Raw genomic sequence first — 121,896 nt, 5'->3', positions numbered from 1 at the left:
GACACAAGGTAAGTAGTCAACAGAAACTTGTGTCTCTTTGGTGGTTTGCTCTCCTTCCCATTACTGACCCAGATTGAATGACTTCATTGGCTGAGGTCTAAACGTTTGCCTGTTTTTCTCAGAATCATCTCTGGTCCAAAGGTCGCCATACACATTAGAGGAATGTTGGCCAAACGCAATGTTTTTGGCGGGAGCAACTGAGATTCTGATGTGTATGGTTGTGCCAACTCTTCTCCTTAAATTTTAACATGCCCAACCCTTTGTGCTCATGGGACATATGCCTCCGCTAGAGGACTCTGGCAGCAGTGTGCTTCCAATTGAGAACAAATGCAAGCTCAGACAAACACCCGTTAGCTACAGTGTATGGTCATTTTGAAGGGGTATTCCCATTTGGAACATTCATGGCATATCAATATGTCTGGGAACCCACTCTTATCTATAGGATAGGACCCCCGAAGTGAAGGGAGAGTAGCCATGCATGTGCAGCCACCCTCCATTCACTGCTATGGGAGTTTCGAAAATAGGTAAGCACTTTCTCAGCAATTTTTGACAGTCCCATAGTGGTGAAGAGGGAGTGGCCACTTTTGTGTGTGTGTGAATTACAAACATTTTTAGAACTCTCAGCAATGAATGAAGAGCGTGCCTTTGAGTTTAATGTGTTTTATATGAAAGGAGATAGACTATTTTTTTTTTTATTATCTAGTAGTGACCAAACATTGTACCAAATATGCGTCCCCTCACTAACGAGCAGTCCTATATGTGTCAAATAACTGAATTATGAATGTTTATGATCGGAGCAGTCAGATTGGTGGGTGTAGAGATGTCTCTGCTCCCAGCACTGTGTCTGTAGGTAGAATAAACCACACAGAAGGACAGCTATCATACTACTTGTGCTACATGGAGAAATACACCGAACTACAGTACAGACCAAAAGTTTGGACACACCTTCTCATTCAAAGAGTTTTCTTTATTTTCATGACTATGAAAATTGTAGATTCACACTGAAGGCATCAAAACTATGAATTAACACATGTGGAATTATATACATAACAAAAAAGTGTGAAACAACTGAAAATATGTAATATTCTAGGTTCTTCAATGTAACCACCTTTTGCTTTGATTACTGCTTTGCACACTCTTGGCATTCTCTTGATTAGCTTCAAGAGGTAGTCACCTGAAATGGTCTTCCAACAGTCTTGTAGGAGTTCCCAGAGATGCTTAGCACTTGTTGGCCCTTTTGCCTTTACTCTGCGGTCCAGCTCACCCCAAACCATCTCGATTGGGTTCAGGTCCGGTGACTGTGGAGGCCAGGTCATCTGGCGCAGCACCCCATCACTTTCCTTCATGGTCAAATAGCCCTTACACAGCCTGGAGGTGTGTTTGGGGTCATCGTCCTGTTGAAAAATAAATGATGGTCCAACTAAACGCAAACCGGATGGAATAGCATGCCGCTGCAAGATGCTGTGGTAGCCATGCTGGTTCAGTATGCCTTCAATTTTGAATAAATCCCCAACAGTGTCACCAGCAAAGCACCCCCACACCATCACACCTCCTCCTCCATGCTTCACGGTGGGAACCAGGCATGTAGAGTCCATCCGTTCACCTTTTCTGCGTCGCACAAAGACACGGTGGTTAGAACCAAAGATCTCAAATTTCGACTCATCAGACCAAAGCACAGATTTCCACTGGTCTAATGTCCATTCCTTGTGTTCTTTAAGCCCAAACAAGTCTCTTCTGCTTGTTGCCTGTCCTTAGCAGTGGTTTCCTAGCAGATATTCTACCATGAAGGCCTGATTAACACAGTCTCCTCTTAACAGTTGTTCTAGAGACGTGTCTGTTGCTAGAACTCTGTGTGGCATTGACCTGGTCTCTAATCTGAGCTGCTATTAACCTGCGATTTCTGAGGCTGGGGACTCGGATGAACTTATCCTCCGGAGAAGAGGTGACTCTTGTAGCGCTTGATGGTTTTTGTGACTGCACTTGGGGACCCTTTTTAAAGTTTTCCCAATTTTTCGGGCTGACTGACCTTAATTTCTTAAAGTAATGATGGCCACTCGTTTTTCTTTACTTAGCTGCTTTTTTCTTGCCATAATACAAATTCTAACAGTCTATTCAGTAGGGCTATCAGCTGTGTATCCACCTGACTTCTCCACAACGCAACTGATGGTCCCAACCCCATTTATAAGGCAAGAAATCCCACTTATTAAACCTGACAGGGCACACCTGTGAAGTGAAAACCATTTCAGGTGACTACCTCTTGAAGCTCATCAAGAGAATGCCAAGAGTGTGCAAAGCAGCAATCAAAGCAAAAGGTGGCTACTTTGAAGAACCTAGAATATGACATATTTTCAGTTGTTTCACACTTTTTTGTTATGTATATAATTCCACATGTGTTAATTCATAGTTTTGATGCCTTCAGTGTGAATCTACAATTTTCATAGTCATGAAAATAAAGAAAACTCTTTGAATGAGAAGGTGTGTCCAAACTTTTGGTCTGTACTGTATGTCCGTCACAGTTCTTCTCATGAGTCCAGAGACTGCGGGTTTGCCTCCTAACACCAGACAACTGAGAAATTTTGCGTGACTTTTTCTGCTAAGGAGCAACATGTAACTGAACCTCTTCTTGTGGAACATGCCTTTGTGGTTATCATAAGGCCGTGATAAAAGAACTAGACTGAGCAGTACTAAATTGAAATTTTGGCCTTGAATTCTATATTTTTGTAGAAACTGTAACAGAATGTTTCTTCAGTGCCACCGTTGAGGTCATCAGTGAAATGTCAAGGAAACCGATGACGTTTCTGAAGAAGCACTCACTTCTTCTGAAAGGGCCAACATGGAAATAGTTGAGGTTTATTACTGACCAACATAGCTTATTGTTCTGGTGATTAATACAGGTTCCAGTTAATAGATCTCTTACAATGTTATCTTTTGGCATATACTTCTTAGGCATCAATTACAGATTTCCATAACTGGAATCTCTAGAGAAGTATTCTTCCAAAGATCAATTGATGTATTTTTTTTTTCATTTATATATAACACCATGCTTTAAGCATCTCTGACATTTTAAGATATGAGAGACCACCATTGCTGAAGAGGTTAGGGAGCGTTACTGAGTGTCCCTGCCCTTCTTTATGGTAAGTTGTGGGGTTTTCAGGTTAGGAATTTCCCACCAGAGTTGTTTTCTGTACCCAGATCATTTGCAAGAGCTGAAACACTCAAAAGAGCAGTTTTAGAAAGACATCTGACGTTCATGTATTACTCGACAGCCTATTCAATGAGCATCATGTAACGCTGTTCCCTTGTTCTTACTGATTGGTAGGCGTCATCAAAAGTGGGCAACCCCTTTAAGTAAAGAAACTTTTTAGTATCAATTTCAAGATCATATAGTTTGGTTGGTACATTAACAAGGGGACATCGTCTACGACTATAAAAAAGAAGGTTCCTGTACTACATATGATTCTTTACTGTAAGAGCAGTGAGACTATGGAACTCTATTCCTGAGGAGGTGGTGATGTTGAATTCACTAAAAGAGTTCAAGAGGGGCCTGGATGTATTTCTGGAGTGTTATAATATTCCAGGGTATAGTTACTAGAATTCATGAGAAGGGTTGTTGATCCAAGCATTTATTCTGATTCCTGGATTAAGAGCTGGGAAGGAATTTTTACCTACAATGAGGAAAATTGTCTTCATGGGGTGTTTTGGCTTCCTCTGGATCAACATTGCAGGATAATAGTCCAGAGTGTATTTTTCAGTCTTACAAACGTTTTTACAGCAGATACTAGAGATACACACCAATCACAGACAAGGACTCTCGAAAGTGTTTTTTGGATTCTCAATTTAATATTATTAAGCAAGCTTGAGCAATGACTTCTCTGCCTTCGAGTCACACCAATCAGTAGTCATCTCCTAGCTTATGTCTGTCAGCTTAAAACTTCTCATCCCTGCAGATTTGGAAGATGTTATCACCGGGCACAAAAATTGGTTATTGCTTCCTGCGCCAAGTCTATGTACATCTATAAAAGTTTAACGAAAAAGACACAATACAGAACTAATAATAAAAAAAAATACTCATCCCCTCCCTAGTCTATGGCCTCTCACATGGCTGATGTGAGAGTTATGACCGACCATTCAGTATTGTTGTACTCGATGAGTTTGAAAATAACTCCCTGCTGTTGGCTATAGACTGAATGATTTACTTGGAAGACGGAACAAATTTTGTCCAGCGTACTGTTTAAACATAAACTAATAAATTAAAGGTAGAAAGTCAAATGGCTTCAACCATTACAGAATCACAGACAACATGATTATCTTTATGGATACTCATTAAAGGGGTTCTCCAGGCTCCTGATACTGATGACATCTTCAGGATCGATCATTAATATCTGATGGGTGAGTGTCCGGCACGCCGTGCCCCCACCGATCCGTTCTTCCCTGCAGCCTCCGGCACTAGGACTAGCACTTTGAATGGAATAGGAAGCACAGTGCCGCTCAACGTGTAGTGGCCATGCCGGGTTATTGTAGCTCAGCTACAATTCACTTCCATGGGAGCTTAGCTGCAGTAACCCAGTAGGACCTCTACACTTTGAATGGAGCTGTGCTTTCAGGCTGCAGGCAATAGCTGATCGGTGGAGGTGCGGGGTGTCGGACTCTCAACGTTCAGCTGTTATGACCTATCCTGAGGGTAGGTCATCCTTTTTAGGAGACTGGGAAACTTATTTAAAGATAATAGAGCAGAATATCATAACATCTGTGGTCAACGCTGCTTGAGTAAGGGAAAAATTCCCTTTTTGGGCTAGAACTAAGCCTCGGGATTGCCAACTGGAATCCTATTGTAATCTGAGGTCTCCACCATTTACCAGAAAAGAGGGATCCCACTAATAGGAACCTCACTGTTCATAAAAAAAATTATTAAAGAGGAATTCTCCTCAAGTGGATTTTCTATTGCTATTCTTTGGATGAAAAAAAGTGATTCTCCCCTTGAGCCTCCCCTTATATACCAATGGGGGCCCCTCTGAAGAGCACCGCTTAAGTTGATAGACCTGATGCATTTTTGATCATAGACTGTAGGCAACAGCCAATTGGCAGAAGTCTTCATGGGTCCTGATGTACTAAGCTCATCTTTGAGGGACAGAGTTGTTTGAATGGGAGTTGTGCAAATGGACAACCCCTTTAAATTATCTGACTCATGTAGCACATTTCATCTTTGTGCAGGATCCCCTGGTATAATTCATTTGGTTATCTCTGCTGCCATCTTGTGTTTCATGTAATAGATTACAGCTTCATACCTGTTCCGTTATATAATTATTTCTTGAACTGCCATCTTGTGTTTCAAGTAGAGTATTACATCTGTGCTACATTTTTTTAAATATCTTTTGCAGAACAGTTCATGCGCGAGTTGCTCCTGTGCGGCCACCTCTTATAACCCGGAGGCAATAGGGGGTAAACAGTTTTTCTGCACCCCACAAAAGCCGTATATACTTGAATACAAAGGTTTACAAACGGATATTTAATTTCCGACCACTCATCGGAGGATTTTGTTGTGCACCTGTCACAATAAGTTATAGATTTGTCACCTCGGTTTGGTTTTATCTCCTCTGCTTTCTGCTTGCGTCTCATGCCCAATGCCTACAGTGGCTATAGCATGCAAATGAGAGTCTATAAGAGCAGCATCCTACTAGTGTTAACATGGAGATGGTCTGACCTGCAGCTGCCAACCCCAACCCGACTGCGAATCTACAGAACCAAATCAACATCCGGGTCAGTGGATCCGTAGTCCAGCTGCATTACAACCAACTGTATCAGGCTTTACAAGAGGTCAATGTTTATTAGCGTCAGTTGCGTTGTCTGGATGTACAGGGGTCTTTTATTAATGGATGGAGCTGATTGTCATGTGTTGCGATGTCTGATGTGGTGGCATGCTCCGGACACAGCTGAATGGCACAGGAAGAACAGGAATAATGTTACAACCAAGACACAGTCATGTATGATCATCACTACTGTGGTAATGACTCACAGCCAGAACATGAATTGTGCTCTTCATGTAAAAGGAAAGGAGGTCTTCCTTCTGCCCACTCTGTTTAATGAGGAGTCCAGACGGACAGTTGCATTGCATATTTTAACTTGTCGGAAATGTATACGCAATGAGACTTCTCCTCTCCCTGCGCAACTAGCCAGAAGAGAGCTATGAGTTTGCTCCTCCTCCTGCAGGTTGATACAGACAGAAGGGAGCTATGAGTCTGCTCCTCCTCCTGCAGGGTGATACATATAGAAGGAGCTATGAGTCTGCTCCTCCCCCTGCAGGGTGATACATATAGAAGGAGCTATGAGTCTGCCCCTCCTGCTGCAGGGTGATACATATAGAAGGAGCTATAAGTCTGCTCCTCCTCCTGCAGGGTGATACATATAGAAGGAGCTATGAGTTTGCTCCTCCTCCTGCAGGTTGATACAGACAGAAGGGAGCTATGAGTCTGCTCCTCCTCCTGCAGGGTGATACATATAGAAGGAGCTATGAGTCTGCTCCTCCCCCTGCAGGGTGATACATATAGAAGGAGCTATGAGTCTGCCTCCTCCCTGCAGGGTGATACATATAGAAGGAGCTATGAGTCTGCCCCTCCTCCTGCAGGGTGATACATATAGAAGGAGCTATGAGTCTGCCCCTCCTCCTGCAGGGTGATACATATAGAAGGAGCTATGAGTCTGCCCTCCTCCTGCAGGGTGATACATATAGAAGGGAGCTATGAGTCTGCCCCTCCTCCTGCAGGGTGATACATATAAAGGAGCTATGAGTCTGCCCCTCCTCCTGCAGGGTGATACATATAGAAGGAGCTATGAGTCTGCCCCTCCTCCTGCAGGGTGATACATATACAGAAGGAGCTATGAGTCTGCCCCTCCTCCTGCAGGGTGATACATATAGAAGGAGCTATGAGTCTGCCCCTCCTCCTGCAGGGTGATACATATAGAAGGAGCTATGAGTCTGCCTCCTCCTCCTGCAGGGTGATACATAATAGAAGGAGCTATGAGTCTGCCCCTCCTCCTGCAGGGTGATACATACTAGAAGGGAGCTATGAGTCTGCCCCTCCTCCTGCAGGGTGATACATATAGAAGGAGCTATGACTCTGCTCCTCCTCCTGCAGGGTGATACATATAGAAGGAGCTATGAGTCTGCTCCTCCTCCTGCAGGGTGATACATATAGAAGGAGCTATGAGTCTGCTCCTCCTCCTGCAGGGTGATGCGCTATAAGTCTGCCCCCTCCCCCTGCAGGGTGATACAGACAGAAGGGAGCTATGAGTCCTTTTAGAGAGAAAATCAGGAATAAGGAATATGAGCGCCATGAATCAGCCCTTCTTTAAATCTTTTTCATGCTAGTACCAGTTTAGTTGTGTTATCTCTGCCCCTCCCCTTGCAGGGTGACATGAAGTAATGCTTATATTGACCCCATAGTACTAAGCAGGCAGCTGTTTTTCCTTCCATTATTGCTGGCTAAATGTACTCCTCCCGCTCTCTCAGCACTGCCAGAGTGGGGGACCATGCACCAGGCGAGCGTAATTTCATATGTCCTATGACCTCAGTCGTTGAGGACATTTAGAGGATTCTTCCAAAATACGGAGGGGAGGTCCTCACGCTCGGGAATCTTTCTTTATGTTGGGTTTGTTGCCAAGAATCTGGTCTATCTCCATTATGATCTGAGGCGTTATCTGTGAGAGAACCTGGAAATGGAGAAGTGGGAAATAAAGCAAAAGAAGTCAATGAGTCATATGAAGAACTTGCACTTTGAGTTCCTCCTGGATCCTGAATGAAACTTGTCACACGTTTGGCTGATATCGATCTAATTTAGCTTTGGTATCTGGTAGGAAAAAAGGCTGGAGTCTAGACAACGCAGAAGTGATCTGCATGCATATTGAACTCTTAGTCCGTAGTGAGTGGTACAGCTGTACTCTAGTAGATCGTATTATTAAGGGGTTGTCTCATCTCAGATATTGATGGTAGATCACTAGGAAGTGGCACCCGCACCAATCTCCAAACCGTGCCTTCCAAAGTAAGTAGAGAAGACCGAGCAAGCATGGCCACACTCCAATCACCCCCATTAGAGTTCCAAAAATAAATGGAAAAAACTGATGCAAATGAGCTCTAAACAAGCTCTGCCTCTAATGCCATCAGATGTAAGGAAGCTATTCTATAAGTCAGTGTTCAACCCTTTAAATAGGCCTTGAGACATGACTCTGATATTAAATAAGCCAGCACCTCATCTGCAGACAGCCGTTTTGGGTGATTGCCCCTCATCAGTGCAGAGCAAAGAGTACTGGCTTAACTGGGTGAGAGGCTAAGTCAGGATTTGTGGGGTACTATCTCTCCTTGGTGAGAGAGAGCCACTGATGAAGGGCAATCACCCTGAAACAGCTGTTTGCATTTGAGGTGCTGGCTTATTTAATATCCGAGTTATGACTCAAGGCCCATTTAAAGGGTCGAGCATTGACTTATAGGATAGCTGCCTCACATCTGGTGGTATCAGAGGCAGAGCTTATTTGCATCCCTCTCTTTCCAGAATTTCAGAGGAACATGTATGGCCCACAAGTCTCCTCACGCCAACTAAGAGCACTTAATTGGAATCCAGCTTTTATTATTATATGCTCGTGTTTTTACAATATTTTGTAAGTACAATAAAGTGCTGGGTATTTGATGAAACCTGCGGAGCTTCTCTATGTTGTGCTCTTTTTCTGGTTGAATACAGGAAATTAGAGCAAAGACTCTGGTGGACACTGTATTTATTGAACTAGTGATTGACTACGTTCTAAAAAAACTTTTCACGTACTTTCGATCGTCTGAACCTGTCTTGTCTGAATGAGAGCAGCGGTTCTGATTATATTTTAAAAGTGAGTACACCCCTAAGTGAAAATGGCCAAATTGTGCCTAATTAGCCATTTTCCCTCCCCGGTGTATTGTAACTCATTAGTGTTACAAGGTCTCAGGTGTAAATGGGGAGCAGGTGTGTTAAATTTGGTGTTATCGCTCTTACACTGGTCACTGGAAGTTCAACATGGCTCCTCATGGCAAAGAACTCTCTGAGGATCTGAATAAAAGAATTGTTGCTCTACATAATGATGGCCGAGGCTATAAGAAAACTGCCAACACCCTGAAACTGAGCTGCAGTACTGGTGGTTTAACAGGACAGGTTTCATTACGAACAGGCCTCGCCATGGTCGACCAAATAAGTTGAGTGCACTTGCTCAGCATCATATCCAGAGGTTATATGAGTGCTGCCAGTATTACCGCACAGGTTACAGGGGTGTGGGGTCAGCCGGTCAGTGCTCAGACCATACGCTGCACAGTACATCAAATTGGTCTGCATGGCTGTCGTCCCGGAAGGAAGACTCTTCTAAAGATGATGCACAAGAAAGCCCACAAGCAGTTTGCTGAAGACAAGCAGGACATGGGTTACTGGAACCATGTCCTCTTGTCTGATGAGACCAAGATAAACTTATTTGGTTCAGATGGTGTCCAGTGTGCATGGCGGCAACCTGGAGAGGAGTACAAAGACAAGTGTGTCTGGGGCTGCATGAGTGCTGCTGGCTGTGGGAAGCTACAGTTCATTGAGGGAACCATGAATGCCAATATGTACTATGCCATAATGAAGCAGAGCATGATCCCCTCCCTTCAGAAACTGGGCCGCAGGGCGATATTCTAACATGAGAACTACCCCAAACACACCTCCAAGACGACCACTGCCTTACTAAAAAAAACTGAGGGTAAAGTTTCTGGAGTGGCCCAGAATGTCTCTAGACCTAAACCATATTAAGCATCTCTGCGGCATCCTCAAACAGAAGATGGAGGAGCACAAGGTCTCTAATATCCACTAGCTCTGTGATGTCGTCTTGGAAGAGGATTCCAGTGACAACCTGTTAAACTCTAGTGAACTCCATGCCCAAGAGAGTTAAGGCAGTGCTGGAAAATAATGGTGGCCACAAAAAATATTGACACTTTGGGCACAATTTGGCCTTTTTCACTTAGGGGTGTACTCACTTTTGTTGCCAGCGGTTTAGACATTAATGGATGTGTTAAAGATAAAAAGAGGATCCCCCTGCGCTCCTATTGGATTGCTACGTGTCAGTCTGCCTGTATAAGGAGAACCTGCTGCTGGGTGTCTAAAAGGGAGCTACTGTTCTCCCTAATTTGATATATAAGAGGAAATTATATCACCAGTAGCGCTGGTGCACAATAACAATCAGCTAGTCCTTGGAGTTTGCACTGTTATCTAGTGCCAGTCTGAGTCACCAGGTAGTGTGCTGCTAGGATGGTAAAAATGGTTAGTCAATGGTTAGTGCTGCTATAGTCCCTACCCTCAGTACCTTGTTCGTTCTTTACTCCAAAGTGATCCCGCTGTCGATGCTCCACTGTGTTGCTTCTTCTGGGTTCTTTTTATACAGATGTTAATGTCCTTTTGAGATTGCGGCGCTCTTCTTGCTCTCCTGTCAAACGGCAGCGCGGCCCCGGCCGGAAGCACGCGCGGCGTGAGGGAGCTTGTACTGGTGCGAGTATATTGGGGAAACCTGCCTGCGGTGACGTCACCTGGTGCGAGTATATTGGCCTCCGTAGGACAAAAGACCGTAACCTACGCGTTTCAGAGCCAAAGCGGGCTCCTTCGTCAGGGTTCACGAAGGAGCCCGCTTTGGCTCTGAAACGCGTAGGTTATGGTCTTTTGTCCTACGGAGGCCACTATACTCGCACCAGGTGACGTCACCGCAGGCAGGTTTCCCGGGTACCGGATCAAGCTCCCTCACGCCGCGCGTGCTTCCGGCCGGGGCCGCGCTGCCGTTTGACAGGAGAGCAAGAAGAGCGCCGCAATCTCAAAAGGACATTAACATCTGTATAAAAAGAACCCAGAAGAAGCAACACAGTGGAGCATCAACAGCGGGATCACTTTGGAGTAAAGAACGAACAAGGTACTGAGGGTAGGGACTATAGCAGCACTAACCATTGACTAACCATTTTTACCATCCTAGCAGCACACTACCTGGTGACTCAGACTGGCACTAGATAACAGTGCAAACTCCAAGGACTAGCTGATTGTTATTGTGCACCAGCACTTGTGTCTTTTATCACCTACTGGTGATATAATTTCCTCTTATTAATGGATGTGTGTTGAGTTATTTTGCGGGCACACCAAATTTACACTATTATACAAGCTGTACACTGACAACTTTACATCATTGTATCAAAGTGTCATATTTTCAGTGTTGTCCCATGAAAATATTTCCAAAAATCTAAGGGGGGGACTTTTTTGAGATACTGTATGTGCTGTGCGCGCTCCATTCACCACTAGGGGACTTCCAAGAGCAGCCAAACATGCTTGCTTGGCTTTTTTTGTAGCTCCCATAGCAGTGAAGAGACAGCACTCACGTACCTATCTGACTTTGATGGCATAACCTAGTGATATAAATAGACCGGATACACAGAGCACTAGGCCTGAAACCCTCTGACCCTGCCCGACCACGGGACATTATATGTCGGATCCACTTTTACAAAGAGAAAGAGGCTATTCTCAGAGCCGCCAGGGCAGCCACCATGTCTTTTGACTGTATCATTTTGCCGGACCTCGCCCGGCGCACCCTGATGCTGCGGAAGGCCACAAAACCTCTCCTGAGCACCTTGCGAGATAACGCTATCAACTACAGATGGGGTTTCCCGTTCCAACTGATTGTCAAAAGGAGGGGAAGTCAGCGGTTTTCAGATCTCCGGCGGACCTCCTGAAGCTCCTGTCCACCTTTCATCTCCCAATGATGGACTTACCTGACTGGCCCCACGAGCCAACTGTGCCTCCCGCCCAGAGACGAGAAACTTGGCAGATAGCGAACCCGAAGCCACAGAGGTCATCTACAGTTGTGGCCAAAAGTTTTGAGAACGACACAAATATTAGTTTTCACAAAGTTTGCAGCTAAACTGCTTTTAGATCTTTGTTTCAGTTGTTTCTGTGAGGTAGTGAAATATAATTACACGCACTTCATACGTTTCAAAGGCTTTTATCGACAATTACATGACATTTATGCAAAGAGTCAGTATTTGCAGTGTTGGCCCTTCTTTTTCAGGACCTCTGCAATTCGGCATGCTCTCAATCAACTTCTGGGCCAATTCCTGACTGATAGCAACCCATTCTTTCATAATCACTTCTTGGAGTTTGTCAGAATTAGTGGGTTTTTGTTTGTCCACCCGCCTCTTGAGGATTGACCACAAGTTCTCAATGGGATTAAGATCTGGGGAGTTTCCAGGACATGGACCCAAAATGTCAACGTTTTGGTCCCCAAGCCACTTAGTTATCACTTTTGCCTTATGGCACGGTGCTCCATCGTTCTGGAAAATGCATTGTTCTTCACCAAACTGTTGTTGGAGGGTGTTTTGGTACCATTCTTTATTCATGGCCGTGTTTTTGGGCAAAATTGTGAGTGAGCCCACTCCCTTGGATGAGAAGCAACCCCACACATGAATGGTCTCAGGATGCTTTACTGTTGGCATGACACAGGACTGATGGTAGCGCTCACCTTTTCTTCTCCGGACAAGCCTTTTTCCTGATGCCCCAAACAATCGGAAAGAGGCTTCATCGGAAAATATGACTTTGCCCCAGTCCTCAGCAGTCCATTCACCATATTTTCTGCAGAAGATCAATCTGTCCCTGATGTTTTTTTTTTGAGAGAAGTGGCTTCTTTGCTGCCCTTCTTGACACCAGGCCATCTTCCAAAAGTCTTCGCCTCACTGTGCGTGCAGATGCGCTCACACCTGCCTGCTGCCATTCCTGAGCAAGCTCTGCACTGGTGGCACTCCGATCTCGCAGCTGAATCCTCTTTAGGAGACGATCCTGGCGCTTGCTGGACTTTCTTGGACGCCCTGAAGCCTTCTTAACAAGAATTGAACCTCTTTCCTTGAAGTTCTTGATGATCCTATAAATTGTTGATTGAGGTGCAATCTTAGTAGACACAATATCCTTGCCTGTGAAGCCATTTTTATGCAATGCAATGATGGCTGCACGCGTTTCTTTGCAGGTCACCATGGTTAACAATGGAAGAACAATGATTTCAAGCATCACCCTCCTTTTAACAGGTCAAGTCTGTCATTTTAACCCAATCAGCCTGACATAATGATCTCAAGCCTTGTGCTCATCAACATTCTCATCTGAGTTAACAAGACGATTACTGAAATGATCTCAGCAGATCCTTTAATGACAGCAATGAAATGCAGTGGAAGTTTTTTTTTGGGATTAAGTTAATTTTCATGGCAAAGAAGGACTACGCAATTCATCTGATCACTCTTCATAACATTCTCAAGTATATGCAAATTGCTATTATAAAAACTTAAGCAGCTACTTTTCCAATTTCCAATATTTATGTAATTCTCAAAACTTTTGACCACGACTGTAGACGACTCCAAAAACCTGCGGACTGAGGTCACCGATCCTATGCGGGACATGATGTCCCATGTTCGTACATTCTATCGCTTCATTTTATTACCGCTCTTTTCTGTATTCTGCTCTGTTCACTTTTAAAATATGCTTCTATTTTATGACCGAAGACAAGTAAGGCCGCTCGCTGACCCTTGGCCTCTTCACCTCCCACATAGGGTTTGCGACACCTAGTGTCGACTGTGGCTTTTGTCTCCACTTAGTTTAACTGAGCCTCATTTGGCTCGCTCCCATAGGAGCTTGTCTACGTGCCCTCACCTTCCCTCGCGTCACCCTAGTGTTTCTCTCCTTTCTGACCCCCCTCTTAGCTCAGAATTACCTCTTATCGCGCCTAGTTATCTGGGCATACTGTTGTACTTCACAATGTCCCACCTCTCCTTCTGTTCTTACAATGCTAGAGGCCTCAATAAGCCAGAGAAAAGAAGTCAGATCCTATACCGCTTCCACCGCAAGCGCATGTTAGTTATGTTCGAGGAAACCCATTTTAGGGCCCAATCGATACCCAAATGTACACATGGCTACTACAACACTTGGTATCATAGTCCTCACCCTACAAAAAAGGCATCCATTGCTTTTCATAAAAGCTTTCGGCCAGTGGTACTTTCCTCTGATATTGATCACAAAGGGCGATATGTTTTCCTAAAGCTGTCCGTGGATCTCTCAGTATACACGGTTGCTAACGTCTATTTTCCCAATCAGGGGCAGGTTTCCTTGGGTACGATAGTGCTCAGACGTCTCTCAAGCTTCGCAGATGGTTCCCCTATCATACTCCGAGGCGACTTCAACATGGTGTTGGACCCTTCCCTGGACTCCTCTACCGGTAAGTCCTCGATCTCCCTAGTGTCCCACAACAGGTTTAAGGCCAACCTGGCATCGCTCCGCCTGGTTGATCTATGGAGGGTGCTGCATCCGGGGTTAGGGACTACAGCTTCCATTCTCAAGCTCATAACAGCTATGGCAGGCTAGATTATCTGTTTATCTCACACCAGCTCTTGGATTCTGGGCCCCGATGCTCTATGGATGGCTTCCTGTGGTTTGATCACGCCCCAGTATGTGGCCTCCTGAGCCCGTCACCACTGGGACGCCGCTCGTTTACCTGGAGGCTAAATGATAATTTGCTTAACGATCTGGTCTGTTTATCGGACATCCGCTCCGCTATTGCGGACTTCATTCAAATCCGCCAGATGGATAGTGGAGAGACACTAAACAAAACTTCCCCTTCATATCAGCTTAAAGCTGGTTTATCTTCGACCCGTTAACAAATCCTTCGGATTTTCAATCAAAAATCGCTTTGTGTGCGAGACCGGATCAAATACGGCTTCTTCGAATACGGCAATAAATGTGGAAAATGGTGAGCAAGGGCCTTACATCCCCAATTGCCCCTCACCCATAGTGTCTTCTATAAACTCACACACCGGAGGCCGGGTTCGTGCCCCGTCAGATATCACCTCTGAATTTAGGGCCTACTATGAGAAGCTCTATAATTTTAATACCGGGAGAGGCTGTGAATCAGACTCAGGCTTAACTGAAATGCAGCAATACTTGCAGAAATTCGGCCCAGCACGCATCTCGGACTCTGCAGCCTCAGACCTGGAAGATGATTTTGCGGCTCCCAAACTTTTATACGTTATTAAAGATCTCAAAACGGGGAAAAGCCCAGGACCTGATTGCCTGACCCCTCGTTTTTATAAGTTACTGGGTGAAGTCCTGTCACGTGTTCTATTACGGGCATTGAATCATATTTCCAGATCCAACCCCTTTCCCCGCCAAACCTTTAGTGCCCATATCACAGTGATCCCTAAGCCAGGAAAGGACCTATGCGCAAGTTATCGACCGATATCCCTACTTAATGTAGATCAGAAAATGTATGCGAAGCTGCTGGCCCTGAGATTGCATCCATATACTGTATACCCAGCTGCGTTCACAGGGAACAAGTCGGATTCATCCCCGGCAGGGAGGCGCTAGATAATACTCTGAAATCGATTGGTATTATTTACAAGGCGAGACAATCCACGACACCGTTGTGTCTTCTCTCAGTCGACGCTGAGAAGGCATTCGATAGGGTGAATTGGCAGTTTCTCTCTAGAACATTAGAGCATATAGGATTGGGATCTAAGATGATAGGTAGGATTGTGGCGCTCTATACCTCCCCTTCGGCCCAGGTACGAGTCAACGGAATGCTCTCCAGCCCCTTTGAGATACGAAATGGGACACGTCAGGGCTGCCCTCTCTCCCCTTACAGGTGGGACGTACCAAGCATAAGCTGTCTCTGTTTGCGGATTACCTCCTCCAGTATTTGTCCTCCCCGAGAGTGGGTCTACCCTCGGTCCTCCGTGAATTTGAAACATTTGGTCACCTTAGTAACTTCAAGGTGAACGTGCAAAAATCCGAAATCCTGAATGTTACTCTTCCGCAGCGGGAGGTTACCCATATCAGAGACATCTTCTCGTTCCGTTGGGCTACACCCGCCATCAAACACCTAGGAATTTACCTACCAGCCAATCCAGCACACCTATACAAACTAAACTATAAACCTATCATCAGCGCTATTACCACCAGTCTGCAGTGGTGGTCTCCCCTCCATATTTCGTGGTTTGGGAGGATTAACGCTCTTAAGATGGACATCCTTCCCAAGCTTTTATACTTGTTTCAGATGGTCCCGTGTGTCCTACCACAAATGTTTTTTAGTCAGATTCGCAAGCTAGCCTCACAATTTATATTTACATGGGTTGGGTCCAGAGCCAGGCTTAGTTACGCTATCTTATCTTGCCCCAAAACCATGGAAGGAGCAGGCTTGTCCAATTTTAGTTCTTATTATAGAGCTGCGATAGCAAACTGTGTCCTAGATCTTTTCCATAACCGGGAAAGGAAACTATGGGTGGAGATGGTCCACGAACTAGACCCTTCCCTAGCAACTGGTATTTTTTGGTTGCCGCAAACATACCAGAGACAATTACTCGATCCCAAACATCCATCCCTCCTTCATATGCTTGCTAAATCCTGGGTTAATTCGTGCATCCAAACTCAATCTGATCACGGCCTATGGCCCTTTAACGGTTCTTAACAACTGTCCTAATCTGCCGGCAGGCTATTGGGCACCTACTGTCCTTTCACGCCACTTCTTCACCCTTGATCAGGATACGAGATCGCTTCGGGAACACTGGTATACGCCCTGTGGCTGACCTATCACACTTACTACCAAGATCCCCAGGGTAATGGTTTCTCTACTTCCAGCTCCACAACTTCCTCCACTCCCTGGCCCCCGGATCGCAGGCGTCAGCCCGCTTTACTGACTTTGAGAAGCTATTCCTAGCGGATTCTTGTCCGGGCATGCTATCTCTCTAGTATACGGCTTGTTGGGCACTGGGGAGATTGGAGACGGGCCACTCAAGTCTCAAATTGCAGATGCTAAGTTTGCGACTGATTAGGAGAGGGAATTGAACACCTCATTATCTGATGATCAGTGGAAAAGAGCACTCCTGTACACGCACAAGTCCATTGTCTCTTGTCGACTACAGGAACTTAACTATAAGATACTTACGAGATGGTACAGAACTCCAGTGAAGGTCCACCGATTCTATCCTTCGGTTCCTGACACGTGCCGACGCTGTAACTCAGCGGTGAGCACCATGCTTCATATATGGTGGGAGTGCCCAGGAGTCTCCTCTTTATGGTCAGACGTCTTTTCCCTAAACAATGCTCTATATCACCCTAACGTTACACCCTCACCATTGATTGCCTTACTGTCCATATATCCGGGGCGCTTAGAATCTTTGTACAGGCCATGAGGCAAATTATCCCCCGCAGATGGAGGTCCACGGACAGCTTGCAGAGAATAACCTGGATCTCAGCCCTGGACATCCTAGTTCGTATGGAAGAGCTTGGGTCAGAATCCCATAACCAGATACAGATTTTCTCACGCTCTTGGGAGCCATGGTTCCAATTTCGGAACTCATCCCGTTTTGCAAACTGGTTGGCTACTGGTAGTACTGAGACTCATAGCTCCTGAACTGTGATACCATGGTTACTTGGTAGTGCAGAACATCCTCAGCTTCACCAGCTACTGTTCTCTGGCCTCTCCCCCCCCCCCCCCCCTCTGATTTTGTGAGTCTGCTATCCCTGGTTCCATACAGCTGGTAAATTGAACAGCACTACACTACTCATACAATATACTTGTTACTGAATCCAGACTTCCCTCCCTTGCCCCCTAGTCTGTCCCCCCCCCTATGTCTTTGTGTATTTGTTATCCCCGGTTTCAGACAGCCGGTAAACATACAAGCCTATTGTGTATGTCTAGTCCCCCGTGTTAATCCACCAACTTATTGATTGTTAAGATATTATATCATTAATCCTTCATCTCACTGATTCTCAATGATAAAATGAATGTGAAACCTTTCAGGCTATGTTGTAAACTTTATTATGCCATTGTTTCAATAAACAAAGATTGAACCATAACCTAGTGATATATCATCAATGTCTGAGATAGGGCAAGCCGTTTAATTGTTTGGTGGGAAGAGAGGTTGGTGCACAAGTCAAAGTTTCTTACCATTTCTGGAAGACTGGAGATGGCATACATTCATTTCATATGATAGGCGGATAAGAAATACCAAGTATCTATAGATGAAGAATGGAAATTACACTACATGTCAATCTTGGACATTCTTCAGCTCTGGCTACTTGGTATTTACTATCATAATTATATGTCATATGTAGTAGATGATAAATCTACTACTGTCCACCAGGGACTTGGTAGTTCCTGAAAACCAAGTGAAGCTGTGCTCCACTTTCTGCTGTTATCCCAAAACAGCATCAAATGCCTTGAAATGCCACTCAGCCAATCACAGATGGATCATCGATGCATTCACAGCCACTTCCTGCTTTGTCAGGACTTGAGCAGGAAGTTGAGCACAGTAAGAACCCGTGCACCATCAAAACAGTAGCAGCATGGGCTCGGGGAGGTGAGTATAAGCTTTTATCCCTTTTTTAACCAGTTGATGGCCATGGGACCTCTTTTTGATTGTTCTGCAATACCCCTTTAATGTTAAACTCTAAGGCAATTTTAGTCAATGGGCCTACAAACACAGGATCTCACCTGGATGGAGCCCAAATTCTCAATAAGCTGATCACAATTGGAGACACCCAGAAGCACAGAACTGACTCCCTCGCTGCGCAGGCACCATGCTAGAAGAAGAAGAGGCTTTGTCATAATCAAGTTAGAACGCATAACTGTCTGGTCTGCTCTTGAAGACATTGTCTATGACTATAGGTTCGACCATCTATAATGTGGACACATTTCTCATCTTTATTGCCAGCCCAAGGCAATGTATTCTACTGCACTTTCCCACATTGCTATTAAGTGGCCACACTACTATATAAGTCCTATATAAACTAAGGTGCAGGGTCTTCTCCTACCTATGGCCAGCTGGGTGACTGTGCAGTGAAGGCGCTCAGCGATGGGATGCAGATCCTTCACCTTTAAGTGCTGTTTTTTTCCTTCTTCACTCACTGCTTTTTCTTTCAGCCAATGATATCCCTGCAAAGAATACAGGAAGCATTAAGACACAGTTACGGAGTGTTATCTGCTAGTGTAGCACAACTTGATTTCATATCAAACTTAGAGTCCCTGCACTTTCATACAATTTCATTTAATAGAGAATGGTGTAAATAGCTAATTTCTAAATCACTTCATTTAAAAAATCTTCCTGCATCCATGTGAAAAAAGCTGTAAAGTCATGGCCACTAGGGGTCTCACTTCCACCTAAGTTGCAGTCCACTGCCTGTTGTCAAGGCAAGATCAGTCCGTGATAACAGAGACCGAGAAGATGGTTCACAGGAAATGGGTGTGTGTCAGAGCTAGCTGAAATCCTGAGCCTGATAAAAACAACTGTTTCTATACAGCTTCTGAAGAGTATAGGAGCCTCCTGTGTGTCTGTAAGTGTGATTTATCCCTCCTTATCTGTTCTGTAAGCTCTGGAGCTGAAAGGAAAGTGGGAAGTAAGGAAAAGGATGTCACGGCAGTACAGTGCTGGACACTCCCTGCTTCTGAGTGAAATGCATCTAGCTGTGCTGCGGAAACAGGTAATATGTCTGAAAGAGACATTAGGTAAGCCCAAGCATAACTGGCCCTTCACAGTTATGACTGTACAAAGAAGCACAGCCATTATGCAAACAATTTTTATTTATTTTTTTGAAGATTGGGAACTGGCACATGTGCAATCCACAAAACCAGTACATACCTAACAAAGAGCTGATCATTAATGTCCAGGATGTAAGACATTTTCATAGATTTTTTGCTTAATGGTTTATTGTTTTACGTACAAATATATTTTAATATTGATAGTCAGCCAAAAAATATCAATGTTAAGGGGGAACCAGGTTGTCAGTCTTCCACCAGTACACCCTGTGGTCAACTTATCTTTGGAAATTGTCCATAATGGGGAGGCCCTGTAAGTCTACGGTGTCATAGTCTTACCTTGAAGGAAGCTCTAGATTTTTCGGGAATAGTGTCCGCATATTTGCCAGTAATCATGCCACATGCTAATGGAGACCAGGTCATGGAGCCAACACCTGGTGAAAACAAGAGTGAAACAAATCCAAAGCGTTGGTGATGTCACCACGAACTGTGGATTGGAAGTCGTCTAGAATTTAACTCTCACCAATCTTATGATACAGCTCAGGGAGTTGAGTCTCTACTTTTTCACGCTGGAAGAGGTGATACTCAGCTTGTTCACACACAGGAGGGATGAGGTTAAACTGGCGGGCCACAGAATAGGCCTCCTGGTAACACAAAGGTAAGAGTGACTAAAACGACATAGTAACCCACGTCCCTCGTTTTCCAGTTTCTCCACCACTTTACTCCTTAATGACAAATGGTGGATATATCCCTCGATGAGCAGGTGCTAATTCCCAGAGCACCACCTGTATCCGTCATGAAGGCCATTTTGTTGTTTTTTCCCCATCCCCCCACAGAATAAAGTTGAAGCGGTTGGCCCATCTCAGACCTCAGTGTAATCGCTGGGATATGCCGTCAATGTCAGATATGGGGCCCTGAAGTCAAGAAGAGCATACTGCCAGCTTGCCCCCCATTCACTGCTATGGGATTTCCAAAAATTGTTGGTGATTTGAGGGTGGCTGCGTTTGCGCAGTGTGCTTTCTTTCAGTTTGGGGACATGTCCTGAAGATAGGAGAAACTCACAGAGATGGGACCCACACCTATCTGACATGGTATCAATGTCTGCGATGGGCCAACCCCTTTAACAGGTTATTTTTACCAAATAGTAGTTGGCAAAAATGCAGTTGCTGGAAGTTTTTATTGCATTTCCAACCCCCCACCCCCAATACAAAATAAATGATATGTACCCGGAAATGGTGACATTGAAAAATAAAACTCATTCCCAGAAAGCCATGAAAATGTAAAAAAAAAAGTATGGAATGCGACAGTGAAAAAACAAAAAAATGACTTGGAAGTTAGACAACCTCTTTAATGACCATGTGTTTTTTTTAAGATAACTCCCTCTCTTCACTCTGCAGAACCTGTTATGGTAAGCAAACTTACCTGCTTTCTGATGCTCTGTTCCGGCTCTGTGGGTCCACTACTGTCTACACTGTGTCTTAGTTTTCACATAATGGAAATGACTGGCTGCCGCAGCGAAGTGTCCCCCAAGCAGCACTTGTTCATGACAGAGGTTTACATTTGGGGAACAAAACAGTGAAGACAGTGGTGGACCTATAGACCTAGAACCAAGCATCAAGGAGGAGTATTCATCTCTTTAATGTTCAAACAATCTCTTTAAGGTTCACTACATCTCAAAATACAACAACCTGTCGTAGTTCACCATATCCGGCCTAGCTGGACACTGCCACACACCTCTGGACCCCTTCGACTATAATTGCATATGTCTGGTTTCCGGGTTTTGGTGCGTGTAGCGTTATTTTTTTTGCCCATTTCAAACCCGGCACTCATGCTGGAAACTGAACGCATCCAATGATAGCCTTTGGGATCTGGCGGGGAACGGCTAGATCCAGTGAACTCCGAAAGGCTCTTCTCTCCAAGAAAAGTTAAACGGCTGGGGGGGGTGAACCTACCCTTAGTGGCAAAGGTCCATGGGAAAATAATATGCAAAGAGGTCTTTCCCAGCAAATGAGAACCACCTTGCTAGTGCCGTTGGATATTTAGCTTGGCGTGTTTCAAGGCTTGTTAAAAAGTTGGATATTGACTCATTGGGCGGCACGTCCTAAAGGTGGCAAGAGGGTTTTCTATGGGAGATACCTCTTTCCATTATATAAGGAAAAAGCGTTGACTCTAGGGGGACAAGACTATAGCACTGGCTTTCTACAAAGCAGACTGATGCTGAGATCAAGCTTTTGTGTCTCACGTACCATAATCTCCATTGCACTCCAGCGGGATGTGCCCCAATACATCGCCATCCCCTGGTTAATGACAAAGGTCATGGCCCGTACAATCTCTGCACAGAGGAAAAGAGGACAACATAGTAAAATGGGATGGGAGCAGATCTGACAAGCATGGGCAGCCTGGTGGGCGGTCTGCGAGGCAGAGGCCGGACTGTACTACAGACCCTCCCAATTTATATGTACACCTGTCACACACTGTGCACATGCTGGAGGGTGTCATACACTGTGCACACGCTGGAGGGTGTCATACACTGTGCACACGCTGGAGGGTGTCATACACTGTGCACACGCTGGAGGGTGTCATACACTGTGCACACGCTGGAGGGTGTCATACACTGTGCACATGCTGGAGGGTGTCATACACTGTGCACACGCTGGAGGGTGTCATACACTGTGCACACGCTGGAGGGTGTCATAGCGCTCTGACAGTTTCCTTCCTCCTCACTAGAAATGGTTCTATTGCAGACATATATAGATTTGCCTATTTTTAGACAGCTGTTCCTGCGTCCAGCTGTAGAGGGACCCGCACACTGGGGAATTGGGCGCACAGGGGCTGCAGTTTGCCAAGATCAGCATAAATTTTGAGGAGGGGGAAGGACTCAGGAGGAAGGATTCAGCCACAATTAGGCAAGGAACACAGAAGATAGACAAGAGAGGTAATGAGGATGGGAGGGAGCATGGGGAGAGAAGGGTGCAGACTGAAGGAGGAGGCACACACTGGGAGACAGGCAACTTCAGGGGTCTATACCGAGAAGAGACTAGGGGGATACCACTGCCTTACTGTAGTGTATATGCCTCCCATTGAAAAAGGAAAACATACATACACACACCATACATATATATACATTCACATCATACAGACACATATGCATTATACATACAGCCACACACCAAATATACATTGACATTGTACAAAAACGATACATACATATACACACACATACTTTGATTTCATACAAATACACAATACATATTGTAATGCCGTGGGCTCCTATGACCAGTTTTGAAGAAAGGCAGGGACACAACAAAGTCTCTTCAATACAGTTTATTGCTTGTTCCAACCAACTTACAGTTCAGTTCAGCCGGATCACAGCCAGGTCAGGTAATCAGTCCACAGGCCAGTGTTTCCTTCACACGCGTCATGCAGGGTGTGATCTGTAGCCTCTCACTCCACAGACACACCCTGCTTCATGCTGCTGACTAGGGATGAGCAAATCGACTTCGGATGAAACAGGCGCAGAGAGGCAGGTGTAAGTGCCAACAGGCCCGGAGATTTGAGCTGATAAAACCAGCCCGGGATGTACCCACGGCGGACCTGGCTCAGATAGTCTGCTGGAAGTGTCAGGAGCCTGGCCTTGTAAGGGCTGACTGTACCCATCGGGTTGAGCCCATGGACACTAATTATGGCTACTGTCATTCGCTATATGCCAGGAGGCTGTGTGCAACAGGCAACCCAGAGTCTCTAGAACACTTGTGCCAGGTGGAAGTGGGAGACACTCTGATGGAGGCACTGCTGGACTCAGGGAGTCTGGTGACCCTAGTAAGGGCTACCCTGGTGCGGTCTACCGAGTATACTGGCCGAAAGGTTGGGGTGATGTGCATCTACGGAGACTTAAAAGACTACCCCACCACGCTGGTGTCTCTAACCACAGTTGCCGGTAGATGGGCCCACGAGGTGGCTGTCGCCACAAATCTACATTATGAACTCATAATAGGCACTGTGGCCTGCTATGAGAATTGCCAATACACATGAGTCAGGGGTAACCCCAGCAGAGTGGCCTTGCTCAGGGGGGAGGCCACAACCCTGGGAACCCGAGGCCGAAGGGCAAGAGGTAGGGGTGACCGCCACTTCGGTGGAAGAGGGGGAGACAATCCCGCTGAGTGTGATGGTGGGAGAGGTGGAGGACTTGCCGCAGGGTCCTGAATTGGCACACCGCAATGTCTCCGGGGATAACTTTGGTACTGCACAACACCGGGACCCAAACCTATCCCGAGCCTGGGAGAATGTGTTAATAGTAGATGGTGAATCACAACAACCTGGGACCGAGTTGGTGTTTCCCCGTTTTGTGGTTCATCAGAGTATGCTGTATCGGGTAAACCAACTACGGGGTGAGATTTTCGAACAGTTGGTGGTCCCCAAGGCTTATTGCAAACTCGTCTTAGATATAGCCCACAAGCACGTTCTCGGGGGTCACCTGCGGTTGCAGAAAACACAGGTTCGTGTACTACAGCAGTTTTACTGGCCCAGCATATTGAGAGAGATAGAAGAGTTTTGTAAGTCTTGCTCGACCTGCCATATAACTATCCCCCAGCCACATTTCCGTAGTCCCCTAGTTCCTTTCCTGATTATTGAGGTACCGTTTGACAGAATAGCTATGGATCTCATAGGCCCCAAACTGAAGTCCGCCAGAGAGCACCAACACATCTCAGTCATCCTAGACTATGACACTCGGTACCCGGAGGCGGTGCCACTGCGACATACATCGGCTAAACTCATAGCTAAGGAGTTAATGGAGATGTTTTCCCGAGTAGGACTACCTAAAGAGGTTCCGACCGATCAGGGGACCCCTTTTATGTCTAAGGTGATGAGGGAACTCTGTAAGTTGCTGCACATAAAACGGCTACGGACGTCCATTTACCATCCGCAAATGGATGGTCTGGTAGAAAGGTTTAACCAAACATAAAAAAATATGTTGAAAAGGATGTTGGCTAAAGATGGAAAGGACTGGGACCTTCTTCTGCCCTATGTCATGTTCGCAGCGTGAAGCCTCTACTGGGTTCTCGCCCTTCGAACTGCTATATGGCAGACACCCTCGCGGTCTCTTGGATGTAGCCAAAGAGGCATGGGAGCAACAACCCACTCCGTATAAAAGCGTTATTGAGTACGCTACGCAGATGCAAGAACGGATAGAGACAGTGTTGCCTCTTGTTAGGGAGCATATGGAGGCAGCTCTGGGAGCCCAGAGTCAGGTCTATAATCGGCAGGCTCGGGTCTGGATCTTTAACCCGGGTGATTGGGTTTTGGTTCTGGTACCGACTGTGGACAGTAAGTTCCTGGCTAGGTGGCAGGGGCCCTACGAGGTACTCGAGAAAGTTGGAGATGTGAACTACAAGGTACACTAGCCAGGGCGGCGAAATCCAGAACAGATCTACCATGTTAATTTGCTTAAGCCGTGGAAGGATCGGGAGACCTCTATGAAAGACAGCCCGCGTCAAAGATGTAGGGGAAGAGGTTCCGGCCTCTTTGTCTGATGCAAGGGAAACAGTTGCTGCCGTAAACGTTGCTGACAGCCTCTCCTCTACACAGGCTCAGAAGGCCAGGGAGTTAGTTAGTTGGAACACGGATGTGTTCTCTGACCTTCCCGGACGCACTTCCACAATCCAGCATGACATTCTCACGGAACCTCAGGCAAAAGTTCGGTTAAAACCATATCGGGTACCCGAGGCTCGGCGACAAGCCATCTCAGAGGAAGTGCAGTTAATGCTGCAACTAGATGTCATTAAGGAGTCTAAAAGTGAGTGGGCCAGTCCTATAGTCTTAATACCCAAGCCAGATGGGACATTGCGGTTCTGTAACAATTTTCGTAAACTTAACGAGATTTCCAAATTCGATGAGTATCCCATGCCCCGAGTGGATGAGCTTATCGAGAGGTTAGGACAAGCCCAGTATTTTTCTGTTTTGGACCTCACAAAAGGGTACTAGCAGGTGCCCTTAAAGGAGGTTGCCAGAGAGAAATCTGCCTTCATCACACCTGAGGGGCTGTATCAGTATAAGGTGCTACCCTTTGGTCTGCATGGTGCCCCTGCCACTTTTCAACGGCTTATGGACATTGTGCTTCGTCCACATCGTCGGTACACTTCAGCTTACCTGGACAATATTAGGAAAGTCACCTACCCAAAGTGCAGGCTGTAGTGGACTCCCTTCGGAAGGCGGGACTAACCGCTAACCCAAAAGAATGTGCGATAGGGTTAGAGGAGACTAAGTACCTGGGGTATGTCTTTGAGTGCGGAGTCATCAAACCCTAAGTGAAGCAAAATAGAGGCGATATGGAATTGGCCCCGACATATCACCACTAGGCAAAAAAAAGTCTTTCCTGGGAATGGTGGGCTATTACATGAGGTTTGTTCCCCACTTTGCTACTCTAACTGCGCCCTTGACAGGACTCTTGAAGGGACACAAGTCAACGATGGTTTGCTGGGATGATCGGGCGGAAGAGGTTTTCTCCGCTTTGAAGTCGGCCCTGTGCGGGTCCCCTGTTTTGGTGACGCCCGATTTCAAAAGGGAGTTTATAGTTCAGACCAATGCCTCCAAAGTAGGCCTCTGTGCTGTACTGTCTCAGGAAGTCAACGGGGAGGAACATCCCGTTGTCTTCCTCAGTTGTAAGCTCACCTCAGCCGAGACCCGGTACAGTATAGTGGAGAGAGAGTGCCTGGCTCTCTGGGCACACAAATCTCTCCGCTATTATTTATTGGGGAGAAAATTCCACCTGGTGACCGACTACTCCCCTCTCAAGTGGATGAGCCAGGCCAAGGACAGAAATGCCCGGGTCACCCGATGGTTCCATTCCCTACGAAACTTTAAGTTTTCAGTGGAACACAGGACAGGCCAGTTACAGGGAAACGAGGATGCCCTGTCCCTGTGTCACGACCATGGTTATGGTCATGACTCTTTGGTCGCATGCGGTTGTCAACAGTTTTGGTCTATGGTTTCAACCACAGGTGAGGGCTTTGGATTTGTTGCCTCACAAGTGGTTGCCGCTGGCAAAATAAGGTTGTTGGCAGTGGAGCGGCCTGAGCGGTTGCTAGGCGCTCACTGTAACAGCATGCTGCTGGCAACTTATGTTTGTCTGCACTTTCCTTGTTTGGTGTGCACAGGGTTTATTTGTGTGATGTTGTTTGTACACCTCCCTTTTCAGTAGCCTTCTCCCATGCCTGGTGTAGGAAGGGTTAACTCCCTTCTGTGTGTGTGTGTGTGTGTGAACACTGGGTATGTCTGTGTGGGTGTGGCTACATGGGCTATTTAGCCTCTGCTGTGAGCAGTAGTCAGAGGGGTACTTCAGCCATGGTCTGCTGGTGTTATCCTCCTACTTATATACCATCTGCCAGTGGGGGCCACCCTTGTGGTCATAAGTTTAAGTTTATGTATAAGTTTATGTTATACACAATGTTATGAAGTGTGTCTTTTGTATGCTTCTCTATTGCAGCTTATGGTCCTGGGTTCCTGTGTGATGTGTGGTGTGTCCGTTTATGTTTGGTGTGGACAGCAGCACTTGCACATGGGTTCCAGGCTTTGTGTCTGTGGCAGGTAGGTGTTATTCTTGTTGCATTTACCTGCCATTGCCATAAGTTGTTTAGGTTCCCCTTTCTATGTAGCTTGGCCACTTTAGACTCCTGTTTCTCTGCGTCCAGGAGGAACAGGTTGTCTACCCAGCTTCTAGCTCAGGGATCTGTCGGAGGGTCAGTAGGGATCCGAGGTTCCTGAGTATGAGCCCTCCTACCATCAAGGTCGGCTCATACAGCTAGGAGTCAGGGTCAGATTAGGGATGCGCTAGGAGGTGACCTGCTCCCTAATTCTGTTGTTCTGGCCGAGCACCCACTAACATCTTCTGGCATCGCACGGCTGAGGGTTTCCCCCATCCTCAGCCGTGACAGTATGACCACAAGGGTGGCCCCCACTGGCAGATGGTATATATGTAGGAGGATGACTCCAGCAGACCATGGCTGAAGTACCCCTCTGACTACTGCTCACAGCAAAAGCTAAATAGCCCATGTAGCCACACCCACACAGGCACACCCAGTGTTCACACACACAGAAGGGAGTTAACCCTTCCTACACCAGGCATGGGAGAAGGCTACTGAAAAGGGAGGTGTACAAACAACATCACACAAATAAACCCCATGCACACCAAACAGGGAAAGTGCAGACAAACATATGTTGCCAGCGGCAACTGCATGCTGTGACAGTGAGCGCCTAGCAACCACTCAGACCTTCGGTGCAGACCTTCGGAAGAGGGTGCAGCATACATCGCCATATGTTGTGGGGTGCATGCGCGTTCTCCAGAGGGAGAGCATTTTGGGGATCACCGTTAACGGCACAGTTGGTGGCTTATTCCCCGCCACCTTACGTTCCGTGTCCGTGTTGGTGATCCCTCGTCCCTCTCCATGTTCCTATCTCTGGTCGTCTGCTGGCAGCATTCCGGTAGTGTTCCGGCTGCGTGCTGGTTAGGAGTGTCTGCTGGAAGCGACTGGAGTGGGGACGTGAGTGGAGAGTGGACGCAGTGTCAGTGCGGTCTCCCCGGGCTGTTTTTTTGCTGGTCTCCGGTTCCTGTGTGTTGCTCTGGAGCCTGGCAGTCGGCTCCTAGTTCCTGTGTGTTGCTCCAGGGGCCGGCAGCAGTCCTGGGGAGACGTGCATTTTATGACGCTGATTCCCCTTCTCCTATCCTCTTAATGGGTCCCTCACTAGTTTTCCCCTTTCTTTTGGTGGGGGGGTTTTAAGGGGTGGGAGTGTCACGATCATGGTTATGGTCGTGACTCTTTAGTCGCATGCGGTTGTCAGCGGTTTTGGTCTATGTTTTCAACCACAGGTGAGGGCTTTGGATTTGTTGCCTCACATATACACAATGTTATGAAGGTGTGTCTTTTGTATGCTTCTCTATTGCAGCCTATGGTCCTGGGTTACTGTGTGATGTGTGGTGTGTGCTGTGTCCGTTTATGTTTGGTGTGGACAGCAGCACTTGCACATGGGTTCCAGGCTTTGTATCTGTGGCAGGTAGGTGTTATTCTTGTTGCATTTACCTGCCATTGCCATAAGTTGTTTAGCTTCCCCTTTCTATGTAGCTTGGCCACTTTAGACTCCTGTTTCTCTGCGTCCAGGAGGAACAGGTTGTCTACCCAGCTTCTAGCTCAGGGATCTGTCGGAGGGTCAGTAGGGATCCAAGGTTCCTGAGTATGAGCCCTCCTACCATCAAGGTCGGCTCATACAGCTAGGAGTCAGGGTCAGATTAGGGATGCTCTAGGAGGTGACCTGCTCCCTAAGTCTGTTGTTCTAGCCGAGCACCCACTAACATCTTCTGGCATCGCCCGGCTGAGGGTTTCCCCCATCCTCAGCCGTGACACCCGAGTACACTGTCTGGCGTGTGTTCACCCCCTCAGGGTTGAACAAAGGGGAGGGGTATGTGACACAGTGAGAGGTTTGGTCTGGTAAAACAGGTATTTTCCTCTCAGCATGTGCTGCTTGGCTTATTTACAGCCATTTGAGGTCAAATACTGGACCGGATTTTAAGTGCCGGTCTGGGTTTTAGCAGCACCTAGCTGTCCTTAAATAGACAGCTGGGCTCAGAAGCCGTGTCTGTGTGCTGGGATCTGAGGCCTGTGCTGGGCTTGAGAGCTGTGAACCATGAGTCAGACTGCCTAAAGCCTGTATTTGGACAATCTAGGGCAGAACTGCCACCAAGGCGACTTTTAGTTATATTAACTTGCCATTAGGTGTGAAGTAACACCAACACTGCAAAAGTGACATTTTGTTTTTGGCACCATGTGTGAATAAACACTGAAGTTTGAATTACAAACTTGCATTTTGCCTCTGTACTGTGCCCGCTTATCCTAACTACCAGAGAGAATCCCCCCAGGCCTTAATTGTTTGATGGTATTTTTTGTACAGTTAGGTATCTTTGCCAGTCCTTGCGCCTGCTGGAAAATCTAGACGATTTTCAGCAACTTCTATTCCTTTTTGCTGTCCCCCACCACTGCCAACACTACTTTGTGTCAAACGCAATATAAAAACATCCGTGCAACAAATATCGTCGCTCAGGCATTTAAAAAGTCACAAAATAAACTGTTGGTAAATGACCCCCATTGCGGGAATCAGCTCTGTAACATTTGGCCAAAGGAGATCAAATGCCATTGGAGACAGTGACACAGAGGTCTATTTCCAACAGGTCTTCGCAGTTCTTCACATTCAGTCTCAAGACACAAATCAACCCCTAAGCTCTAACTAAACATACAAGTCTCCCTGGCTATACACGTGGATTACTGCCAACCACGCAAACAAAATTACATTAATGTGTTACCTCACACCAGGAGTAAATGTTCACCTTCAGGGTAACAGTCTCTCCAGACAGGTTCTGACTCATCAGATGGCTCTCTTCAGAGCACACCTTGCAACTAAATATCCCAGATATGAACTGGACTTGAGTTACAAAGAAAACTTGTAATGGTCAAAAAGGGAATGACTGGCCCCACTACCAACCTGCCCATCATTCTATAAACATCCAGGCCTGTAACAGGACTTACTATAGTCCTTAGCAAACTACTCTTTGTTCGGAATACTCAGCTGTACTCCGAGGAAGATTGGAAGGACGATGCCCAGAGGGCCACCCAAGCCCCCATCTCTGCTGCTGGCTGGGTATCAGTGGTAATTAACTCTGTTAGAATCAGGTTCTCATGTACCCAGCTCACACCATGACCTCCTGAATTTAACTATGTCCCGCATCTCACCTCCTAAGCACCCTGCTCCATATCTCAGTCAGAGACAACTGGAAGAGGAGGAGGAGAGAAAATGGCCTCTAATGATGGCCAACTCAGAGGGACAGCTTTTGAGGCAAGATACTGTGCGGCACTGTGGTATGCGGTATTTTGCGCTATGGTATTGCTGACCCCCCTACTTTTATTGCACCGCCTCCTGTCAATTAAGACCCCCCTACAATATGGGGCCGCTTTTAAGTATTATTTACCAGGGCCACTTTAGGTTCCCAATCCACCCCTGGCTGTACTAGATCTATTATATCTCATCTAGTTTTCCCTGGAAGAGATAAATACTTCCTTGAGCCTAATGCACATATGCCAGGAATCTTGGGGAAATATAAAGAGCTCTAATCACTTCTCCTTTCACTGACTAACAATTTACACTATAGATACATATATATCCACACATAATACATACATATAAACTCATAACATATATACACACATACAGAAACACACATCTACAAACTATACAAACATACACACATCTACAAACTATATACATACAGTATACACACAAACATACACTTCTACAAACTATACACGCATACATATACACTCAAACCATGTGTATACACACAAACACCATACATGCATATACAACTGACACCAAACTTACACACACAAAACAAATTGGTACTGATTTGGGGGTTGATTTGAGGTCTGTATGAATTTGGGGTCTAATTTGGCATCTGATCTGGGGTCTGTATGAATTAAGCAGCTGATCTGGGGTCTGGATGAATTTGGGGGCTGGGATCTGTACGAATTTGGAGGCCGATTTAGGGTCTGTATGAATGTGGGGACTGATCTTGGGTCTATATTCATTTTGGGGTCTGATCTGGAGGTCTTTATTAATTGTGGGGTGCAGGGAGTCTGTTAATTTTTGGGTCTGTCTGGAGGTGTGTATTAATTTTGGCATCTGGTCTAGGAATCTTAATTTTAGAGTCTAAATTAATTTTGGTGTCTTTTTGAAGGTAATATTAATGTTTGGGTCTTGAGGTCTGTAATAATTTTGTAGTCTAGTCTGGCTGTCTCTGTAATTTGGGTGGGCCCTGGTTCGCAGTCTCCCCCCACAGCGTGTTCCTGCTGTCCCACGGGGGTCCTCCTAACTTCCTACACTCTACTTTTGGGACTTATGTGACCAAGGTCCGGAGCGACCGAAACATCATAAAGACTCGGAGTCACTATATTTTGGCATCTCTCTGTTATTACTTATGTACCCATTGGAGGATATGTCGGAATAAAATAATTTTAATTTGCATGATAACCTTGAGTGTGCGATGGTATCTCTCTTACTATTAATTTGGGCAGGGGCGGACTGGGAACTTAAAGTAGCCCTTGAAAAAATACTAAAAGTGGCCCCATTTTGTAGTCGGGTCCAAATTCATGGTAGGCAGGGCCAACATAAGTAGGCAGGGCCAGCAATACCATATTGTGGCACATTATACCCCCCAACAGGGCTAAATACCACAGTCCATCACAAAATACTGCCAGCAGCACAAAATACATCCACCAAAAACTTCTGCCGGCCGCGAGACGGACTCAGGCGACCCCCTGGGCATTGGCCCACCAGGAAATTTCCATGTAAGCTCTACAGCCAATCCGACCCTGAATTTGGGGGTTTCTCTGGAGATTTGTGTTAATTTTGTGGTTTGGTCTTGGAACCTATATTAATTTTGGGCTTTGAAGGTCTGTATTAATTGGAGGGTCATATAGCTTGCAGAATTCTCAAGTGCATCTGAGATATTCAGGAGATACTCAGGAGGTAATCTGGAGGTGGATACAATCTAAAAAAGTTAGATTTGTTTGTTTAAAATATTCCCCCTCTTTAAAATGGCAGACCTGGTTCTGTGCAGGAATTGTTGTGCTTTTATTTCAGGTTCCACTCTTCGGAGGTTTGGATGCTGTCTGATCTGTAGACAGCTCTCCATAATGCAGCAGGAAATTTCATTTTTGAAATCTGAGATTTGTAAATTAACTGTTAAACAAACTCAGTGTCACGGCCATGTTCATGGTCGTCACTCCTGAACCATATGCTGTTGCCTGCGGTTTTGTTTGGTTGTTCAACCACAGGTGAGGGCCGCTAGTTTGTTGCCTTACTTGTGGTTGCCGCGGGCAACAAGTCATTTGGTATTGTCGCAGTATAGCAGCCTGAGCTGGTGAAAGGCAGCTTGCTGCAATGTGCATGCGGTTGCACCTAGCAACCTCTCAGTTAGGTGTGTGTGTATGTTATGCACTTTGTATGTCTGGTGTGCACGTGGTTTATGTTAGGTGTGCACTGTGACTCTTCCCTTCACTGTGGCTGCCCGTGGCAATGTTTGGTTTGGATGTGTACATGAGGTGGCAGTGTCTCGGCCTTCTGGCTGACTCCCAGGACATGGTTGCCACCCATGTCGTTGCCCGCGGTAACAGCTGCAGTGTTTCACTCACTTCCCCTTTAAGTGGTTTCACTCCCTGGACATGGAGAAATAGGAGTCTAAAGATGGCCAAACTATAAAGACAGGGGGACTGGAACAGTGATATGGCAATGGCAGGTAAGTGCAACTAGTACAAACACCTACCTGCCACAGACACAGAGCCTGGGACCCAAGTATCAGTGCTGCTATCCACAAACACAATAGACAGAGCACACACACCACACAGGACACCAGGAAACCATACACTGCAATCAATAGACATGACACACAAACACATCCTCATAACATCGTGTATAACAATGTAGACAATTTACAATTTACAATTTATAACAACAATTTGTCTGGAATAGCCAGGAGGGTGTCTCCAGCAAAGCATGGCTGAAGAACCCCTCAGCTTCAGATCTGCAAAGAGGCTTTATAGCCCAAAGTGGCCACACCCACACAGACACACAAGGAGAGGGAATTAACCCTTCCAACACTAACCAGGGAGTTAAACCACTTAAAGGGGAAGTGTCCAAATAAGATCACACTGCAGCTGTTACCGCGGGCAACGACATGGGTGGCAACCATGTCCTGGGAGTCAGCCAGAAGGCCGAGACACTGCCACCTCATGTACACATCCAAACCAAACGTTGCCACGGGCAGCCACAGTGAAGGAAAGAGTCACAGTGCACACCTAACATAAACCACGTGCACACCAGACATACAAAGTGCATAACATGCACACACACACCTAACAGAGAGGTTGCTAGGTGCAACCGTATGCACATTGCAGCAAGATGCCTAGCACCAGCTCAGGCTGCTATACTGCGACAATACCAAATGACTTGTTGCCCGCAGCAACCACAAGTGAGGCAACAAACTAGCGGCCCTCACCTGTGGTTGAACAACTAAACCAAACCGCAGGCAACCGCATGCGGTTCAGGAGTCGCGACAATGAACATGGCCGTGACACTCAGGCTGGGAATGTTGCAATGCCACTGCCACAGAGGCCCCCTAGAAATGGAAGATGGGTTACTGCAGGTTCTGGTAGACTGAGAGTTGTTGATAGAAGACATGTCCCACAGTCTGTGGCTCTCCATAATTCATTTGCAGCACTTTCAGAGCGCAAGAGCAACATATAGGATGGCTCAGGCACAGTGGGGGAGGAACAATCATCTCCCATGCCTAAAGTATGCAAGACTGCAGCCAAAGACAAAAATGATAGTGAAGATAGTGAGGACTGATAGTAAGCAGCTGTTGGTGGGCAATTCTATTATAAGAGGTGTGAAGTTTGAGGAAAATTGTTTTGTGAGATGTCCCACTGGTGCTCCCGCTAGCAGGGATAGACGACATATCCTTAATATTGTTAGGCAAGCAAAGCAGGAAAGGGAGGTGGATGTTATTGTCTCTCTTGGGACAAATGATCTGGCTTGCAATGAGGTTTCAAAGGTGTAGGAAGCTTTTCACACACTTGGAAATTATACAAGGGAGGTTGCATCAACTGTTTCATTCTCTGCAGTTTTGCCTGTGCATAACATTCAGCATGATAGGAAGATGCGCATTAAGGAATTCAATGTGTGGCTTGGTGAATGGTGTCTGAACCAAGGGTTTGGCTTTGTGTCTCATGTTACCTCTCGTTGGAATGGAAAAGAACTGTACAAGAAAGATGGTTTGCATCTTTCTCTCAAGGGAACGGATGTCCTCAGTGAACAGTTCAAAGTATTTGCTAAGGAGCATTTAAACTAGGAAAGGGGGGGCAAAAGAGTGATAATCCAGCAGTCCGACTGCCCCCCGAAACAATGCCAGAAGATGCCAATACCACATAGGTTAAGAAATGACAAGCTCAGAGTCTTGTCCACAAATGTTTGCAGTTTAGGGAATAAGATCAATGAACTTGAGTCTATAATGGCATCTGAGAATATAGATTTAGTGGCCGTTACTGAGACATGGTTAAATGGGAGTAATGACTGGGATATAACAATACCAAGGTTCTCTCTATATAGGAAATACAGAGAAGGCAAGAAAGGGGAAGGGGTGGCCCGGTATGTGAAAGATTGCATAAAATCTAATTTAATACAAGTTAGCGAGACCAATTTAGAGTCAGTTTGGGTTACCTTGCAGCTTGATAATCATAAGGCAACTCGTGTAGGTGTGATATATAGACCACCTAGCCAAGTCAAAGAATTAGATGATCTACTAGTTGAGGAAATAACAAAAATTACATTGAAAGGGGAAGTTATCATTATGGGAGACTTTAATCTTCCTGATGTAAACTGGAAAACCAAAATAGCTAGTTCTGTCAGGAGTACAGATATTCTAAATTCCCTACTAGGAGGGATTATCTCTACAGCAAGTAGTTGAGGAGCCAACCCGGAAGGAGGCCATTTTATATTTAGTATTCACAAATGGGAATTTGGTATCTGATATTACTGTAGGGGAAAGCTTGGGATCTAGTGATCATCAGTCAGTGTGGTTTACTATAACTACAGTGACTAAGCCACACCACACAAAAACAAAAGTTTTAGATTTGAGGAAAACTGACTTTTCTAAAATTAGATTAGAGGTATACAAGTCCCTATCAGATTGTAACTGTTTCAATGGAGTCCGGGAGAAATGGGACTACTTAAAAGTGGCACTATTGAAGGCAACAAATAATTGCATTAGGCTTGTCAGTAAAGGCAAAAAAAGGAAGAGACCACTGTGCTACTCAGCAGAAGTGGCCAATATCATTAAAAACAAAAAGATAGCATTTAGTAATTTAGTAAAATAAAAATAAAAACGAGGATGACGGGCAAATTTATAAGATTAGGCAGAGAGAGGCCAAGCAAGTTATAAGAGCTTCTAAAGCACAGGCAGAAGAGAAATTAGCTCAGAAAGTGAAAAAAGGCGATAAGACATTCTTCAGATACATAAATGAAAAAAGGAAACTAAAACAAGGAATTAACAAATTCAAAACAAAAGAAGGAAGGTATATGGAAGAAGATAAAGAACTAGCTGACTGCCTCAATGAATACTTCTGTTCAGTTTTTACAAAGGAAAATGAAGGAAAAGGACCTCAGTTAGGAAGAAAGACTAATGAATATTTTAATGTATGTGTCTTTACAGAGGAAAAGGTTCTAAGTCAGCTGTCTAAAATTTATACAAATAAGTCACAGGGGCCTGATGGGATACACCCAAAGCTATTAAAAGAGCTCAGCAGTAAACTAGCAAAATCATTAGCAGATTTATTTAACTAATCACTGGTAACAGGAGTCATCCCAGAAGATTGGAAATTAGCAAATGTGCCCATTCACAAGAAAGGTGGTAGGGAGGAATCGGGCAACTATAGGCCAGTAAGCCTGACATCAATAGTGGGGAAATTAATGGAAACCATACTTAAGGAGAGGATTGTGGAACATCTAAAATCCCATGGATTGAAAGATTAAAAACAGCATGGGTTTACTTCAGGGAGATCATGTCAACTTAATCTTATAGATTTTTTTGATTGGGTGACTAAAATAATAGATGGCGGAGGTGCAGTAGACATCGCTTATCTAGACTTTAGTAAGGCTTTTGATACTGTCCCACATAGAAGGCTTATCAATAAATTGCAGTCTTTGTGCTTGGACTCCCATATTGTTGAATGGATTAGGCAGTGGCTGAGGGACAGACAACAGAGGGTTGTAGCCAATAGAGTATATTCAGACCATGGTCTTGTTACCAGTGGGGTACCTCAGGGATCTGTTCTGGGACTCATATTGTTTAATATCTTCATCAGCAAAATTGCAGAAGGCCTCGATGGTGAGGTGTGTTTTTTGCTGATGACACAAAGATTTGTAACAGGGTTGATGTTCCTGGAGGGATACACCAAATGGAAAAGGACTTAGGAAAACTAGAGGAATGGTCAAAAATCTGACAACTAAAATTTAATGTTGATAAGTGCAAGATAATGCACCTGGGGCGTAAAAACCCAAGAGCAGAATATAAAATCAGTGATACAGTCCTAACCTCAGTATCTGAGGAAAGGGATTTAGGGGTCATTATTTCAGAAGACTTAAAGGTAGGCAGACAATGTCATAGAGCAGCAGGAAATGCTAGCAGAATGCTTGGGTGTATAGGGAGAGGAATTACCAGTAGAAAGAGGGAGGTGCTCATGCCGCTCTACAGAGCACTAGTGAGACCTCATCTGGAGTATTGTGCGCAGTACTGGAGACCATATCTCCAGAAGGATATTGATACTTTGGAGAGAGTTCAGAGAAGAGCTACTAAACTAGTACATGGATTGCAGGATAAAACTTACCAGGAAAGGTTAAAGGACCTTAACATGTATAGCTTGGAAGAAAGACGAGACAGAGGGGAGATGAGAGAAACTGCTAAATACATAAAGGGAATCAACAAGGTAAAAGAGGAGAGAATATTTAAAAGAAGAAAAACTGCTACAAGAGGACATAGTTTTAAATTAGAGGGCAAAGGTTTGAAGGTAATATCAGGAAGTATTACTTTACTGAGAGAGTAGTGGATGCATGGAATAGCCTTCCTGCAGAAGTGGCAGCTGCAAATACAGCGGAGGAGTTTAAGCATGCATGGGATAGGCATAAGGCCATCCTTCATATAAGATAGGACCGGGGGCTATCCATAGTATTCAGTATATTGGGCAGACTAGATGGGCCAAATGGTTCTTATCTGCCAACACATTCTATGTGTCTATGTCTAGCGGTCTGCATTCATTCTGGGGTCTGGGAGTCTATTCATTTTGGGGTATCATCTTGGCTTTGCATTAAGAGGGGGTTTTTCCAGCCATGTAAAATGTATTTTTGAATCAGAATAAGAATGTCATAAAATAATAAAAGTAGTGATGCCTTTTTGATCCCCACCACACTCCTTCCGCCACTCGCTGCGTCCTCGCTGGTCTCCGTACTCCCAAGTCCCTCTTGACTCGAACATGTGACCACTGCGACCAGTGATTCGGAAGTGAGTGGTGGGGATTGATAAGATATCATAGCTTTTATTATTATATAACATTCCAAGCAGTTTGAAAGCACTGTGGATCGGTGGTTGGAACTGGTGCCTTGCAGCACTGGGTTTCAAACCGACGAAGGGCAACATCTGCATGGAGCTTGTATATTCTCCCCATGTTTGTGTGGGCTTCCTCTGGTTTCTTCCCACACTCTAAAGATGCAGAATATGTTGGCGCCATATAAGTAAGCTAAATAAATAAAACTGCATGGGTTTGATTGTGGACTTTAATTTTAGCGGTATAGTATTTGGGGGCATTGGGCAACACTGTTGGTGCAGTAATGTGGGCACATGGGACAGCAGCAAGCACAGTATTCATGGAAGCTATAGAATGGCAGTGTTAAAGGGAGCATCTGTATAGGGGGTTTCTTTGCTATAGTAGATTGACTGCAGAAGCAGTGAGCCAAAGTCAGAGGTATAACCTGAATCTCCTAAGCTCTAATGCAAAATCTGTAAATGGCTGCCATCTACCACGTGACATATATTAACACTAGTGTCTTCTTATATGTCAAAGGAGGCCAAAGATGCATGTGTAGTAAACTCTGCAGTCTTCAGGAGAAATCATCATGATGGTCTGGACCAAATAGAGAAGAAGAGGAAATTAAACAACTCAAATTAGTGCAGATGTTACCTGTGATTGGATTTCTATTTGTTATGGCTGTGACTGCTTCTTTTAACCCCTTAGTGACCAAGCCTGTTTGGGCCTTCATGACCAAGAGCTATAACTTTTTTATTTTTCTGTCTATATAGTTTTATGAGGGCTTGTTTTTTACGGGACAAGTTGTAGTTTTTAATGGCACCATTTTGGGGTACACATAACTTTCTGATTAACTTTTATTAACTCTTTCTATAATGCATTACATTTCAATAGCAATGCTATTCAAAGATTGACCAGCAGGCTGCGCCAGGGAGGCACAGCCTGCTGGAGAGAACTGCAGACAGGCTCGGGGCCCTGATCGGAAGCGAGGTAAGCTTCCCAACACATCAGCACCCCGCAATCACATTTTCGGGGTGCTGATGGGAGACAGAGGCATGTAAAGGGTTAAACAGCCCGGATCGGCACTTCTGCCAGTCAGGGCTGTTAGAGCAGGGCCCTGGCTCTCATGTGAGAGCCGGGTCTGCTCTCCCTAGACAGGGCCGCCGTAAAAACGCGGCGGCCCAGCCTAAGGCCCCTTAGTGACCGCCGTAAAAACACGTATGGGTGGTCACTAAGGGGTTAAAATACGTTCAGATATTTTTATTAGAAATTAAGGTCACTTTAAAGAGTCCCTGTACTTTTACACAATTTCATTTAATAGAGAATGGTGTAAGTAGAAAGTTTCTAAATCACTTTATTTAAAACATCTGCCTGCATCCACCTGAACACCTGAAAAAAAAAAAAAAAAAAAAAAGATGTAAAGTCATAGCCACTAGTGTTGAGCGTGAATATTCAAATCACGAATTTTAATCGCGAATATCGCCACTTTGAGAATTCTCAAATATTTTGAATATAGTGCTATATATTCGTATTAGCAAATAGTGTTGATCACAAATATTCTAATTGCGAATATCGGCACTTAGCAACATCCCTAGCAACCAATATGAAAGTTGCCTACCCCTTAGTGTTGATCGCGAATATTCTAATCGAAAATTTTTATCACAAATATATTACAAGTAAATAATGACTGGAGATCACGAATTCTCGAATTTGCTCATTTATGGCACATATTCGGCCAAAAATCCTCGAATTTGAATATTGCCTATGCCGCTCATCACTAATAATAATCCTAACATTTTGCATAGCGCTTTTCTCCTGTCGGACTCAAAGAGCTCAAGTCTTGCCCAAGGACTTCCTACTGAATCGATACTGACCCTACCTAGCCAGGATTCAAACCCTGGTCTCCCATGTCAAAGGCAGAGCCCTTAACCAGTACACTATCCAGCCACTGCTACTATGGGGTCTTGCTTCCACCTTATTTGCAGTCCACTGCCTGTTGTCAGGGCAAGAGCTGTCCCTGATAACAGAGACTCAGAAGATGGTTCACAGGCAATAGGTGTGTGTCAGAGCTTGCTGAGATCCTGAGCTTGACAAAACAATTGCTACTACACTGCTTCTGAACATCACAGGAGCCTCCTGTGTGTCTGTGAGTGTGATTTCCCCCTCCTTATCTGTTCTGTGAGCTCTGAAACTGAAAACAAACAGTGGGAAGTAAGGGAAAGGATGTCACAGCAGTACAGTGCTGGGAGAGAGGAGATGCCCTCTGCTTCTGAGTGAAATGCATCTAGCTGTTAAGCTTAAACAGGTAATAATATGAAAAAAACATATAGGGAATCCCAAACATAACTGTTCCATAACTGTTCCTTCACAGTTATAATTGTACAAAGAAGCAAAGACATTTTGTTAAAACCAGGTACGCTTTAAATATATTCTAGGGGGAATACAATTTGCCTACTCTGCCTAGGGCATGAAAATACCTTGTCCCGGCCCTAGTACTGTAAATCTATTTATGGACACATTAGCTCTATTATAATCAGAACGCTACATTTTGTCCCAATAATATCATAGGTACAAATTCTAATTAAATATGGATTTAAAATATGGACGCAGTATATTTTTCACGGCCTCCATCAACCTCTATGACAAAATTAGAAATATGACTGAATAGCTCCATTGATTTACATGCACATTCAGGAGCTTCTAAATTTAGAACCACCAGTACCTTGGTATAAATGAGGCATTATACTCTGTTCACACCTCAAATGGTACCTAATGGACCTGTTGTAAATCAATGGTAGGGGGAATAAGTGATTTATGAGAGGAGAGTACTCCTTTGAGTTTTCCGATTGTGGGTTACATTTTCTTTTGAGACTTGTCTGAATACTGATATTTAAAGGGTATAGCATGAAATTTATAATAGTCCAATTTCTTAAAGGTTAATTAAGCCATGTCGATGGTAAATGTTCCACCAAAATGGAAACTGGGGCTGCATGGATTAATGAACGTATGGGGCACTTTCTGTCTCTTCGTTGAGCCAAGAGGACTGCAGTGACCCATAGGTGGACTATCTAGCAATGCCTATAAAAGGTCCCGTGATCACTCGTATAGTCACGGCTCTTAATTTTTAATTAATTCACTCTTTACTACAGAGAGAGTGGTATCTGAAATCAATAAGATTAAAAGGTTTTGTCTACAGTCTGCTGACAGCTGCCAGGGAACATCGACCTCCTGACGTCACGATTATTAAACTCATCCAATGAACGCCTAAAATAATTGTAATGTAGAAATATTCCATTAAATATGAGGACAGAATTCATGTAGAAGGGAAAAACTGTTCGCAATGGAAATTTATCAGGCGTTCAGTGGTCAAAAATTCCATACTTTAGCAAAATCTGATTAATTTTTTTTCTTCTCCCAAGCCAATTGTTATGCCAGTGGTCTGTGCCCATGTTCTCACCTCCCCTGGTGGGTACAGCCACTGGATCACTCACCTAGGTTCCCTGTGCTGTTTCTTGTGTGCTTTGTGCCAACTGGCAGCATGCTGCTACTTCCAAGCCAGCACGACTGCCGGAGTAGCACTCTCTCTATGCAAACTGAGTCCTGTTCCCCCTTCTTTTGCCCATAGGGTGCAGGCACTCTTACAGGGCCAGTGCCACTCCTTTGTCTTCCCCAGCCAATGAGTGACCACCTTAGGGTATTTAAGGCATCTACTCCTGTGATAGGGTGCTTGAACACTAGATTTTAGTTGTATGATATCCTGCTAAGGTGCATCATTGTCTTGCTTTGCCTGTCTATCTACCAACCTCTGGATTTGACCCTTCTCTGCCTGACCTGACTTTTACCTGTTCCTTGTACTGACCCTCATACTGAGTTGTCTTCCCTGAAGCTTAGACTGATTTTGGATTGCACAAACTCTGCCTGCCTTCACCTCTGCTTGTCCCTGACTGCAGTTTCCTGAGCTTGTGAGGATGGAGATGGGATGTAGGACAACTTCTCATATCACTGATTATAGGGGTCAAAGAGCTTGACTACTTTATAAATACTTGGGAAGCCATTGAAACCAATAGACATTCATAGGTGCACCGTACTCTTCCAGCAGAGACACAGCGTTTCACTTAAGCTATAAGTGGAAGGTCCACTGCAGCCTCCACTGTCTCCATTCGGTCTAATACAAGGGACTGAATTAGCTTCTTTAATACTGCAATGTATACAGTGGGAGGTTTACCAGAGCAAAAGGTTCTAGATGTTAGTTCTCTGTGAAGATGCGCCATTGTTCTGTTTGATCTCCCATCTACTAGCTTTTATCTGTTTTCTGGATTTGAACCTTTGCCGCGTGAATTGAACTCTTCTCGCCTCTTGTATTGACCCTGTGCTGACCGCTCATACCTTTAGAGTTTATTCCATTGCATGTACAATGCCTGACCTTGGCTTGTTTACTACGGATTGCTTGATCCCTCATGGCCCCACACTGGTGTCACTTGACCTCTGTGGGTCAGCAGTCACTGAACAGAGGTTACTCCAGAAGGCGGCAGTCTGGTGGTTTTCCACCAATGGAGTTCATATCATTGTGTAGACCACAAGGATAAAGCCCTCAGGAGTAGCACAAGTCATATCTATTCAGGGACACAGTGGATCCATGTCCACTTCCGTAACAAGATGTAAGGAATTATTAAACAATGTGCCCTGCAGATTCATCATATACAGCAGGAATTATTGTTTTTCACTCAACCTGATTGATGTCTATGTGATATAGCTCTGCGTTACTATTGGTGCATAGTAGTGTTCTCAGTATTCTGAGATTACATCATTAACGTTGAGTTCCTTGCTATTTTTCACACGATAGTCATATATAAAGGACATTTCTAATTGATGGAGACTGGGATTTTATTTTTTACTTCACAGACAGTGATACAATAACATTTTATGTAGACTCACTCAGTGGGTGGTTGGCTTCTTGGAGCTATGGGTGACATCAAGCACCCATCCACCAAGGGTCCAGCAGGTAGTGCAACTACTGAGGGCAAGCAGCTAAAATGACGTACCCAAACTTTTAAAGGGGCTTTAGAGGTGAGCATTAGTGATAACAGTGGATGATGGAGGGGTAAGAAAGGTGGGGAGGCAGTGGTTAATGGATTGCACAAGGAAGGAAAGGATATAAAGGCTCAGGGGACAGATTAGAGAGCCTAATAATCATGACATTTCCATTTCTTCTTATTCGTACCTTGCTTGTTATGTCCCTGGGTGACACTGGCTGAAAATATGTCAACATGATATCTTCCAAATAAGTGATTGTCTTGTTACATATCTATAGATAAGTCCCAGATCTAAAATTCTACCGAACATAACTGGTCTAGATAAAAGAATATCAAGTACAACCTAATGTAGAAAAAAGAGGCATAGTAAAGAAGAAGAAAGAGAGGAGGCAGGAGAAAGATGAATATACCTTCCATTGGGCTATTGGCATCCATACGATTCGCAAATACAATATCTACGTATTCCAGCTGCAGCCTTTCTAGAGACCCCCGGAGACCTGATGGACAGTGGATATCAATTAAATACGTTCAGAAGGACAATAAAAATAAATTTGAGAAATAGAAATGAGAGGCAGCATTCCTTTCCTTTTAATACATCATAATAGAAGGCTTGCTCTTTATTATAGATTCTTCTGTCGTCAAGATTACACCAATTAAAAAGAAATCCCAAAAGGACAAGCCTCTGCCTCCTGATTAAATGAGACATCGAGAGGAGGTCAAGATGGGAATCCCAGAGAGACCTAAGAAGGCAGTTACCTCCATCCCCCTCTAGCCTTCGTATTCTTCAGACTGTCATGTCCTATGGACAGCTTTGGTTTTAAGTTAAAAGGGAACAGTTCTCCGTAAAACAAAAGACTCAGATTTGTCTGATTCTCGATGAAGATGCAAATCAAAATGTGGAACTTTAGAAAGGAAGTAGACATGTGTATTTTCACTTTGAGATTGTCTTACAGATTGTAACTTAAGGACATAAACAAATTTGAAGGTTAAAAACTTTTAGAGCTGTTTTCCACTTTTAGATGTCTGATAATAGATGTCTTCGATGTCTAATAGATATATTAGATAACTACCCGTATCTAAAGTTGATGAAAACTGATGATTTCAACCAAAATGATTGTTCATCAGGTGAAACTCAAAGGGTTCTGGGGCATCACTGTGACCTTTTTGTACTGGCCCTACTAACATACAGTACAGACCAAAAGTTTGGACACACCTTCTCATTCAAAGAGGACTATCAGCTGTGTATACACCTGACTTCTCCACAACGCAACTGATGGTCCCAACCCCATTTATAAGGCAAGAAATCCCACTTATTAAACCTGACAGGGCACACCTGTGAAGTGAAAACCATTTTAGGTGACTACCTCTTGAAGCTCATCAAGAGAATGCCAAGAGTGTGCAAATCAGTAATCAAAGCAAAAGGTGGCTACTTTGAAGAACCTAGAATATGACATATTTTCAGTTGTTTCACACTTTTTTGTTATGTATATAATTCCACATGTGTTAATTCATAGTTTTGATGCCTTCAGTGTGAATCTACAATTTTCATAGTCAAAAAATAAAGAAAACTCTTTGAATGAGAAGGTGTGTCCAAACTTTTGGTCTGTACTGTATATTTTCCTTAACTTGACCATCCAGGAAAGGTTTTTGGCTATGACGTTGAACCACTGTCTAGGGCAATGAAGACTATAATACTGTTTCCTATGTACAAGAACATAACTACTATCGCCCCATTTCTTTGTTAAATGTAGATGTCAAGTGGTCGGCGAAGATATTGGCCCAGCGCCTTCAGCAGATGCTCCCTGATATAATATATGGTGAGCAGGTTGGGTTTGTTCCTGGCAGAAGGGGCAATGAGAATACCATCCGTCTACTGCACTTGATGTCTTGGGCGTGAGCTAATGCAGTACCTGTGGCATTACTGAGTACCAACGCTGAAAAGGCTTTCGACAGGGTGAGTTGGTCCTTCATGTCCAAGACACTGTCAAAGTTTGGAATACCAGAGCAATTTATTTCAGCCATTTTCTCATTATATCTAGCCCCTTCTGCCAGGGTCAAAGTAAATGGGACCTTATCCCCAGCATTTGACATTACTAATGGTACGCGCCAGGGTTGTCCACTCTCCCCGACTTTTTTTATCTTGGTGATGGAGACCCTGATAAGCAAAATCCGCCAATCACCTGAGATTGAGGGTGTCACTATAGGTTCTCAAAGACATCTAACAGCAGCCTTTGCAGATGATCTCCTGGTGATAACCTCAAACCCCAAAGCTTCTTTCCCCAAACTGCTAAATATTTTTGAAGATTTTGGCTTTGTTTCCAATTTTAGGATAAACTATTCCAAATCCATGGCTCTTAATGTCTCTTGCCCTGGAAACATAGTACAACACTTAAAAGATTCCACTCCTTTTAAATGGGCCCCAAAAGAGATACCATTCCTTGGTATCAACGTAACTGCAGACCCTAAGGAGTTATTCTCCTCCAATTATCTTCCTTTGCTACAATCTGTTAAAACGCAGCTCCAATCACTAAAAATGCCATTCATCTCCTGGATAGGGAGGAAGAACTACTTGAAAACCTATATACTCCCTAGGTTCTTGTACCTTATACAGACATTACCAATTTGGGTCCCACAGTCCTATTTTACGGAAGTCCGCCGGATGGTGTCCCTCTTTCTTTGGAGAGGCCGGTCCCCGAGGGTGGCCTACCCCATTCTAACTAGGGAAAATAGGTTCGGGGGATTTGGGCTGCCTGATGTCCACTTGTACTATAAAGCTAATCTTATGTGCAGAGGCATGAGCCTTCTCTCAGAACATCCTGGGAACATTTGCTCACATTTTGAACAAACGTTACTCACTAATAATGAGAAATTGATTTTGTGGGGTGTCCGGTCGTGTTCTCCCACAGCTTCTAAACTACCTTTACTGTGGAGTGGGATACTATTCACCTGGTCTATGCTGTATAGCTCCAATATACTTAATTTCCCGAGCCCTGAGCTTCCATTACATCTACTACAATGCTATATTCACCCCAAAATGCCTAATGTCTCAGGAGTTTGGGCCCTGCTCAAGAACCACACCCTGCGGGACGTGATATCGTTAGAGGGGGAACTAGATTGGAAAGGGATCCTCGAATTACCTAGAGTTAAGTCTGTAGCATTTCTACATCTACATAGCTTTAAAAGAGACACAAAACTCCTGCAAATACAAACATCCCATCTAGCCTCCCCCACTTGGTTGGAGCAGAGACTGAGGTCGGCTCGGCCCTCCAGCAGACCCTTCTCCACGATGTATAAGGAGCTACTGTCCTTTACCTGCTCTGAGCCACATTTCCTGAGCTCTTGGGAAAAAGAACTATCCCTTAAATTGTCAGAACCAGAAAAAGCTTTTATCCTGACTCAATCACATGGCTTCAGCATTAAAATTCAGGAGAATTCTTACAAGTTGTTGACTCGATGGTACAAGACACCTGAGTTCCTACATAGACTCAACCCGGAAATCCCTGAGGTCTGCTGGAGGTGCGGAGCGGGCATCGGTTCTCTCTCACATATTTGGTGGGATTGCCTAAGTATACGCCCCTTCTGGAGCCAAGTGGAGAATTTAATTAACAAAATTTGCTCCACATCCGTAGTCCTGGATCAAAAACTGATCTTACTCTGGTGTCCTAACACATCATACACTCCAGCCAAATCAGATTTACCTACTATACTAATTACAGCCGCCAAACTTCTAATTCCCCTATTGTGGAGACAAACTCTACCTCCTACCATTTCAGGTTGGATGGAAAAAATGGACCAACTATATAGGTTTGAGGAACTGGCCCACTGGGAGTCACATACTCGCACAAAGTTCCTCAAGACATGGCTTCCTTGGAAGAACTTCAGGTATCCTGACAACTAGAGCAGAATTCCCCCTCCCCCCCCCCCCTCTTTCCTTTGTCTCACTGTCCTTCCTTACATTATTGGTTATACTGGGTCTCTATTGTATTTACTATGATAATGTTCATATGCCTGGATAGGGATGACATTTTTGCTTGTCAATTAATAATACAGATTGTTTTATATGATCAACATAATGTGCTCTACGGTTGCTTATCATAATGCACTTTTTGTGTTGAACACTGTAAAATGTGTTATGTCTATGTCTTAATCTGCCTATGTCTTGTTTATGACATGACTAATAAAAAGAGATTTGGTTAAGAACATAACTACTATAATACTGCTCCTATGTACAAGAATATAACTCCTATAATACTGCTCCTATGTACAAGAATATAACTACTATAATACTGCTCCTATGTACAAGAATATAACTACTATAATACTGCTCCTATGTACAAGAATATAACTACTATAATACTGCTCCTATGTACAAGAATATAACTACTATAATACTGCCTCCTATGTACAAGAATATAACTACTATAATACTGCTCCTATGTACAGGAATATAACTACTATAATACTGCTCCTATGTACAAGAATATAACTACTATAATACTGCCTCCTATGTACAAGAATATAACTACTATAATACTGCTCCTTTGTACAGGAATATAACTACTATAATACTGCTCCTATGTATAAGAATATAACTACTATAATACTGCTCCTATGTACAAGAATATAACTACTATAATACTGCCTCCTATGTACAAGAATATAACTGCTATAATACTGCCTCCTATGTACAAGAATATAACTACTATAATACTGCCTCCTATGTACAAGAATATAACTACTATAATACTGCTCCTATGTACAAGAATATAACTACTATAATACTGCTCCTATGTACAAGAATATAACTACTATAATACTGCCTCCTATGTACAGGAATATAACTACTATAATACTGCTCCTATGTACAAGAATATAACTACTATAATACTGCTCCTATGTACAAGTATATAACTACTATAATACTGCTTCCTATGTACAAGAATATAACTACTATAATACTGCCTCCTATGTACAAGAATATAACTACTATAATACTGCTCCTATGTACAAGAATATAACTACTATAATACTGCTCCTATGTACAAGAATATAACTACTATAATACTGCTCCTATGTACATAAATGTAACTACTATAATACTGCTCATATGTACAAGAATATAACTACTATAATACTGCTCCTATGTACAAGAATATAACTACCATAATACTGCCTCCTGTGTACAAGAATATAACTACTATAATACTGCTCCTATGTACAAGAATATAACTACTATAATACTGCTCCTATGTACAGGAATATAACTACTATAATACTGCCTCCTATGTACAAGAATATAACTACTATAATACTGCCTCCTATATACAAGAATATAACTACTATAATACTGCCTCCTATGTACAAGAATATAACTACTATAATACTGTCTCCTATGTACAAGAATATAACTACTATAATACTGTCTCCTATGTACAAGAATATAACTACTATAATACTGCTCCTATGTACAAGAATATAACTACTATAATACTGCCTCCTATGTACAAGAATATAACTACTATAATACTACTCCTATGTACAAGAATATAACTACTATAATACTGCCTCCTATGTACAAGAATATAACTACTATAATACTGCTCCTATGTACAAGAATATAACTACTATAATACTGCTCCTATGTACAAGAATATAACTACTATAATACTACTCCTACGTACAATATAACTTGATGACTGGTAGAGTTGAATGACTTTTAAATGCCAGATACTCACCTTCAATAATATGCTTTCGTGACAAGCCCCTCTCGGTTTCTGCACTGTATAGAAGGGTTGAGAAGAGAATTATAGAAAACTGAATTATTCTCATAAAATAACACCTATATATTGAAGGGGTTGTCCCACTTCAGCAAATGACATTTATCATGTAGAGAACGTTAATACAAGCACCTCCTAATGTATTGTGATTGTCAATATTGCTTCCTTTGGTGTCTGGACTCATTTTTTCCATCACATTATACACAGTTTGTTTCCATGGTTACGACCACCCTGCAATCCATAAGTGGTGGCCGTGCTTGCAGACTATAGGAAATAGCTTCAGCCTCTCTGGTGGCCGGGACCATGGGAGCACACATAGGCTAGTGTTTTTTCCTATAGTGTGCAAGCATGACCACCACTGATGGATTGCAGGGTGGTCTGTAACCATGGAAACGAGCAGTGCATAATGTGGTGGAAAAATGAATCCAGCCAGCAAAGGAAGCAATATGGACACTCACAATACATTAGTAATTGCCTTGTATTAACTTTCTCTACATAATAAATGCCACTTACTGAAGTGAGACGACCCCTTTAAGCATTAAGTATTTTATTTCCATGTATGTGACCGCTCAAATTTTTTTGCTAACAGCTATGGGACTTCCTTGACTGGGTTCTTAACCAATCTCTATTGGTTGGATGTCACTGCTTCTGAATCTCTCATGCAGCCCATATTGACCTTGCTTGATTCCACTAAAGTTGGATCCTTCCATGAGTTTCCCTTGACACAGTTAAAACAACCTACTGTAGTCATCGTCGTAAAAATAATGTGGCTCATGATTTATATTTTATGAGTCATAGAAGATTTTTGACAATTGAACGAAGCCCAGTTTTATCCGTGAGGCTTACGTAATCCCTGTGGAATGGACACTTGTGTTTTGTGGGCTGAAGGCTCAATACTCATCTGATCCTACAGATTAGTCAATTGAATTGGATGATTTTCTAAGATTGTAGAAACATTGGCCAAAGAAAGGAAACGGCATAAAATAAAAAAGAACTAATACTTCTTTGACACCATCATGGTGGTCCTGTCAATGTGCCCATCTACCTATGTGACTGCTCCAATCAAGCATCATGCCGGTAGACTAGCATGTCATCAAAGAGCAATGGAGACCACTAAAGTGGTGGCACTGGAGCTGTAGGTATTGTGTCTTTTTGTTATTTTATGCCACTCCCTCCTCATAACAATTTTTTTTTATCACTTTATTATTAAATAATTTTGTAGACAAAAAACTCTAAGCCCTACAGTCAAAACATAGTTCACTAATCAGTATTGTCCATTACGACATCTGTGACACTTACTGGCCTCCCCAGTAGATTTTGGTTGTAACCACATAACTGGAACGTCTAAAAATATATATAAAAATATATTAAAACAGCATAGATTAGATAGATAGCTAGATAGTCTGTCTAATATATGAATACTTACCTCCATTCTTTCTTCTTAAGAATGTTACCCAAAGTCTTCTCTGCTCTGTTTGGATATGAGAAAATATGTTTTAGTTTTTGCACAAAAAATTATTTCCATCATGACAAAGAATAGCAAAACAGTACATGTGGGCTCTTGTCTACCACCTACATGTGGGCTCTTGTCTACCACCTACATGTGGGCTCTTGTCTACCACCTACAGGTGGCCTCTTTTCTACCACCTACAGGTGGCCTCTTTTCTACCACCTACATGTGGGCTCTTCTCTACCACCTACAGGTGGGCTCTTGTCTACCACCTATATGTGGGCTCTTGTCTACCACCTACATGTGGGCTCTTGTCTACCACCTACATGTGTTCTCTTGTCTACCACCTACATGTGGGCTCTTGTCTACCACCTAAATGTGGGCTCTTGTCTACCACCTAAATGTGGGCTCTTGTCTACCACCTACATGTGGGCTCTTGTCTACCACCTACATGTGGGCTCTTGTCTACCACCTACATGTGGGCTCTTGTCTACCACCTACATGTGGCCTCTTTTCTACCACCTACATGTGGGCTCTTCTCTACCACCTACATGTGGCCTCTTCTCTACCACCTACATGTGGCCTCTTCTCTACCACCTACATGTGCCCTCTTCTCTACCACCTACAGGTGGGCTCTTGTCTACCACTTCAATTTTGCGTAAAGCAGACTAATGCCATCTACGTTCCATAGAAACGTTCTAAAAAATATTTTTAGTACTGATTCTTTAGACATAAAAACAGGGCTGCTCTGTATTAAAATTGCGCATTTTTAGCATGTAGTTTTTTCCTAGGCAGTTCTGGTGGAGCCTCCCTTACATTAAAAGCTTTCTCTTCTGTTCCTTCACCCAGATCTACAAGTAATACCGAGAGTCAGCCAAGCAGCATTAAGCAATTTTTACGGTTAACTGACAATTCAGTAGCAATGAGCTGATTAAACACAAATCGGCAGAACCCCGGTCATCATTTAATATAAAGCTGCGTGCATAGACATGGAAATTCAATTTAGGAGCTTGAAATGTTCTTGGCTTCCAAACAACTTGGCAAGAGAGTTATAGCCATTCTACGTAGATCTTAGTGATGAGCGAACCAAATTTTCTTCAGATTGACAACGTTCCACCTCATAAGATAACATGGGAGAAGTCTTTGTGTTGCAGATTTTCTAGCAGAATTTTCCACCAATTTTAAAGACACCTTTGGCTTTCTTTTCCTTTTGGAAGTAAAGCAATTTGCATATCTTTTCACCAGAAACTCAGAGGAACATTGTCTGGCCTTTAACCACTTCAGCCCCGCTAGCTGAAACCCCCTTCATGACCAGAGCACTTTTTACACTTCGGCACTACACTACTTTCACCGTTTATCGCTCGGTCATGCAACTTACCACCCAAATGAATTTTACCTCCTTTTCTTCTCACTAATAGAGCTTTCATTTGGTGGTATTTCATTGCTGCTGACATTTTTACTTTTTTTTTTATTAATCGAAATGTAACGACATCCATATATAAATTTTTCACTAAATTTATAGTTCTACATGTCTTTGATAAAAAAAAATGTTTGGGCAGAAAAAAAATGGTTTGGGTAAAAGTTATAGCGTTTACAAACTATGGTACAAAAATGTGAATTTCCGCTTTTTGAAGCAGCTCTGACTTTCTGAGCACCTGTCATGTTTCCTGAGGTTCTACAATGCCCAAACAGTAGAAAAACCCCACAAATGACCCCATTTCGGAAAGTAGACACCCTAAGGTATTCGCTGATGGGCATAGTGAGTTCATAGAACTTTTTATTTTTTGTCACAAGTTAGCGAAAAATTATGATGATTTTTTATTTTTATTTTTTTCTTACAAAGTCTCATATTCCACTAACTTGCGACAAAAAATAAAAAATTCTAGGAACTCGCCATGCCCCTCACGGAATACCTTAGGGTGTCTTCTTTCCAAAATGGGGTCACTTGTGGCGTAGTTATACTGCCCTGGAAATTTAGGGGCCCAAATGTGTGAGAAGAACTTTGCAATCAAAATGTGTAAAAAATGGCCTGCGAAATCCGAAAGGTGCACTTTGGAATATGTGCCCCTTTGCCCACCTAGGCTGCAAAAAAGTGTGACACATCTGGTATCGCCGTACTCAGGAGAAGTTGGGGAATGTGTTTTGGGGTGTCATTTTACATATACCCATGCTGGGTGAGAGAAATATCTTGGCAAAATACAACTTTTCCCATTTTTTTATACAAAGTTGGCATTTGCCAAGATATTTCTCTCACATCTGGAACCCTAGAATGCCAGGGCACTATAACTATGCCACAAGTGACCCCATTTTGGAAAGAAGACACCCCAAGGTATTCCGTGAGGGGCCTGGCGAGTTCATAGAATTATTTTTTTTTTTGCATAAGTTAGCGGAAATTGATTTTTTTTTGTTTTTTTCTCACAAAGTCTCACTTTCCGCTAACTTAGGACAAAAATTTCAATCTTTCATGGACTCAATATGCCCCTCACGGAATACCTTGGGGTGTCTTCTTTCCGAAATGGGGTCACATGTGGGGTATTTATACTGCCCTGGCTTTTTAGGGGCCCTAAAGCGTGAGAAGAAGTCTGGAATATAAATGTCTAAAAATGTTTACGCATTTGGATTCCGTGAGGGGTATGGTGCGTCCATGTGAGATTTTATTTTTTGACACAAGTTAGTGGAATATGAGACTTTGTAAGAAAAAACAAAAACAAACAAAAAATTTCCGCTAACTTGGGCCAAAAAAATGTCTGAATGGAGCCTTACAGGGGAGGGTGATCAGTGACAGGGGGGTGATCACCCATATAGACTCCCGGATCACCCCCCTGTCATTGATCACCCCCCTGTCACTGATCACCCCCCTGTCACTGATCACCCCCCCTGTAAGGCTCCATTTAGACGTCCGTATGATTTTTACGGATCCATGGATACATGGATCTGATCTGCAAAACACATGCGGACGTCTGAATGGAGCCTTACATGAGGGTGATCAATGACAGGGGGTTATCAGGATGATCACCCCCCTGTCACTGATCATCCCCCCTGTAAGGCTCCAGTCAGACGTCCGTATGATTTTTACGGATCCATGGATACATGGATCGGATCCGCAAAACACATGCGGACGTCTGAATGGAGCCTTACAGGGGGGTGATCAATGACAGGGGGTGATCAGGGAGTGTATATGGGTGATCACCCCTCTGTCATTGATCACCCCCTGTAAGGCTCCATTCAGACGTCCGCATGATTTTTACGGATCCATGGATACATGGATCGGATCCGCAAAACACATGCGGATGTCTGAATGGAGCCTTACAGGGGGTGATCAATGACAGGGGGGTGATCAATGACAGGGGGTGATCAGGGAGTGTATATGGGTGATCACCCCCTGTCATTGATCACCCCCCTGTAAGGCTCCATTCAGACGTCCGCATGATTTTTACGGATCCATGGATACCAAAACACATGCGGACGTCTGAATGGAGCCCTACAGGGGGGTGATCAATGACAGGGGGGTGATTAATGACAGGGGGTGATCAGGGAGTGTATATGGGTGATCACCCGCCTGTCATTGATCACCCCCCTGTAAGGCTCCATTCAGACGTCTGCATGTGTTTTGCGGATCCGATCCATGTATCCGTGGATCCGTAAAAATCATGCGGACGTCTGAATGGAGCCTTACAGGGGGGTGATCAATGACAGGGGGGTGATCAATGACAGGGGGGTGATCAGGGAGTTTATATGGGGTGATCATGGGTGATCAGGGGTTCATAAGGGGTTAATAAGTGACAGGGGGGGGTGTAGTGTAGTGTGGTGTTTGGTGCTACTTTACACAGCTACCTGTGTCCTCTGGTGGTCGATCCAAACAAAAGGGACCACCAGAGGACCAGGTAGGAGGTATATTAGACGCTGTTATCAAAACAGCGTCTAATATACCTGTTAGGGGTTAAAAAAATCACATCTCCAGCCTGCCAGCGAACGATCGCCGCTGGCAGGCTGGAGATCCACTCGCTTACCTTCCGTTCCTGTGAGCGCGCGCGTCTGTGTGCGCGCGTTCACAGGAAATCTCGCGTCTCTCGAGATGACGTGCCGATGCGTCCAGGAGGAATAAATCATCCACCTCCCGGACGCATCGGTGCGTTAGGCGGTCGGGAGGTGGTTAAGACTCCTCACGCCTATTTGGCGTTCTCCATAAAGAGAAATAGTACTTCCCTTGATCCTGACCAAGGCCTCTAAGCCATTTTTTCTGATCTGCACTGATGATGAGCAATTTCCACAAAACAGCTGTCTGCAGATGAGATCCAAGTTATGCTTCAAAGCCTGTTTAAAATGTTGACCATTATCTTTTCCCTTTGGAAGGGAAGCTAATTTGTATATCTTTTTCACAGAGGAACATTGTCTCGCCTATAAGACTCTTCACACCTACTAAGTGCTCTCCATAAGGAGAAATAGTACCCCCTCCGGATCCTGACAGAGGCCTATCATCTAGCTAAGCCAATTTTCTGCATTGATGAGAAGCAATAACGCCAAAACAGCTGTCTTCAGATGAGATTAAAGTTATGCTTCAAGACCTGTTTAATCGGTTAAAGCTAATTTGCATATCTCTATCCCAGAGGAGCATTGTCTCGTCTATAATACTCTTCACACCTACTGGACTCTCTCCTTAAGAGCATCTCCCTCTCTCTCATTTAAAGGACTTTTGATATGGATAGGATTGATTCCTATCCAAATCAAATTGCTTTGCAGATTCGGATGAAACAGAATTAAACAAGTTTTAAGAAATTTGCTCATTCTAGTAGATCTATATCATCACAGTCCTTGATTAGCCTGGCTCGGATCCTAGGCAAGGTGAGGACTAGTAGTATGTTATTTACTTTGAATGCAAAAGTGGGATGGGAATGGACACCCTAAATGCTACAGTAGTAGTCCTCAGCAGTCAGTTTTTAAGCCAAGGAGTCCAGGGTCCTTCATGGTTCAGAACATTTGTTTTCAAGATCTTTCTTTCATAAGGAGAGCTTCTCCTTCAGTTAGGCTTTACCTTACATATACTGTACTTCAAAGGGTTTTCCACGATTTTTTTTTTAAAGATGACCTATCCTCTAGATAGATCATCAGTATCTGATTGGTGGGGATCAGACACCTGGGACCCCTGCTGATCAGCTGTTTACACGGCATTTGCGCTCCTGTGAGTGCCGCTGCCTTCTTGCAGCTCACCAAGCACAGTGCAGTACATTGTATGTTGGCTGTGCTTGGTCTCACGCTCAGCCTCATTCACTTAATCTGGGGCTGAGCTGCTCCTAGGCCACATGAACGTTGAACTGGCCTAGGAAAAGCAGAGAGAAGGCCGCGGCGCTCACAGGAACGCCACTGCCTTCTCAAACATTCACATACCGATAACCTATCCAGAGGATAGGCCATCAGTATTAAAGTCTCAGAAAACCTCTTTAAACAACTGAGGTTACAATTTCATTGCAGTATCTTTTAAACACCAGAATTTTTGGCAGTTTTTTATTTCATTTTGGCAGTAATGTTCCACTAAAAATAAAGTAGAAAATATTGTCCTTCTGAAGAAGTCATCGCAAATGATAGGACCTCCTATATAGATAAGTAATCCATTGTCAGTTTACTGCTGCTATAAGGGGAAGATGTCATCGGAAGGGTAATCCTCGTGATAATAGTAAGTGTAGACTTGGGATAACAGTATGAAAGCTCTATTGTTCTCTTTCTATAGATGCCACGGAAGAGCAATGCACAGATCAGTGTAATGTGTTATGCTCTATAGTCACTATAGAAGGTGCTCTCTATGGTCTAAGTGATGGCCTAACTTAGAGAGTTAAAAGAGACTGTTTGCCATGATAAAAATCCAAACAGCAAGTGAAGGAAGTAAAATCCATCCACCCGTTTTTTTTTTGTTTTTTTTAATACATAGAATATTCATATATAGGCTGTTGATATGTGATAAAAATGTTTTGATGGAAGCGTCCCTTTAAATCAAGGGTGGGGAACCTTTTTGCTGCCAAAAGCCATTTGGATATTTGTAACATTGTTTGGGGGCCATACAAAATTCTCAACTATATTTCCTCAAAAATATATTATGATTTTTTTAAATCCAGAGCGCTGTATTCTTGCAGCACACAATGGTGCCTGCACTATATATATTATATATAGTACAGGCGCCATTTTGACCAAATATAGAGAATGCCATATATTTAGTTCCTTATTTCCTTATTTGGAATTAATGTCAGCCAAGCTCATCCCAGAGGAGTTCAGAGAGGGGTTCAATCAGCTTTCACTATCCCTGCCTCTTTCCCTGCCTTTGTCCCTTTCTCAGCCTCAAATCAGCCCCCCACCTTCATTAGCCTCTTATCAGCCTCCCATCAGACTTCCCACCCTACATCAGCTTCAGATCACACCCCCATCAGACCCCCCAGCCTCAGATCACAACCCCATCAGATCCTTCCTAGCCTCCATTAGCCTCAGATCAGCCCCATCAAACCGACAAAGTCTTCATCAGCCTTAGATCAGACCCTGATCAGAACCTCCCCAGTCTCCATTAGCCTCAGATCAGTCTCCCATCAGACTCACCCGCCTACATGAGCCTCAGATCACACCCCCATCAGACCCTACCTAAAGTCTGATCAGCCCCATCAGACGCCCCAGCCTCAATCAGCCTCCGATCAGACCCACATAAGACCCTCCCCAGACTCAAATCAGCCTCCTATCAGACCCGCCCCAGCCTTCATAAGCCTCAAATCCGACACTCATCAGACCCCCCCAGCCTCAGATCAGACCCCAATCGGACCCCCCCCAGCCTCAGATCAGACCCACATCATACCCTCCCCAGCCTCAAATCAGCCTCCCATAAGACCCCCCCAGCCTCCATAATGGAAGCTGCCATTAGCATTTGCACTATACGCTCGGGCAGGGAGCCAGGGGCCACATGAAATGATCCAGCCGACCGTATGTGGCCCCCGGGCCGGAGGTTCCCCACCCCTGCTTTAAATTAATCAAATGACTTTTCCTTAGAAAGTGTCCAAGACAGAACCCTTTGGGATGTATCTTTATGACTTATTATGATGCAGGGCTGAAGACAACATGGAAGACAGCTCATGGAAGCTCTTATGGTTCCTCTGAATAGTTGTGCTCATAGAAAGAAGAGGAAAGCTGTTTCCGAGACCACTGGCTAACCCCTCTAAGCCTACTTTCACACTGGCGTTTTGGCTTTCTGTTTGTGAGATTTGTTCAGGGCTCTCACAAGCGGTCCAAAACGGATCAGTTTTGCCCTAATGCATTCTGAATGGAAAAGGATCCGCTCAGAACGCATCAGTTTGCCTCCGATCAGTCTCCATTCCGCTTTGGAGGTGGACACCAAAACGCTGCCTGCAGCCAAACGGATCCGTTCTGATACATAATGTAAGTCAATGGGGATGGATCCGTTTTCTCTGGCACAATCTGGCACAATAGAAAATGGATCCGTCCTCCGTTGACTTCATGACGGATGCATGCGGTTGTATTATTGTAACGGATCAGTTTTTGCAGATCCATGGCAGATCCGCCCAAAACACGAGTGTGAAAGTAGCCTAAGAGGCCAGTAGTGGACGGTATCACAGTGTAATCTATCCTAATGTAAATATGCCTATCATGGGGCCAGGCCATTTTCCCTTGAGAGGATATGCCTTAACTATCTAATTCATAGAAGTCTGAGAAACCAGTGCCAAGTCTAGAGATGCCCAGGTCCATATTCCTAGAGCAGAATTGGCAGCAGAAACGTAATCACTCATTATTGAAGCAGTCCTTAAAGGAAACCACAAGAGTCCTTTTACATGAGCCAAATTCAGTCCTGAGCACTGATCAACAATATAAATCGATTGGCGCTCACTTAAAGAGTCTCTTCCCTAACAAAGTGAAAGGTGGATGAAGGATCGCTAGTACATAGTAGATCGGTTTCCATATTGTTGGCATCACATCTCCTGTTTACGAGGGGAGATACGCTGCCAACCAGTGAGCATTTTTTCCATGCCTTAATAAAGGATCCGGTCATCTGACTAATGAGTGTTTGTTGGCTGATTACTGGCTTGTTTACACTGGGCTATGAAGAAGCCAACACTTCTTCAGCAGGTATCCACCCATGTGAAAGGGCCTCATCTTATTCTCACTTTCATGCAGATGAATACAACTATTCTTTGTTGTTATGAGATATATGATGCTCTCATAACCACTACGGGTGACAGATCTTCAGTACCAAGAACCTCCTGAAACATTTACATTCATATGTGGCTGCAGACTGTAGGGTTGGTGACCCTTCAAGCTTTCTATATTCACTTTCCTTCCAGCACCCTCTGCTCACCTGCCAGCCGCATACACCTCTGCAGTGTCAAACAGATTGACCCCATGTTCGTAGGCAATAGTCATGAGATTTTCTGCAACCTGGTGGAAAATAAAAGAGACGGGTGTCAGCAAACTCAGCCCTTGTTCTCCAGCCCCTTCCATATGTCTCACACCTGCCCCATCCCCCTGCTGACCTATCCATCTTTACCAGTCACCTCCCTCTCCATCTGCTTTCCTTACCTCCTCTGAAATCTGAGATCCAAACGTTACCCAGGTCCCTACAGACAGAAGGTGAGAGGGATGGTTAGTAAACATTCGGTGCTAGAAGTTTAGGAATATTATATACAGGAGAGCATGCATGACGTGACACTGCAGCTTACATTTCAATCTGTAGAGCACAGGTACCTCAGATCAGCTCCATATTTATCTGCGTGTTGGACCATTTCCCTCTCTCGTTTTCCCCCGGGCAACTCCTGTTTCAGGTTTTCTGTCAAATTGTGATAATCTTGAGACTTGTTTTGGTTAAAGGGCTGCAGAAGTTGCAGATGCACCCAGATACTGTTGCATCAGTGGACACAAAGGCCCCTCTGCCCCAAAAGGGGGCGCTAACGATATAAATGGCACATAATAGAGGACCCTCTTAAGGTGATCATACACCTTCCAAAGCTGTCGCCCGACATCTATACCTCCCGACTCAGCTAAGCATCTAGGTGTTTTCAGTCTGGTGCCTGATTCCTGTGTTCCAACAGTCCTCACCCTCCCGAACCACAGTCATTGCTTCTGAGATTTATACCCAAAACAGAGATGAGGCAAGTCCTGAAAATAAGCGTTTGTGCAGATTCTTACATCAAGATATTCCCTACTTCGAAGCTGTGTTTGCCCAAGACACATATGACTATAATTGGCCAAAAAATTACCAATCAATGGTCATAGTTTAATTCCTATAAACAATCTTACCATCGACATGGCAGAATAAAAAAAAGCAAAAAAATGATCATGCCATACACTTGTAGCTTCGGCCAACCATGTATATTTGCATATATTTTTTAAACTAGGGCCAGAATTGGGAAAATTGCACATGGGCAGCTTTAAACTATGAAAGGTTGTCTTATCTTAGACATTGATGGCATATAGCAAGGATATTTAATCAATTTCCCACTTCATTCTCCAAAGTGAAGCAGAGCCCACTGGACGTGCCTGGCATGCTCTCTGTTCACTGCTATTGGAGTTCTGAAAATAGCTGAGTGAGCGCATTCGACTATTTTCAGAAGCCTCAGAGCTATGAATGTAGAGAGGACAGCGCAAGCACGGCCACCTTTCCATTCACTGCTGTGGGACTGTCGTGCTCACTCGGCTATTTTCAGAACTCCCATAGCAGTGGAGAGCACGCCATGCATGTGCAGTGTGCTCTCCTTCACTTCGGTGGCCCTGTTCTGGAGAACGGAGGGGTTGTAAGAGGTGGCACCTGCATCTCTTTGATATTGAGGACATAAACTTGAACTATATCATCAATGTCTGAGAAATCCATTTTCTCATTTTGGCCTCCAATGTCTTTAAATCTAGGCATAACTATCCCACTTTATCTGACACCAGGCATGGATAGACAAAACTGCGCGCTGGGCAGTACAGTTCCCCAGACAACCGTATGATGCCCATCGTGCACGTGTCTTATTAATTATAATTCAACCCATACACGACACTGGCAGGATGCTGTACCTCTGCCTTGCAACTTGCACTGCCCAGCATATAGTTGTCTCTTCTCACCTGATGTCAGATGAAACGAGAGAGCATGTCTGGAGAGGTGCCAACCTGCAAACTACTCATCTCAAGCCCAGAGACTAAATTGGAGGCAGACCTATTACCAGTGTCACGGTGTGCTCTATAAAGACTACCTTGATTTTTCAGTACACTTTTCTTTCCACACAAATGGTGGATGTAGGACCTAACGAGGTTTGAAGAAATACTGTGCATCCTAGAGATTGAAATACTGGAGCAGCCAGAATGCGACTATGCCTGTAGTAGTAGTAGTAGTAGTAGTAATTATTATGGTCCGTCATGGAATGTTGTCTGTTCATATTAAATAAAACGTTCTCGGCTCATGGGGAGGGGGCTCCACCTGCCAAGAATACCATCATTCATACGTTGGGGCCTACTGAGCCACAACATTTATGTTCGACCATAAAACACATCATTCAGCAAAACAGAAATAATAAAGCTCGGTGGAGCAGGGTTATATAGTCCTCAGGGGTCAATATTTCCCCCCGGGTGTAGCATAACGTCGGTGAACATCATCTCGAAGAGTGCTTGGAGGAAAATGGATGCATTCTAGTCAGTACGAAGACCCTGATAATCAGTTATTATTATTATGAGATTCAGGAAGGATGCATGCATATAAACGTTACCTTTTTTTAACCATTTCCTAGGGGACTTTAACAGGCGATATTCTGATCACTTCTAAAATAGTGTATTACACTGTCAGTGCTACACTGACAGGCACCATCAGGCTGCTTCAGACAGGCGCAGCCTGATAGGGATACACTGCAAGGACATTGGCACCCCACAATGTCAGTCATGGGGTGCTTACGGGAGACAAAGGGAGTCCTATCCCTCTAAACTACGTAGGTGCAGTGGTCACTATTGACCATGGCATCCAATGATTAAATGGCCAGGATCAGCCCTTCTGTAGGAGCCCAGATTTCCATGTGAGAGCCAAGCCACTGCTCTTTGCTGCATGGGAGACCTGCGCAGCACTTAGACTAGGTGGCAACCTAGCTTAAGGCCCTTTAGTGACCACCATAAAAAGGCGTATTGGCAGTCACTAATGGGTTAATGTCCTTCTCTTTGTTGAAAGAAAGTTGGAAGCTCCCCATACACATTGGATTGTCAGCTAGTCCCACTAAAATTTGCGGAAATGGGCAGATAATCTATTGTATAATAACCTTAAGGTTGGAGATGAGGGTCATGTCATCTACTGGTTTCCCACCACAGCAAGACCATATAAGGTGGTGCTTCATGAGTCTTCCTAGCAGTAGTAGAAACTCTGAAGTCTAGGACTAGTACATGCTCCTATTGGATTAGTGCTTACAGATGATGTCTAAACATGTTGAAGAAGTGCATACAACTCTACTCTGGAATTGGTCTTTATGGTCTATAGGAAAGTTATACAGTAGTTCAGAAGGTAGAGGCAACTTGATATCTAGTCTCTTGGTTGCACAACTTGTTGAACCCTTTAGATTGCTTATTTGCATCCTTACTTGCTCGGCATTACCAGGGCATATGTAACATGGAACAAATCCATCCATATATCCTGAATACAACATGGTTAATTTCCAGTCTATACACAAACACTTACCTAATCCTAAACAGGAGACACGTAATCCAGACTTTCCTAGATTCCTGTGGAACAAAGAGATTTTTATTTTAATATGGAGTCAATATAAACAGATAAATATTACATAGATATGAAATGGATGATAGATAGATAGATAGATAGATAGATAGATAGATAACATATGAATGGATAGATACAATGGTGCTTGAGAGTTTGTGAACCCTTCAGAATTTTTTATATTTCTTCATAAATTTGACCTAAAACTCAGATGTCACACAAGTCCTAAAAGTAGATAAAGATAACCAAATCAAACAAATGAGTCAAAAATATTAGGCTTGGTAATTTATTTATTGAGGAATATGATCCAATATCACATTTCTGTGGGTGGTAAAAGTATCTTTAGGATTAGAAAATAATTTGAAAGTGAAATTGGAGTCAGATGTTTTCAATCAATGGAATGACAAACAGGTGTGAGTGGGTGACCTGTTTTATTTAAAGAATGTGGATCTATCAAAGTCTGATCTTCACAAAAAGTTTGTGGAAGTGTATTATGGCACTAACAAATGAGATTTCTGAGGATATCAGAAGAAGAGCTGTTGATGCTCATCAGGCTGGAGAACGTTACAAAATCATCTCTAACTATCTCTGAAAAGTTTCAACTCCACCACCAATCCACAGTCACATTGTGTACAAATGGAGAAAATGCAAGACAATTATTACCATCCCCAGGACTGGTTGACTAACAAAGATCAAACAAGGCATGTAAGAGCTCACAAGGTCGCAAATGAACCCAAGGTAACCTTTAAGCAACTAAAGGCATTTCTCACATAAGCTAATGTTCATTTTCATGAGTCCCCCATCAGCACACTTAACAATGGAGTGCATGGCAGGATTGCAAGGAGAAAGCCGCTGCTCTACAAAAAGGACATTGCTGCTCATCTGCAGTTTGCTAAAGTTCATCTAGACAAGCAGGAAGACTATTGGAGCAATGTTTTGTGGACAAATAATACCAAAATAGAACTTCTTGGTTTAAACGAGAAGCATTATGTTTGGAGAAACCAAAACACTGCATTCCATCATAAAATCCTAATCCCATCTGTGAAACACAGTGGTAGTAGTATTACGGTTTGGGCCTGTTTAGCTGCATCTGGGTCAGGACGGCTTGCCATCATTGATGGAACAATGAATTCTGAATTATACTGGCACATTCTAAAGCAAAATGTCAAGAAATCTGTTCATGAGCTAAATCTTAAGAAAATATAGTTGGAGACCTCAATATCACCACAGAACCCACAACTGATTCCTCAACAGGTGAATCTAGGTTTACACACAAAGCCTTAAGGGCAATCCAAAAATACAAAAACCTGGAAACCTCTAAAATAACAGAGCTGAAGCTCTTTTTTTTTTTATGGAGGAATGGGCTGAAATTCCTCCAAGCCAATGTGCAAGACTAATCAGCAAATACCAGAAACGTTTAGTTGCAGTTATTGCTGAGTCACACCAGATTCTGAAAGCAAAGGTTCACATACTTTTGCCACTCACAGACATGATATTGGATCAATGATTAATTTAACAATGGTCTTGAGTTTCCTCCATTTGTACACAATCTTTCTGACTGTGGATTGGTGGAGTCCAAACTTTTCAGAGATGGTTTTGTAATCTTTTCCAGCATGATAAGCATCAACAACTCTTCTTCTGAGGTCCTCAGAAATCTCCATTGTTTGTGCCATGATACACTTCCACAAACATGTGTTGTGAAGATTAGACCTTTAAATTATCTGCTAATAATAAAGGTTCACATACTTTTGACCCTCACAAACATTATATATTGGATCATTTTCCTCAATAAAATAAATCACCAAGTCTAATATTTTTGACTCATTTGTTTGATGTGGGTATCTTTATCTACTTTTAGAACTTGTGTGAATATCTGATGTAGTTTAAGGTCAAACTTCTGCAGAGATATAGAAAATTCTGTAGGGTTTGCAAACTTTCAAGCACCACTATATAAAATACATAGATTGATTGATAGATAGCTACACTATCAGATCAGCAGACTGAGAGTGGTAGTAGATTAGCCTCCTAGGCTTAAAGGAAGCTGTTGGCAATGTGAATTCCTTGCAATATGGGGCACCGTAAGCCCGTAAGCACCCCGTGCCTCTGATGCCACCAGATGTAAGGTGTAGCTATCCTATAAGTCAATGTTCGACCCTTTAAATACACCTTGAGACTTGACTTGGATAATAAGTAAGCTAGCACCTCATCTGCAAACAGCTGTTTCAGGGGATTGCCCCTCATCAGTGCAGAGCAGAGAGTACTGGCTTAATTGGTTAAGAGGCCTAAGTCAGGATTTGGGGGGAACTATCTTTCCTAGAATTCCAGAGGAGCATGTATGACCTATAAGTCCCTTCACACCGATTAAGGCACCCTCTCCTCAAGGACAGATAGTACCCCTGTGTTACAGAATGGCTCATTTTGCAGATGCTACTTTATTTGGGAGAACACAGTTATTTTTCCTCATTTTCAGCACCCTCTATAATAATCTCATACCTATAATTCATCTTGACTGAGTCTGTTTAATTTGTGGTCTATGTTTAATACTTCTACTGAATTGAGTTCACCCTGTTAAATATTCAAAGACTGCATTTTACAGTACTTATTTATTTAGTGCTTGCTGTCATAATTCATCTGTTTATTGAACACTAGTCCCGGCAAAATAATGAGGCCACCTAGATAGGACTCCACAAGGCATAACCCATACTCACTTCACATCAGACATTTCACATGAGACATCTCAGGGTGTTGGCATATTTTTTAAAGGTACACTCCTGGCAGGAGCATGATGCATGGATTAACAAGACAAGTGGAGAGTCATGTTCCGCCCCTCTCAGTACCTACACTAGGCAGAACATAGTATTAACTGGAGTGTTCAATGAATAGACATGCCATCACATTTGCCCAACGAGCTCCTTTTGGATTTGTCTACTTTATATAACCCATTTTCATGTGTTCTATTAGGTTGAGCCAAGAGTTATCATTTTGGAGTCCATTGCAAGGGATGACTCTCGCTTTATTCAAAGTGTAGAGCATCACACGTTGGATGATAACCCTCTATTCTCAGTAAAAAGCAAGGCTCATGCTCTAGTAGACCCATTGCATCGTATAACATAGGTGGCCCATCGGTTTGCAGTAGGTGCCTTGGCAGTGAGTTCTTAGCAGTTACCTCCTCCAGTTGGGGGTGTCAACAAGTACCAGCAGCATCTCCAACCTCAGTTTAGTTCAGTGCTCGGACAAAAATAGGACTAATGGGAGAGAAACAAGTAGGATACCAATAGTATCTAAGACGGACATTATTGTTTGCAGCCACATATGGAAAAATGGGTTCTTTGGGTCCACCAGAAGAAATTATTCTTGAGGTCCAATCCCTATATGATCCATAAAGTTTATTAGGTTTTGTTTCAAAGAAGTAGACTCTAGTGGTAAGTGACTGTCTCCCAAAGTAGCTTCAAATAGAGTTTTCTCTCTTGGACCTTTAAGAGCCTGGGCCCACCGGAGGACCCTTTGGTTCTCTGGGGTGCCAGTCCAATGCTGCATCCAATCTACATCATACATCCTACCATCAAAAATGGTGGGGGTGTTGGGAGGTTTTGTTGCCTTCAATAATGTGTCATTACTGAAGGAATCAAAAATTTGGCTTAGAACATCCTCTGAGCTTTTACCTTTTTTCTACCAGTTCCCTTTAAAGTCGACAAGAAGTGACGGCCATTGCAGATCCTACATACAAAGGCTGTCAACTAGACAGACCTCTGGAAGGATGTATCTGCCTGGCTATGCATTGATGCGTAGAGTGCATAGGCGTGCGCACGGGGTGTGCCGGGTGTGCCTGGGCACACCCTAATAGGTTCGTCACCTCCGTGCGCACTGCCCCCCAGCTGATTCCCCTTGTCTGTTTTGCTGGCTGCCGCCGCCCGCCACACTGTCAATGAATTTACAATACCTGGCTGTGGGCTGCCAGCGGGCGGTGGCTAGTATTCAAATGGAGGGGGCGGAGTCCCGGACCCGGCGGAGGCAGAGAGGGAGTGCGTGCTGTGAGGCGCGGCGCGGCGCAGGTTGATTTGACGTCACGTCACGCTGCGTCTTAGTACCCTGCGCGCCTGGCCGCCTGCTCGCCTGCTAGCTGGTGAGGTGAGGGCATATAAAAAAAGAAGCATGTTATGTTACCCCCCCGTCCCACAGTGCTACGAATCCTCTGTTGTCGCCTGTATTACCCTGATATCCCTCAGTTATATAATATATCTGAGGGATATCAGGGTAAATTATACAGGAGGTAATATAACTAGGGTTATCAGGGTACATGAGTGGCATATAACTGAGGAGGGCTAGGCTACTATCAGACATTTTACAGGGGTAATATAACTTATCTTACCCCTCACCCCTGTATTATGTCCCTGATAGCCCTGCTCACTTATATTACCCCTGTATAATGTACCCTGATAGATACCCCTTAGTTATGTTACCCCGCCCTATATAATGTACCCTGATACCCCTCAGTTATATAATATAACTGAGGGGTATCAGGTTAAATTATACAGGGCGGGGTATTATAACTAAGGGGTATCAGTGTACATTATTATACAGGGGTAATATAAATAAGGCTACTTTCACACTTGCGTTTGGAGCGGATCCGTCTGGTGTCTGCACAGACGGATCCGCTCCTATAATGCAGACGATGGATCCGTTCAGAACAGATCCGTCTGCATTATATTTTAGAAAAAATTCTAAGTGTGAAAGTTGCTCAGACGGATCCGTCCAGACTTTACATTGAAAGTCAATGGGGGACGGATCCGTTTGAAAATTGAGCCATATTTGTTAACCTCAAACGGATCCGTCCCCATTGACTTACATTGTAAGTCTGGACGGATCCGTTTGCCTCCACACGGCCAGGCGGACACCCTGCTGAGCGGAGCGGAGGCCAAACTGTGCCAGACTTATGCATTCTGAGCGGATCCGCATCCACTCAGAATGCATTAGGGCAGTACGGATGCGTTCGGGGCCGCTTGTGAGAGCCTTCAAACGGAACTCACAAGCGGAACCCCGAACGCAAGTGTGAAAGTAGCCTTAGGGGTATCAGTGTACATTATTATACAGGGGTAATATAACTAAGGGGTATCAGTGTACATTATTATACAGGGGTAATATAACTTAGGAGGGCTATCAGGGGACATTATACAGAGGTAATATAACTTATATTACCCCTGTATAATGTCCTTGATAGCCCTCCTCTGTTATATTACCCCTGTATAGTGTACCCTGATACCCCGTAGTTATATTACCCCCTGCATAATTTACCCTGATACCCCTCAGTTAAATTACCCCTGTATAATGTCCCCTGATAGCCCTCCTCAGTCATATGTCATCCATAGGCCCCCCATACAGTGTGTCACCCACAGATCCTCCATAACACTGTGTCACCCACAGATCCACCATAACACTGTGTCACCCACAGATCCCCCATAACAATGTGTCACCCACAGATCCCCCATAACAGTGTGTCACCCACATATCCCCCATAAACAATGTGTCACCCACATATCCCCATAACAATGTTTCACCCACATATTCCCCATAACACTGTGTCACCCACAGATCCCCCATAACACTGTGTCACCACATATCCCCATAACACTGTGTACCCACAGATCCCCCATAACACTGTGTCACCCACAGATCCCCCATAACACTGTGTCACCCACAGATCCCCCATAACACTGTGTCACCCACAGATCCCCCAAACACTGTGTCACCCACAGATCCCCCATAACACTGTGTCACCCACAGATCCCCCATAACACTGTGTCACCCACAGATCCCCCATAACACTGTGTCACCCACAGATCCCCCATAACACTGTGTCACCCACAGATCCACCCATAACACTGTGTCACCACAGACCACATAAACACTGTGCACCCACAATCCACATAACAGTGCAACCTGCGCACTATGGAGAGACTGAAAGGAGGGGAAGATCCGCGGAAGCAAGCAGGGGACGGCACAGCAGACGACTGAATAGCTTCTTTTGTAAGTAAATTATTTATTATAGTGCTGAAACTGCTTTAAACTCTAAAGAAAAGTTTAGGCAACGTTTCAGATCATACAAAGGCTGCTTGAAAAAGGCTCTTTGTATGAGCTGAAACGTTGCCTACACCACATGGGTGAATAAACCACTTTATTTTATCTGGAGTGCTGTCCGGTTTCATATATATATATATATATATATATATATATATATATATATATATACACACGTGCGCGGGGCGTGTGTGTTTGTGCTTTAGGGTGCACACCCTAATGCAATAGGCTGCGCACGCCTATGGTAGAGTGCCATTTAATTTCAGGTTTACCATTCAGGAGAGTTAGGAACATTGTTGACAACCTCGATAGCCGTTGTGATGGCTGACACATCCTGTTATCTCTATCAGAAAACTGAAGGAAGGAACTGTTCTAAATAAGAGATGCTCTAACCACATTTTTTTCAAAGAGCTTGCAGAAAAAAGACGACCCAAGAGCTTATATCATATATATGAATTTCCTGTGGATTTTTTATTTTATTTTGGATGGAAATGGTCTAAGGTCTGAGATCAATAATTAGTCATCTGCAATAAGCTATTAACTAAAGTGTTATCGGATTGTGAAGCAAGACTGTGATCAAGACATAAGTCTACATCTTTATAGAGACAAAGTCATGACAAGAAGCCAATAAAGATGATATGGCCTGAAACGCATAGTTCATGAAGGAAAAACAAAAATAAAGATCTTCTACAAAGAATAGTGGGCTGAAGTATCTCAGAAGCTGTGTTAAGGACCGATATCTAATGACAGAAAGCATTTGGTTGCCAAATGTTTTGGTTCTTAAGACTGGTACGACCATTTTTGATATTTGATTTTTGATATTTGAACCTTGATCATCCATAGTGGCGTCATGAATGGGTTAATCAGTGTGTCGGAGAGGATGAGTGAGCCTAAAGTGATGGTTGTTAAACCCCGGCCGTGTGGGCTCTCTGCTGTGTAATAAATAAGTGACATTGTGTGGCCACGCTTATCACAAGACAGATAGGTAATATATCAGTGAGATTGTACGGTGACTGGCGGCTAAGACCACGCCATGGAGGAGGAGGCAGCCAGGACCTCTGACAACACTGACTACTGATGGATGGTGCGGTACTGAAGACCTCCAGTCATGTATGGATGATGGATCAGTAGTTCTGAATACACTTACACATTCCATTTATCCAACCCACCTCAATACATCCACTGTACCTCCATGTAACCTATACACATAAACATGACCTGTATACTGCCATATAACCTCATATACCAACATATAACCAGTATACTGCCATATAACCTTATATACCAACATATAACCAGTATACTGCCATATAACCTCGTGTACCAACATACAACCAGTATACCTTATTGTAACCTCATATACCATTATACAACTAGTATACCTCCATATAACCTCATACAGTATAACATGACCTGTATACCGCCATATAACCTCATATACCAACATATAACCAGTATAACGCCATATAACCTCATGTACCAAGATACAACCAGTATACCTTATTGTAACCTCATATACCAGTATACAACTAGTATACCTCCATATAACCTCATACAGTATAACATGACCTGTATACCGCCATATAACCTCATATACCAACATACGACTAGTAAACCTCCATGTAACCTCATGTTCAACGATTGTACCTCCACGCAAGGTCATACACTATAACATGACTTGTATACCGCCATATACCCTCATATACAACCAGTGTTCCTGCATGTATCCTCATACACAAACAGTACACTGTTGTGTAATCTCACACATCATCACCATATAACCAGTATACCTCCATATAACCCCATTCACCGCCATATAGCAGCCCCGGCCCCCTCCTCATAGGTTAACTCATTCTCATACTGATGCAATCATGGACTGTATTATTGCCCAGGTCTAAGCCAGATCCCCAATGGGTTTGGTCAGCCACTAGTTGTAGTACCGCCATGTGCATGACCCCTCAGTCCCAGAAGGCTTTGCTTATTTCAAAGGGATTGTCCAATGTAATAAAAGCTAATAACGGCTCATAAAATACTTCCACATAATGTATGCCCATAGACTTGTGCCCACACAACATATGTACCTACTTCTAAGTGCCACCTAGAAATTGTGACTATACAGTAATGCATTTGTGCCCACTCAGTAACTGTCCGCAGACCAGTTATACCCACTCAGCAAACTGTGCCCACCTACCTACCAGCAAGTGCTAGTTCTACCTTTATACTGAAGTCCTGTAGGTGTCTACAACTAAGATGTATTTCGGTGTATCTCAGCACTATTCTGGTGTATCTCAGCAGTATTCCGGTGTATCTCAGCACTATTCAGCTGCAGCTTAGAGGAATCTCAACAGGCAGGGTACGGTATCTCAGCAGTGTATCTGCAGTTGTTTGGTGTATCTCAGCAGTGTATCTGCAGTTGTTTGGTGTATCTCAGCAGTGTATCTGCAGTTGTTTGGTGTATCTCAGCAGTGTATCTGTAGTTGCTTTGCTGTATTTCAGCAGTGTATCTGTATTTGCTCTCCTGTATCTCAGCAGTGTATCTGTATTTGTTCTCCTGTATCTCAGCAGTGTATCTGCAGTTTCTCTCCTGCATCTCAGCAGTGTATCTGCAGTTTCTCTCCTGTATCTCAGCAGTGTATCTGCAGTTTCTTTCCTGTATCTCAGCAGTGTATCTGCAGTTTCTCTCCTGTATCTCAGCAGTGTATCTGTAGTTGCTCTCCTGTATCTCAGCAGTGTATCTGCAGTTTCTCTCCTGTATCTCAGCAGTGTATCTGCAGTTTCTCTCCTGTATCTCAGCAGTGTATCTGCAGTTGCTCTCCTGTATCTCAGCAGTGTATCTGCAGTTTCTATCCTGTATCTCAGCAGTGTATCTGCAGTTTCTCTCCTGTATCTCAGCAGTGTATCTGCAGTTTCTATCCTGTATCTCAGCAGTGTATCTGTATTTGCTCTCCTGTATCTCAGCAGTGTATCTGCAGTTTCTCTCCTGTATCTCAGTAGTGCATCTGCAGTTTCTCTCCTGTATCTCCGCAGTGCATCTGCAGTTTCTCTCCTGTATCTCAGCAGTGTATCTGCAGTTTCTCTCCTGTATCTCAGCAGTGTATCTGCAGTTTCTCTCCTGTATCTCAGCAGTGTATCTGCAGTTTCTCTCCTGTATCTCAGCAGTGTATCTGCAGTTTCTCTCCTGTATCTCAGCAGTGTATCTGCAGTTTCTCTCCTGTATCTCAGCAGTGTATCTGCAGTTTCTCTCCTGTATCTCAGCAGTGTATCTGCAGTTCTCTCCTGTATCTCAGCAGTGTATCTGCAGTTTCTCTCCTGTATCTCAGCAGTGTATCTGCAGTTTCTATCCTGTATCTCAGCAGTGTATCTGCAGTTTCTCTCCTGTATCTCAGCAGTGTATCTGCAGTTTCTCTCCTGTATCTCAGCAGTGTATCTGCAGTTTCTCTCCTGTATCTCAGCAGTGTATCTGCAGTTTCTCTCCTGTATCTCAGCAGTGTATCTGCAGTTTCTCTCCTGTATCTCAGCAGTGTATCTGCAGTTTCTCTCCTGTATCTCAGCAGTGTATCTGCAGTTTCTATCCTGTATCTCAGCAGTGTATCTGCAGTTTCTCTCCTGTATCTCAGCAGTGTATCTGCAGTTTCTATCCTGTATCTCAGGCAGTGTATCTGTATCTCAGCAGTGTATCTGCAGTTTCTCTCCTGTATCTCAGCCGTGTATCTGCAGTTTCTCTCCTGTATCTCAGCTAGTGTATCTGTAGTTTCTCTCCTGTATCTCAGCAGTGTATCTGCAGTTCTATCCTGTATCTCAGCAGTATATCTGTAGTTTCTCTCCTGTATCTCAGCAGTGTATCTGCAGTTTCTCTCCTGTATCTCAGTAGTGTATCTGCAGTTTCTCTCCTGTATCTCAGCAGTGTATCTGCAGTTTCTCTCCTGTATCTCAGCAGTGTATCTGCAGTTGCTCTCCTGTATCTCAGCAGTGTATCTGCAGTTGCTCTCCTGTATCTCAGCAGTGTATCTGCAGTTGCTCTCCTGTATCTCAGCAGTGTATTTGCAGTTGCTCTCCTGTATCTCAGCAGTGTATCTGCAGTTTCTCTCCTGTATCTCAGCAGTGTATTTGCAGTTGCTCTCCTGTATCTTAGCAGTGTATCTGTAGTTGCTCTCCTGTATCTCCGCAGTGTATTTGCAGATACTTTCCTGTATTTCAGCTGTGTATCTGTAGTTGCTCTCGTTGTAGTTTAGCTCAGCAGTTGCTCAGATGTATACCATCAGTAACAGATGTATCTAAGTAACAGCTCATGTGTATCCCAGGAATAGTTCAGGAACATCTCAGGAATAGTTCAGGTGTGTCTGAGGAGTAGCTCAGGACGATGTGTATCCCAGGACTAGTCCAGGTGTAGCTCACAAGTAGCTGAGTTGTATTCCAGGAATAATTCAGGCATATATCAAAAGTAAATCTGGTTTGTGTCTCAGAACTAACTAATGTGTCTCTGGGACAGCTATCTCAAGTCTAACTCAAGTGTACCTCAGGAAAAGCTCAGGTATATCGCAAGAAAAGCTCAGGTATATCTTAGGAAAAGAATAGGTATATCTCTGGAAAAGTTCAGGTATATCTCTGGAAAAGTTCAGGTATATTTCAGTAAATGCTCAGGTATATCTCTGGAAAAGATTGAGTATATCTCATGAAAAGCTTAGGTATATCTCAGAAAAAGCTCAGGTATATCCCTGGAAATGCTCAAGTCTGTCTCTGGAAAAGCTCAGGTATATCTCTGGAAAAGCTCAGATATATCTCAGTAAGTGCTCAGGTATATCCCAGTAAATGTGCAGGTATATATCTGGAAGAGCTTGAGTATATTTGAGGTAAAGGTCATGTATATCTGAGGGTTAGGGCTCATGCACACGTGTTCTACTTTTTTGCGGTGGGGAGGCATGGATTGAAATTCCACAGAAGTGCTTCGTACTGCTTCTATGGGCTTCCGATCTGTTCCTCTGCTCCTCACCGTTCCGTATCTTGTGTATTGCAGATCCATTAAGTCAATGTTTGCGGTCCGCAATACGGGCAAGGGGCACACACACTCATAGCATAGCACATAAAAGTCACTCTGCTGACTCCATTACTGCAGAGTCCAGACCTCCTCTGCCATTAACATCAGCACAAAAACTGTGCTGTGCCGGGAGCTTCCTGGCATCAGTTTCTATGGCTGAGCAGCTGCATCCAAGCCTTCCATCACCAAGCATAATGCCAGGCGATGGATGGAGTGGTGTAAAGCAGCCTACACTCATCTCTGGAAGAGGGGACACATTTTCTGTGGAGTGACCAATCACGCTTCTCTTTCTGGCGGTCTGATGGACGAGCTGGGGTTTGGTGAATGCCTACCTGACTTCATTGTGCCTGAGGGTGCTATAAGGATGTTTTTCAGGGGTCGGCATCGGCCCCTTAGTGCCAGTGAAGGGAAATCTTAATGGTTCAGCAGACCAAGACACTGTGGACAATTGCATGCTTACAACTTTGTGGGAACAGTTTAAGGAAGGCCCTTTTCTGCTCCAGCATGACTGTGCCCCAGTGCACAAAGGTCCATGAAGGCATGGTTGGGGGAGTCTGGTGAGAAAGAAACTGACCTGCCGCTCATAGCCCTGACCTCAACCCCATGCAACAACTTTGGGATGAACTAGAACGGAGATTCGGAACCATGGCCTGTCCTCCAACATTAGTATCTGACCTCACAAATGCTCTCCTCGTTGAATGGGCAAAAATTACCACAGATACCTTCTAAAATCCTGTAGAAAGCCTTCCCAGAAGAGCAACAGGGGGACAACTCAATGTCTATGGATTTAGAATGGAAGTTCATAAAAGCTCCTGGAGGTGGATGGATATACAGATGGACGTATGGAGAGATAGATAGATATTTAGATAGAGTAGATATATAGATAGACAGATATGAGATAGACAGACTGACTGACAGATAAATAGATATTAGATAGATAAATAGATATGAGATAGATAGACATTAGGTAGGTAGATAGATAGATAGATAATAGATAGATGTTAGAAACAATCAGGGACAGTCCTGGCAAGCTCGGGACAGATAGATAGATAGATAGATAGATATAGATAGACAGATATGAGATAGACAAACTGACTTACAGATAAATAGATATTAGATAGATATGAGATAGATAGATAGATAGATATTAGGTAGATAGATAGATAGATAGATAGATATTAGAAACAATCAGGGACAATCCTGGCAAGCTCGGGACAGTTGGCAGCTATGGAAAGATGTATAGATAGATAGATAGATAAATAGATATGAGATAGATAGACATTAGGTAGATAGATAGATAGATAGATAGATAGATATTAGAAACAATCAGGGACAGTCCTGGCAAGCTCGGGACAGTTGGCAGCTATGGATAGATAGATAGATAGATAGATAGATAGATAGATAATAGATATGAGATAGATAGACATTAGGTAGATAGATAGATAATAGATAGATATATAGATAGATATTAGAAACAATCAGGGACAGTCCTGGCAAGCTCGGGACAGTTGGCAGCTATGGATAGATAGATAGATATGAGATAGATAGATAGATATGAGATAGATAGATAGATAGATATGAGATAGATAGATAGATAGATAATATGGAGATAATAGATAGATAGATAATATGGAGATAATAGATAGATAGATAGATAGATATGAGATAGATAGATAGATAGATAGATAGATAATATGGAGATAATAGATAGATAGACTGATAGATAGATAGATAGATAGATAGATATGAGATAGATAGATATGAGATAGATAGATAGATAGATAGATAGATAGATAGACATATAGATTTATCGTGTCTGATCGTCCTTATAGATGTTGGGTTGCTCTTACCTGTATTTCATGCCAGTAGATTTACCAGTAGACTCGCGCAGGATGTTTGAGAGAAGGGGGAGCAGCTTAGTAGTGTTTTTTGTCTCCGGCGGGGGGGTGCGTTGTTTCGTCTGCCCCCCATTTCCCCCATTTGGCCCGCCAGAAGGGCGAGTGGGGCAGAGACGGTCCTCACTGGTCCTACTTCTTAATGTCTGCTCTGTGCAAGCAAAAGAAACTTGCATATTGAGAGCGAGAGGGAACAAGCACGGTGGGAGCCAATTTGACGTAATGGGGGGCTTTGCGGATGCCAAGGGGTCCAAACCTGTCCAGGAAAGGGGTAGGGGGGATCAGGAGCTGCAGAAAAGAATGGAGAAGGGACAATGAAGGAGAAGTGTCAGAAGACCAGGAGGAGGACGAGGAAGGACCACACAGAGGTGGATGCTGAATGGGAAATATGTGTTTGGATACAGGAGAGGTATGGAGAGGGGGATGGAGAGAGACAAGGGAGGAGGGATGAGGGGGATGGGACAAGGGGAAGACAAAAAAGTGAGTGGTCCAGGAGGAGATATGGAGGGAGTCAGGATGCTTCGTGGGTTTGGGCAGAGAGTAGAGTGGTATGGATCCCAGGGGGTGGCTGATGACTACAGAGGACTTGAGGAGATGAAGGAAGTGCAGAGCTGATGCTCTGCGTGCAGTGGTGGGACAGCTCTGCAGTTATCCAGGGGGCACTCCACATCCCTCCCTGCTCCTCTCTCGGTTTCTATCGCATCCCTCTCTGCACTGATGCAGCTAATAGGAGCTCCTCCTCCTCCTACTGAATCTACTCGCACTCTGGATGCATAGACTTTATGTACACAATCCCACATAGTGCTAATGAGGCACACACTAACTCGGCCCGCATGGAAAAGAGAAGGAAGGGTGGTGGTCTTGGTGGTGGGGGTGATGCTGAGCAACCTCTGCCTGTAGTCGGCCGCAGCATCTAATTGTCTGCAGATCTATGACAGAAGAGAAGTGCAGGGCAGGTGTATGCCAGGAGAAGACTAGGACAAACCATGCAGTGCTGAGGATATGATAGGACCTGCAGGGTAGGGGGAAAACAAAGAAGAGAGACTAGTAGTCTGCATGTGGTGACCTACCAGGTGTGTGTGGGTGTATAGACAGTGATACTCTGCAAGAACCTAGTAAGGGAGGGTGATAAGACCATGATGCTCTGCAGGTACCAGGCCAATGCGGTGGTAAGATCCAGGGTAAGGCAAGTATTGATAGTTAGGACCTGCAAGAACCAAGTAAAGGAGGGTGATAAGACAATGATGCTGTCCAGGTACCACGCCATGGTGGGGGTAAGATCCAGGGTACAGCGAGTATTAATATTAAGAATGATGCTCACCAAGTGCCAGGCCAAGGTGGTGGTAAGACACAAGGTGAGACGAGTATTGATAGTTATAACCAGCAATAATCAAGTAAGGAAGAGTGTTCAGGCTCTGATGCTCTTCAGGTCATAAGACACCAGGTATGGAGATGATAGACTATTACGCTCTGCAAGAAGATAAAGAGGTTGTGCTACGAAAAATATTCTATATTTCTCAAACCAGAACCTGGACCTGCATACTTTTGTAATTGCATGGAATTAAAATTTTAGTATAGCTACTGAGTTATTCAATAAATTGTATCTGTATGGCGCCACCTGCTGTTTGTTCTGTTCCTTATTTCTCTGTCCACAATATTCCATTATAGTGGTTGCACATGCTCAGTTGAAATCATGAGTTGCACGCGCTCAGAATAAAGGGGTGTCCGGTTGCTGATATCGATGACCTGTGCTGAAGATAGGTCATCAATATCGAAAACCGGTCACCCCTTTAAACTGAGTGCATGCAACTGAAGATTTTAAATGAGTGTGAGGATAAGTCATCAGTAGAGGAAACAACCCTTTTACATTTTCAACTAGCACCAGCTCTATCTTCTGTTAGAAGCTGTGGCCGTCACAGGGAAAGAGCTGCAGCAGAAATCACACGCCCCTGAGAAAGGACATGCCCCCTGAGAAAGGACAAGCCCCCTGAGAAAGGACAAGCCCCCTGAGAAAAGACAAGCGCCCTGAGAAAGGACAAGCCCCCTGAGAAAGGACAAGCGCCCTGAGAAAGGACAAGCCCCCTGAGAAAGACAAGCCCCTGAGAAAGGACAAGCGCCCTGAGAAAAGACAAGCGCCCTGAGAAAGGACAAGCCCCCTGAGAAAGGACAAGCCCCCTGAGAAAAGACAAGCGCCCTGAGAAAGGACAAGCCCCTGAGAAAAGACAAGCGCCCTGAGAAAGGACAAGCGCCCTGAGAAGACACGCCCTGAGAAAGACAAGCGCCCTGAGAAAAGACAAGCGCCCTGAGAAAAGACAAGCGCCCTGAGAAAGGACAAGCCCCCTGAGATAAGACAAGCCCCCTGAGAAAAGACAAGCCCCCTGAGAAAAGACAAGCCCCCTGAGAAAAGACAAGCCCCCTGAGAAAAGACAAGCGCCCTGAGAAAGGACAAGCCTCCTGAGAAAACACAAGCGCCCTGAGAAAGGACACGCCCCCTGAGAAAGGACAAGAACCCTGAGAAAAGACAGCTGTCAGCTTGAAATAAATGTAGCACAGCAATTGGACCAATGATTGGGGAGATCTCTGGATCCATGTGAGGTACAGGGCTGGTTCTAGCTTTCATGTTAGATATAGCTTGTCATGCACCTGATGCCTGATTTATCATTTTTTACATTAAACATGGGATAATCCCTTTAAAATGAGAGAGTATGTTCTGCTGGACCATGCCAAGGAGCTGGTAAGACACACCAGGTAATGAAGGTGTAGACAATTATGTACCCGTAAGAACAAAGAGGGGGGAATATGAGTCTGTGCAGGAACCAGACCATGGAGGTGATAAGACACCAAATAAGGAGGGTGTAGATAGTTATGTCCTGTAAGTAAGCAATAGTTCTGTATCCAAAAACAAAGATGAGGAGATGTCACAATCAGTGGTGTATCTTGGTTTTGTGCTGCCCTAGGCGAGACTAAACTCGGGCACCCCCCTAATATAAATTTGACCCACCCCTTCCTGTCAAGGCCAAACCCCTTTCTCTCTAAACCCCACCCCTTCCTATGTGCCACTGCCATCCACAGATCCCCCTCCCCTAAACAGTGCCATCCACAGATCCCCCTCCCCTAAACAGTGCCATCCACAGATCCCCCTCCCCTAAACAGTGCCATCCACAGAACCCCCTCCCCTAAACAGTGCCATCTACAGCTCCCCCTCCCCGACGCTCACAGGAGTACATTTATAAACTAATCAGTAACTTTAATCATTGCTGATCTCTTTACTGGATACCTTGCTCTGTCTTAGCTCCGGTAACAGCAGGCAGTGCGGGCGGGCGGCTCTCACTCACTGATGTCACGCGCCTGCGCCACCTAGTGGGAGGAGCAGGCGCGTGACGTCAGTGAGTGAGCGCCGCCCGCACTGCCTGCTGTTACCGGAGCTAAGACAGAGAAAGGTATCCAGTAAAGAGATCAGCAATGATTAAAGTTACTGATTCGTTTATAAATGTACTCATGTGACCGGCGTGGCCCTATATATTCTAACCCCCAGGCAAGCGTCCCTGTCACCATGGGAACGCCTGGGGGTTAGAATATACCATTGGATCTTCTGAGTATACTGGCATATAAGACGGATGGGACAAGGGGCAAACAAGGCATTTTTCTGCCCCATTGGCAAGTGCCGCCCTAGGCAAATGCCTTGTTTGCCTCGTGATAGATATACGCCACTGGTCACAATGATGTTAGGTTTTGCACCGGATCTGCTGTATTGATAGAACACAATACCCGGTAAAGTGGACATTAACATTGATGTTCTGCAGGTACCAGCTAGGCAAGTATTGAAACCATGGTGACATTACCACATACCTTATGCAAGTTTTTGATAAGTGAGGTGTTAAAACATCAGCGTATTTTCACCACTTAGAAACTAGGATGTTAACACTGCTACTTTGCAGGTTCTAGTTACGAGGTGTTAAGACACTGAAGATCTGAAGGAACCGATTCATGTGGTGTCACACTGCTTCTTTATAGTTTTGACTCAGGAGAGCTGTTATGTCATAGACAATCTGCAGGTCAGAAGCAACACGTGGAGAAGGAATTAATAATGTTCTTTAGGCCAGGAATCTGCGCTGGCTCTGCAGATTCCAAGTTGGTCTGTTTTGCAGGTACGAGGCCAGTGAGATGCTCACACTGTGCAGGTGCTAGATTGGTAGGTACCAGGTCTTTGAGGTGGTGAGACTCTACAGGTATCAGATTGATAAGATGTGGATGCTATGTTGGTAACCAGGATTGTAACGTGCGAGTACTCTGCAGGTGCCAGATTGGTTGGGTGTTGACATTCTGGAGGTACCTGGTCTGTAGGTACCACATATCTGGATTTAGCTATTTTGATCATAGAACTAATGTTTTGGTACCACATGACTCGCTTGTTAATACTAGGTACCTGTGTTAACAGCTCAAAGGTAGACCCTAGCCCCGAAGGTGAAGAATAAGAAACAGAAGTTCTTTTTCTAGTCTTACACTGAATCATTTACAGAATGTATTGTAGGATGGTCCCTGATGACAAGGTCAGAGATCCTAGACTGGAGCTCATGGAGAACACACTGACTCATAATTACTGGACAGGCCTCTGGCAGCAGAAGATTGTACTCTCTGTTCCAACAGGAGCTTGGACTTGCTGTTAATTATAATAAAGCACCTGCAGAGTCAGCACCTGTCTCTGAATTGATCAGAAATGATTCTTCTAATCGATGGCCGAGAGCCATAGACATTACACTTACAGAGCAGAAGGGTTAAACAAACAAACATCTCAGTAACTTAAGAGTAAAACTTCATATGAGGAAAGACGTGGTGGTGGTGGGGGGGGGGGGTGCATGCTCGAACGTGAGCGAGATGGATCTGTGAAGAGATTTAATGCAGCACACAGAGAACTGCAGCAGAAAGCTCTGCCACAAAGAGAATTTTCTGACTCAGCATGTTGTGACGCAGACTAAAAGAAAGAGGGAGAAAAAGAAACCCAACCAGAAAGGAACAGACCTGCAATGAAGATACAGGCATCTAACCAGATAGACAGACCTCATCCGAGGAAAGGTAGACAGAGACAGAAGATATGTATAATGGATACTTCAGTGACAGGCCGAAAGACAGACACAAAGAGAGAGACTTAGATGGAGACAGAGACCTAACAAAATAAGAACTCTCTAGAGATTGACATAAACCCTGCGTGGTAGAGACAGACATCCAACAAGTGAGATGGACCAAACCAGAAAAAAAGAGACTAAGGCTAATTTCACCCTGGCGTTTTTGCTGGACCTGGCAGGGTTACTGATAATACAACCGTCTGCATCCGTTATGAACTCCATTGAAAGTCAATGGGAGACGGATCTGTTTTCTATAGTGTCAGATGGTGTCAGAGAAAACAGATCCGTTCCCATTGACTTGCATTGTAGGTCAGGACGGATTGGTCTTTTTCTTCATCCCAGGACGGAAAGCAAACTGCAGTATGCTTCAAATCGCTCTCCGGTATGAGAAGGGAATGGCATGCATTTTGGAGCACTCTGTTCTGTTCAGTTACGTTTTGTCCCCGTTGACAATGAATGGAGACAAAACGAAAACGTTTTTTTCCAGTATTGAGACCCTATGACGGATATCAATACCAGAAAATAGTAACTCTAGTGTGAAAGTAGCCTTAACCAAACAGTGACATAATACGAGAGAGACAAAGACCAGGCCTGGGAGAGACAGAGATATGACCAGTGGGCAGGGACCAAACCAGTACAAGATTTAACCAGATAGGACCTATGAGAGAGACAAAGACCAAACCTGGTAGAGACAGAGATCTGACTAGTGAGACAGTAACTAAACCAGAAAGACAGTGACCTAACCAGAGAGGGATAAAGGCCAAGCCCGGTAGAAGCAGAGATCTGACTAATGAGACATTGACCAAATAAGAAAGACAAAGAATTGATCAGATAGAGAAACCTTATGAGAGAGACAAAGGTCAGAAACAGAGATACAACAGGGACTAATCCAGAAAAAAAGGGACAGTGATTTAATTAGATGATTATATTTCACCAGAGAGAGAGGTACAGGATAAACTGCAAGATACATGGACTACTAACCAGGAAGAGAGAAATATTTAAAGGGGTTGTCCAGGTTCAGAGCTGAACCTGGACACATCCCCTTTTATACCCAGGCAGCCCCCTGATATGAGCATCGGAGCATTTTATGCTCCGATGCTCTCCCTTGCCCTGCACTGAATTGCGCAGGGCGAAGGAGAGCGCAGGGCGAAGGAGAGCTCATATCAGGGGGGCTGCCAGGGTGAAAATGGGGATTTGTCCGGGTTCAGCTCTAAACCTGGACAACCCTTTTGAGGACCCTTTGGTAATAACGCTCGTTGGCGATGACCAGGCAGTGTAAATGTACCACCGATTACCTGATGAATGAGTGAAATGCAAAAATGATCATTTACTGGCAGCAGATCGTGCCGTGTAAACACGATCCTCTGCCGGAAAACAATGAGTCCTTATGGGGAAGAGCAATGGCATTAGCGATCACTCCTCCCCATACTCTGGACGCGATCACAGCTTGTAAATGCACCGATCAGCAGATTGTCGGGAAGGAACGCTTCCTTCCCGACAATCTGCTGTAATATCGGCCCGTGTAAAGAGACCTTTAGAGAGACAGAAACAGAGACAGAAAAAAAAGAAGAGATACAGAAACCAAGCCAAGTGGAAACAGAGATCCAACCCAACCAGAAAGAAAGAGACAGATTTATATAAAGAGACACATCAGAGCGACAATTGACAAGAGAGACCCAACCAGAGTGAAAGAGACAGACACACAGACATAAAAACAAAAGAAATCAGATAGAAGTAAATGGACATAAAATTTGCTCCAATAGAGTCGGCAAGAAGCCCCATTAAAAATACAGAGAGGGCAGAGACAGACCACAACACAAACCCAGTCTTAAAGGGACACCAATCACAAAGGAGTATTTTTAAGCTCAATATATTTAAAAAAATTAAAAATGTATTGATGTCATGACCGCTATCCCAGCAGCAGTCGTGTCGTACCAGACGGAGGGGAAGGGGGACCCTTATCTACAGATGGGAAATAGAACGGCCACCCCTGACTAACCCTAAGCTGGCACCTGTCTGCCTTGATACCCTAGACGGGGTGTGAACCCGTGCGGCGAGCAGGATGCCTAAACCCTCAGTTACCCTAGCAAGACTAGACTGGGGAAAGGCAGATGGGAGCACTAGTCACCATCACTCATGTCTAGGAGAACAACAGGGGAAGACAGCAACAAACAAACAATCAATAGCAGAGATAGACTTATCCAGTCACGAGCAGAGAAGGTGATCCCAATAACGACAGTCCACGCCAGACCAGAGCACCACAGCAATACGGTCAAACGATCTCCTTCAAAGGTCACAATAGCACTGGAAGTAAGGACTATATCTGGCAATGACTGCAAGTGAAACTGAAACTAATATAGTAGCTGGGAGTGGCAGACAGGACTCACCTGAGAAGGATGCCTACAAACTCCCAGTCAGGACAAAAAGGTTCACAAGGCAAAACCCGGATGACATACCCTGAACCACGGAGCAAACTCACAAGCTATCGCGAGTAGCAAGTCGCTGCGACCTTCTCCTACCAGACCTGTCTGGATCAGTCACAGTCGTGACAGTACCCCCCTTTCTACGAGGGGCCACCGGACCCTCAAGACCAGGCCTCTCCGGATGGGACCTATGAAAAGCCCGAATGAGTCTGTCCGCCTTTATCTCTGATGCTGGCACCCACATTCTCTCTTCGGAACCATAACCTTTCCAGTGCACCAGGTACTGAACATATCGTGAATCAACAATCTTTTCTACCTGAAACTCAAGACTGCCATCAACAACCACTGGTGGAGGCGGTAATGGCAATGGTTCAGGAGGTTCTACATATCTCTTAAACAGAGATCTGTGGAAGACATTATGGATTCTTAGAGTCTGAGGTAGCTCCAGACGAAAAGCCACCTGGCTAATGATCTTAATTACCCTATAAGGACCAATAAATCTCAGACCTAATTTCCACGAGGGAACCTTCAACTTGATATTTCTGGTAGACAACCACACCAAGTCATTCACCCCAAGGTCCGGACCTTCAGAGCGCTTCTTATCAGCCATACGTTTGTATCTACCACCAATTCTCTTCAAACTTTCTTGCACACTCTGCCATACTGATGAAAGTTAAGACGCAAATCGTTCCTCCTCGGAAATCCCAGACGGCCCCTTCTCACTAAACGTACAAAACTGAGGATGGAAACCATACGCACCAAAAAATGGTGACTTATCGGTGGATTCTTGACGACGATTATTAATGGCAAAATGGCTAACGGTAAATAAGATGACCACTCCTCCTGATTTTCGGAAACAAAGCATCTCAAATATGTCTCTAGGTTTTGATTGGTACGTTCAGTCTGACCGTTGGACTGTGGATGGAAAGATGAAGAAAATGACAGATGAACCCCTAAACGAGAACAAAAAGCTTTCCAAAATTTAGAAACAAATTGGGTACCACGATCCGAAACAATATCGGAAGGGACCCCGTGAAGCTTCACGATGTGGTCAATAAAAACCTGAGCCAGTGTGTTAGCATTAGGCAATGCGGTAAGAGCAATAAAGTGCACCATTTTACTGAATCTGTCAACAACTACAAGAATAACAGTCTTCCCCGCTGATACTGGTAGATCCATAATGAAATCCATTGATAGGTGCGTCCAAGGCCTGTTGGGGATGGCCAGAGGTAAAAGACGCCCTGCCGGACGAGTATGATCTACCTTAGAACGAGCACAGGTAGCACATGCAGACACAAAATTCAACACCTCCTGGCGCCACTTAGGCCACCAGAACCGACAAGACACTAATTCAGAGGTTGCCCTACTACCTGGGTGTCCTGCCAGTGTGGAGTTATGGTGTTCTTTTAGTATCTCCAGGAGTAAATTTTCTGGCACAAACAGTTTACCCGAGGGGCAGGAGGCCGGGGCGTCCCCCTGAGCTTCCAACACCCTCCCCTCTAAACCTGAGTGTAATGCAGAGACCACCACCCCCTTTTGAAAAATAGGCTCTGGTACATCAACATCACCCCCTCCAGGAAAACTTCGAGACAATGCATCTGCCTTAGTATTTTTTGCCCCTGGGCGATAGGTTATTACAAAATTAAACCTAGTAAAAAATAATGACCACCGAGCCTGTCTAGGGGTGAGACGTTTAGCAGACTCCAGATATACTAATTTTTTGTGATCAGTAATCACCGTGACGGGATGAACCGCCCCCTCCAAAAAATGACGCCACTCCTCAAAAGCCAACTTAATAGCCAAAAGTTCCCTGTTGCCAATATCATAGTTCCTTTCTGCAGTAGACAATTTCTTCGAAAAGAAAGCACACGGACGCCATTCACCAGGGGACGGGCCCTGAGATAGTACCGCTCCCACCCCCACCTCTAAAGCGTCAACCTCTACAATAAAAGGAAGCGAGACATCTGGCTGTACGAGAATAGGGGCCGAGGTGAATCTCTCCTTCAGAGATGTAAAGGCAGTTTTGGCTGCATGTGACCATTTGGAAAAATCGGATCCCTTTCGGGTCATGTCCGTCAGTGGTTTGACCACCAAAGAATAGTTCTTTATAAACTTTCTATAAAAATTGGCAAACCCCAGGAAGCATTGCAATGCCTTCAGGTTCTCAGGCAGATCCCAGTCCATAATCGCCCGGACTTTCTCTGGATCCATACGGAAACCTGAATCTGACAACACATACCCCAGAAATGGCAGTTCTTTTATGGCGAACACATATTTCTCTAATTTAGCAAACAATTTGTTGGCCCTTAATATCTGCAGCACTTGTCTCACATGGATCTTATGTGTCTCCAGATCCAGAGAATAGACCAGGATGTCATCAAGATATATCACAACAAATCTCCCGATAAGGTGACTAAAAATATCGTTGACAAAATGTTGGAACACCGCAGGCGCATTAGTAAGACCAAAAGGCATAACCAGATATTCATAATGCCCTTCCGGAGTATTAAAAGCCGTCTTCCACTCATCCCCCTCTTTGATGCGAACCAGGTTATAGGCTCCTCTGAGATCCATCTTGGAGAACCATTTAGCACCAGCAACCTGATTAAAGAGGTCGGGAATGAGAGGAAGAGGATAGGGATCTCGGATAGTTATCCGGTTTAATTCCCGGAAATCCAGGCAAGGACGCAGGCCCTCATCTTTCTTTTTAACGAAAAAGAACCCTGCAGTCACGGGTGAAGAAGAGGGTCTGATGTGTCCCTTAGCCAAACTCTCCGAGATATAATCTTGCATAGCCTTCCTCTCCGGGCCAGAAAGATTATATAACCGGGTTTTAGGTAGTTTTGCCCCAGGTAATAGATTAATTGGGCAATCATATGGACAATGAGGTGGTAACCCCTGACAAACCCTAAGCTGGCACCTGTCTGCCCTGATACCCTAGACGGGGTGTGAACCCGTGCGGCGAGCAGGATGCCTAAACCCTCAGTTACCCTAGCAACACTAGACTAAGGAAAGGCAGATGGGAGCACTAGTCACCATCACTCATGTCTAGGAGAACAACAGGGGAAGACAGCAACAAACAAACAATCAATAGCAGAGATAGACTTATCCAGTCACGAGCAGAGAAGGTGATCCCAATAACGACAGTCCACGCCAGACCAGAGCACCACAGCAATACGGTCAAACGATCTCCTTCAAAGGTCACAATAGCACTGGAAGTAAGGACTATATCTGGCAATGACTGCAAGTGAAACTGAAACTAATATAGTAGCTGGGAGTGGCAGACAGAACTCACCTGAGAAGGATGCCTACAAACGCCCAGTCAGGACAAAAAGGTTCTCAAGGCAAAACCCGGATGACATACCCTGAACCACGGAGCAAACTCACAAGCTATCGCGAGTAGCAAGTCGCTGCGACCTTCTCCTCCCAGACCTGTCTGGATCAGTCACAGTCGTGACAATTGAGGTCTTGGCTGTTTTTAATTTCGTCAGTTCCGTGCCACTAATAAATTAAGTCCAAAATACTGACCTTCTGATAATGGTCCTCAGTGGTAAGGAGGAATCATCTCAATTTACAGCACCGCTGTGCAGGAAGAGATTATCTCTAAGGTAGTCTCATTAGAACAGTGGGTGGAGGATTAGAATGGCAGAATGATAACTCTTCACCTGATAAGTCTCGATACATACGCATGACAAATAGACTTAGTCCAAACAGTTAGAAGATGCAGAACATGACAGGCGTGAAATGACAGTATACAAAGGACCGTACAGATGTCTGTATGTAGTCTGAAGCATCTGACACCTCACCCTTCGCCATGTCACCACATACTTCCTTTTGGAATGGTTCATCTCAGATGAAGCACATGGTAAAACACTGGTCAGAGGGTGAAGTTGGAGGATATGTCAGGCGGACTACAAACATGTCTCACCTGGATCAGTATAGGTTTTTGTGATGATTTCTATTGGTATTCAAAACTGCTTGGAGGTGCCTACACATCTCGCTTACTTAGTGAGTCTGGTTCAATAATATTAATGGTATCCTTGTTTCAGCGTGTCAGTATACACTGATTTGTTTTTTTGCATCATATTCAGATTCTGAATACTCCCTAATTACAATTGGACCTGCTCTGTACTGCCCTTTGAATATTTACAGAGTGTAGGAGAAACTAAGCCCACAGAGGAACAATGCTTTCATAAGTGTAATGTAAGAGGCCCTGACCAGGCTCGGACTGGCCCACCGGGGAGCCGGGTAAATCCTTGGTTGTCCCCGAACCAGCGAGTGAGCTTCTTTGCTTAGAAGCTGTCTGCGATAAGCTCCGCCACCTGTACACATTAGGATGCATGCTGCCTGCGATTCATCCTAAATGAGGAGGGCTCCACACCAGCGCTGATTCCTGGGAACTGACAGGTTGTGTGTAATCAGCACTCCTGGTCAGAGTAAGGCTGCTTCCACATGATCGGATTTTCAAAAAAAAGTGCAGCAAAAAACACAGCGTTTTGCTGGGATTTTACGTAAATTTGATCATGTGGAAACAGCCTTACTCTGACCAGGAGAGCTGATTGGACTAAAACCTGTTAGTCAATAGCACTGACAGGATCTCCTCCAATGAGGCAGCTCTGCTAGAAGGAGTGCCTGCATGTATGACAGTGTGTGTATGTAAGAGTCCTTGTGGATCAATAGGCGTCTGTGTTGTTTCTGGTGATGGCCGCACCCCTTGCCTCAGGTGTTGCTAATGTTGTCATTTAACCTTCCTTATTTATAGTTGCTTCTCCCACAATGCTGTGCGGTTTATAGCTTCAGTTTCAGTTGTGGATTGCTGGTGTGTATCTCGGCGGAGTCCCTGGTGCTTCCTTTGCTCCTTTGAAGTTAAGTCTTTCCTTTCCCTTTTTGTATTTTATTTGGGTTCTGTGTGTTGCATTTCCCTGTAATTTGTATTAAAGGGGTTGTCCGGGTTCAGAGCTGAACCCGAACATACCATAATTTTAGCAAGGCAGCACCCCTGATGTTAACATCGGAGCATCTCATGCTCCAGTGCGCTCCCTTGCCCTGCGCTAGATCGCTCTCTTTTGTTTACAATAACACACTGCCGGGCGGAAGCTTCCGCCCGGCAGTGTGTTCAGTGATGTCATCGGCTCTGATGGGTGGGCTTTAGCGCTGCCCTACCCGTTTTACTTCCTGGCAGCCCCATGGAAAGGCCCGGTACGTCACCGGAACTCTGGTCAAGGCAAAAGAGAGCATCAGAGCATGAACTGCTCCGATGCTCAAGTCAGGGGGGCTGCCTGGGTAAAAATGGAGGTATGTCCGGGTTCCTCTGAACCCGGACAACCCATTAAAGGCCTGTGGGAGACTACTGTTTTTTGTTCCTTTTAGAGAAACAGGTTGTTTCTGTCCTGACATTAGTACCAGGGTCCTATGTTTGGTGTGGTGCTTCCCTCCCACATCTGACCATGACACATACGGTCAAGGATGGCGTGGAGAGGTGGAAGCCGTATTTGCTGTTATGGAGGAATAAGGATTTGTCTGAATTATTCTCTCTAATAGACTTTGAATTTTGGCCCCAGGAAGGCCTGTGATATCTTACACAACTTTATGACAAGGGTTTGTTCAAGTCTTTTAATAGTCTACAACAGGATATTAATTTACCCCAACACTGCCTGTATAGATACCTCCTGCTCAGACATGCCTGCTCTACTCAATTTGGTAAAGGTCCGCAGAGACTGGAGTGTGACCCTGTGGAGGCAGTGTTGAGAAGAGCTCAATTGGCTAAGACGGTGTCCACTTTGTATGCAACATTAATGGCTGAGCAAGATTCTCCACTGGACAAATCCTTTACCAAATGGAAACACGATATAGTGGATTTAGAGGCCTCTCTTGTGAGAGCACTAAGCCACACATGGAGATCCACTGTTGTTAGCGCCAGGGACCAACTTATACAGTTAAAATTAATACATAGCATATACTATAAGCCTGGTAGGTTGTTTAAGATATGTAAGCTACCTAGTCCCCAATGTACAAGACGCGGACACAATAGCGGCTGCTTCTTTCACATGGAGTGGCAGTGCCCGATTATCCAGAGCTTCTGGGAGGGGGTTCATACCTATATAAATACTAAACTTGGCTTTCCAGATGTTTTCACACTGATGACGAGTCTTTTGGGACTAGTTAACAATGTCATCTCCACTAAATATGGCAATGACTATACAGGTTACTTCTGTACTATACAAGGAAAATCATTCTTCTAAATTGGAAGACCCCGAAATTTCCCACCAAACAACATTTGGTACAATTAGCTAACTCTGATTTAGAATTATACAATTTGGTCTATGAGCATAGGGGGATCCCGATTCCTTAAAATTTGGGTTCCTTGGATTACCGCTCAAACAGTGATACCTTGAATATGTAGGATTCTTTTGTCTGGTCCTGTGATGGGGGTGAATGGTTGATGTGCGTATGAATGACTGTGTTTTCTTTGGTACACTTTATATTTAATACCTAGGGCTCTGATAACACCTCCTCAGAGCGGTGTCTACTGTGAATTTTACCCTGTACTGTAACATTAACTATACTTAGTGGAGTTCACCGAACAACGTCTGCTGGAGTGATTGGTTAACAGTTTTATCTTGGAGTTGTTGTGCTCTTTGAATCTTAATAAAAATACACTATTTAAAAGAAATAAAAATAAAGTAGAAGTGTGCATGTAAAAGAATGCCAGCATGTGTAGAAGTGTGCGTGTAAAAGAGTGTTGGCATGTGTAGAAGTGTGCGTGTAAAAGAGTGTCGGCATGTGTAGAAGTGTGCGTGTAAAAGAGTGTCGGCATGTGTAGAAGTGTGCGTGTAAAAGAGTGTTGGCATGTGTAGAAGTGTGCGTGTAAAAGAGTGCCGGCATGTGTAGAAGTGTGCGTGTAAAAGAGTGTCGGCATGTGTAGAAGTGTGCGTGTAAAAGAGTGTTGGCATGTGTAGAAGTGTGCGTGTAATTAGTGTCGGCATGTGTAGAAGTGTGCGTGTAAAAGAGTGTCGGCATGTGTAGAAGTGTGCGTGTAAAAGAGTGTCGGCATGTGTAGAAGTGTGCGTGTAAAGGAGTGTCGGCATGTGTAGAAGTGTGCGTGTAAAGAGTGTCGGCATGTGTAGAAGTGTGCGTGTAAAAGAGTGTCGGCATGTGTAGAAGTGTGCATGTAAAAGAATGCCGGCATGTGTAGAAGTGTGTGTGTAAAAGAGTGTCGGCATGTGTAGAAGTGTGCGTGTAAAAGAGTGTCGGCATGTGTAGAAGTGTGCGTGTAAAAGAGTGTCGGCATGTGTAGAAGTGTGCGTGTAAAAGAATGCCAGCATGTGTAGAAGTGTGCGTGTAAAAGAGTGTTGGCATGTGTAGAAGTGTGCTTGTAAAAGAGTGTCGGCATGTGTAGAAGTGTGCGTGTAAAAGAGTGTCGGCATGTGTAGAAGTGTGCGTGTAAAGAATGCCAGCATGTGTAGAAGTGTGCGTGTAAAAGAGTGTTGGCATGTGTAGAAGTGTGCGTGTAAAAGAGTGTCGGCATGTGTAGAAGTGTGCGTGTAAAAGAATGCCAGCATGTGTAGAAGTGTGCATGTAAAAGAGTGTTGGCATGTGTAGAAGTGTGCGTGTAAAAGAGTGTCGGCATGTGTAGAAGTGTGCGTGTAAAAGAGTGTCGGCATGTGTAGAAGTGTGCGTGTAAAAGAATGCCAGCATGTGTAGAAGTGTGCGTGTAAAAGAGTGTCGGCATGTGTAGAAGTGTGCGTGTAAAAGAGTGTTGGCATGTGTAAAAGTGTGCGTGTAAAAGAGTGTTGGCGTGTGTAGAAGTGTGCGTGTAAAAGAGTGTCGGCATGTGTAGAAGTGTGCGTGTAAAAGAGTGTCGGCGTGTGTAGAAGTGTGCGTGTAAAAGAGTGTCGGCATGTGTAGAAGTGTGCGTGTAAAGAGTGTCGGCATGTGTAGAAGTGTGCGTGTAAAAGAGTGTCGGCATGTGTAGAAGTGTGCGTGTAAAAGAGTGTTGGCATGTGTAGAAGTGTGCGTGTAAAAGAGTGTCGGCGTGTGTAGAAGAGTGCGGGTAAAAGAGTGTCGGCATGTGTAGAAGTGTGCGTGTAAAAGAGTGTCGACATGTGTAGAAGTGTGCGTGTAATTAGTGTCGGCATGTGTAGAAGTGTGCGTGTAAAAGAGTGTCGACATGTGTAGAAGTGTGCGTGTAATTAGTGTCGGCATGTGTAGAAGTGTGCGTGTAAAAGAGTGTCGGCATGTGTAGAAGTGTGCGTGTAAAAGAGTGTCGGCATGTGTAGAAGTGTGCGTGTAAAAGAGTGTCGGCATGTGTAGAAGTGTGCGTGTAAAAGAGTGTCGACATGTGTAGAAGTGTGCGTGTAATTAGTGTCGGCATGTGTAGAAGTGTGCATGTAAAAGAGTGTCGGCATGTGTAGAAGTGTGCGTGTAAAAGAGTGTCGGCATGTGTAGAAGTGTGCGTGTAAAAGAGTGTCGGCATGTGTAGAAGTGTGCGTGTAAAAGAGTGTCGCCATGTGTAGAAGTGTGCATGTAAAAGAATGCCGGCATGTGTAGAAGTGTGTGTGTAAAAGAGTGTCGGCATGTGTAGAAGTGTGCGTGTAAAAGAGTGTCGGCATGTGTAGAAGTGTGCGTGTAAAAGAGTGTGGGCATGTGTAGAAGTGTGCGTGTAAAAGAGTGTCGGCATGTGTAGAAGTGTGCATGTAAAAGAGTGTCGGCGTGTGTAGAAGTGCGCGTGTAAAAGAGTGTCGGCATGTGTAGAAGTGTGCGTGTAAAAGAGTGTCGGCATGTGTAGAAGTGTGCGTGTAAAAGAGTGTCGGCATGTGTAGAAGTGTGCGTGTAAAAGAGTGTCAGCATGTGTAGAAGTGTGCGTGTAAAAGAGTGTCGACATGTGTAGAAGTGTGCGTGTAATTAGTGTCGGCATGTGTAGAAGTGTGCGTGTAAAAGAGTGTCGGCATGTGTAGAAGTGTGCGTGTAAAAGAGTGTCGGCATGTGTAGAAGTGTGCATGTAAAAGAGTGTCGGCGTGTGTAGAAGTGTGCGTGTAAAAGAGTGTCGGCATGTGTAGAAGTGTGCGTGTAAAAGAGTGTCGGCATGTGTAGAAGTGTGCGTGTAAAAGAGTGTCAGCATGTGTAGAAGTGTGCGTGTAAAAGAGTGTCGACATGTGTAGAAGTGTGCGTGTAATTAGTGTCGGCATGTGTAGAAGTGTGCGTGTAAAAGAGTGTCGACATGTGTAGAAGTGTGCGTGTAATTAGTGTCGGCATGTGTAGAAGTGTGCGTGTAAAAGAGTGTCGGCATGTGTAGAAGTGTGCGTGTAAAAGAGTGTCGGCATGTGTAGAAGTGTGCGTGTAAAAGAGTGTCGGCATGTGTAGAAGTGTGCGTGTAAAAGAGTGTCGGCATGTGTAGAAGTGTGCATGTAAAAGAATGCCGGCATGTGTAGAAGTGTGTGTGTAAAAGAGTGTCGGCATGTGTAGAAGTGTGCGTGTAAAAGAGTGTCGGCATGTGTAGAAGTGTGCGTGTAAAAGAGTGTGGGCATGTGTAGAAGTGTGCGTGTAAAAGAGTGTCAGCATGTGTAGAAGTGTGCATGTAAAAGAGTGTCGGCGTGTGTAGAAGTGTGCGTGTAAAAGAGTGTCGGCATGTGTAGAAGTGTGCGTTTAAAAGAGTGTCAGCATGTGTAGAAGTGTGCGTGTAAAAGAGTGTCGACATGTGTAGAAGTGTGCGTGTAATTAGTGTCGGCATGTGTAGAAGTGTGCGTGTAAAAGAGTGTCGGCATGTGTAGAAGTGTGCGTGTAAAAGAGTGTCGGCATGTGTAGAAGTGTGCATGTAAAAGAGTGTCGGCGTGTGTAGAAGTGTGCGTGTAAAAGAGTGTCGGCATGTGTAGAAGTGTGCGTGTAAAAGAGTGTCGGCATGTGTAGAAGTGTGCGTGTAAAAGAGTGTCGGCATGTGCACACAGCTTGGTTCTGATACTGTATCTATACTCGCAGCTTGGTTCTGTTACTGTATCTATGCACTGAGCTTGGTTCCGTTACTGTATCTATACTCACAGCTTGGTTTTGTTACTGTATCTATACTCGCAGATTGGTTCTGTTACTGCATCTATACATGCAAATTGGTTCTGTTACTGTATCTACACACACAACTGGGTTCTGTTACTGTATCTATACACGCAGCTTGGTTCTATTACTGTATCTATACACGCAGCTTTGTTCTGTTACTGTATCTATACACACAGCTTGGTTCTGTTACTGTATCTATACACGCAGCTTTGTTCTGTTACTGTATCTATACACACAGCTTGGTTCTGTTACTGTATCTATACTTGCAGCCTGGTTCTGTTACTGTATCTATACTCACAGCTTGGTTCTGTTACTGTATCTATGCACACAGCTTGGTTCTGCTACTGTATCTATGCGCACAGCTTGGTTCTGTTACTGTATCTATACTCACAGCTTGGTTCTGTTACTGTATCTATGCACACAGCTTGGTTCTGTTACTGTATCTATGCACACAGCTCGGTTCTGTTACTGTATCTATGCACACAGCCTGGTTCTGTTACTGTATCTATGTATGCAGCTTGGTTCTGTTACTGTATCTATGTATGCAGCTTGGTTCTGTTACTGTATCTATGTATGCAGCTTGGTTCTGTTACTGTATCTATACTTGCAGCTTGGTTCTGTTACTGTATCTATACACACAGCTCGGTTCTGTTACTGTATCTATGCGCACAGCTTGGTTCTGTTACTGTATCTATACTCACAGCTTGGTTCTGTTACTGTATCTATGCACACAGCCTGGTTCTGTTACTGTATCTATGTATGCAGCTTGGTTCTGTTACTGTATCTATACTCACAGCTTGGTTCTGTTACTGTATCTATGCACACAGCTTGGTTCTGTTACTGTATCTATGCTTGTAGCTTGGTTCTGTTACTGTATCTATACTCACAGCTTGGTTCTGTTACTGTATCTATACACACAGATTGGTTCTGTTACTGTATCTATACTTGTAGCTTGGTTCTGTTACTGTATCTATGCACACAGCCTGGTTCTGTTACTGTATCTATGTATGCAGCTTGGTTCTGTTACTGTATCTATACTCACAGCTTGGTTCTGTTACTGTATCTATACACACAGATTGGTTCTGTTACTGTATCTATACTTGTAGCTTGGTTCTGTTACTGTATCTATACTCACAGCTTGGTTCTGTTACTGTATCTATGCACACAGCTTGGTTCTGTTACTGTATCTATACTCGCAGCTTGGTTCTGTTACTGTATCTATGCACACAGCTTGGTTCTGTTACTGTATCTATACTCACAGCTTGGTTCTATTACTGTATCTATGCACACAGCTTGGTTCTGTTACTGTATCTATACTCGCAGCTTGGTTCTGTTACTGTATCTATACACGCAGCTTGGTTCTGTTACTGTATCTATACACACAGCTTGGTTCTGTTACTGTATCTATGCACACAGCTTGGTTCTGTTACTGTATCTATGCACACAGCTTGGTTCTGTTACTGTATCTATACACGCAGCTTGGTTCTGTTACTGTATCTATACTCGCAGATTGGTTCTGTTACTGTATCTATACTCGCAGCTCGGTTCTGTTACTGTATCTATACACACAGCTCGGTTCTGTTACTGTATCTACACACACAGCTTGGTTCTGTTACTGTATCTATGCACTGAGCTTGGTTCTGTTACTGTATCTATACACACAGCCTGGTTCTGTTACTGTATCTATACTTGTAGCTTGGTTCTGTTACTGTATCTATACTCACAGCTTGGTTCTGTTACTGTATCTATGCACACAGCTTGGTTCTGTTACTGTATCTATACTCGCAGCTTGGTTCTGTTACTGTATCTATGCACACAGCTTGGTTCTGTTACTGTATCTATACTCGCAGATTGGTTCTGTTACTGTATCTATGCACTGAGCTTGGTTCTGTTACTGTATCTATACTCGCAGATTGGTTCTGTTACTGTATCTATACTCGCAGCTTGGTTCTGTTACTGTATCTATACTCGCAGCTTGGTTCTGTTACTGTATCTGTGCACACAGCTTGGTTCTGTTACTGTATATATGCACACAGCTTGGTTCTGTTACTGTATCTATACACACAGCTTGGTTCTGTTACTGTATCTATACACACAGCTTGGTTCTGTTACTGTATCTATACACGCAGCTTGGTTCTGTTACTGTATCTATGCACACAGCCTGGTTCTGTTACTGTATCTATACTCGCAGCTTGGTTCTGTTACTGTATCTATGCACGCAGCTTGGTTCTGGTACTGTATCTATACTCGCAGCTTGGTTCTGTTACTGTATCTATACACGCAGCTTGGTTCTGTTACTGTATCTATACACACAGCTCGGTTCTGTTACTGTATCTATGCACACAGCTTGGTTCTGTTACTGTATCTATACACACAGCCTGGTTCTGTTACTGTATCTATGCACACAGCTCAGTTCTGTTACTGTATCTATGCACACAGCTTGGTTCTGTTACTGTATCTATACTCGCAGCTTGGTTCTGTTACTGTATCTACACGCAGCTTGGTTCTGTTACTGTATCTATGCACACAGCTTGGTTCTGTTACTGTATCTATACACGCAGCTTGGTTCTGTTACTGTATCTATACTCGCAGCTTGGTTCTGTTACTGTATCTATACTCGCAGCTTGGTTCTGTTACTGTATCTATACTCACAGCTTGGTTCTGTTACTGTATCTATGCACACAGCCTGGTTCTGTTACTGTATCTATGCACGCAGCTTGGTTCTGTTACTGTATCTATGCACGCAGCTTGGTTCTGTTACTGTATCTATGCACACAGCCTGGTTTTGTTACTGTATCTATGCACACAGCTTGGTTCTGTTACTGTATCTATGCACGCAGCTTGGTTCTGTTACTGTATCTATGCACGCAGCTTGGTTCTGTTACTGTATCTATGCACACAGCCTGGTTCTGTTACTGTATCTATAGTCGCAGCTTGGTTCTGTTACTGTATCTATACTCACAGCTTGGTTCTGTTACTGTATCTATGCATGCAGCTTGGTTCTGTTACTGTATCTATGCACACAGCTTGGTTCTGTTACTGTATCTATACACACAGCCTGGTTCTGTTACTGTATCTATGCACACAGCTTGGTTCTGTTACTGTATCTATACACACAGCTCGGTTCTGTTACTGTATCTATACTCACAGATTGGTTCTGCTACTGTATCTATGCACGCAGCTTGGTTCTGTTACTGTATCTATACTCGCAGCTTGGTTCTGTTACTGTATCTATACTCGCAGCTTGGTTCTGTTACTGTATCTATACTCACAGCTTGGTTCTGTTACTGTATCTATGCACACAGCCTGGTTCTGTTACTGTATCTATGCACGCGGCTTGGTTCTGTTACTGTATCTATGCACGCAGCTTGGTTCTGTTACTGTATCTATGCACACAGCTTGGTTCTGTTACTATATCTATGCACACAGCCTGGTTCTGTTACTGTATCTATAGTCGCAGCTTGGTTCTGTTACTGTATCTATACTCATAGCTTGGTTCTGTTAATGTATCTATGCATGCAGCTTGGTTCTGTTACTGTATCTATGCACACAGCCTGGTTCTGTTACTGTATCTATGCACACAGCTCGGTTCTGTTACTGTATCTATACTCACAGATTGGTTCTGCTACTGTATCTATGCACGCAGCTTGGTTCTGTTACTGTATCTATACTCACAGCTTGGTTCTGTTACTGTATCTATGCACACAGCCTGGTTCTGTTACTGTATCTATGCACGCAGCTTGGTTCTGTTACTGTATCTATGCACGCAGCTTGGTTCTGTTACTGTATCTATGCACGCAGCTTGGTTCTGTTACTATATCTATGCACACAGCTTGGTTCTGTTACTGTATCTATGCACGCAGCTTGGTTCTGTTACTGTATCTATGCACGCAGCTTGGTTCTGTTACTATATCTATACACGCAGCTTGGTTCTGTTACTGTATCTATAGTCGCAGCTTGGTTCTGTTACTGTATCTATACTCACAGCTTGGTTCTGTTACTGTATCTATGCATGCAGCTTGGTTCTGTTACTGTATCTATGCACACAGCCTGGTTCTGTTACTGTATCTATGCACACAGCTCGGTTCTGTTACTGTATCTATACACACAGCTTGGTTCTGTTACTGTATCTATGCACACAGCTTGGTTCTGTTACTGTATCTATACTCACAGATTGGTTCTGCTACTGTATCTATGCACGCAGCTTGGTTCTGTTACTGTATCTATACTCGCAGCTTGGTTCTGTTACTGTATCTATACTCACAGCTTGGTTCTGTTACTGTATCTATACTCACAGCTTGGTTCTGTTATTGTATCTATACTCGCAGATTGGTTCTGTTACTGTATCTATGCACTGAGCTTGGTTCTGTTACTGTATCTATACTCGCAGCTTGGTTCTGTTACTGTATCTATACTCGCAGATTGGTTCTGTTACTGTATCTTTACTCGCAGCTTGGTTCTGTTACTGTATCTATACTCGCAGCTTGGTTCTGTTACTGTATCTATGCACTGAGCTTGGTTCTGTTACTGTATCTATACTCGCAGCTTGGTTCTGTTACTGTATCTATGCACTGAGCTTGGTTCTGTTACTGTATCTATACTCGCAGCTTGGTTCGGTTACTGTATCTATAATCGCAGATTGGTTCTGTTACTGTATCTATACTCACAGCTTGGTTCTGTTACTGTATCTATACTCGCAGCCTGGTTCGGTTACTGTATCTATACTCGCAGATTGGTTCTGTTACTGTATCTATACTCGCAGATTGGTTCTGTTACTGTATCTATGCACTGAGCTTGGTTCTGTTACTGTATCTATACTCGCAGCTTGGTTCGGTTACTGTATCTATACTCGCAGATTGGTTCTGTTACTGTATCTATACTCGCAGCTTGGTTCGGTTACTGTATCTATACTCGCAGCTTGGTTCGGTCACTGTATCTATACTCGCAGATTGGTTCTGTTACTGTATCTATACTCACAGTTTGGTTCTGTTACTGTATCTATACTCGCAGATTGGTTCTGTTACTGTATCTATAGTCGCAGATTGGTTCTGTTACTGTATCTATACTCACAGCTTGGTTCTGTTACTGTATCTATACTCGCAGCCTGGTTCGGTTACTGTATCTATACTCGCAGATTGGTTCTGTTACTGTATCTATACTCGCAGATTGGTTCTGTTACTGTATCTATGCACTGAGCTTGGTTCTGTTACTGTATCTATACTCGCAGCTTGGTTCGGTTACTGTATCTATACTCGCAGATTGGTTCTGTTACTGTATCTATACTCGCAGCTTGGTTCGGTTACTGTATCTATACTCGCAGCTTGGTTCGGTCACTGTATCTATACTCGCAGATTGGTTCTGTTACTGTATCTATACTCACAGTTTGGTTCTGTTACTGTATCTATACTCACAGCTTGGTTCTGTTACTGTATCTATACTCGCAGCTTGGTTTGGTTACTGTATCTATACTCGCAGATTGGTTCTGTTACTGTATCTATACTCACAGCTTGGTTCTGTTATTGTATCTATACTCGCAGATTGGTTCTGTTACTGTATCTATGCACACAGCTTGGTTCTGTTACTGTATCTATGCACTGAGCTTGGTTCTGTTACTGTATCTATGCACTGAGCTTGGTTCTGTTACTGTATCTATACTCGCAGCTTGGTTCTGTTACTGTATCTATGTATGCAGATTGGTTCTGTTACTGTATCTATGCACGCAGCTTGGTTCTGTTACTGTATCTATGCACGCAGCTTGGTTCTGTTACTGTATCTATGCACACAGCTTGGTTCTGTTACTGTATCTATGCACGCAGCTTGGTTCTGTTACTGTATCTATGCACTGAGCTTGGTTCTGTTACTGTATCTATACTCGCAGCTTGGTTCGGTTACTGTATCTATAGTCGCAGATTGGTTCTGTTACTGTATCTATACTCACAGCTTGGTTCTGTTACTGTATCTATACTCGCAGATTGGTTCTGTTACTGTGTCTTTACTCGCAGCTTGGTTCTGTTACTGTATCTATACTCGCAGCTTGGTTCTGTTACTGTATCTATGCACTGAGCTTGGTTCTGTTACTGTATCTATACTCGCAGCTTGGTTCGGTTACTGTATCTATGCACACAGCTTGGTTCTGTTACTGTATCTATACTCGCAGCTTGGTTCGGTTACTGTATCTATAGTCGCAGATTGGTTCTGTTACTGTATCTATGCACACAGATTGGTTCTGTTACTGTATCTATACTCGCAGCTTGGTTCTGTTACTGTATCTATACTCGCAGCTTGGTTATGTGACTGTATCTATGCACTGAGCTTGGTTCTGTTACCTTATCTGGGTACAGAGCTTGGTATTGTTATGGTATCTAAGTACTGAGCTTGAAGCGGGTGCCTAAGTTAAAACATTTTAGGCCAAACTACAGGGAGGCTGTTAAAATAATAAATTAAAAAACACTACTCTGTTCTCTCCACCAGGCTGCGGCTGATACATACTATTTTTGCTTGACTGCCGCTGTAAAATGCTTGATTACCATACTTGAGTGCTGTAACTAATCAGTGACCTCAGTGGTGTACAGCAACAAGGCCAGTGATTAGCTGCAGCGGTCATGTGCGCTATTACACCACAGCTTCCTACTGTATATAAAGGATTATTTTAAAGGATGTCGATGAAAATCCCCCTTAAGTATCAATATTTGCATGAAACTATAGGGTAGGCCCCTAGAGTCACTTCTACTGGTGGGCCCTTGGCACCCCAGTCCGACACTGCTGGCCGGAATGGCATAGGGGAGGTATGCTTCTGTAACTGAATCACTGCCCCTCACTCCTTCCTGGTCTGACTGCTAGTCTGACGCAGTGTGTTTAGTGAGACTTCTTCATGCTAAAAGTCCAAACAGAAAAGAAGATAAAGGGTCACTGAGTTTTTTGTAAAGCTTCTGATATCTCGTAGAGAGATATCAGTTTTGATCGGGAAGGGGGCAGGTCTGAGACCTCCACCAATCGCTAGAATGAGGAGAGAGAAGAAGGTATAAATTGCCCTCTCCTCGCTGCAGGAGACGAGCTCAATTCCATCCTCTGTAGCCCAGAGAGAGAGTGCAATATGTGTCCTTCTCTGTCCTCATTCAAGCAATCGTGGGGGTCCAGCACCCAGACCCACACCGTTAAAAACTTTTGATATGTCTCTATGACATATATGACATCCATCCTGGTAGAAAGAGAAGACAACAAGGATGACAGACTGAATAAGAGAGCAAAACACACAGAGTGAAAGATGGAAATACTAGATGGAACAACCGGCCCTAGCTATGACTAGCGATAGTCCTACGTTTAGCTTGGTCAAGCATGCTTGTTATTTCACTAAAGGAGAGGTGATGAGAAGTTATCAGACAACAGGACCCACGTTCCACTGAAGAACAGCCCTTGGGTAAGAGACTGTCGGATCCTATATACATTTAATTATCAACCTGTATGGACCAACAAAAACCTAACATCTATGGACAGACTATGAGAACATCACCAAGTCATAGAATGCAGGGAGCAAAGTAAGATACAGAGCAACGACAAAATGTGACAGAGAAGGCGAAAGCCCGAAATAAAGATTGACAGAAACTTAATGAGACTAATGGGAAGAAGGAAACAGAACCAACCCGAGATGGAGTGAAGAGAATATTCACTCTTAGCTATGAGTGAAACTAGTCAGATGGCATTAGTGGCAGTGCATGAACTGTGACAACAACCACAAGACTGAAGGGGCTACGGCCTTTTCCCTATATTCACCTTACAGTACAACTGATTTCTATTAACCCTTTTACCTCGAAGGATATGTGATACATCATGACAGTAATTGCTTCTTGTGTCTAAGATAGTAAGGTGGGTCAAGGATCTTTTCTTCATGTCATCATTCCTCTTATCAGTCATGGCTTGTCATCTATTGCTTGTAGAGCCTCCACTGGCCCTAGCAGGGATAGAGGAAGTTTTCTTCATGTTGTCACCCTTTTACCAACCAAACTGTTACTGTCAACTCTCTACAGTATAGTTTCCAGTGACCCCAGAAAAGTGGGTGATTATAGGAACTTTTCTTCATGTTATCACACCTCTTACAACTGATAGTTTTTTTGTCATGTACTTACCCACCTGTGCTCCTGCGGCGAGGCCCGGTCACACTATTGCGGCACAGCCGAAGTCACTTCATTAGCCATGGACACCGGGTCAATCAGGCTTGGTGCCTGCATCATGTGCTTCCTGTCAGAGGGCTATTTAAACAGACAACTGCTAGCCAAAGTTGTATGCACTCTGGATTCTGGATCTCTGACCTGCTGCCTGTTTGCGACCACGTCTCTGACTACTGACTTTGCCTCTGACATTATCTCCTGGTTTTGACCCTGCTTGGTATTTGACCCTACGTGTTGTCTCTCCTTTGGTTCTTTGTGGTTTTGACCTGGTTTGTCTGACTACCCTTTTACCTAGCTCAGGTCCTTTGTATTTAGTCAGGCTAGGGACTGTTGCTGATTTGGGGACCACTATTTAGGGCAGACTGTCCAAGTTGCTAGGGACAGGGGTGTGGGTGGAGTATAGGGCTGCACTTACCTTCTTACCCAATGTGACAATTTTTCTGTCATTCCCCCTGAGCAATCTCCAGTGACCCCAGAAGGGAATCGTGGGACTTATCATTATGTTACCAACCCTCTTACCAGACAGAAAGAATATGTGCCCTCTAGTTGTCACATTTAGGCGGGTCTTTTTTCTGCTAATGAAGTAAAAAAGATAAGCACTTGCATACCTTATCACCACTAGGATATGTGTCTTGCTCCAGTCTACTACCTAGGATTCCACCCTTGCATCCAACAGGAGCCACAAGTCAACGGTTTTGACTTATTCTGGATGAACGAGTGTTGCAGGTGTATGAGGAACCTGATGGCCACATACACAACCCTAGGTCTTTAGGAGGGGCACCGATATGGACACTGCACCCTGGAAAATCCTGCGGCACCCAGAGGTGGAAAGTGAACACATAGAGGGACATTTACTAAGATCGACGATTTAGACATGTCCGCTGCCACTTGATGTGCCTTAGTTATGTAGAGACACTGGCCTGTACATAACTTAGGCGCTTTACCGGCGGCTGTGCGACTTGCTTAAATCGATGCCGGTGTAGATTTAAGTCATTTTGTGTTAATAGCGTGAAAGTGAAGTATGTGTAAAAGATCCCACCCCCCCCCCCCCCCAGTGAGTTCTGGCATCCTAAGGTCACCACTCCTGGGGAATTTCTGCTTGGTTTCTAGCTTTGATCCAGTGGCCGCCGGTCACCCACAGAGGTGCTTTTAAGCCCCAGGTGTACCAGCTTATACTACACTTGATCCTAGCAAAAAGGCCAAGAAGCTATAGTGATATGACATTCGAGAGAGCACCAAGGTCCCTTAAATGCTACAACCATACAGGACTTCTAGCTGCTCCCCCAATTCTACCATCCAGCAAGCAAATGATGTAATATAACATTTATATTAGGAAATTTAAGACCAAGGTCCAGCTCAAAAGTGCATAGTCCTGGCTGGCTGCAGTCTGTTCTTAGTTTTGTTCCACCAAACTCATTTGATAATGATGGACCAAGAGGACTACTAAAAGGGTCTAAAGACACAAGACTAGAAAAGCAGGTCTGGTCATCCAAGGTCAGCAAGGTAAGTAGAGACAAGTATCAGGTCAATGCATGATATCAATTGGCTGAAATATAATGCATGAACACATTGGGTCTTTCAAAGTGAGTTCAAAGAATCTTATCAAGGGAGCCTCCCTTTGCATCTGGCACCCATCTCACCACAGATACTGTATATTACAGCTGACATCATGTAAGAATATTTAGCATAGATATGAGAGCCACCAGCTGCCTTCTACAATGTAGAATTCATACTGTAAAAGCTAAGGGGTGCTTCAATCTCAGCCATTCATATCTTACATGGTGGCCAGAGCTGGTTGGGGTTATGAAAATAGCTGTACGTTGTTTTTCTATTTCCCATAGAAGTAAATGGGAGTTTTGGTAATCCCAACCAGCTATGACCACAGGATATGAGGTGTATTCCAATGTAAGCCATGAATTTATGGCAATACCCCTTTAATTAACAATCAGCAGAGGGTTTCCAAAGGTATTTCAAAAAAGTTCAGAGATAAATTATCATTGGGTCTGGTATTGTGTGAACCTGAAATCGGCCTCTACTCTCTCTACACCTTGTTTTATTCTCGCTTTTTTATAAATGAAATAAATCGTAAAGTGTTAGGGTAACATGTCACTCTAACACCCATGGGTGCATGGTGTAAGGCATTGTGAGCATTTTCATAGATATTCTGTCTGTTACTGCATGGTCCTATACTCGCTCATGCAGATTCACCAGTAACAGAGCTCTCGGGTGGCACGGACACAAATACAATGAGATGTCAGCCTCTAATGATGGACTTCAGTCCCAGAAGCTATGTCCAATGACCACTGTCATTATGCAATGGCACTGTGGGCATCTCAATGGAACTAGCACTGTGAGAAATACTATGATCTTCACACTAAGGACACGACTTTAATCCTAGAACTATTAGTACCAGAAGGAAGCTTACTTCGTGGAAACTGCACTACACTATGGGCACTACAATGAAGCTGGCACTGTTGGAGCTAATATGTGATACTACATTATCAATATTAAGGTGCCCATACAAATTAGGTAAATGAAGGCCAATCCCATTGATTTCAGATGTCGGCAGGAATGAAGGTGAGAGTTTTAACCCATTCGATTCTTTGTCCCAGCAGGAGATAAGCTGCACCAGAGAGGGCTAATAGTTGTAGGCCATCTGCCTTCAAGCTTTTCACAACTGAGATAGGAATAACTATAGTAAGTGCTGGCCTCGGAAACATCTGAGCAGGCTGGAATGGGAGCTGTAATGTTTTCGGTAACTCAGCAGTTATGTCGTAGCTTTCTGGGCCATTTATGTAACTCTTTCCACCCCCAACTGGTTCTTACTTACAAGCCATGAAAGGCTGTGATGGGAATAACCCTTTCAGTGTACGAGAACCTTTATCCCGACCACAGTATTCACGGCTAAATCTCACAGCTCAAGAAACTTGCCTCACTGGTTTAGGGATGAAGGGGATTATTTTGCATCGCAGTTCGAGAATGGAAGGATATAATAATCTTTGGGTACGCCCACTGGTTCTTGAGTTTTGACTCACCCTGTAATTAATTATCCATTGACTTTAGTATTTTGTGTGTCTCCCTCACAGTATGTTTAGTGGTTTACTACCTCCTTCACTCTCCTGTATGTTTAACAGTCTCTTCCAAGGCCGACTGTGGTGGAAAGAGACACCAGTTATCCATTAAGAAGATGTTAATCTACTTCAATGGCCTCTGGCCTTCCAATATCTCCTTGCGCATAAATTACAACTTGTCTGGCTTCCTTACCACCAATTAAGTGCATCTGATCTTCTCCCCAACATCCCAATTATCAATCATTAATAACCTCTGAAGGAAACATTGGAGATGTACTAGTGTAACGCCTCATCTCCTTCTGCAGTGAGGTCATCCACTGCCTTTCTATTAAGGAACATGACCAAAACTTAACAACATGTTTTCTGTATAGTAAAGGGATTGAACACATGAAGACAACCCATGTTGACATGTAGGTGCCACTACCTTCTATTAATTAGATTGAGGAGTCCCTAAGTAAGAGCAGCTAGAGAACCTGGCCCATCAATGAGTCACATGGTCGATCATGCCAAGTTGGTTAGTGATACTACACTACAGGGCAAATGTAAGGTCAGACATGACTTGCCTAGATAATCAGCTTCAGGGTTTCTAAAGGCGGCCTAAGACAATTAGTTGATCATTGGGCTGACATGGATTTGAAAAATTAGACAACCCTTTTAACTTCATCCTCCTACACCCTGGCAAACTGGAGGAGCATAGATGTAGGAATACCTTGAAGCTCCTAGTCAGCAGTGCCTGTTGTATAGCATTCCATTATAAACCATATATAATATTGCTGTATTCTTACATGAAAGGGGTGTTGATTCCCTTCAGGTACTAGGAGCTGGCAGTGTTATCATGGGAACACGAGGAAGGATGCTCAGGCAGCTGTAAAGGAAAAAGGGAAGAACTCCCATACTTCTGGAAAAAACAAGAAATCTCTTTAGTTCCCTGCAATCTGACTAAATACTCACCCTTCCTGCAGTCCCCGACTCCTGGGGATCATCAAAGGTAATCTCCACATTCCATATCTACTGTCAGGACGTTGTCTGTGGCAGAGTTTACTAGTCAAGAGGACTGTAAGCTTTAGGAATGAAGAGAGGTGGATTTCCACAGAGTCTGGGGTCTGGTACTGAGAAGGTCTTGTCTAAGGTCTGCATGTAAAGGATCTGGTTTAGGGGTCTGTGTTTGTTTATAGTGTCTCATCTGTGGTCTGTGTTTGTTTCCGAGGGCCTGGTTTAGGTTTGGTGTTACTCTAGGATTTGGTTTGGGTTTTGTATTTATTGAGGTCTGGTCTCATTATTACTTTAAGAGATCTGATCTGGGGTCGTTATTTAGGGATCTTGTCTGAAGGGGTCTGTATTTGTTCAAGGGATCTGGTCTTGAGTCTGTCTTAATTAAAGAAATCTCATCAGGGGTCTTTATTCAGAAGTTCTGATATGGGGATCTGCATTGATTTGTGTGGTTCAGGATATGTCTTAGGGCTGTATTAGACTGGCAAATGAACCTTATGATTGTCGGGAAGGAAGCATTACTTCCTGACATTCACCTGCTCCTCAGGTAAGGAGACCACTGCTATTATATGCAGCGATCTTCTCCACAGTATGGGGAGGAGTGATCACTAATGCTATCTCTCGTCCTAATACAAAATCATTGTTTGCCTGCAGCAGATCGTGATTAGACAGCACGATCTGGCACCTGCAAACTATATTTTTAGCCTGCAAAAAGATGCGTAATTGGTGGCACTTTTACATGAACGCTTGTTGGCGCTGGTCTGCCCGACCCTCGGCCAGTGTAATACACGCCTTACTTCTGGAGGTCTGGCCTCGAGTCTATATTAATTAAAAGAATCATATCTGAGGTCTGTATTTGTTTTTTAGGAGCCTGGTCTGGTATTAATTTGAGGAGTCTGGCCTAGTGTCTGTCTTCATTTACATGGTCTGTGGTCTGTATGTTTTAGGGAGTCTGGTCTGGGGTCTGTATTAACTTTGGGGAGCGAGAAAGGCGGTGATATGCATTACATGTGCTTCAAATTGTTTTGTTTGGGGCCCGTCCTATATTAATTGTTGGAACTTGTTTTATAATGTCGTGTGCCTCTTAATACATCGGTTTTTGAAATGTCCCTGATATCACTATGTATTGGCACGTTGCTGAACATGCGCTTCATTCATTTTTATGGATGTTGCCAGTCCTCTGGAGTAATGGGGCTGACAACCCCTTTAATAATTACACAGATACCCACAAAACCACAAAGTACAAGCGGCGGCGGTGAATTATTCATCCAGTGCAGTGATCTGTAAGAACCGTCATCCTCACAAACACAACGGCTGAAAATTATGAAGGTGATCCCTGTAGATGTGAGCCAGAATCCGTCATCCTCACAAACACAACGACTGTAAATTATGAGGGTGATCCCTGTAGATCTGAGCCAGAATCCAATGGTTTGGTCGGTTAAGGCCTAATGTGAGTTACCTAGATAAGGCTACGTTCACATCTCCACTAAAGGCAATCCAGTAGTCTGTTCAAGAAGAGGAACAGACCACCGGAATTTCTGTAACCTGCAAAGACGGATATCTCCGGGGACTGTCAGATCCTCATTGACTATAATGGGATCGGCCGGACAAATACCACTGCGTGCAGCGGTATTTGTCCAAATGAAAGCCGGCATTAATGCCGGAAAGCCACTAAATCCGGATCTCATTATAGTCAATTGGGATCGTCCGGTGGTGTGCAGAGGTATCCGCCATGCTGGAGACAGTAACTCAAGTAGTCTGTTCCTCTGCCGGATAAATGGACTACCTTCAGCAGAGATGGAAACCTACCCTAATCAGTTTCAAAGTGTCTGAGGGTGGTCCACAACAATCAGTTGATCAATGGGCTGACTTAAAAAAATATATATAAACAACCCCCTTTAACTACTGTTTGAGATTTTCACTATTTACACTCCCATTGACAGCCAGCCACCATTGCACTCATGTGGTATTGATGAATCCAGGCTCTGCCTGGCATCTTACGATGGTCAGTTTGTAGTATGGAGGCCTTGCAGTGAACACTTCTATCCTGCCTATCATTTGGAGCAACACAATTGTTGGTGTGATGATCTGGGTCACCCCTAGTAGTAATACAAGGAAACTAATAAAAAGTAGTCGTATTGAACCCTTTTTTTGCGGCGCTGGAAACAGGAGGCGGATTTTCATAAAATACTTTTTCGAGAATGAGAGTAAAATAGCTTGTTTATTTTTTTGTCAACGCGTTTCAAGGGCATCCAGCCCTCTTCGTCAGGACAATAAAAGTATATGTTGTACACATTAAAACATCGTCTTTTAAAAGGGGTATTTTGGCGCACAGGCCAGTGGTTGGGCAAGAAGCAGATGTGTATGACGTCATTTGTGGCGTCACTTTGAGGAACGCCCCTCATTTACTGGCTGTTGAAAGAGATACTGTGGTTGCTAATTTTAATAGCGGTTGATTTCTAGATATACTATATTCATATCTTTTTTGGTATTGATATATGTTGCCATTTTTTCACTGGTAAGTGGCATATTCCGGTATTATGATCCGGTGTTTCGTGCGCATTAAGTCTGCTGTCGGCACTGTGAAGTGGGAAGGATAGGTGGCTCGGCAGAAAACCAGACGCCCGCAGTTGTCAGGCCCGGTAATTGGCATCTTTGTGAGATGAGTGGGGGAAGAGGAGAGGTGTGAATGAGGGGCGTTCCTCAAAGTGACGCCACAAATGACGTCATGCACATCTGCTTCTTGCCCAACCACTGGCCTGCGCGCCAAAATACCCCTTTTAAAAGACGATGTTTTAATGTGTACAACATATACTTTTATTGTCCTGACGAAGAGGGCTGGATGCCCTTGAAACGCGTTGACAAAAAAATAAACAAGCTATTTTACTCTCATTCTCGAAAAAGTATTTTATGAAAATCCGCCTCCTGTTTCCAGCGCCGCAAAAAAAGGGTTCAATACGACTACTTTTTATCCTCCTACTTATCCCTTCTGCCACCGCTGGTGCAGAGAATAAGGAACCCTTGGCAGCAGCACAGGACCCCGCATGCTGGACGGGAAAATACCAGCACAAGCCTTCTACAGTTGTTGTGGCTATACACAACAACACACGGTAAGCGCTTCTTGTATAGAGTGAACCAAGACCGAAAATACAGCCACACACACGAGGCGCGGCCTCCTGTCTCTTTTTCTTTCCTAGTCCTTTCCTTAATACAAGGAAACTAACAGCTCAGCAAGATGTGCAGGACATCTTGCCACCACGTGTGGTGACTCTCATGGCAGGGCTGACAATTACTAGTGTGATGGTCTGGGGAGCCATTGCATACAACAGTCGGTCATCCCTAGTAGTGATACGAGGACACTAACAGGTCAGTGATATGTGCAGGACATCCTGTGACCATGTGTGCCCCTCTCATGGCAGGGCTTCCAACCAGCATTTTTTGGCAGGATAATGCTCACCCTCACACAACGGTTTCCCAGGAATGTCTCCTTGGCTCTCTGGTCACCAGATTTATAACAAATCCAGAATTTTTGGGAGCAGCTGGGATGCCAAATTCAGAAAGTTACAAGTGTTCAGGATCTACAGGACCAACTGTACAAATCAATGGGCAAATGTGCCACAGGATACCATTTGGAACCTGTATGCCTCCATGCCCAACTGAACCTCATCTTGTATCCAGGCTAGAAACCGTATCACATTTTGTATCCAGGCTACAGACCGTATCACATCTTGTATCCAGGTATGAGACCGTATCACATCTTGTATCCAGGTATGAGACCGTATCGCATCTTGTATCCAGGCTAGAGGCTGTATCTCATCTTATTATCCAGGCTAAAGGCCATATCTCTTCTTGTATCCAGGCTAGAGGCCGCATCTCATCTTGTATCCCGACTAGAGACCATATCTCATGTGGTATCTAGGCTAGAGGCTGTATCTCATCTTATTATCCAGGCTAAAGGCCATATCTCTTCTTGTATCTAGGCTAGAGGCCGTATCTCATCTTGTATCCAGGCCAAAAGCCGTATCTCATCTTGCATCCAGGCTAGAAGCCATATCTCATCTGTTATCCAGGCTAAAGGCCGTATCTCATCTTGTATCCAGGCTAGAGGCTATATCTCATCTAATTACAGTCACACATAGGAAGCTTCATTCGAACATCTCCTTGGTACAGGATTTTTCTTCATCAATGAATGTACTACTGGCAGGTTTCTGAACAAGCTCTCCATTTATCTCTATGGACGCTGCCAGTCCTACGGAGTAATGGGGCTGACAACCACTTTAATCATTTCACAGATACCTACAAAACCACAAAGTACAAGCTGCCACGGTGAATTATTCATCCAATTTAGGTGATCTTCATAATGAAGCATCATCCTCACAAACACAACGGCTGTAAACTATGAAGGTGATCCCTGTAGATGTGAGTCAGAATCCCTCAATTACAGATAATTCCGTCGGTCATGCAGGGCAACAGTATGGCCGGATTTGACGTGCCTAGACTATTAGTTTCAGGGTGTCTGAAGGTGGCCCACACCAATCAGTAAATCGTTCGGCTTAGACTTTAAAAAAGGAGACAATGGCCCCCATAGTACTCCAAAGTATAGACAATGGCTGGGCCCCCATAGTGCTCCATAGTATAAAGGCCCCCTTTGCACCCCCCAGTATAGAAAATGGCCCCCTCCATCCCCCCAGTATAATGACCCCATAGTGCCCCCCAGTATAAGTAATGCCCCCCTTCATGCCCACAGCGCTATAAAATGCCCCATTTAGCCCTCAACCCACCATAGAGCAGACACACAAAAAATACCCCCATCCACTAGTAACTGGATGCTGCAGGACCTGTGCTCCCAGCCTGATCGTGTGATGTCACCACACTGGGAGCGCAGGTCCTGCCACATCCAGTGAGGAATGAGTGTCCCTGCGGGTGCAAGTCGATGAGGTCATTTTCAAAATTTTATTTTAACCCCTGAAAGTTCCATGTAGTCTCTTCTGATAGCTGTTGGACGGGTGCACTGCTGTCTATACAGCCGTTAAAAATGGGACTACAGATTTCAATAGGACTTGCTGTGAATGAGGAATTCCTTTAGGGGGTCTGTATTAATTTTTGGGTGTGTTGAAATTGGTCATATGCATCACATATGGGATGTCCCTTCTGTATGCATAATCGGCCGGTTGCCCATTCATCTCTATAGATCAGGGATGGCCAACCTACGGCTCTCCAGCTGTTGCAAAACTACAACTCCCAGCATGCCTAGTCTTACTACAGCTATCAGCCTATAGCAGGGCATGGTGGGAGTTGTAGTTTTACAACAGCTGGAGAGCCACAGGTTGGCCAGCCCTGCTATAGATGCTGTCTGTCCTCCGGAGTAATGGGGCTGACGGCCCTTTTAAAGATGCAGACAAACCACAAAGTACAAGCGGCGGTGCTGAATTAGTCATCCAGTGCAGGGATCTGTAAGAACCGTCATCCTCACAGACACAAGGGCTGTAAATTATGAAGGTGTTTCCTGCAGATACGAGCAGGATTCCCTCGCTTACAGATAATTGCAGCATACGGCATTGTGTGATAGAAACGTCCTGCTAGGGATTAACGTAAATCGCAGTCTGGGCTGTTTTAATTAAGGGGATGGATTAACGTAATTAAGCAGGATGATAAATTAAAGGACATAGTGTAGTCTGGAGCCGCTGCTGTTCCCGGAAGTCACCACCAGGTGGCAGTGAAGACACACCATTGTGCTCATCAGTCCTGCGCATCCTCCACCATCATTGCTGCATGTAGTAAAGAGCGGGCTGGAGGTCAGCGTGTCCGGGAAGTGACTGTCATGTCGCTGGTATACTGAACACGCACTGACAAGTACGCGGCCTTGTACCACAAATACATTATACAAGACACCGTCCAGTCCCAGGCACGTCACCAGCTCTCTGATACCGCCACCTACGTGATGGATATTTATCAAGGGGGGGCAGCACTCTACTGAGCATACATCATCTAATCCTATCATAGGTGATACCGTCTGGTGTATCTAAGCCGATCATATGTGATACTGGTGTCTGGTGTATCTAAGTTTATCGGTAGAGATGAGGGAAGTATTAAAAAATTTGATTCAGCTGCTTCGTCGAATTTTACAAAAAAATTTACTTTGTCACGGAGCGCATTTCTTTTTAAGTAGCGGATGAAATAACAGGGAATGGCGATTGCGTCCCCCCCAGCATTGTACACCTCAGATCCTGCGTTCATAGTAATAACACGGTGTAAAATAAAAAATATAAAAAATGACATCATACTTACCTCATCCATTTGATTGAAGATCTAACATGAAATCTCGCATGGCCCATGATGATCTCAACACGTCGGCCGGCGTGGTGACGTCATACGTCACCGTGCGCAGAATTTCGTAAGAGATCTTCAATGGATGAGGTAAGTACGATTTTTTATTTTTTTTATACAATTTCAGGGAAAATCAATTTGCTACCACAAAGCACAAGGAAATTCGGCTTTGCGGCGAAACAAATTTTCCCTGAAATTCGGATCACCACTATTTATCATGTATGGTACTTGTTTGCTGCCCCTGTGTATTGAAGGCTCAGTTCACATCTGCCTTTTCTGTTCCATCAAAGAAACTGAAAAATACAACTCTGTCATGTTCGTACCGCCCCAGCACATGACGCGGGTTTGACTTCAAAGGGTTAATTTACTCCACTTACTCACTCCTGCGCCTTTCCCGAGGCTGCAGACTGAGCACAAATCGCACACCAACACAGTCCACGCCCAGATACACGCTCTCCAGCAATCAGTCGACCAGACACGCTTTACAAGGCATTGGATCCATGCAGCATTCAGGGACTAATGTTAAAGCGTACCTGGGATTTCAAAAAAAAGGTTGCATAATGGTTGTGCTTCATTGTAGAATCATAACTGTGAAGGGACGGGTATGTTCAGACTCCCCTAAAGTCTCTTTAAGCTATATTATTCCCTGATTCAACTGCACAGATAGATGCATTTCTCTCAGAAGCCGGATGCGTATCCCTTCTGCCAGTACTGTATGCAGTGACATCACTTCCCACTATGTTTGCTTTCTTCTAGGGAGCTCAGAAAGCTGATACGAAGGGATAAATCACATGTACAGAAAAACAGGAGGCTCCTTAGGGGTAGGTGAAAATACGGGAACACTTGGCTGACCCCTGCATGTTTAACCCCGTTGATATGGTCAGCCTCACGTTTTCTCCTTTTGCCCCTCGGTTTGGGTTTCAGAGCCGCCCTTCTGAATTTATATTCAAACCCTTTGTTGTCGACTGGGCAGCAGATTAATAAAGGGGGGGGGGACAAGTCCCAGGAATATTATTAAGTTGCTGCTGGTTTCTTAATTTACCCCCCTGTATGGGGTGGAGGATGCTCAGTTGGGATGTCCATTTGACCATTTATTTTTCTTATACACCCAGGTGTCGAAAGTCACCCTCTTAATTCAGTATGGGCTTCAGCTCAGAGTCCTACTGGCAATAGAAATTCCCCAGAGCAGTTCAAAGGGTGTTCTATAGTCACATGTAACACATCTGGACATGCAAAGAGGTATCTCCCAAGAAGGAGAAACGTCTCACCACTGCCACCCATTGAGATGGTTCTCTTTCTTGGGAAATACCTCTTTGCCTATTATTTTTTTCTTATTTTCCTCCTCTAAAACCTAGGTGCGTCTTATGGGCAGATGCGTCTTATATTTTTTATCTATCATTTGTAGACTGAATGAATGTGGAGGAAACTATTTTTGGAAGATGTTAACCTTAACCATCGGCATCCATACAGTTCTGGCTGTGCCTGGCACTACATCCCAATCACCTGGATGAGAGTGAGCTGCAGTACCAGACACAACCACAACTGTATGTATGGCGCTGTGCCAGGGTAAACAAAGAAGGGAACGATCAGTGACCTCCCCGTACACCTGATCACGACCATTCTTGGTTCTCCTCCACATGGGGCTCTGATAACTGTTCTGAAAACCATTGAGCCCCAACGCCATGCTGGTAATTCCCATACCCTCTTACTGAGCCATCCCTTATGCGCGCTCTATAATCTCTATGTAGAGATATTTCTTATCTTTTTATTTTTCCAGAGCAGATGTTTGTGACAGACTGTCCATGCACCCTCAGCTATCTCCTCCTTCCCAAGGTTACCACTATCCATCTCATCGGCCTCAGGGCAGCAAAGATCACTTCTGTATCTTCTGCAGTCTACAGTCATGGCCGCCCACCTACGAGAACAGAAGCTGAACCGTTATGTGACGCTGCCATGTCAGTATACCTGTAATGTATATGTTATATTTATTGCAGGATGTTTTATCTCCTCGCTCTTAAAGGGGTTATCCCATGATTGATTGAAAAAAATGAAAATCATATAGTACACGACAATCTCATTCTAACAAAGCCAGAACCAGCCCTGTACATCACATGAGTCCAGAGTAGGGATGAGCGAACCCGAACTGTATAGTTCAGGTTCGTACCGAATTTTGGGGTGTCCGTGATACGGACCCGAACCCGGACATTTTCGTAAAAGTCCGGGTTCGGTGTTCGTCGCTTTCTTGGCGCTTTTTGAAAGGCTGCAAAGCAGCCAATCAACAAGCGTCATACTACTTGCCCCAAGAGGCCAACACAGCCATGCCTACTATTGGCATGGCTGTGATTGGCCAGAGCACCATGTGACCCAGCCTCTATTTAAGCTGGAGTCACTCTGCTCTGATCAGCATAGGAAGAGGTTGCAGCCGCGACGTTAGGGCAAGATTAGGCAGTGATTAACTCCTCCAAAGGACTTCATTCAGAGATCGATCTGCAGCTGTGGATGATTGAACTGCTGCTATTCAATTGCTCACTGTTTTTAGGCTGCCCAGACCGTTTTTCAGTCACTTTTTTCTGGGGTAATCGGCGGCCATATTGTGTCTTGTGGTGCGCCAGCACAAGCTGCCACCAAGTGCATTTAACCCTCAATGGTGTGGTTGTTTTTTGGCTAAATCCTACATCAGGGTGAAGCTGTCACACCAAGTGCATTTAACCAGCAATAGTCTGGTTATTTTTTGGCCATATACTACATCAGGGGCAAGCTGTCACCAAGTGCATTTAACCCTCAATAGTGTGGTTGGTCAAGCTGTCACACCAAGTGCATTTAACCATCAATAGTGTGGTTATTTTTTGGCCATATCCCAGTCTAATTCTGTCAGTAAACCTATACCTGTCACCCAGCGCCTAAATACTAGGCCTCAAGTTTATATCCAGCTAAATCTGTCGTTACTGGTGTGGCTGGTCAAGTTATTTAGTGTCCGTCAAAGCACAGTTTTTGTTCTGGGTTGAAATACAATTCCCAATTTAGCAATTTCCTAATTTAGTGGTTTCTGCTGTATCAGGCCTACCTTAAATTTATCCCTAAATGGGTATATCAGATTCAAGGTGCACATAGGGTCATTCTGAATAACTTCACACACACGCTACTGTGCATTTCCAAGTCTAATTCTGTCAGTAAACCTATACCTGTCACCCAAAGCCTAAATACTAGGCCTCAAACTTATATTCAGCTAAATCTGTGGTTACTGCTGTGCCTGTATTAGTGTAATACGGTACCTAAATAGATAGCCAGATAGTGTTAGGTGTCTGTAAAAAAAGGCCTGAATTTGAATTCAATACATTGGGCCAAATAATATTTTTGTTGTTGTGGTGAACGATAACAATGAGGAAAACATCTAGTAAAGGACGCGGATGTGGACATGGTCGTGGTGGTGTTAGTGGACCCTCTGGTGCTGGGAGAGGACGTGGCCGTTCTGCCACAGCAACACGTCCTAGTGAACCAACTACCTCAGGTCCCAGTAGCCGCCAGAATTTACAGCGATATATGGTGGGGCCCAATGCCGTTCTAAGGATGGTAAGGCCTGAGCAGGTACAGGCATTAGTCAATTGGGTGTCCGACAGTGGATCCAGCACGTTCACATTATCTCCCACCCAGTCTTCTGCAGAAAGCGCACAGATGGCGCCTGAACACCAACCCCATCAGTCTGTCACATCACCCCCATGCATACCAGGGAAACTGTCTGAGCCTCAAGTTATGCAGCAGTCTCTTATGCTGTTTGAAGACTCCGCTGGCAGGGTTTCCCAAGGGCATCCACCCAGCCCTTCCCCAGCGGTGGAAGACATAGAATGCACTGACGCACAACCACTTATGTTTCCTGATGATGAGGACATGGGAATACCACCTCAGCACGTCTCTGATGATGACGAAACACAGGTGCCAACTGCTGCGTCTTTCTGCAGTGTGCAGACTGAACAGGAGGTCAGGGAGGAAGACTGGGTGGAAGACGATGCAGGGGACGATGAGGTCCTAGACCCCACATGGAATGAAGGTCGTGCCACTGACTTTCACAGTTCGGAGGAAGAGGCAGTGGTGAGACCGAGCCAACAGCGTAGCAAAAGAGGGAGCAGTGGGCAAAAGCAGAACACCCGCCGCCAAGAGACTGCGCCTGCTACTGACCGCCGCCATCTGGGACCGAGCACCCCAAAGGCAGCTTCAAGGAGTTCCCTGGCATGGCACTTCTTCAAACAATGTGCTGACGACAAGACCCGAGTGGTTTGCACGCTGTGCCATCAGAGCCTGAAGCGAGGCATTAACGTTCTGAACCTTAGCACAACCTGCATGACCAGGCACCTGCATGCAAAGCATGAACTGCAGTGGAGTAAACACCTTAAAACCAAGGAAGTCACTCAGGCTCCCCCTGTTACCTCTTCTGCTGCTGCCGCCTCGGCCTCTTCTGCTGCTGCCGCCTCGGCCTCTTCCTCCGCCTCTGGAGGAACGTTGGCACCTGCCACCCAGCAAACAGGGGATGTACCACCAACACCACCACCACCACCTCCGTCACCAAGCATCTCAACCATGTCACACGGCAGCGTTCAGCTCTCCATTTCACAAACATTTGAGAGAAAGCGTAAATTCCCACCTAGCCACCCTCGATCCCTGGCCCTGAATGCCAGCATTTCAAAACTACTGGCCTATGAAATGCTGTCATTTAGGCTGGTGGACACAGACAGCTTCAAACAGCTCATGTCGCTTGCTGTCCCACAGTATGTTGTTCCCAGCCGGCACTACTTCTCCAAGAGAGCCGTGCCTTCCCTGCACAACCAAGTATCCCATAAAATCAAGTGTGCACTGCGCAACGCCATCTGTAGCAAGGTCCACCTAACCACAGATACGTGGACCAGTAAGCACGGCCAGGGACGCTATATCTCCCTAACTGCACACTGGGTAAATGTAGTGGCAGCTGGGCCCCAGGCGGAGAGCTGTTTGGCGCACGTCCTTCCGCCGCCAAGGATCGCAGGGCAACATTCTTTGCCTCCTGTTGCCACCTCCTCCTTCTCGGCTTCCTCCTCCTCTTCTTCCACCTGCTCATCCAGTCAGCCACACACCTTCACCACCAACTTCAGCACAGCCCGGGGTAAACGTCAGCAGGCCATTCTGAAACTCATATGTTTGGGGGACAGGCCCCACACCACACAGGAGTTGTGGCGGGGTATAGAACAACAGACTGACGAGTGGTTGCTGCCGGTGAGCCTCAAGCCCGGCCTGGTGGTGTGCGATAATGGGCGAAATCTCGTTGCAGCTCTGGGAATAGCCGGTTTGACGCACATCCCTTGCCTGGCGCATGTGCTGAATTTGGTGGTGCAGAAGTTCATTCACAACTACCCCGACATGTCAGAGCTGCTGCATAAAGTGCGGGCCGTCTGTTCGCGCTTCCGGCGTTCACATCCTGCTGCTGCTCGCCTGTCTGCGCTACAGCGTAACTTCGGCCTTCCCGCTCACCGCCTCATATGCGACGTGCCCACCAGGTGGAACTCCACCTTGCACATGCTGGACAGACTGTGCGAGCAGCAGCAGGCCATAGTGGAGTTTCAGCTGCAGCACGCACGGGTCAGTCGCACTACAGAACAGCACCACTTCACCACCAATGACTGGGACTCCATGCGAGACCTGTGTGCCCTGTTGCGCTGTTTCGAGTACTCCACCAACATGGCCAGTGGCGATGACGCCATTATCAGCGTTGCAATACCACTTCTACGTTTCCTTGAGAAAACACTTAGGGCGATGATGCAAGAGGAGGTGGCCCAGGAGGAGGAGGAGGAGGAGGAAGAGGGGTCATTTTTAGCACTTTCAGTCCAGTCTCTTCGAAGTGACTCAGAGGGAGGTTTTTTGCAACAGCAGAGGCCAGGTACAAATGTGGCCAGCCAGGGCCCACTACTGGAGGACGAGGATGAGGAGGAGGATGAGGATGAAGCATGGTCACAGCGGGGTGGCACCCAACGCAGCTCGGGCCCATCACTGGTGCGTGGCTGGGGGGAAAGGCAGGACGATGACGATACGCCTCCCACAGAGGACAGTTTGTCCTTACCCCTGGGCAGCCTGGCACACATGAGCGACTACATGCTGCAGTGCCTGCGCAACGACAGCAGAGTTGCCCACATTTTAACGTGTGCGGACTACTGGGTTGCCACCCTGCTGGATCCACTGTACAAAGACAATGTGCCCACCTTACTTCCTGCACTGGAGCGTGATAGGAAGATGCGTGAGTACAAGCGCACGTTGGTAGACGCGCTACTGAGAGAATTCCCAAATGTCACAGGGGAACAAGTGGAAGCCCAAGGCCAAGGCAGAGGAGGAGCAAGAGGTCGCCAAGGCAGCTGTGTCAATGCCAGCTCCTCTGAGGGCAGGGTTAGCATGGCAGAGATGTGGAAAAGTTTTGTCAACACGCCACAGCTAACTGCACCACCACCTGATACGCAACGTGTTAGCAGGAGGCAACATTTCACTAACATGGTGGAACAGTACGTGTGCACACCCCTCCACGTACTGACTGATGGTTCGGCCCCATTCAACTTCTGGGTCTCTAAATTGTCCACGTGGCCAGAGCTAGCCTTTTATGCCTTGGAGGTGCTGGCCTGCCCGGCGGCCAGCGTTTTGTCTGAACGTGTATTCAGCACGGCAGGGGGCGTCATTACAGACAAACGCAGCCGCCTGTCTACAGCCAATGTGGACAAGCTGACGTTCATAAAAATGAACCAGGCATGGATCCCACAGGATCTGTCCGTCCCTTGTGCAGATTAGACATTAACTACCTCCCCTTAACCATATATTATTGGACTCCAGGGCACTTCCTCATTCAATCCTATTTTTATTTTCATTTTACCATTATATTGCGAGGCTACCCAAAGTTGAATGAACCTCTCCTCTGTCTGGGTGCCGGGGCCTAAATATATGCCAATGGACTGTTCCAATGTTGGGTGACGTGAAGCCTGATTCTCTGCTATGACATGCAGACTGATTCTCTGCTGACATGAAGACAGATTCTCTGTTACGGGACCTCTCTCCTCTGCCTGGGTGCCTGGGCCTAAATATATGCCAATGGACTCTTACAGTGGTGGGTGACGTGATGCCTGATTCTCTGCTATGACATGCAGACTGATTCTCTGCTGACATGAAGCCAGATCCTCTGTTACGGGACCTCTCTCCTCTGCCTGGGTGCCTGGGCCTAAATATATGCCAATGGACTCTTACAGTGGTGGGTGACGTGATGCCTGATTCTCTGCTATGACATGCAGACTGATTCTCTGCTGACATGAAGCCAGATTGTCTGTTACGGGACCTCTCTCCTCTGCCTGGGTGCTGGGCCTAAATATCTGACAATGGACTGTTGCAGTGGTGGCTGACGTGAAGCCTCATTCTCTGCTATGACATGCAGACTGATTCTCTGCTGACATGAAGCCAGATCCTCTGTTACGGGACCTCTCTCCTCTGCCTGGGTGCTGGGCCTAAATATATGACAATGGACTGTTGCAGTGGTGGGTGACGTGAAGCCTGATTTTCTGCTATGACATGCAGACTGATTCTCTGCTGACATGAAGCCAGATCCTCTGTTACGGGACCTCTCTCCTCTGCCTGGGTGCTGGGCCTAAATATCTGACAATGGACTGTTGCAGTGGTGGCTGACGTGAAGCCTGATTCTCTGCTATGACATGCAGACTAATTCTCTGCTGACATGAAGCCAGATTGTCTGTTACGGGACCTCTCTCCTCTGCCTGGGTGCTGGGCCTAAATATCTGACAATGGACTGTTGCAGTGGTGGCTGACGTGAAGCCTGATTCTCTGCTATGACATGCAGACTGATTCTCTGCTGACATGAAGCCAGATCCTCTGTTACGGGACCTCTCTCCTCTGCCTGTGTGCTGGGCCTAAATATCTGAGAATGGACTGTTACAGTGGTGGGTGACGTGAAGCCAGATTCTCTGCTATGGGACCTCTCTCCAATTGATATTGGTTAATTTTTATTTATTTTATTTTAATTCCTTTCCCTATCCACATTTGTTTGCAGGGGATTTACCTACATGTTGCTGCCTTTTGCAGCCCTCTAGCCCTTTTCTGGGCTGTTTTACAGCCTTTTTAGTGCCGAAAAGTTCGGGTCCCCATTGACTTCAATGGGGTTCGGGACAAAGTTCGGATCCCGAACCCGAACATTTCCGGGAAGTTCGGCCGAACTTCTCGAACCCGAACATCCAGGTGTCTGCTCAACTCTAGTCCAGAGATCTCCCCATACATTGCTCCAGTTGCTCTGCCAGATTATCTTCAGCCTGGCAGCTCAGGGGGGGTGTCCTTTCTGCTGCAGCTCTCTTCGTGTAACTGCCACAGCTTCCAACAGAACATATGACTGATGGCAGTTGAAGATTTAAACTGAGCACGTGCGACCAGCTCTGTGAGATGGCCAAAAAATAAATAGGCAAGAGAACAAACAGCAGGTGGCGCTATTCAGATACATTTTATTGAATAACTCACTGGCTATACAAAATTTTTAATTACATGCAATTACAAAAGTATTTAGATCCAGTTGCTGGTTTGAAAAATGTAGAATATGCTTTGTGACACAACCCCCTTAAGAATGCCACATAACTTAAATCCATGTTTGATACACCAAGTGACGGTCACTGCAGGGTGTCCTATAATCTTGGATAGAAGCGTTGGACATTGCAGATGAGCCGCACTGGGGACAGTGACAAATGTACTACTGATACTGTACTGTCATATGAATGTATTGCACTGTAGATGTGTATTTTGAGGTTATGCTGCCAACTAGTGGCCAGTTTTGTTGGCTAATATGTTGTTAGGTCCTAGAGCTATAGTGAGAGCACATGTTTGTGAGATGATAAATAGCAGTGCCCTGCAGAGAGGATGTGGAGGTGAGAAGCTGCTGCTGCCGATAGATCCATGCAGCCATACTCCTGCATTTAGTCAGCTAGTAAGTAGAGGTATGAGACACAAGTCAGGAAGGTGCCCCACCACAGGTAATAGATAGGACCACAGAGGAGCTGAGCACTGTGGTGGAAAGGGGTAGCCTGGAGAAGGGGTAGTGGACCTGAACTTCCCAGCTTCCGCACCCTGTGGAGAGGCCAGGTTGGGAGCACAAAGATCAGCCAGCCTGCTGTTGTTCGGCAGCTGAAGGTCTGCCATATACTGTTATACACAAATAGCGCCACTCTTGTCTCTGGGTTTGTGCGGTATTACAGCACAGCCTCATTCATGTGGATACTAGACACAACCCATGGACAAGCTCAGCTCTGTTTTGGGGGAAATAATACAAACCCTTTCTTCAGAGCTGTGTAGTTGGAGTTGCATTATAATATTGTATCATTTATTAAATGGATCGGTTCTTGCATATGTAATAAAGTTTATACATTTTAATCCCATAAGTGTATGCAATTTTGCATCAATCTAAGACGCCAGTTTATCAGTGACAACTAAAATGGAGTCGGACTAGAAAATTTGGCTTACACACGCCACAGCGCTGCTTTTTTCCCAATCCTGGACAATCCCTTTAATTTGGCTAGAACGAAAGACCAAGGTAAGACGATTACTTTCAGCTTCTTTTTCAGACACTCAGCAGAAACTACTGAAGGTTCGGGCATCCGTAGAAGGGCGAGGAGATGCGACGAGATTCATCTATTGCCTCTCAAACCCACATGTGGCTGGATTAGGTATATCAGTGCCAGGAGGCAGCTGCAAAGCCTCCAGAGCAATGTTCTTTTAAAAGAGATGGCTTAGTTTGGACAATCTAAGCCTAAACCTTTGATATACAGTACAGATTTCCCAGCAGAGCCATTGTTCTTCAGCCAAGGATCCAATGGTTACTGAGAAGGTTGAAGACTAACACAGCGAATGAGCAGCTATCTCGATCTTGGCATGAGGAAACTTTTCAGGAATCAGGAAAACCACCTCAGATGCTGTGTTTGTTACTGACCACAGCATCTCTGGGGTTAAATGTCTATGATTGGCGTTATTACCGATCATGAGCTCCAGGTGTCTGCTATGTAAAACAAAAGACACCCAGCAGCTTTGGCACCTGCTCAGCTTCTGAGCAGGGACCAACTTTAAACACTCAGCCTCGGCTGTAACTGTACGTCGATGTCGTGAAGGGATTAAAGACCCACCATTCACTCTACATGTATGGCACACATCAGGAAGGTGTTAGAGGAACTTTCCTATCTTATAAAGTGAGGCCATATGGTTAGGATATGCCATCGGTGAAGATCTGAGTGCAATGTGTCCATGGAACCTATACTTTGACACGCAGCGTTCCTACAACTCTAATACAGAACCATGTGGAGTGTCGCCATATTTCCAAACATACAGAGTTGTTTCTATAGGAGAATACCTCCATAATACAGCATCTGAAGACACAAAGCTCGAGAAAGGCTCCCTATTAGGTGGGACACATACGGAATGCCTTCACTAAAACAGTAAGAACAGCCCCTTTCGTAACCCCACACAATAAAAGGGTGTGTGGGGACACAAGGTGGAAATTATTACTGTAGAAGAGCAGAATTGGGGCGTTATTACCAGTGATGGCCAGTTCGCAATGTTTGCCGACGAACACATGCGATCTGCCATCTTCACTTTCAAGTCCGGCGATGCAGAGGTAAGTCCTAACCTGTGCATGCGCCGCGAGCCGATCTGAAACACATGCGGTCACCGGGAGCAGGCAGTTCCGAAAACAGCCTGATGAAGGCTGTTCTCGGAACTGCCTGCTCCCGGTGATCGCACGTATTTCAGAGCGGCTCGCGGCGCAGGCACAGATAAGGACTTACCTCTGCATCGCCGGACTTGGGAGTGAAGATGGCAGATCGCATGTGTTCGTCGGCAAACACTGCGAACTGGCCATCACTGCTTATTACTATCAAAACTGCATTATTACTGTCGGGGATATAAAGATGGCAGTATTATATTGCATGGGGCACAAAGGGGGTAATATGACTGTATGGGCACTGTTATTGTTTGGGGGCACTATC

General features: G+C 44.6%; 1 protein-coding gene across 1 annotated transcript; it reads right to left on the bottom strand.

The window, feature by feature from the left end:
• Positions 1-7,211: 7,211 nt before the first annotated feature.
• On the bottom strand, positions 7,212-75,874 carry KCNAB3 (potassium voltage-gated channel subfamily A regulatory beta subunit 3). Its single transcript, XM_044282733.1, has 15 exons — positions 75,797-75,874; positions 74,682-74,982; positions 61,686-61,729; positions 58,574-58,611; positions 58,353-58,432; positions 49,988-50,032; positions 49,861-49,905; positions 48,520-48,563; positions 43,195-43,281; positions 21,825-21,910; positions 20,102-20,222; positions 19,918-20,012; positions 18,858-18,978; positions 18,538-18,626; positions 7,212-7,707 (listed from the first exon to the last, which is right to left on the bottom strand). The coding sequence occupies exons 2-15, from the start codon at positions 74,900-74,902 to the stop codon at positions 7,618-7,620; spliced, it is 1,206 nt and encodes a 401-aa protein (XP_044138668.1). The 5' UTR covers positions 74,903-74,982; positions 75,797-75,874; the 3' UTR covers positions 7,212-7,617.
• Positions 75,875-121,896: the final 46,022 nt, after the last annotated feature.

The sequence above is a fragment of the Bufo gargarizans genome, chromosome 2 (genome assembly GCF_014858855.1).
Source record: "Bufo gargarizans isolate SCDJY-AF-19 chromosome 2, ASM1485885v1, whole genome shotgun sequence".
Taxonomy (NCBI): Eukaryota; Metazoa; Chordata; class Amphibia; order Anura; family Bufonidae; genus Bufo; species Bufo gargarizans.
Note: the sequence above shows the minus strand (reverse complement) of the source record. Positions and strands in the feature narration are given on the sequence as shown.

Coding starts and splice junctions, on each gene's coding strand:
- KCNAB3 (XM_044282733.1), bottom strand. CDS start 74,902: ATGCAAGTTTCTTTTGCTTGCACAGAGCAGACATTAAGAAGTAGGACC. Junction 43,282..48,519: donor ACGAAAGCATATTATTGAAG/GTGAGTATCTGG, acceptor ACTGTCCATCAG/GTCTCCGGGGGTCTCTAGAA. Junction 20,013..20,101: donor TGAGCTGTATCATAAGATTG/GTGAGAGTTAAA, acceptor TGTTTTCACCAG/GTGTTGGCTCCATGACCTGG.